The sequence below is a fragment of the Bufo bufo genome, chromosome 1 (assembly GCF_905171765.1).
Source record: "Bufo bufo chromosome 1, aBufBuf1.1, whole genome shotgun sequence".
Classification (NCBI taxonomy): Eukaryota; Metazoa; Chordata; class Amphibia; order Anura; family Bufonidae; genus Bufo; species Bufo bufo.
The window spans coordinates 602,916,547-603,026,355 of NC_053389.1; the positions used below are offsets into that span (position 1 = coordinate 602,916,547).

The 109,809-nt window shown below is 46.0% G+C and overlaps 3 protein-coding genes across 3 annotated transcripts; 2 read left to right on the forward strand and 1 right to left on the reverse strand.

Annotated features, from left to right (window-relative positions):
* Positions 1-4,129: 4,129 nt before the first annotated feature.
* On the forward strand, positions 4,130-24,105 carry ODF3B (outer dense fiber of sperm tails 3B). The gene is made up of 7 exons (XM_040413561.1): positions 4,130-4,244; positions 15,120-15,276; positions 17,475-17,678; positions 18,304-18,405; positions 20,385-20,506; positions 20,908-21,048; positions 22,777-24,105. Exons 2-7 carry the CDS (start codon positions 15,168-15,170, stop codon positions 22,867-22,869), a joined length of 771 nt encoding a protein of 256 aa, XP_040269495.1. The 5' UTR covers positions 4,130-4,244; positions 15,120-15,167; the 3' UTR covers positions 22,870-24,105.
* Positions 24,106-25,617: 1,512 nt separating this feature from the next.
* On the reverse strand, positions 25,618-72,078 carry NME6 (NME/NM23 nucleoside diphosphate kinase 6). Its single transcript, XM_040413562.1, has 6 exons — positions 71,984-72,078; positions 67,320-67,425; positions 51,359-51,461; positions 46,571-46,610; positions 38,234-38,394; positions 25,618-25,978 (listed from the first exon to the last, which is right to left on the reverse strand). Exons 2-6 carry the CDS (start codon positions 67,404-67,406, stop codon positions 25,830-25,832), a joined length of 540 nt encoding a protein of 179 aa, XP_040269496.1. The 5' UTR covers positions 67,407-67,425; positions 71,984-72,078; the 3' UTR covers positions 25,618-25,829.
* A 203-nt stretch (positions 72,079-72,281) lies between these two features.
* RABL2B (RAB, member of RAS oncogene family like 2B) lies at positions 72,282-84,129 on the forward strand. Its single transcript, XM_040413563.1, has 9 exons — positions 72,282-72,372; positions 73,038-73,229; positions 74,989-75,018; positions 76,418-76,497; positions 76,778-76,857; positions 79,300-79,411; positions 81,685-81,782; positions 82,164-82,247; positions 83,641-84,129. The coding sequence occupies exons 2-9, from the start codon at positions 73,123-73,125 to the stop codon at positions 83,719-83,721; spliced, it is 672 nt and encodes a 223-aa protein (XP_040269497.1). The 5' UTR covers positions 72,282-72,372; positions 73,038-73,122; the 3' UTR covers positions 83,722-84,129.
* The last annotated feature ends 25,680 nt before the right edge of the window (positions 84,130-109,809 follow it).

Consider the following 109,809-nt stretch of genomic DNA (forward strand, 5'->3'; position numbering starts at 1 on the left):
TGATCAGGGAGTCTATATGGGGTGATCACCCCCCTGTCATTGATCACCCACCTGTAAGGCTCCATTCAGATGTCCGTATGTGTTTTGCGGATCCGATCCATGTATCCGTGGATCTGTAAAAAAACATACGGACGTCTGAATGGAGCCTTACAGGGAGGTGATCAATGACAGGGGGGTGATCAATGACAGGGGGGTGATCAAGGAGTCTATATGCGGTGATCACCCCCCTGTCATTGATCACCCCCCTGTAAGGCTCCATTCAGACGTCCGTATGTGTTTTGCGGATCCGATCCATGTATCCGTGGATCTGTAAAAAACATATGGACGTCTGAATGGAGCCTTACAGGGGGGTGATCAATGACAGGGGGGTGATCAATGACAGGGGGGTGATCAGGGAGTCCATATGGGGTGATCACCCCCCTGTCATTGATCACCCCGCTGTAAGGCTCCATTCAGACGTCCGTATGTGTTTTGCGGATCCGATCCATGTATCCGTGGATCCGTAAAAAACATACGGACGTCTGAATGGAGCCTTACAGGGGGGTGATCAATGACAGGGGGGTGATCAATGACAGGGGCGTGATCAGGGAGTCTATGTGGGGTGATCACCCCCCTGTCATTGATCTCCCCCCTGTAAGGCTCCATTCAGACGTCCGTATGTGTTTTGCGGATCCGATCCATGTATCCATGGATCTGTAAAAAACATACGGACGTCTGAATGGAGCCTTACAGGGGGGTGATCAATGACAGGGGGGTGATCAGGGAGTCTATATGGGGTGATTACCCCCCTGTCATTGATCACCCCCCTGTAAGGCTCCATTCAGATGTCCGTATGTGTTTTGCGGATCCGATCCATGTATCCGTAAAAAACATACGAACGTCTGAATGGAGCCTTACAGGGGGTGATCAATGACAGGGGGGTGATCACCCCCCTGTAAGGCTCCAATCAGACGTCTGTATGTGTTTTGCGGATCCGATCCATGTATCCGTAAAAAACATACGGACGTCTGAATGGAGCCTTACAGGGGGGTGATCAGGGAGTCTATATGGGAATAAAAAGAGAAAAAATGTAGCAGCACAAAAAAAATGAATATTGTTCCTTACTGTGGTGGTGCCCGCTGTGTCAGAAGTCAGTCTTGTACTTCCCAGATCCAGATGCAATTGTAACAAAACTGCAGCACTCTCCAGCCTTGGTTCTTTCAATCTTTTATTCACCAGTACAAATAATGCGACGTTTCGATCTATGTGATCTTTCTCAAGCAATACCAGCAGTATTGCTTGAGAAAGATCACATAGATCGAAACGTCGCATTATTTGTACTGGTGAATAAAAGATTGAAAGAACCAAGGCTGGAGAGTGCTGCAGTTTTGTTACAATTGCATCTGGAGTCTATATGGGGTGATCACCCCCCTGTCATTGATCACCCCCCTGTAAGGCTCCATTCAGACGTCCGTATGTGTTTTGCGGATCCGATCCATGTATCCGTGGATCCGTAAAAAACATACGGACGTCTGAATGGAGCCTTACAAGGGGGTGATCAATGACAGGGGGGTGATCAATGACAGGGGGGTGATCAATGACAGGGGAGTGATCAGGGAGTCTATATGGGGTGATCAGGGGTTAATAAGGGGTTAATAAGTGACAGGGGGGGGTGTAGTGTAGTGGTGTTTGGTGCTACTTATTACTGAGCTGCCTGTGTCCTCTGGTGGTCGATCCAAGCAAAAGGGACCACCAGAGGACTAGGTAGCAGGTATATTAGACGCTGTTATCAAAACAGCGTCTAATATACCTGTTAGGGGTTAAAAAAAATCGCATCTACAGCCTGCCAGCGAACGATCGCCGCTGGCAGGCTAGAGATCCACTCGCTTACCTTCCGATCCTGTGAACGCGCGCGCCTGTGTGCGCGCGTTCACAGGAAATCTCGCGTCTCGCGAGATGACGCATAGATGCGTGATTCTGCCTGGAGTTGCCGCCTCCGGAACGCGATCCTTCGTTAGGCGGTCAAGAGGCAGTTAATCCACTTGCTCGCGCAGCGTAGCTTCTCTTCTGTCTTCTTCTTTGCTGTGCACAGGAAAAGGACCTTTGATGATGTCACTGCGCTCATCACATGGTCCGTCACATGATCTATCACAATGGTGATGGATCATGTGATGGACCATGTGATGAGCGCAGTGACGTCATCAAAGGTTCTATTCCTCAAAGAAGAAAACAGAAGAGAAGCCGGGCTGCGCGAACAAGTGGATTAAGGTGAGTTATTTATTTATTTTAACCCCTCCAGCCATATTGTACTATGCATTCTGTATTCAGAATGTATTATTTTCCCTTATAACCATGTTACAAGGGAAAATAATACAATCTACACAACACCTAACCCAAACCCGAAGTTCAGGTTTGGGTACCAAACATGCAGATTTTTCTCACGAGCGTGCAAAACGCATTACAATGTTTTGCACTTGCGCGGAGAAATCGCGCATGTTCCCGCAACGCACCCGCATCTTTTTCGCAACGCCCGTGTGAAACCAGCCTAAAATGGGGAAAATTGGCTTGTACCTCACAGGGTTTTTTTGCTTTCCTCTGGATCAACTTGCAGGATAACAGACAGAACTGGATGGACAGATGTCTTTTTTCGGCCTTATGTACTATGTTACTATGTAACAGGTCAATTTTACTGCATAGTGAATGCCGTAACCCCCCTCTCCCCTACACATAAAACTGTGGCAGAATTGCTTTTTTTTCTAATTCCATCCCATTTGAAAATTTTGTCTCGCTTCCCACTACATTATATGCAACCCTAAGGACCCTTTCACACAAGTGAAGTTTTCCGCGCGGTTGCGATGCGTTAAGTGAAGGCATAGCACCGCATTGAATCCTGGCCCATTTATTTCAATGGGTCTGTGCACATGAGCGTTGTTTTTCACGCATCAGTTCTGCGTTGCGTGAGAATTGCAGCATGTTCTATATTCAGCTTTTTTTTTTACACAGCCCTGGCCCCATAGAAGTGAATGAGGCTTCAGTAAGGCTACTTTCACACTAGCGTTGTTTTAATCCGGCGTTCAATTCCGACACCGGAACTGCCCGCCGGATCCGGAAAAACGTGTGAAAACGGATTACATTTGAATCCTGATCAGGATTTTGATCACAATGAAAAAATGCATTGGAAAAAACGGATCCGCCATTTGTGGACTTTAACTTTTTTTTCAAATTTTTCGGGTTTAACATGCAAAAGCCGGATCCGTTTTGACTGAACACACAGTGCCAGATCCGGCGTTAATGCAAGTCAATGGGAAAAAGGCCGGATCCGGCGTTCAGTCAAAGTGTTCAGGCTTTTTGGCCGGAGGTAAAAATACTGCATGCTACGTTTTTCTGAAAAGCCTGATCAGTCAAAAAGACTGAACTGAAGACATCCTGATGCATCCTGAAGGACTGACTCTCCATTCAGAATGCATGGGGATAAAACTGATCAGTTCTTTTCCGGATTTGAGCCCCTAGGACGGAACTCAGCGCCGGAAAAGAAAAACGCTAGTGTGAAAGTACCCTAAAAAACGCATTGTTAGGCCTCATGCACGCGGCCGTTGTGGGTCCATGATCCGTCCGCACCGCTAAAAAAATAGAACAATTTCTACCTTTTTGCGGTGGAGAGGCACGGCCAGAAACACCACGGAAGCAATGACTGCAATTCTCGCACGATTTTCCCTGATCGCAGACGCAATGCATCCGGACCTAATCCGGACACGCTCGTCTGCAAGGGGCCTAAATGGTGCTGTTTGAAAAAAATAAAAATAAGCCCTCATACGGCTATGTGAATGGAAAAATAAAAAAGTTATGACTCTGGGAAGGCGGGGAGTGAAAAATTAAAACACAAAAACTGAAAATCACAAGATCCTATAAGGGGTAAGGAATATTTCTTTGAGGGAGAAAAAAAACTGAGAATCCAGCATAATAATGAGCAGCAGGGGTGCAGTGACCCTAACCCTGGTGACCCTAGGCGCTCTGTGCAGCAGAGCTTCCCAGGGGGTGAGAGCACACATGGCTGATATGTATAGGCGCAGGCGCAGTGCATGCTGAGCGCTGGCGTACTCAGCCCTAGAGCTGGCCGCGGCGTCGTTACCATGGTGGCGGTTACCACGGGGCCTGTTACTAGGAGACCGCAAACAATGGCCGCGGTAAAGACTGGAGCCAGCAGGTAGACCAGTCAGTGCAGCAGCCGGGCTCGGCGGACGTAGGAGCGGAGGACGTCACGGAAGGTCAGACATTTTAGGGTGAAGCTAGCAGGGCTATAGCTGCGTGATGTACTGCAGGCAGAGGGGAGCACCAATGCATGCTGGGAAATGTAGTCTCCGGAGATAGGGTCCAGGGGCGCACTTATATGGACGGAAGGTCTGGGGCCGTTATATGCCGCAATATAATGGAAGGGGGGCAGTGCGTCATCCCACTGCCAGAACCACCCCTGCTTCTCCTGCAGCTCTGTGACTACTAAAGTATAGAGAAATATGACTGCTTTCCAAAACAGCGCCACACCTGTCCACAGGTTATGTGTGGTATTGCAGTTCACCTCCATTCACTTCAATACCAGACACAACCCATGGACAGGTGTGCTGCTGCTTCAGGGAGAAAGACGCCATGGATTTTTTTTTTATTATTATTCTAGAATATTCCTTTCATATATCATTTCATTTAGGGGGGGCCGAAGGAACTTTTATTCATTTCTCCAGAGCCATGGCCCCATGGTGACAGGTATCTTTAAGGCCGTGTTCAGAAGGAGGATTTTGTCCATGGCTGCGCTGCTGGTCCTGCTGTCGGTTTTCATTGAGTGGATCTAAGGCTCCTGATGCAGCTTTGCGAGGGGTCCGCGCGGTAACTGCGCCAAGAAAGGACCTGTACGTTCTTAGAGAGATCTTGAAAACCGGGCGGCAAAAAGCCTCCTCATCCTGGGAGGCAGTTTCAGCACAGATCTGGCCCAAAATCCTCTGTCTGAACATCCCCTTACTGTCAGCTTGGGTGGGTCACTATGATGTAGTGTAAAATAGCAGACGGATTAGTTCTTAGTAGAACTTTATAACCAGGTCAGAAGAGTCTAAGTATCAAGATTAGGGCTCATGCACACGACCGTATGTATTTTGGGGTCCGCCAAAAAATACAGATGACGTCTGTGTACATTTTGCGGAACGGAACAGCTGGCTGCTTATAGAACCGTCCTATCCTTGTCCGTAATGCAGACAATAATAGGACATGTTCTATTTTTGGCGAAACGGAAATACGGACATACGAAAACGGAATGTACACGGAGTAACTTCTGTTCTTTTTGCGGACCAATTGAAGTGAATGGTTTCGCAAAAATATGGAACAGACACGGGGAAAAAAAAATGTTCGTGTGCATGAGCCCTAAGTATGTAATGTGAAGTAAGTGGCCACTTGTAATACCGCCATCTCACATATAATACACTGTGGAACAGACCAGGACCGTCAAAGGAGACAAACAGGCAATTGCTGGCTTTTGGGATCTGCTGTCCATGGCGGTTGCTAGGCAGGAGGTCACATAGCAACTGCACAGTGAATACAAACCAGCATTCAGAGGGTGTCGTAGCGATCACCGCCCGCAGGAATGGTGAGCTTGTGTGGGAGGGAGGATGCTGGTGGCTCTGGCTTATTTCGGGTTGTCATTGGAGCTGTAGACTGAAGAGGCACCTATAACACCACAACAGTGACATCGCTGTCACCTGGCTGGTCCACAGAAAGGCCTCATGCACACCGCCGTGTCCGTATTTCGGTCTGCAAACTACGGATATCTTCCATGGGTATTCTGCATTATTCTCACTCCCATCCATACAAAAGGACTATTCCCGTCTGCTATGTTCTAGAATTTGAGGAACAGCGTCTAGGATCCGCAAAAAACACGGATGTGTGCATGACCCCATAGAAATGAATGGGTCAGTGGTAGGGGAGGGGGGGGGGGGGGGGATTTGGGCGCTTATCTACTCCATACTGTGCAGCGTCTGCAAACTGAGGACGTGTTAACGTGGCCTAAATCCACAGAGCTTTCTGTCCTGTAAACAGCCTCCTATTGATTTCGATGGGAAATGCAACCATGTACACATAGTTGTGTATTTTTATACAGCTTTCAAATCCCCCCAAGAAGCGGCATGTCATTTCTTTCAAGTGTTTTCGCTGCAAACCCCATTGAAGTCAAGGGCTAAAATAGCTGGTGGTATCTGGCATGGTTTCACTGGTGTTTCTGCCATCAAAAATGCGCCGTTAGAGGAGGGTCAGTCTACTGATCTGCCACTGGTTCACATGAGCGAGTTTTCCGCGCGGGTGCAATGCGCGACGTGAAGGCATAGCACCCGCACTGAATCCTGACCCATTCATTTCAATGAGGCTGTGTACATGAGCGGTTTTTTCATGCATCAGTTCTGCATTGCGTGAAAATCGCAGCATGTTCTATATTCTGTGTTTTTCTCGCAGCCCTGGCCCCATAGAAGTGAACGGGGCTGCGTGAAAAACGCATTGCATACAGAAGCAAGTGCGGATGCCATGCGATTTTCACGGATGGTTGCTAAGAGACGTTGTTTGTAAACATCCAGTTTTTTATCACTGCGTTAAAAACACATCAAAACGCATTGCACTTGCGCAAAAAAAACTGAACGCAATCGCAGACAAAAATGACTGAACTTGCTTGCAAAATGGTGCGAGTCTCACTGAACGCATCCAGACCTAATCCGTCACGCTCGTGTGAAAGGGGCCTAATACGGGTGAACATAGCTTAAGGGGGCTCCTGATATTGAAGAGCGATCCTCAGGATCTGTGAGGGTCTGACACCCGGCACCCCCATTTATCAGCTGTTCCCTGCAGCCTCCAGCCATGTTTCTGAATGGTTATAAAGAGTTAATTGGACAAACATAATAGGGGGAGATTCATCAAAACGGGTGAAAAGGGAAACTGTCTGACTTGTCCATAACAACCAATCAGATTCCACCTTTCATTTTTCAGAGCTCCTTTGGAAATGGAAAGATTTGATGTGATTGGTTGCTATGGGCAACTAAACCAGTTTTCGTTTGCGCCAGTTTTGATAAATCTTCCCCCATACATTCCACCATTTCTGCCCCATACATCAGGTAGATTAGTAAGAAGTAGTGAGCAGATGGAAGAGAATGGGAGTCAAAATCACATTACACTGAATTTGTTGTCGGTTACCATGAAGACACATAGGTTTTCGTAGGAACTGTACACACTATGGGGGAGATTTATCAAAACTGGTTTAGCTGCCCAGAGCAACCAATCAGATTCCACCTTTCATTTTTCAGAGCCTCTTTGGAACATGAAAGGTGGCATCTGATTAGCTGCTAGGGGAAACGAAGCCAGTTTTCCCTTCCACCAGTTTTGTGACAGAAAATGTTGTCATTTGTTTGCAAACTGAACATAGCCTTCCCTTCCTGACAGCGATTTTCTGTTTTTGTAACCCCCTGCCTTCTTGAAGCCATAAACATTTTCATTTTTCCATTCACATAGATATATGAAGGCTTTTTGGCAGGATTCATTGTACTTTCTTATAGCACCATTTAATATTGCATCTGATGTATTTGGAATCTGGAAGAAAACATGATGTGTTACGGATGTAGCACAGTAAGGCCTCGTGCACTCGACCGTAGCAGGTCTGTGTCCGTAGTGTGCTCTGCAAACACAAGACCATTGACTTGAATGGGTCCACAATCCGGAAGATATGGTGCGGTGTGGAACGGCGGCACAGATCAGAAGCACTACGGAGCGCTTCCGTGGATTTCTGTCCGTGCCTCCGCACTGCAAAGAAGTAGTGCATGCACTACTTTATTGCAGTGTGGACCGTCAGATGCGGATTGCGGCATTCCGTCATGGAATTGCGTTATGGTCCGCGGTAACAAAATCCATAACGCAATTCAGATTATACCACAACCCGAACTCGAATTGCAAAATATGAAATTCGCTCATCCCTAGTGATTTCCATCAGTTATTGTGATCCAAAAGCAGTAGTGAAGCCTACAGAGAGATGAGGTAGGATGGAAAGATCTGCTCCTTTTCTGTGTTTTTGACCCGCACCTTAATAACTGACCAAATAACTGAAGTGTGAACTCAGCCTTAGGGTCCATTCAAACGTCCGCATTTTGCAGACCGCACATCGCCGGCACTTAATAGAAAATGCCTATTCTTGTCCGCAATTGCGGACCAGGAAGTGGTGAAGGATCTGTACTCACCACATCCTGGTCCTCGGCTTCGCTATGGGCTGTGCACAGCGTGAGGGCGCTCTGTGACCTCACACTGTGCGCTGCGCCCGCGATACACAGCCAACAGCAGGATGAAGAGGTTCGCGATGGTGAGGAGCGGTGGTGTCCAGGAGCAGGAGAGGTATGTGTTTTTATTTTATTTGCGCTGACATGGGGGTCTGATGGCAGGCTGACATGGGGGTCTGATGGCAGGCTGACATGGGGGTCTGATGGCAGGCTGACATGGGGGTCTGATGGCAGGCTGACATGGGGGTCTGATGGCAGGCTGAAGGTTGGGGGGTTGGTCTGATCTGAGGTCTGATTAACATTGGGGGTCTGATTGCTGGTCTGACCTAAGGTGTAATGGAAAATATTTTTTTCTTATTCTCCTCTAAAACCTAGGTGCATCTTATAGGGAAAAAAATATGGTACAGTGCAGCAGAGTTTATATAGTGTTATATATTTTAATATGTACCTTGTGTTTTGTTATCCGCGTGAATCAGTCAGCGTTGGCCAGAACCCCCCACCCCACCCGGTCCCTGGGAAAATTGTCTTGCATGAAACTGGTCCTTGGTACAAAAAAAGGTTGGGGACCACTGATGTAGATAATACTTTCTAATGTACTGTATTGCAATTGTTCATATCTATCACATTATACACTGCTTGCTTTCATGGTTACGACCACCCTGTAATCCAGCAGTGTTGCTCGTGCTTGCCCGCTATAGGAAAAAGCTCCATCCTCTCTGGTGGCCGGTGTTGTGGGAGTGCGCATAGGACAGCGCTTTTTCATACAATATGAAAGCATGACTGCCACTGCTGGATTGCAGTGTGTTCGTAACTGTGGGAACGAGCAGTGTATAATGCAATGGAAAAATGAACGAAGCCAGAGAAGGAAGCAATATGGACAATCACAATACATTAGTAAGTGCCTTGTATTAACTTTCTCTACATGATAAATGCCACTTACTGAAGTGACACTCAAACTCAACTCATTGTGACAAGCCATTGGAAAGCAATTGAGGGAGTCGGCTTAACACACCTAGTTTTGTTAACATGTCTAGTTAAGCATGTGTTAACTCTACTACGTCTGTATCTCGATTCTGCGGGTCAGTTCAATTAAAAAATTAAATTTTTCCTTTACATAGCCATATTCTGTCTCCATAAGGCTACTTTCACACTTGCGGCAGTGTGATCCGGCCGGATCCGCCGCTGACTGAAAGCATTTGTGAGACGGATCCGGGTGCGGATCCGTCTCACAAATGCATTGCAAGGATGGATCCGTCTCTCCGCTTGTCATGCGGACCGACGGATCCGTCTTGTACATTTTTTCACATTTTTACCGATCTGCGCATGCGCAGGCCGGAAGGACGGATCCGGCACTCTGAATGCCGGATCCGGCGCCAATTCATTCCTATGGGAAAAAATGCCGGATCCGGCGTTCAGGCAAGTCTTCAGTTTTTTTCGCCGGAGAGAAGACCGTAGCATGCTGCGTTTTTTTCTTTTGCCTGATCAGTCAAAACGACTGAACTGAAGACATCCTGAACGGATTACTCTCCATTCAGAATGCATGGGGATATGCCTGATCAGTTCTTTTCCGGTATAGAGCCCTGTGACGGAACTCTATGCCAGAATAGAACAACGCAAGTGTGAAAGTAGCCTAACTTTTTTTAATATTTGCCTCTACAGAGCTATATGAGGGCTTATTTTTTTGTGCGATAACCTTTATTTTTCATTGATACCATTTTGGGGTGTGTATGAGTAGACTATCACTTTTTATTATATATATATATTTTTTTTTAAAGGTGAAGTAACAAAAAAACATTGATTCAGTCTATGATTTTCACCATACGGGATAAAAACTTATATTTTAATAGTTCAGACGTTTTGGGACACAGCAATACAATGTTTATTTTTTTATTTACTTTTATTTGTAAAATGGGAAAAGGGGGTGATTAGAATTTTTAGATTTTTATTTTATTTTCAAAATCTAGGGTTTATGATCATCTGATCGCTTTTCCCATAAACTGCAGTGATTTACCACTGCAGCCTATGGGATATTCACTATGGGGGTAATTTATTAAGACCTTTGTAGTTTTAGACACCGGTCTTAATAAGCCCCTGCGCTTATTAGCCCCTGCACAGGCCTCTACACAACTTTGGCATATCCAGCGCCGGTCTAAGCCTACGCTGGCTTACATTTAGACCATTTAGACCTGCCGGCTCGTCCCCTTCCCTGCACATTCCACACCCACTTTTTTTTGGAGTGAGCAGGGAAATGTCGCAGATTGCAGCGAAAAAGGGTGAACACTGACTTATAGGATAGCTGCCTTACATCTGGTGGCATTAGAGGCAGAGCTTGTTAAAAGCTCATTAGCATTCCCTCTTCCCAAACATAATGAGCATTCATTTTCTCAATATGAGAAAACCGGGCAGCTCCATAAGGAGCAGAAGTGATTTTTTGTTAAAGGCCTGTTTGATATTGTAACACAATGATGGGAAAGGAAGTCATTTACCTTTATATATATATATATATATATATATATATATACATACAGTACAGACCAAAAGTTTGGACACACCTTCTCATTCAAAGAGTTTTCTTTATTTTCATGACTATGAAAATTGTAGATTCACACTGAAGGCATCAAAACTATGAATTCACACATGTGGAATTATATACATAACAAACAAGTGTGAAACAACTGAAAATATGTCATATTCTAGGTTCTTCAAAGTAGCCACCTTTTGCTTTGATTACTGCTTTGCACACTCTTGGCATTCTCTTGATGAGCTTCAAGAGGTAGTCCCCTGAAATGGTTTTCACTTCACAGGTGTGCCCTGTCAGGTTTAATAAGTGGGATTTCTTGCCTTATAAATGGGGTTGGGACCATCAGTTGCGTTGAGGAGAAGTCAGGTGGATACACAGCTGATAGTCCTACTGAATAGACTGTTAGAATTTGTATTATGGCAAGAAAAAAGCAGCTAAGTAAAGAAAAATGAGTGGCCATCATTACTTTAAGAAATGAAGGTCAGTCAGCTGAAAAATTGGGTAAACTTTGAAAGTAAGGGCTATTTGACCATGAAGGAGAGTGATGGGGTGCTGCGCCAGATGACCTGGCCTGCACAGTCACCGGACCTGAACCCAATCGAGATGGTTTGGGGTGAGCTGGACCGCAGAGTGAAGGCAAAAGGGCCAACAAGTGCTAAGCATCTCTGGGAACTCCTTTAAGACTGTTGGAAGACCATTTCAGGTGACTACCTCTTGAAGCTCATCAAGAGAATGCCAAGAGTGTGCAAAGCAGTAATCAAAGCAAAAGGTGGCTACTTTGAAGAACCTAGAATCATACATATTTTCAGTTGTTTCAGATTTGTTTGTTATGTATATAATTCCACATGTGTTAATTCATAGTTTTGATGCCTTCATAGTCATGAAAATAAAGAAAACTCTTTGAATGAGCAGGTGTGTCCAAACTTTTGGTCTGTACTGTATATATATATAACATAGGAGGATATTGTGACACTCTGAAATCATGTTGGTTGGGTGGTATGAACAGCTATTCTAGTCATGTTGGTTGGATGGTATGAACGGCTATTCTAGTCATGTGGGTTGGATGGTATGAATGCAGCTATTCTGGAGTCATGTTGGTTGGGTGGTGTGAATGCGGCCATTCTGGAGTCATGTTGGTTGGGTGGTGTGAATGCGGCCATTCTGGAGTCATGTTGGTTGGGTGGTATGAATGGCTATTCTAGTCATGTGGGTTAGATGGTATGAATGCAGCTATTCTGGAGTCGTGTGGGTTGGATGGTGTGAATGTGGATATTCTGGAGTCATGTTGGTTGGATGATATGAACGGCTATTCTAGTCATGTGGGTTGGATGGTATGAATGCAGCTATTCTGGAGTCATGTTGGTTGGGTGGTGTGAATGCGGCCATTCTGGAGTCATGTTGGTTGGGTGGTGTGAATGCGGCCATTCTGGAGTCATGTTGGTTGGGTGGTGTGAATGCGGCCATTCTGGAGTCATGTTGGTTGGGTGGTATGAATGGCTATTCTAGTCATGTGGGTTAGATGGTATGAATGCAGCTATTCTGGAGTCATGTTGGTTGGGTGGTGTGAATGCGGCCATTCTGGAGTCATGTTGGTTGGATGATATGAACGGCTATTCTAGTCATGTGGGTTGGATGGTATGAATGCAGCTATTCTGGAGTCATGTTGGTTGGGTGGTGTGAATGGCTATTCTAGTCATGTTGGATGGTATGAATGCAGCCATTCTGCTCTTTGTGTTGAGTTGCTATGCTCTTTTTGGCCTCTTGTGTGAATGTGGTGAATACAGTTTGTTTTAGTAACAGCCTCACAGACTTGCTGGTAACCTAGGACTCATTGTTTCTGTGAAGATGCTGGGATAAAGACTCTGGAGGGTTATCATGCCTTGCATACTGATTCTTACTGACCACAGGGAGACTGAGACATGTACACATCTCCCGTTACAGGACAAATAATGCAATGCACTTTTTTTTCCACCATGTAAATAACTCCTCGTATTACAAGCATTTTTGGTGGTGTTTATTTTGTAACATTTTGTACATGCATTTTATTTTTTTCATTTTTGAAAAGACTAAGGCCCCTTGCAGATGAGCGTGTCCGGATTAGGTCCGGTTGCATTGCGGCAAACCTGCACGAGTAGGAACGCAATTGCAGTAGTTTTGACTGAGATTGCGTTCCGATGTTCAGTTTTTATTGCGCTGGTGCAATGTGTTTTGCACGCGCGTGATAAAAAAACTGACTGTGGTACCGAGACCCGAACTTCTTCACAGAAGTTCAGGTTTGGGTTAGTTGTAGTGTAGATTGTATTATTTCCCCTTATAACATGGTTTTAAGGGAAAATAATAGCATTCTGAATACAGAATGCATAGTACAATAGGGCTGGAGGGGTTAAATTTTTAAAAAATAATAATTTAACTCACCTTAATCCACTTGTTCGCACAGCCGGCTTCTCTTCTGTCTTGTTCTGTGAGGAATAGGACCTTTGATGACATCACTACGCTCATCACATGATCCATCACTATGGTGATGGATCATGTGACGGACCATGTGATGAACGTAGTGACATCATCAAAGGTCCTATTCTTTACAAAAGACGACAGAAGAGATGCCGGCTGCGCAAACAAGTGGATTAAGGTGAGTTAAATTATTTAGTTATTTTTTTAACCCCTCCAGCTCTATTGTACTATGCATTGTGTATTCAGAATGCTATTATTTTCTCTTATAACCATGTTATAAGGCAAGCACTTGCTTGCGGATGCTTGCGATTTTCATGCAACCCCATTCATTTCTATGGGGCTTGCGTTACGTGAAAAACGCACAAAGAGGAACAAGTGATGCGTGAAAATCACCGCTTGTGTGCACAGCCCTATAGAAATGAATGGGTCCGGATTCAGTCCGGGTGCGTTCACCTCACGCATTGCACCCGCGCGGAAATCTCGCCCGTGTGAAAAGGGCCTAAGTCATGATGGGGGAACTTAAAGACACAATCTGGATAAGTGTACGTCTACACAGCGATCTTGGGCATAACACGTGTCACGCCCAAGCATCGCAGTGCAGCAGGGCTGTCATAGGAATGAATGAGGCTGCAGCGGGACTCACACTTTTGCTGTGACTGCGACATGCAAATTGCAAAAAATTCTGGTTTGTGCGTTGGTTGCAGCAAACGTGTGAGTCTCTCTGCAATCCCTTTAATTCCTATGGCAGCTCGCTACATTGCGACCTTTGGTTGTGCGACAGCTGTCGCAGCCAAAATCGTCATGTAGACGTAAAACAGATACACTGTGCAAGGCTTGAGGAAGGAGGACTGCAAGACAAAGATTAAAAAAATGCCAAAAAGATGATACTTGTGTTATATACTACTTCCTCAAGGCTGTGCCACACTTAGGCCTCTTTCACACGACCGTATGGCTTTTTCAGTGTTTTGCAGTCTGTTTTTCACGGGCCCGTTGTTCCGTTTTTTGTTCCAGTTTATGTTCCGTTTCTGGCATATACAGTAATTACATAGAAAAAATTGGGCTGGGCATAACATTTTCAATAGATGTTTCCGCAAAAACGGAAAGGATACGGAAGACATACGGATGCATTTCCGTATGTGTTTTTTTTTTTTTTTGCGGACCCATTGACTTGAATGGAGCCACGGAACGTGATTTGCGGGCAATAATAGGACATGTTCTATCTTTCAACAGAAAGGAAATACGGAAACGGAACGCAAAAAACTGCCCGTAAATGAAAAAAAATAACTATAAAAACAAAAACGGTTGTGTGAAAGAGGCCTTACACTGGTATCAGTATTTCTAAGCCAAAACCAGAAGACAGGTCATCAGTATCACAAAAGTATCTGAAAAGCTTTTTAACTTTACACCGCTATCAGTTGGCTTCCTTCGTGTCAAAATGCTGTACCATGTTGGGCATTGTCACATCTTAAGCCATACCCTTGAGTATTATAAGTCATGTCCCTCATTGATTATTCCATGTGGGTGCATCTGCTATGACTTGATGGGACATTGAGCTCCAGAGATTTTAGCACATGGTACAGCGAGGTCTAGGTGCAATGGCATTAATACATTTGGCCCAATGTATTTTTGTACATACATGTTATGTGTTGTTTGAGGCATGTTGTAGTCTACATACAAATACCATACCTATATGGCACCTTTATTTCTTATATTGGTCTGGCAACAAAGACTGGTTTCATAAATCTCCCCTGTGTGGAGACATTCGGATATTCTTCTTTACATATAATATTAGAGAATTCTGATCGTTCAGCAAAACCTTTTGTGCGTCTAGAATTCAGAAACTGATATTTCTAATGGTAATGAAATCCATGAGTTCTGTTTTCCAGACATACTCCATCCAGTGTATGGTGCCGGCGGTCCTGCATTAATTCGCCATGACTACTGAGGTGCAGATTGGACCTTGGAAACCCCACAGGCCACGGGGGCCAATTGCGGCTTTATACAGCAGTCCAGGCCCCAAGTATGCCCTACCAGGAAACACAGGTAATGTGATCTACAAGCAGAAAGACCGTTTTGATTTCTAGGATGCAGAATAAACACATCTATCATTCTCTCATATATATATATAAAAATAAATCTCCTACTCGTTTGCTTTTTATTACTTTAATAGTAGTCTACCAATTCTTTCCATGCTGGATATATGAATTCTGCTTGTGTTGCACAGTATAAGGGCTCATGCACACGACCGTATTTTTGGCCTGCATCCGATCCACATTTTTTGGTTCGAATGCAGAACCATTCACTTCATTGGGGCTGCAAATAAAGCGTTCCGTAGCACCCATCAAAAATATAGAACATGTCCTATTATTGTCTGCAATATGGACAAGGATAGGACTGTTTTATTATGGCCCAGACAAGTTCCGTTCCACAAAATGCAGAACACACAGCCGGTATCCGTGTTTTGCGGACCGCAAAAGCCCTAAAGGGCATAATCTGTATGTTTTTTGTTTTTTTAATACCCATAGGGGACCTAATTTTACCACTATGGTGGCTGCTCCCTTGACTTCACAACTGTCAGTTAATGTACCATTTCCCACTTCCTTATTAGGCTACTTTCACACTCGCGTTGTGGGCGGATCCGTCATGAATCTGCAAAAACGGATCTGTTACAATAATACTACCGCATGCATCCGTGATGAACGGATCCGTTTGTATTATCTGTAACATAGCCAAGACGGATCAGTCATGTACTCCATTGAAAGTCAATGGGAGATGGATCAGTTTTCTATTGTGCCAGATCGTGTCAGAGAAAACGTATCCGTTCCCATTGACTTAGATTGTGTGCCAGGACAGATCCGTTTGGCTCAGTTTAGTCAAGCGGACATCAGAACGCTGCAGGCACGGTTTTGGTGTCCACCTCTAGAGCGGAATGGAGACTGGAGGCAAACTGATGCATTCTGAGCGGATCCTTTTCCATTCTCAATGCATTAGGGCAAAACTGATCCGTTTTGGACCACTTTTGAGAGCCCTGAACGGATCTCACAAACTGAAAGCCAAAACGCCAGTGTGAAAGTAGTTACCTAGCGAAATAGTTCTTTGGTACATACTAAATATCAAGTTAGAATAATACAGAATAATAAGCAAATAAAGAAAAGTTTATGCATTGTATAGCATACTGTAAAACAAACTGCAAATTGTATTTAAAATAATGTATATATATCATAACTTAAAAGGGTAATCCAGCCTAGCTACTGGATAGGTGATAAATGCTAGATCTGTGGGTGTCCAACCACTGGGAGCTGAGATTACAAGAATATGGGCAGGAGGAGTTTGAATGGAGTTGCGATTGAGCATGTGCCCTGATGCTCCATGCTAGTCTATAGTACTGACGGAAACAGCCAAGTGCCATGCTGTAGTAGTTTTGAGGAATATTTCGGCTCTCTGCACACTGTGTGGATTTGTATGCAGAAAATCAGCATGACAACAGGATAAAAAATGTGAAAAAAACCTCACATAAATCTTCACTATTGCCATTTTTGTGCGTTTTTTAAATGCAGATTTCGGTGCAGATTTTCTGTTTATATTAACAACCCCATTGAAGTCTGTAGAGAGAAACCACTATACATAAGGGGCGGAATCACAACAACAATTGACATGCTGCGCATTTTCAAATCCATGCGGCAGGTCAATTTCAACGACCCCTGTACATGATATTTGGCAAATCTCATTCACTTTGTTGGTACTTTGTAAAGCTGCTTTTTTGTGCACGAAAACCCACACGTCATCCACATTGTGTGCAGTTACCCTTTATGGCAAAGTAATAGATCCACATTTGCCTAATTTAATGCTTGTTTATGGCAAAAGAGAAGTGTAAAAAAATAAAAAGAAAAAATTTTTTAGGCCTCATGCACACGACCGTTGTGTGTTTTGTGGTCCGCAAATTACAGATGGCGTCCGTTTGTGTTCTGCAATTTGCAGAACGGCACGGACAGCCTTTAATATAACCGCCTATTCTTGTCCGCAAAGCGTGGACAAGAATAGGACAGGTTATATATTTTTTTTGCGTACCACGGAACGGAACAACGGATGCAGACAGCACACAGAGTTCTGTCCGCATCTTTTGCGACCCCATTGAAGTGAATGGGTCCGCAAAACAACGTCCGTGTGCATGAGGCCTTAGGTATTTCTTTTCTCACTTTGATCATTTTCTGTTACGTATGTTTCTTATCTTCCCACTACAGGATATGTACAGCACGATCCTTGTAAATATAGAGCACCTGCCTTCAGCTTTGGTAGTCGTCGATTCAAGTTTTTGGATGATTGCTCTCCAGGGCCCGGGTACTTGGTGCCAGCTAACATCACCATGAGGGGAAAAGATGGCACCCCTGCATATTCTGTTTATGGCAGACCAAGGGATCTAAATACCTTCAGGACTCCAGGACCAGGTGCAGATTTGACTAATTTAATGGAAGCTCAGTGCTTGTACAGTAGAGCTACAGTCACACGACACTCACAGTTTTTCATGGCCATTTTCCAAATTATTTGTGCATCCATTTTCTGGTTGTGTTTTTAACGGCCATTTTGCATTAATTTTTAACTGCAGTGAAAAACTAAAATTAAAGGTAAAACCCCAACCCCTTCAGTGCTCTCAGTGTGTGTATATAAGTAATGCACCCCTTTGTGCCCCGAGTAGTCATCATGGCCCATAGTTGTGTATATATAATCTATAATCTATCGCCCCCATCCCTGCTTGTGCCGACATAAAAACACACCGTGGGGACTCTTGCTCCTTGAACCCTCTCTATTCACTGGATGCAGCAGGACCTGATGTTTCCAGCATCTGACATCATGTCAGGTTCTGCTGCATCTAGTGAATAGCAAGAGTTGGAGGAGAGAGTGTCCCCATGTGTTCAAGTGAATGAGGTGAGCATTTTTATTTTTTCATTTTACTGCTGAAAGACCCTTATAGCCTTTTTACCAGGCATTAGACAGGTGAATAAAATTAGCAGAATGCACGGTACTGTTTTATAGTCTTGTCAAAGTTATCTTTATGTTTGTGTCTTAACATAGGTAGCTACTCTCCTGAGCGTGCTGGCAAGTCTGCCTATCTATCAGCTCCAATTTATTCATTAGGGGCAAGAACCAAGATATTCACCAATGACCAAACTCCAGGTAAACATTGAATGCATCAGCAGATGAGTCCCATAGCATGTATAATTGGAGACCTTCGACTGCTTTGTCCAATTGGTTAGAATGGACGATCATATGAAAGAAATGTTGGACTTCGCTTTGAACATATACAATCCTACTGTTTTTGAAGCACTGCACCCTCACAACTACAGTGTTGTCAGTCAATCCAAAATGTTAATAAACCTCAAACCTGAATATTTAAGATAGTTAGGCCTCTTGCACACAACCGTGTGCCCTCCGAGACATACGGTCCGTGAGCAGGCCATATGTCCCGGAGCGGCATTGATCGTGCGCACGGGAGTACACAGCATCATAGATTACAATGATGCTGTGGACGTCGGGCCGCCCGTGGGGCTATTGTTCTGCACTCATAAGATCATATGCGTGAGGGACAATAGTCCCGCGGGCGACCCGACGTCCACAGCATCATTGCGCACGATCAATGCCGCTCCGGGACATATGGCCCACACACTCTGTATGTGCATAATTGTTGGGCAGCTATTAGTGTGCAGAATTATTATGTAACATTATGAAAAAGGGAGATTTTCATCTGTTAAAGTGAGAATAATTAAACTCAAAATTTACAAATAAAGCTCAATCCCATTCACTTCAATGGGGCTGAGCTGCGCCTAAGTCATGTCCCAATGAACTTGTCATCACTACTGCCTTCTTGAACAGCTGATTCCTGGGTGTCGTACCCCCACCGATCAGATACTGATGACCTATCCAGAGGTCATCAAGGGGCGGACTGGGAACTTAAAGTGGCCCTGTTTTGTAGTTGGTTCCAAATTCATGGAGGGCAGGACCAGAAATACCATATTGTAGCACATTATACCACCCCAACAGAGCCAAATTACTGCCAGCAGCACAAAATACATCCCCAAAAACTTCCACTGGCCGGCTGTGAGGAGGGCTCAGGTGGCCCCCTGGGAAAGCCCCTATGGCTAATCTTGGAAAATCCCTTTAAGGCTACATGCACACAAACGTTGTTTGTTTCCGTGTCTGTTCCGTTTTTTTGCGGATAGGATGCGGACCCATTTATTTCAATGGGTCCGCAAAAAATGTGGACAGCACACTGTGTGCTGTCCGCATCACTATGTCCGTTCCGTAGCCCCGCAAAAAGAACATGTCCTATTCTTGTCCGTTTTAGGCATTGTTACAATGGATCCGCAAAAAAAACGGATGGCATATGGATAACTCATACGGTCGTGTGCATGTAGCCTTATGCCATAATAAGATTATCATTTAAAGCACCAGCAGTGCAACGGCAGATTTGCAATAGTATATCCAGTGAGGTCCTAGGCTAAAATGTATGCTTAGGTCTGTATTACACTGGCCAATAGTCGGCCAGATCGAGCGTTAGCGATGACCTGGCTGTGTAATACTGCTGTCAATTACCCGATGGGCAAGCAAACATCCAGGGGTGCTGACTACCATGGCATCCAGCAGCGGTGGTTGTGCTTGCCCACTAGAGAAAAAAGCGCCAGCTTCTCTAGTGGCTGGGACAGCGGGAGTGCACTATAGTAGCTTTTTCCTATAGTGTACAAGCACGACCACCACTGATGGATTGCAGGGTGGTCGTAACCATGGAAACGAGCAGTGTAAAATGTGATGGAAAAATAATTCAAGCCAGCAAAAGAGCCAATATGGACAATCACAATACATTAGTAAGTGCCTTGTATTAACTTTATCTAGATGATAAATGCCATTTGCTAATTAATGTCAACGGTTGGCTAGGCAAATGAAGCTATGAACATGTCCACCAGCATTAATGCAATATCAATTGGTAATAATCCAAATCCCTATAGACTATAGCACCTCTGATGTAACTTCCATCTTTTTATTACCCCATTTCTAGTAAGTATAAAACACTGCCACCCGTCTACTGTATAAACCCCCCATATGGTACACATACAGTAGTTATACCTCAGCACAGGTGATCACAGGTTCTTTCTCCTCAGGTCCAGCAGCATACTTGCTTCCATCAGTGCTGGGACCAAGAATTGTTAATAGATCAGCAGCACCAAACTACTCGATGACTGGAAGGAGCAAAATTGGAAGCTTCCACGAAGATCTGCAAAAAGTGAGTTTCTAATATATTAGATTGGAAACAATTTGGCCAAAGAGAGTAACAGAAGAACCATTACCCACCGTGTCATGGGACTTTTGGTCCCCGGTGGTCTTTACCAATTTTGCTGCAGCGGTAACATACTATACACTTACCAGATCTCTGCCGCCATCCACTGGCTTCAATGGTCTTGTGCCACAGATGTCAGCATCACCATTGAGGTCAGTGGCTGCAGTGGTCACATGGGTGTATGGAACATTAGACCAACGAGGACCACCTCAGCGGCAGCAGATTTATCAGGTGAATAATGGTTATTTTATGGCAGTTGAGCCTTTTGGCCAATTTTTTCCAGATCTCTTAGAACCATTGCAGATAGGTTACAATAGGTTTTGTGGAACTTTTTTTTTTGCTTTTAGACACCGGGTCCTGGAACATACCGTGTTGTTGATCCGATAACATACAAATACAAACCTCCTCAGTACAGCATGACGGCCAGAAACTCTGTACCTGGAGATACCACACAAAAGCCAGGACCAGGGGCCTACAGCCCTGAAAAGGTAAGAATCAAGGTCTCCTTGTACTGATGTCAGTACACATACCATTACATGTGACATGTTCCAGCTATCGCTAAAACTCTGGGAGGCAGACGTATCAATGGGTCTCTATGCCATAAAAGTGGAGTACAGATTACGGCATGTGCCAGATTGGCATTTTTTTTTTACATTTCTTAACACTTCGCAAAAGTGGAGATAGGAGTGTGAGAGGTAGTGGAGGGACACGGCCTCCGTGGTCTGAAAGATTTGCAGTAATTGACGCCAAAAGCTGGTGTAAATTATATTACTGAGATTCACACTAGCTCATAGATGCTGTAGATCTCAGCGTTTGGGGCATGGACTGCCAAATTTATTAAAAGGCCTATACCTCTTAATAAATTTGGCACAGGCTTTGTACCAAGACTGGAGTATGAAACACCATTCTTATTTCTTAATAAATCCGCCACAATGTGTATGCAGAAAAAGTCAATGTCAGCACATGCACAACTGCACCCCACTATTATCAGACCCATTTGTAAATCATACTTCAATACTGATGCCACTGTTAGGCCCCTTTCACACGGGTGAGTATTCCGCGCGGATGCGATGCGTGAGTTGAACGCATTGCACCCGCACTGAATACCGACCCATTCATTTCTATGGGGCTGTTCACATGAGCGGTGATTTTCACGCATCACTTGTGCGTTGCGTGAAAATCGCAGCATGCTCTATATTCAGCGTTTTTCACGCAACGCAGGCCCCATAGAAGTGAATGGGGTTGCGTGAAAATCGCAAGCATCCGCAAGCAAGTGCAGATGCGGTGCGATTTTCACGCACGGTTGCTAGGTGACGATCGGGATGGAGACCTGATCATTATTATTTTCCCTTATAACATGGTTATAAGGGAAAATAATCGCATTCTGAATACAGAATGCATAGTAAAATAGCGCTGGAGGGGTTAAATTTTTTTTACATTTTTTTTTTAACTCACCTTAGTCCACTTGATCACGCTGCCCGGCTTCTCGTCTGTCTCCTTTGTTGAACAGGACCTGTGGTAAGCATTCATTACAGGAACAGGACCTCTGGTGACGTCACTCCGGTCATCACATGATCTTTTACCATGGTGATGGATCATGTGATGACCGGAGTGAGGTCACCACAGGTCCTGTTCCTGTAATGAATGCTCACCACAGGTCCTGTTCAACGAAGGAGACAGACGAGAAGCCGGGCAGCGCGATCAAGTGGACTAAGGAGAGTTAAATTATTACTTTTTTTTAACCCCTCCAGCGCTATTTTACTATGCATTCTGTATTCAGAATGCTATTATTTTCCCTTATAACCATGTTATAAGGGAAAATAATACAATCTACAGAACACGGATCCCAAGCCCGAACTTCTGTGAAGTAGTTCGGGTTTGGGTACCAAACATGCGCGATTTTTCTCACGCGCGTGCAAAACGTATTACAATGTTTTGCACTCGCGCAGAAAAATCGCGGGTGTTCCCGTAATGCACCCGCACATTTTCCTGCAACGCCCGTGTGAAAGAGGCCTTATAATTTACTATGTAGAAGGCAGCTCCCACCAAAAAAACAAGGGCTCTGCTGCAACCCATTCATCCTTATGATTAGTGACCCCCAACGCGTTTTGTGGCAGCAGCTAAAAACTATAAATGTCGACATTTAGCCCTAGACCCCTTCTACCATGGCACTACTGATTTTAACGTAAGCCTCTGCATTTGTAATTTTCCTCTAGGTTGTGATGTCCCGGCCTCAAGCACCAAACTTTTCTTTTGGAATCCGACACTCTGAATATGTCGCCCCCTTGATTGTGGAAGTACTAGATTAACAAACAGATGAATTGCAGACCAGCAAGGACAGTGGAAGGCTATAAAAACAATACATTACCTGGTTCACTTCAGACTTTAAGAGACTATAGAAATACCTGTGTTTATATTGAAAAGGCATAAAAACTGGTGTTGGGCCCCCTGGAATGGAATAGGCTAAACATGAAAATAATGGCTACAGCAGAAACACTCAATTGCTGTTCAAACGCTTAAAATCGCTAATTAAAAAAGTGCCCTGTACATTAGAATGTCGTCAAAGGATCCCATCCACTTTAATAGGATCCACCGACAATCTAATATGCATGGGGCCGCCGTGGATTTTATCCTGGTCTGAACCTTTGTGTCTCCTGGAGGTAACTGGTGTCTGGCAGCCAGTTACTCCCCCCCGCCCCGCCAATCTGATAATGATTTTACAACAATTTTATGCCACTGCACAACCCCTTTAAAAGTACCATGCATACTTGGCCAAGCAGAATGTGGATGTGTACAGGGAAGCTAAAAGAGGGTACCGATTCTCCCTAAAGAGACCTGGCAGTGTATGGAGACTTATTACAGGCAGTGCTTCGTGGGAAAAGAAAGGCAAATTCCAGTAGCCATGTCAGCCAAGCCAGAGACTACTCCGGCCAGGGTTCTCCGTACAGGGCAGTACTACTCTCCTGGGCGAGATGTATGGCGGGATACCAGTTGTACAGTCTGAATAGGTCAGACTTCAAGTGCTTTATCACAAGATTGTGCACAATCTCTGTCCTGACTTGAACTTTCCTACAGAGGGCAAGAACAAAGCAATCCTTTTTAGGTTAAACCAAGAATCGACCTTATCATCTGACAGCGGAAAGAGAATGGGTATTACCACTTTCCTAACAGTATTATATTTTCTATTGTCCCTTTAAAACTCTATGGTATAAGATGAGGCAGCCCTATGTAACAGTTTTATTGGTTGATGCCAGAAAAATGCCTTTAAAGAGGTTTTCATATTGATGGCCTATCCTCATGACAGGTCATCAATATCCGATTTGTGATGGTCTGACTGCCGGGACCCCGTCTATCAGCTGTATGAAGAGAAGGTAGTGCTCATCAGAGCTCTGGTGAATGCGGTGGCCTCCTCACAGCACGGTACATTGTATTGCAGCTCAGGCCCATTCACTTGAATGGGACCAAGCTGCACCTAGGGTAGGCCATGTGACCGATGAACATGTAGGAGGAGGCCTAAGCGCTCACAGAGAGATGCAGTCTCTTCAAACAGCGTGGGTGCTAGGTGTCAGACTCCTGCCAATCTCATATTGATGACCTATCCTGAAGCAAGTTTGTCTAATCGTTTATAAGAGTATAAGAGCAGGCGACTAAGCTTTACTAACACTATAGGATTACAAAGTAGTGCTAGAAGGGTATTTTGTATGGCAGGTCGTCTACATTGATCAGTACATTTAATATGCTTTTCTATGACCATCTGATAATTCAGATGGTCAGGAAAGATTTACTATTAAATGATGTACCCAATATTACAAATATTGGGTACATCATTTAATAGTAAATCTTTCCTGTACAACTAAGGCTACTTTCACACTTGCGGCAGGACGGATCCGACAGGCTGTTCACCCTGTCGGATCCGTCCTTCCACTATTTCGCCGTGCCGCTGCTCCGTCCCCATTGACTATAAGGGGGACGGGGCGGAGCTCCAGCGCAGCACGGCAGTGCATGGCGAAAGGCCGCCGGACTAAAAGTCCTGCATGTCCGACTTTTTAGTCCGGCGGCCTCTCACCGCGAACTGTCGTACTGCGCCGGAGCTCCGCCCCGTCCCCATTATAGTCAATGGGGACGGAGCGGCGGTCCGGTGAAATAGCGGAAGGACGGATCCGACAGGGTGAACAGCCTGTCGGATCCGTCCTGCCGCAAGTGTGAAAGTAGCCTAAAATGGCGACCTGTACTGCCAGACTAGACCACCATCTACAAGGACTCTTGCCTGTATAACTAAAATGGCGACCTGAACTGCCAGACTAGACCACCAATCCACGTACGGCTGCATCTGGTTTCCTTCTGACATATGCTCTAACATCCTCAGTGCCTTACAGTGTGCCAAAAATCAATCTTTTCACTTTGGTTATTATTGAAAGTCTTCCACTACATCTCTATGTGACTGTGTATTCTGTTCATGTAATCACTGTGCCAACATTAAATTTCAACTTCTTAACTCCGCAGTGGACTGTTCGATAGCCCCTTGCAGTCTGTAACATTAAAATGACAATACAAGATCTATAAACGGCTATGCAAGCCAGTAAATGGCAACCAAAGCTTGGTGTTAGTTATGCTTAAAGAGAACCGTCACCATAAAAATTCAGTGCCACCTGCAGGCAGCATATTATAGGGCAGGAGGAGCGGAGTAGATTGAGAAAAGATTCTGTATAATGTGTAATTTATTGATCTCTACTCTTTCTATGCTTAGGACTCCAGTGGGCGGTCCCAATGAGTGATTGACAGCAACCACTGCGTGACTAAGCATAGAGAGATAGCTGTCAATCACTGATTAGGTCTGCCCACTCGACTCCTAAGCATAGAAGAAAGAACATAGATCAGTAAATTACAAGTTTTACTGAATCTTTCTCCACAAATCTATATACCAATCTGCTCAGCTCCTCCTGCGCTATAACACGCTGCCTGCAGATTGCACTGCATTTGATGGTGAACGGTTCGCGACAAATTATTCATACCCAAAAAAACATTTGTAAAGAAAAAAAAATGGAACAGTCAATGGATCATTTCTAAACAGGTTGTATTTTTATGGCTTTCTTCGATCATCGTTGCATTAAGAGGATATCCCTTTTTTGGGCAAACGCTCTCCTTTAAGTTCTTCCACTTCTGATAGTGGTGGCTTGTTGCTGCAGTGTTACAAACAAATCACAGATGCACTTTGGCTTTAGGCCACAGACTGCGCTCTGCCCGACCATGACAAGTCCCAGTGTCCTCCTCACTTTCCCACAAGTCTGTGCTCAAGAGTCTCTTCATCGTAGCATATTGGTCCAGCGCGATAGAGAGGCTCCTGATCCTCATACCAGCGACTAACATCAAAATCCGGGAAGAAGAAGGAGATTTCCCTGCAGGCAGATTCCACTGAGTCTACATCAAGAAGAAAGTCACATGGGTTAGAATAAAAATGAGGCCATCAGAAAATGGAGAAGTACCATGGAAAGATGCAGTATATACAACCATACATGGTACTATTAGGTCCAACTTTCTCTGCTGAATAACTGTCTTTACACATTAAGGGGTCTGGGCTCTGAGATTCAAATATCCTACATAGATGTAAAGTAATAGAATTTCGACTCACTGCAGCTGCCACTACAGGAAGCTTAAAGGGGTCATCCAATGACAAGTATTAATCACCTTTCTACAGTGATCCTGAGGTGGGTGCCTTCTATGAAGAAACAGTAGGGCACTTCCCGGCCCATCACTCCATTCACTTCTAAGGGACTGATGAAGCACAATCTACACAAGTCCTATAGAAGTGAATAGAGCTCCGGACTGACATGGGCACTAATGCTCCATTCAGAGAAGGGTCTTGGGGACGTTCTGTTCTCAAGATCGCTGAGGGCCCTAGTGGTTGGACCCACCTCCAGTGATCCTGTGGATAGGGGATATTATTTGTGGGATAACCCTTTTAAAGAGGTATTCCCATCTGAGCTATTCATGACCGAAATCCGAATACCCATTTTGTGCAATGACCAGAGGCGTCTGGGGTTATGGAAACAGCTGAGCAGGCTGTAGATCCCATTCACTTCTGTTACAGAAACCGCTTAGAAGGGCCCACTCGGCTGCTTCTGCTACCTCTGCCCGCGGCATAGGATGGGTGTTGAGATTTCAGCCATGATTGGCTAAGGCGGGAATACCCCTTTAACACCCAAAACAAATAATTTAAGTAATAAAAAAAATAACAATTCTTAGAATTTTTTGTTTGAAAGATGGAAGTATTACAAACAGCCACACAAGTGTACTTGACAGATTCATCTTACTTGGTGCCCCTGGCTCTCAGGGATGGTGATGTCAGAACCCCTACCTAATTTTAATTAAAGGCATTTTCCCATTAAGGACACCAAAGAATAGGTGATAAATGTTCGACCACTGGGGGCTACACCCTACTATCTATAGAGTCCCCTGTTCCTCTTCATTGCAAGACCACAGCAAGAAAAGCAAACAGGTTGTCAATGTGTATGGAACCTTAACCCCTTCAGGACCCTGCCATTTTTCACCTTAAAGGGATTCGGTCACCTCGTTTTAGCTTATAGAGCTGCGGACATGCACGGCTAGATCGCCGCTAGCATGTCCTCAATATACATGTCCCATAAAGCGGTGTCTTTTTATTGTGTTTAAAAAAAAGATTTTATAGATATGTAAATGAGCCTGGTAAGGTGCCCAAGGGGCTGTACTAACCTTCTTGGAGCCCAGCACCGCCTGCGTCCTCCGAATCGGAGGAGTACCGGAGGACCAGGAAGCGGTGAAGGCTCTGTACTCGCCGCTTCCTGGTCCTCGGCGGTGAAGGCTACGCACAGTGTGAGGGCGCTCTGTGACCTCACGCTTTGCGCGCCAGTTCACAGCACAGCCAACAGCAGGAGGGGTAAGTGGGTTTTTTATTTTGTGATCTGAGGCTGAAATATGGCTGGGGGCTGCTCATATATGGCTGGGGGCGGATTATATGACTGGGGCTGATATGAGGCATGGGGGTCTCATCTGAGGTCTGATTGGGGGTCTTTATATTTGGGCTCTGATCTGAGGTCATTCACATTGGGGTCTGATCTGAGATCTTATTAACATTGGGGGTCTGATTGCTGATCTGAGGTCTAATGAAAAATATTTTTTTTCTTATTGTCCTCCTCTAAAACCTAGGTGCGTCTTATAGGGCGAAAAATATATTTTGACTCAAATTTACTGTATAATTTTTATTTAGTACAAAAATACCAAAATTTACAAAAAAAAATTAAAATTTGTAAACAGAGGCAAACTGATGCATTCTGGGCGGATCCTTTTCCATTCAGAATGCATTAGGGCAAAACTGATCTGTTTTGGACCGCTTTTGAGAGTGCTGAACGGATCTCACAAACGGTAAGCCAAAACCCTAGTGTCAAAGTAGCCTTAGGCCTCATGCACACGACCGTTGTGTGCATCCGCGGCCGTTGTTCCGTTTTCCGTTTTTTTTCGCGGACCCATTGACTTTCAATGGGTCCGTGGAAAAATCGGAAAATGCACTGTTTGGCTTCCGCGTCCGTGATCTGTTTTTCCAGTCCGTGAAAAAAATAGGACCTGTCCTATTTTTTTCACGGACAACGGTTCACGGACCCATTCAAGTCAATGGGTCCGTGAAAAATCACGGATGCACACAAGATAGTCATCCGCGTCCGTGATCCGTGTCCGTGATCCGTGTCCGTTTTTCCTATCATTTTCAATGGAAACTTGACTTAGTTTTTTTTTTCACTTTTAATGTCCGTGGATCCTCCAAAAATCAAGGAAGACCCACGGAATAAAAAACGGTCACGGATCACGGAACAACGGAAATCCGTTTTGCGGACCGCAAAAAAAACCGGTCGTGTGCATGAGGCCTTAGAAGTTTAGAAGCAAATCTTACAATTTTTAAGAACATTTCCAAAACCCAATTTTTTCAGGACCAGTTCAGTTATGAAGTCACTTTCTGGGGCTTACATAATAGAAACCACCCATAAATTACCCAATTTTAGAAACTACACCCCTCAAGCTATTCAAAACTGATTTTACAAACTTTGTTAACCCTGTAGGTGTCCCACGAGAATTAAAGGAAAATGGGAATGAAATTTCACTTTTTTTAACAGATTTAAAACTTTAATCTATTTTTGTTCTGAAACACATCAAGGGTTAACAGCCAAACAAAACTCAATCTATTACCCTGATTCTGGAGTTTACAGAAACACCCCCTATGTGCTCAAAAACTGATATATGGGCGCACAGCATGCTTCAGAGTGGAAGGAGCACCATATGGCTTTTAGAGAGCGGATTTAGCTAGAGAGCTATGTCGCATATGAAGACACCCTGAGGTGGCCCTACAGTAGAAACCCCCAAAAAGTGACCCCATTTTGGAAATTAACCCCCTCAAGGAATCTTTCAAGGTGTGTAGTGAGCACTTTGACCTCAAAGGTGTTTCTTAGAATTAGGAAACACTTGGCAGTGAAAATTAAAAAAACAAATTTTCGAGAAAAAGTTGCTTAAGGCCTCATGCACACGGTCCGCAAAACGGATTTCCGTTGTTCCGTGACCGTTTTTTCTTCCGTGGGTCTTCCTTGATTTTTGGAGGATCTACGGACATGAAAAGTGAAAAAAAAAACTAAGTCAAGTTTGCATTGAAAATGATAGGAAAAACGGACACGGATCACGGACGCTGATGACTATCTTGTGTGCAGCCGTGATTTTTCACGGACCCATTGACTTGAATGGGTCTGTGAACCGTTGTCCGTCAAAAAAATAGGACAGGTCATATTTTTTTCACGGACTGGAAAAACGGATCACGGACGCGAAGCCAAACGGTGCATTTTCCGATTTTTCCACGGACCCATCGAAAGTCAATGGGTCCGCGAAAAAAAACGGAACGGCCGCGGATGCACACAACGGTCGTGTGCATGAGGCCTTACACCCACATTTTTCACTTTCACAAAGGGTAACAGGACAAAATGCACCCCACATTTTGTTCCCTATTTCCCCCCGAATACGGCAACACCCCGTATGTGCTCAAACAATGATGTATGGGCGCACAGCAGGGCTCTAGAGTCAAACAGCCAAATATGGATTTTGCTGGCAGGCCTGAATTGGCAGACATTTATTTTAGGTGCCATGTCTTATTTACAAAAATTCCTGAGGTCCCAAGAAATTAAAAAACACACGAAGGGACCCCATTTTGGAAAGTGCACTCCCATACGAACATTTTAAGGGGTGGAAAGGGCACTTTTGACCTAACAGGGGTTTCACAGAAATGAATATGTAATGGTTGGTGAAAAGTGGATCTGTAAGCGATGCGGACTAAATCGGAGCTATAAGGTGGTAAAACTACAGGGTACATGAAGGATGAAATTTAAAGGGGTTGTCCGGGTTCAGAGCTGAACCCGGACATACCTCCATTTGCCCCCCTGACATGAGCATCGGAGCAGTTCATGCTCCGATGCTCTCCTTTGCCCTGCGCTAAATTGCACAGGGCAAAGGCATTTTTAGGAGTTCCGGTGACGTACCGGGGCTCTCCATGGGGCTGACAGGAACCCCGGTGACGTCACCGGCACTGATGGGCGGGATTTAGCTCTGCCCTAGCCAGTAAAACGGCTAGGGTAGAGCTAAAGCCCGCCCCTCAGAGCCGGTGACGTCACCGAACACATTGCCGGGCGGAAGTTACCGCCGGCAGTGTGTTATTGAAAAAAAAAAGAAGAGATTTTTGTATAACTTACCAGTAAAATCTCTTTCTCGCTCTTTCCTTGGGGGACACAGAAGACCTTGGGTATAGCTCATCTCCATAGGAGGCGTGACACTAAGTGAAGACTGTTAAGCCCCTCCTCCACAGCTATACCCTCAGCCTGGAGAGAGAGACTGCCAGTTGCGTGTCCAAGCAGTGAGAAAAGGCAAAGTCCAACAAGGAACCAACAAGCCAACTACCCAACGGGTAACACAAACTCGGAAACCGTGTAGAGAAAAACAACGAATGGGTGGGTGCTGTGTCCCCCAAGGAAAGAGCGAGAAAGAGATTTTACTGGTAAGTTATACAAAAATCTCGTTTTCTCGCCCAGTTTCCTTGGGGGACACAGAAGACCTTGGGACGTTCAAAAGCAGTCCAAAAGGGGAGGGACCACAGCTCCAAGGCGAAGCACCCGAAGGCATCAAGGAACCGCCGCCTGCAGACCCAGGCGGACCAAGGCAGCATACGCCGAAGCCAGAGTATGCACCCTGTAGAACTCTGTAAAGCGTGCAAGGAAGACCTGTGGCCGCCTTGCTCAAATGCATGGCCGAAGCCCAATGCCTCCGGGCCATGAGGCACCGACCGCTCTGGTGAAATGAACGGTGACAGCAAAAGACAGAATCCTGCCCTCGGTGCGGTAACCTCAGCAATAGCCAATCTGATAAAGCGGAGAAAAACCACCCTGGAGTCCGTCAACTCTAAGCGCGGACCTCCAGGAAACCCAAGAGACCGAACGTCGACAAGAGTCGGAGATCTCCAAGTAAAAACTGCAAGGCCCAAACAACGTCCAAATCGGTGAAGTGCTGAAGCGAAAGGCAAACACCACCTTCAGAAGGAAGGAACGGGATGTAGAACAGCCCTGTCCTGGGAAAAGACAGAAGGCTCAGAACAAAAAGGGGCCATTCAGGCACCCGTCAGAGACACGACTGATACGGAAACACAACCGTACAGGACAGGCGGGGTAGAGAGAACTTCTGTAACGGCTCCAAGGACAAGATTGGAGCGCCGAGAACTCAGTATGTAGTTCCCAGGGCGGTACCGAAGGACAGTACAGAGGAACCAAAGAGCCATTTCGAGTAAGAAGGTCTTGACAGGCCCAGAGGGCCGGGGAACGCTGGAAGAGGAAGAACAGCGCTGACACTTGATACCTCAAGTAAAGGAATCCCAGTCCCAGGTCCAGGCCGGACTGGAAAAAAAGACAGAACCATGGGGAGAGAAAAAGTCAGAGTGGGGAATGCACCGCTTCCCACAGAACCCCAGATAAAAAAAATCATAAGTCTTACGACAGATCCTGGACGAAATACAGCCAGGAGCGGACAGTAGCGAACCCGCTGGAGCCGCCTGGCAAGCGGGCGAAAAACCAAATGTGATCAGGCGCAGACCAGTAACACGGGCAGAAGTCGACAAAACTGGTCCCGTCGGCCCCCGAGCAACGTTGTCCCGTATCCACCCGAGTGGGGGAGCAGAAGGACAGACGGAAAGGAACCAAAGGGTCCGCCCAGCATCCGCCAGATGCCAGGACAAGACAGGCTAAAGTTCATGTGGATGTAGCCATGTTCTACAGTCCCGGTGTAGGAGATCAAAGGACAATCTGGACCGAAAGGTAGTCCCCCCCCAAGTTACCGAGAAGTTAAGTCTACAGCAGGACCATTGTCTTAGAATGGACCACGCAATCTGCACTCAGCGGGAGGACAGAACGCGGTAGACTCGGTAAATAGGAACAGCTAATACAGCCAGTGTGAACAAGGGAGACAGTACGAGGCCAAAAGGAACACCGGAACTATCCACATGAACAACCATGCTCTCCCCAGAGGGGAGGACAGTGAAGGAACAACCTCTGAAGTCTGGCGGGACAGAAGCCACATCGGAGTGATCTGTACCGGGAGCCAAACAGAGCCGGCGAGATAAGGTAGTCGAGACAGAGGCCGGCATAACACCCTCCAACCGAACGGAGGAGTGGCAACAGGGAAGCCATAGGACAGCTCAAAAGCAGAACCCTGCTACACTGTGAGATGCCCGGTTCACCGCCTCGCAGAAGGCGAATACCCTGAAGAACCCAAGGCGGAGGTCCTCCGGACCTGGGTAATCGAGCACCCAAGAGAATTTGGGTGACCTTCCCGAGAAAGCGGCCCGCACCTGGTAGCAGATCAGACTGAAGTGTAGAGGCGCCAAGAGGAAGGACTCATACCACACTACATCTGAAGAGGAGGAAATTGCAGCAGGCAAGGGAACCGCAGTCCTGCCAGAGCCAACGAAGAATTCGAGGGGCGCTCCAGACAACCGCACTCTCGACCATGTGACCACTAGCGCAGGGAAGCAATACCGCGGAAGGACGAATGGGCACGCATCTAGGACCCATGAACACTCCCTGGGATGAAGGGCCAACTAAATGAATGAGTACCACCCAGCTCCGTGCAGCAGAGAGCAAGTAGAGCCCGTCCGGGTCAGGTGGACAGAATGAACTCCTTAGAGACGAGTGCAAGGTTTGCGGCAAGCATCGTATCCCAAGAAAACAAAAAGTATGCCACAGGAAGTGATGAGGCATACGTACGAGCAGCCCGTAAGCAGTGAGAAGGCCAACCCACCTACAGGAGGAGAAGGCATACACGGCCCAAACAACGCACAAGAACGTCCGCTCACTGCAAAAAGGTTAATTCAGCGAAAAAGGGGGCTCGCTACAGAGTGCCACAGCATGTACGGAATTGCAAAGTGCAACCTGAAAGGGAGTTATGCACAAGCCTAGTATAGCATGCGATGGAAAGCAAGCAGTCCGCCCCGAAAGGGGGGAAATTGTATCTGGCAAACTGCAGTCGGCAAGAGTGCAAAGGCCGGTCCCAAAAGGGAGTGATGCCTAAAGCCGTACCTACTTCGGAGAAGCAGGACATACCCTATAATCCAGCAGGAACGCAGGAGGTCCACCTAGTGAAAGGGGAACATGCACAGGGTTATCCTAGCATTAAGTGAGTGTGCAATAATACACCCAACACTGAACTCAGCGAGAGTGCAACTACTCTGCCAATGAAGGGGGACATGTACAAGTCCAGCACAGCCATACAAGGACAGTTGTGAATCTCATGAGCGTGCCAAATTCTGCCCATGGAATGAGGGGTGGCCACGCACAAGGCCAGCACCGTATCCAATGGGAGTGCAAGCGTTCCACCCATGTTAGAGGGCAATGCTCATGGCCGGCAAGGTATCCGGTGAGAGTGTAGCATGCCGCCCAGAAAAAAAGGGGGGTAATGCACATGGCCAGCATCTCATCCAGGGAGAGTGCGTGCACCCGCCATGTATGGGAGTCATACACATGGCCAGCATCGTACTGGTGAGAGACAAACACAGTCAGTGAGAATGTGTGTATGTCACCTGAGGAAGGAAGGCATGCCCATGGCAGGCAGCGAATCCAGCGAGAGTGCGTACACCGCCCACGGAAGAGGGGTCATGCATATGGCCGACAGCGGATCCAGCGAGAGTGCAAGCACCCCGCCATGTATGCACATGGCCAGCAACGTACCTGCGAGAAAACAACCACAGACGGAGGGATGTATGTATGCTGCCTGAGTCATGCCTATGGCCGGCAGCGAAAAGTGAGAGTGCAGCATAGCAACATAGTACATAAGTACATCATAGCACATCAGAGAGAGTGCAGCGTTCCGCCTAAGGAAGGGGGTCGTGCACATAGCCAGTACCGTATCCGGTGAGAGTGCAGTATTCCGCCTAAAAAGGGGGGTCATGCACATGATCGGCAACAGATCCAGTGAGAGTGTAGCGTTCCGCCTAAGAAGGGGGTCACGCACATGGCCGACAGTGAATCCAGTGAGAGCGCTGCGCTCCGCCCATGGAAGGGGGTCACGCACATGGCCGGCAGTGAAACCAGTGAGAGTGCAGCGTTCCGCCTAGAGAAGGGGGTCACGCACATGGCCGACAGCGAATCCAGTGAGAACGCTGCGTTCCGCGCATGGAAGGGGGTCACGCACATGGCCGGCAGTGAATCCAGTGAGAGTGCAGCGTTCCGCCTAGAGAAGGGGGTCACGCACATGGCCGGCAGCAAATCCATAGAGAGTGCAGCATTCCGCCTATGGAAGGGGGTCATGCACATGGCCAGCACTGTATCCGGTGAAGGTGCAGTATTCCGCCTAAAAGGTGGTCATGCACATGGCCAGCCGGCAGCCAGGGAGAGTGCAGTATCCCGCCTAGGAGGGGGGGGATGCACATGGCAGGCACCATAACTGGAGAGATGATGAATGCTGCCTACGGAAGGGCCGCATGCACTTGGCCAGCGCCGTATCCTAGAAGAGGGCAGGAAAACCGCCTAAAAGGGGAAATGCCCTAGCACCGACGCAGGTTGGGAGCGCAACACAATGCCACCTGTGGAAAGAGGGCATGCAGACATGCAGCACTACTGATGAGGCTGCAGCGTCCTGCGCAGTCCAATAGAAATCTATTATTATTATTTCTTTTTTTTTATTTATTTTATTAAAAACACAGCTTCTCTGAGGCTAAAGGGGGGCCACCTATAGGGGCACAGATAGTCAGGAAAAGGGGGGCCAGCCATACAGGCCCATTGGGAGCCGGCCTGTACCCAAAGGGTTAACATGGATCCGGCCTGGAGGGCGGCGCTGCGATCCCCTGGGGGCGGAGGAACCTCCCGGCGGGAAGAATTCGCGCCTGGAGAAGTTCCCGCCCCCTCCACCAGAGGCCGGAATTTTGCGGCCTAGTAGGCCGTGAAGCCGGGGTCTAAATTTGCGGCGCCCGGTATGTACCACCAGGACCTGAGGGGAGTGACGCATCAAAACCGGCCGCGGGTGCCCACCCCGCGGGCCGGTCGGAATTGCGGCCCAGCAGGCCGCGAAGCCTGGGCCAAAATTTGCGGAGCCCCACCGACCGGCACCAACGGTCGGCCGGGGCCTGCTGGGCATAGAAGTCAAGCCCAAAGCCGGCCGCGGGAGCCCACCCCGCCGGCCGGAAGAGTCAGGTGCTCGAATGGCGGCTTGCCGGCCGCGGGAGCCCACCCCGCCGGCCGGAAGAGTCAGGGGCTCGAATGGCGGCTTGCCGGCCGCGGGAGCCCACCCCGCCGGCCGGAAGAGTCAGGGACCCGGAATGGCGACCTAGCAGGCCGCGGAGCCTGAGCTAAAATTTTTGCGGCGCCCGGCCGCACCGGAATACCAATGTCGGCCGGAGGCGAGGCCTTACTCTACAGCCGTCAGGAGCCTCAGGCCTTGAGCAACACTCCGGTAGGAGATGGGGGGGGGGGACCCAGAGACCGGGTGCCTGTGCTGATAGAGAAATAAACTATGTTGCCGCTTCTGTAGCTGGCTGTGGAGACAGCCACTGGCTGCATGTCTATGGGAGCCAGGCAGGGGGAAGGGGAGGGAGAAGGAGATTGCCGCTCTGCGGCACCCCAGGGGCCAGCATAGATCCAGCAAAGGACTAGAGGCCCAGTATGGGGGTCAGGCACGCAGGAGACCAGGGTGGGGGAGTGGGGGACGTAGGGCTGGAGAAGCCTCTCTCTTACCACAGCCGTCTTCACCCTCGGTCCATTCCAGCAGGGTCGCCCCTTCAGCTACTGGCACCGTAGTGGCAGGACGCTGGAAGAGGGACTTGGCGTGCGGGCGACCCTTGCGCTGGCGGGATGTAGGGGAGCTGGGCTGCCCTGATCCACCTTGCCTTCTGTGGGGGAGGCAGCAGTGCGGGTCACCGGCACTGGCGCAGCTCAACCCCGGGAGAACAGAGAGGTCTAGTGCGACTCTGTTATCCCTGATGATCTGGAACAAAAAGAAAAAAGTAAAAAACTAAAATTGAAACAAGGAGAAACCAGCCCTGCAGAGCAGGGAGTGTCTTGCCTCCTTGGACACTAAGCAAAAACTGGCAGTCTCTCTCTCCAGGCTGAGGGTATAGCTGTGGAGGAGGGGCTTAACAGTCTTCACTTAGTGTCACGCCTCCTATGGAGATGAGCTATACCCAAGGTCTTCTGTGTCCCCCAAGGAAACTGGGCGAGAAAGCCCGTGCTCTGCTCGATCTAGCCTCAGGGGGGCTGTCTGGGTGAAAAAAAGGGTATGTCCGGGTTCAGCTCTGAACCCGGACCACCCCTTTAATTAATGCTCCATGCATGGTAGATTTTAAAGCACTCCTGCATGCACAGGCCAGGTTTTTCAGGGAAGGTTTCCAGTGGTAAATGGTGTCTTTCCTTATCCCCCTTTTAGAACACACCCTGCATCTTTTTTTGGGTCCTTCCCTTCCTTGCTGTCTGGGGGACTTGACCTGGAAAATGTTGCCCTGGTACAACACGGACACCATGACTTCCTGAAGTACTGGGACCCTCCCCGGCCTGGCTTTGAAAAATCATATGGGGGCAGGACAATAGTCCCACGGGTGGCCCGGATGCACAGAATCATTGTAATCTATGATGCTGTGTGCTCCCGTGTGCACGATCAATGCCGCTCTGGGATATATGACCCGCTCACGGACCGTATGTCTCAGAGGGCATACGGTCATGTGCAAGGGGGTAACTAAAATTGAATTTTATTTATATATATATATATATATAAAAAAATAAAACCGAGCACAAAAGCGACCAGTAAAAAAATAAAATAAAATAGTACTGTACTTAGTGGTGCTCTGGGCTGCAGAACGCACGCAAGCTGACGTTTGGTACACTGCAGTAAAAACTAAATTCAAATTAACGGCAGATACAAAAAGAGAACACTATCTAAAAATCAACTTATATGTAAGATTCTAACTATTACTTCTAAAAAAATAAAAATAAAATATTTGCACAAAAAAAAAAAAATGAGCCCAGGTGCTGAACAGTGGATTACGGACTGATCAGCGCTTGGCGTTCACAGCTCGCACACAGAAAAAGTGGTGCAGAGCAGGAAAAAAAAAAGCCAGATAGAAGTGACAAAAAGAGCCACAATTTGTTTGCCGTAGGCAAAATTGGACGGGAGGATAGGGACAGGGATTAGGGCTTGGGAAAAGGCGGTGGATTAAGGATCTAGAACTTCTGCTGCAAAAAATAAATTAAAAAAATCACTGCAGCAGATGTTCCAGATGTTGTTCTTTTCACAGGTACCAGTAAGCAGTGGTGGTGCACCACAAGTCCCAGCAAGCCAACAAGCAGCACAGAACCTCTCTGCACCAAGTCACCAGCTAGAATGGCTGCCTGCAGACAGGTTCAGACATTCCTTGTGCTGCTATAGCGCTGCCATTGGCTGGAGTGTTGTTCCAGCCAATCGCAGGGCTGGCAGAATGCCAAACACTGGAGTCCCCTGCCTGACCTCGGAGGAGAATGCTGCTGACTAGTTCAGCACCAGTCACCTCCCCATGACCGCCACCGCCCCGCAGCTTCCTTCTGCTTCCGGCGCTGCGATGTGCCAGTCTTCATTGACCGGCCAATCGCAGCGCTTGGAGCTGCAGGGGTGGGGGGTGTAAAGACACCATGCTGCCCTTACCCGGCATTGATGCCTGCCGGTAAGAGCAGCCATGGTGCCCCGATTCCCCCCCTGTACCCAGCGGACCTTGCGCCGTACATGTACGGCGCTGGTCCTTAAGTCCCGTCCAGCTGTGCCATACATGTACGGCGCAGGTCCTTAAGGGGTTAACAGTGCAGAGCGATTCATACCAACAAAGGTACAATCTTATAGCTATAAGCTGATTATTGTATCAGAGCTGTACAGGATTTGTGTATGGTCCTATTTTAAGCTGGATTCAATACAGCTAGTCTCATTTAGAACTCCTTTTTGCTGCCGGACTCCTCCATTCATTGTATATCTGTGGAACCCCGCATCGTCTGTGCCTATTTGGATTATCCAGGTCAAATGAAGTGGTGAGAGACATATGTTGTCTCTCAGCAAACCTCACACACATTTATATTGTTTTTTTGTGTTATTTGTAATGAAAGCTGGGTGGATGGGTCTTACCTGAACCATGTGTTGTGTTGCGTGTGTCGGTCAATCCCAAATGTCCACGGATAGTTTCTGGTGCTGTAATACGGGCCCTGAACACTTTTGTTGGACCCATAATGTCCCTCCACAGTTTGATTGCATCTTCATGAGCTAGTATGTAGGCACGCATGGGACCACTGCAACAAAAAGGAATTGAAATGAAGCTGGAAGTTCAAGAATTACTTTACAAATTCATAAATGATGTGCCTGAACCCTACTTTTTAAATTTATTTTTATTATTTCCGGGGTGGGGGGGGGGGGGCTTGGTACGGGGAAGCAATTACAACATATATAAATATACCAATCTAAAAAGTAAACCCACCCCTATAACCCTCTACCAACCCCCCCCCACCCCCCACAGGGAACGGAGTTTTACCATCAATCACCCCTATAGCCCTCTACTAACCCCCCCCCCCAGGGAACGGAGTTTTACCATCAATCACCCCTATAGCCCTCTACTAACCCCCCCCCCCCCCCCCAGGGAACGGAGTTTTACCATCAATCACCCCTATAGCCCTCTACTAACCCCCCCCCCCAGGGAACGGAATATCACCATCAATTCCAACTTAACTCTATATTAACAAAGAAAATTCCTCTATTATTTATCCACCATGACCATATATCAAACCAGACCGCATACTTATTTTCCGATGTATAGGTTCTGCCTTCCATCACCATATAATGAATTACTGTATTCTGCCACATAGTTACTGATGTATTGTGGTTGTCCATATTGCCTCCTTTGCTGGCCTCAATTCCATGGTTATGACCACCCTGTAATCCAGCAGCGAAGGCCGGGCTTGCGATCTATAGAAAAAAAAGCACCGGCTTCTCTGGTGGCCGGGACTGTGGAAGCGCACATAGACTGGTGCTTTTTCCTATAGTGTGCAAGCACGGCCACCACTGCTGGATTGCAGGATGGTCGTAACCATGGAAACAAGCAGTATAATAATGTAATGTGAAAAACGAATCCAGCCAGCGAAGGAGGCAATATGGACAATCCCAATACATTAGTAAATGTCTTGTATTAACTTTCTCTACATAATAAATAACAATTCCTGAAGTGAGACAACCCCTTTTAACCTGTATATAACCTAATATCGCTTGCCAGTATCTCACAAGCTTGGAGCAACGCCAGCAAAGGTGGATCCAGCCTGCTCCCTCCTGATTACACTTAGGACATTTATCTGTATCCCTCAATTTCATTACCTTCAATCTTTTCAGGGTTAAATCTAGCCTATGTGTAAACTTTAACCGAATCACTCTACGGTGGACATTTGATCGGTAACTTGCATAACTTCGACCATTCCTGCTCCGAGAGCAAAAATCTCTTTGGCCCATTTTTCTTTGAGGAAAGGGCAGACTAGATGACCCTCCCACCGTGCCAATGCTCTATATAACTTGGAAGTGGCCCCTTTAGCAGTGTTAAAGGGCTTCTGTCACTCCACTAAACTCATATATTTTTTTTTGTCTCCTTAAAATCCTTATGCTGCGATTTCTCAATATATAGGGCTATTACTCAGTTTGGTTCAGTAGTTATATAAAAAAACTGACTTTTATAATATGCAAATTACCTCTCTAGCAGCAGGTAGGCGGCTACTTGCTGGTAGCAGCCGCATCCTCCTTTCATAATGACGCCCCCTCCTCATGTTGATTGACAGGGCCAGTGAACGCGCTCGTCCTCTGACTGGCCCTGTCTGCGTTTTAAATCTCGCGCCGGTCTTCAGTTGGCGCAGGCGCACTGAGTGGAGGACGCTCGCTCGGCCGCTCCATCCTCAGTGCGCCTGCGCCGGGTGTACATGTGACGTCATCGGCGCAGGCGCACTGAGGATGGAGCGGCCGAGCGAGCGTCCTCCACTCAGTGCGCCTGCACCAACTGAAGACCGGCGCGAGATTTAAAACGCAGACAGGGCCAGTCAGAGGACGAGCGCATTGGCTGGTCCTGTCAATCAACATGAGGAGGGGGCGTCATTATGAATGGAGGATGCGGCTGCTACCAGCAAGTAGCCGCCTACCTGCTGCTAGAGAGGTAATTTGCATATTATAAAAGTCAGTTTTTTTATATAACTACTGAACCAAACTGAGTAATAGCCCTATATATTGAGAAATCGCAGCATAAAGATTTTAAGGAGACAAAAAATTAATAAATGAGTTTAGTGGAGTGACAGAAGCCCTTTAATCCCCACACAATCTCATCCAACAACCTTACATACTCCACACTGTAATCAAAAGCAATGAATAGTATGCATGAGAGGTTCAGTGACAACCTATCATATCCACCTAATGCGAAGTGTTAGGGTACATTCATACGACCGTGTGTAACCCTTTCCGTTTTGCGGTCCGTGTCTCTGCATTTTGCGGACGAATGACTTTCTTTGTGTTCCGTATGTCTTCCATTTTTTACGGTCCGAAAAAAATGGAAGAAAAAATAAAAGAATTAAGGCCTTCAATAATACGGTTAATTGATCCGCAAAAAACGGATGCCTTAGGCCTCATGCACACGACCGTTGTTTCGGCCCCCATTCGAGCTGCAGTATTTGCAGCTTGGATGCGGACACTGACTTTAATGGGGCCGCAAAAGATGCGGACAGCACTCCGTGTGCTTTCCGCATCTGTTGCTCCATTCCTTGGTCCATTAAAAAAAATAATAACCTGTCCTATTCTTGTCCGTTATTAACCACCTCAGCCCCCAGTGCTTAAACACCCTGAAAGACCAGGCCACTTTTTACACTTCTGACCTACACTACTTTCACCGTTTATTGCTCGGTCATGCAACTTACCACCCAAATGAATTTTACCTCCTTTTCTTCTCACTAATAGAGCTTTCATTTGGTGGTATTTCATTGCTGCTGACATTTTTACTTTTTTTGTTATTAATCGAAATTTAACGATTTTTTTGCAAAAAAATGACATTTTTCACTTTCAGTTGTAAAATTTTGCAAAAAAAACGAGATCCATATATAAATTTTGCTCTAAATTTATTGTTCTACATGTCTTTGATAAAAAAAAAATGTTTGGGTAAAAAAAAAAAATGGTTTGGGTAAAAGTTATAGCGTTTACAAACTATGGTACAAAAATGTGAATTTCCGCTTTTTGAAGCAGCTCTGACTTTCTGAGCACCTGTCATGTTTCCTGAGGTTCTACAATGCCCAGACAGTACAAACACCCCACAAATGACCCCATTTCGGAAAGTACACACCCTAAGGTATTCGCTGATGGGCATAGTGAGTTCATAGAACTTTTTATTTTTTGTCACAAGTTAGCGGAAAATGATGATTTTTTTTTTTTTTTTCTTACAAAGTCTCATATTCCACTAACTTGTGACAAAAAATATAAAGTTCTATGAACTCACTATGCCCATCACGAAATACCTTGGGGTCTCTTCTTTCCAAAATGGGGTCACTTGTGGGGTAGTTATACTGCCCTGGCATTCTAGGGGCCCAAATGTGTGGTAAGGAGTTTGAAATCAAATTCTGTAAAAAATGCCCTGTGAAATCCGAAAGGTGCTCTTTGGAATATGGGCCCCTTTGCCCACCTAGGCTGCAAAAAAGTGTCACACATCTGGTATCTCTGTATTCAGGAGAAGTTGAGGAATGTGTTTTGGGGTGTCTTTTTACATATACCCATGCTGGGTGAGATAAATATCTTGGTCAAATGCCAACTTTGTATAAAAAAATGGGAAAAGTTGTCTTTTGCCAAGATATTTCTCTCACCCAGCATGGGTATATGTAAAATGACACCCCAAAACACATTCCCCAACGTCTCCTGAGTACGGAGATACCAGATGTGTGACACTTTTTTGCAGCCTAGGTGGGCAAAGGGGCCCATATTCCAAAGAGCACCTTTCGGATTTCACAGGTCATTTACCTACTTACCACACATTAGGGCCCCTGGAAAATGCCAGGGCAGTAAAACTACCCCACAAGTGACCCCATTTTGGAAAGAAGACACCCCAAGGTATTCCGTGAGGGGCATGGCGAGTTCCTAGAATTTTTTATTTTTTGTCACAAGTTAGTGGAAAATGATGATTTTTTTTTTTTTTTTTCATACAAAGTCTCATATTCCACTAACTTGTGACAAAAAATAAAAACTTCTATGAACTCACTATGCCCATCAGCAAATACCTTGGGGTCTCTTCTTTCCAAAATGGGGTCACTTGTGGGGTAGTTATACTGCCCTGGCATTCTAGGGGCCCAAATGTGTGGTAAGGAGTTTGAAATCAAATTCTGTAAAAAATGCCCTGTGAAATCCGAAAGGTGCTCTTTGGAATATGGGCCCCTTTGCCCACCTAGGCTGCAAAAAAGTGTCACACATCTGGTATCTCCGTATTCAGTAGAAGTTGGGGAATGTGTTTTGGGGTGTCTTTTTACATATACCCATGCTGGGTGAGAGAAATATCTTGGCAAAAGACAACTTTTCCCATTTTTTTATACAAAGTTGGCATTTGACCAAGATATTTATCTCACCCAGCATGGGTATATGTAAAAAGACACCCCAAAACACATTGCTCAACTTCTACTGAATACAGAGATACCAGATGTGTGACACTTTTTTGCAGCCTAGGTGGGTAAAGGGGCCCATATTCCAAAGAGCACCTTTCGGATTTCACAGGGCATTTTTTACAGAATTTGATTTCAAACTCCTTACCACACATTTGGGCCCCTAGAATCCCAGGGCAGTATAACTACCCCACAAGTGACCCCATTTTGGAAAGAAGAGACCCCAAGGTATTCGCTGATTGGCATGGCGAGTTCATGGAAGTTTTTATTTTTTGTCACAAGTTAGTGGAATATGAGACTTTGTATGAAAAAAAAAAATCAAAAAAAAAATCATCATATTCCACTAACTTGTGACAAAAAATAAAAAATTCTAGGAACTCGCCATGTCCCTCACGGAATACCTTGGGGTGTCTTCTTTCCAAAATGGGGTCACTTGTGGGGTAGTTATACTGCCCTGGCATTTTCCAGGGGCCCTAATGTGTGGTAAGTAGGTAAATGACCTGTGAAATCCGAAAGGTGCTCTTTGGAATGTGGGCCCCTTTGCCCACCTAGGCTGCAAAAAAGTGCCACACATGTGGCATCTCCGTACTCGGGAGAAGTTGGGGAATGTGTTTTGGGGTGTCATTTTACATATACCCATGCTGGGTGAGATAAATATCTTGGTCAAATGCCAACTTTGTATAAAAAAATGGGAAAAGTTGTCTTTTGACAAGATATTTCTCTCACCCAGCATGGGTATATGTAAAATGACACCCCAAAACACATTCCCCAACTTCTCCTGAGTACGGCGATACCACATGTGTGACACTTTTTTGCAGCCTAAATGCGCAAAGGGGCCCACATTCCTTTTATGAGGGCATTTTTAGACATTTGGATCCCAGACTTCTTCTCACGCTTTAGGACCCCTAGAATGCCAGGGCAGTATAAATACCCCACATGTGGCCCCATTTTGGAAAGAAGACACCCCAAGGTATTCAATGAGGGGCATGGCGAGTTCATAGAAATTTTTTTTTTTTGGCACAAGTTAGCGGAAATTGATTTTATTTATTTTTTTCTCACAAAGTCTCCCTTTCCGCTAACTTAGGACAAAAATTTCAATCTTTCATGGACTCAATATGCCCCTCACGGAATACCTGGGGGTGTCTTCTTTCCGAAATGGGGTCACATGTGGGGTATTTATACTGCCCTGGCATTCTAGGGGCCCTAAAGCGTGAGAAAAAGTCTGGAATATAAATGTCTAAAAAATTTTACGCATTTGGATTCCGTGAGGGGTATGGTGAGTTCATGTGAGATTTTATTTTTTGACACAAGTTAGTGGAATATGAGACTTTGTAAGAAAAAAAAATAATAATTCCGCTAACTTGGGCCAAAAAAATGTCTGAATGGAGCCTTACAGAGGGGTGATCAATGACAGGGGGGGTGATCAATGGCAGGGGTGGTGATCAATGACAGGGGGGTGATCAGGGAGTCTATATGGGGTGATCACCCCCCTGTCATTGATCACCCCCCTGTAAGGCTCCATTCAGATGTCCGTATGTGTTTTGCGGATCCGATCCATGTATCCGTGGATCCGTAAAAATCATACGGACATCTGAATGCAGCATGACAGGGGGGGGGTGATCAATGACAGGGGGGGTGATCAGGGAGTCTATATGGGGTGATCACCACAGTCATTGATCACGCCCCTGTAAGGCTTCATTCAGACGTCCGTATGCGTTTTGCGGATCCGATCCATCTATCAGTGGATCCGTAAAAATCATGCGGACATCTGAATGGAGCTTTACAGAGGGTTGATCAATGACAGGGGTGTAATCAATGACAGGGGGGTGATCAGGGAGTCTATATGGGGTGATCACCACAGTCATTGATCACGCCCCTGTAAGGCTTCATTCAGACGTCCGTATGCGTTTTGCGGATCCGATCCATCTATCAGTGGATCCGTAAAAATCATGCGGACATCTGAATGGAGCTTTACAGGGGGTTGATCAATGACAGGGGTGTAATCAATGACAGGGGGGTGATCAGGGAGTCTATATGGGGTGATCACAACAGTCATTGATCACGCCCCTGTAAGGCTTCATTCAGACGTCCGTATGCGTTTTGCGGATCCGATCCATCTATCAGTGGATCCGTAAAAATCATGCGGACATCTGAATGGAGCTTTACAGGGGGTTGATCAATGACAGGGGTGTAATCAATGACAGGGGGGTGATCAGGGAGTCTATATGGGGTGATCACCACAGTCATTGATCACGCCCCTGTAAGGCTTCATTCAGACGTCCGTATGCGTTTTGCGGATCCGATCCATCTATCAGTGGATCCGTAAAAATCATGCGGACATCTGAATGGAGCTTTACAGGGGGTTGATCAATGACAGGGGTGTAATCAATGACAGGGGGGTGATCAGGGAGTCTATATGGGGTGATCACCACAGTCATTGATCACGCCCCTGTAAGGCTTCATTCAGATGTCCGTATGCGTTTTGCGGATCCGATCCATCTATCAGTGGATCCGTAAAAATCATGCGGACATCTGAATAGAGCTTTACAGGGGGTTGATCAATGACAGGGGTGTAATCAATGACAGGGGGGTGATCAGGGAGTCTATATGGGGTGATCAGGGGTGATCAAGGGTGAATAAGGGGTTAATAAGTGACGGAGGGGGGGTGTAGTGTAGTGGTGCTTGGTGGGACTTTACTGAGCTACCTGTGTCCTCTGGTGGTCGATCCAAACAAAGGGGACCACCAGAGGACCAGGTAGCAGGTATATTAGACGCTGTTATCAAAACAGCGTCTAATATACCTGTTAGGGGTTAAAAAAAACACATCTCCAGCCTGCCAGCGAACGATCGCCGCTGGCAGGCTGGAGATCAACTCTCTTACCTTCCGTTCCTGTGAGCGCGCGCGCCTGTGTGCGCGCGTTCACAGGAAATCCCGGCTCACGCGAGATGACGCGTATATGCGTCGCTGAGCGCAGGGCTGCCACCTCCGGAACGCGAATCTGCGTACAGCGGTCTGGAGGTGGTTAATGGCTGTACGCACCGTTCCGCAAATTGCGGAACGCACATGGACGCCATCTGTGTTTTGCGGATCCGCAATTAGCAGACCGCAAAACACACAACGGTTGTGTGCATGAGGCCATATGTCATCCGCAATTTGCGGATCCATTGACTTGAATGGGGTTGCCGACCGATCTGTGCGGACAATAGTAGTACAAGCTTCATATTTTTTGCGGACTAGAAATGCGGAAACACTGATGCGGACAACATACTGAACGTTGTCCGCACATTTTATTCACCCAAAGGAATGAATGGATCCGCATCTATTCCGCTAAATGCGGAACGGATGCAGATAAAATTATACGGTCGTGTGAATGTACCCTTAAAATGTTCCTTCTGGTACACCTGACCAATCTACAGAGGGCTGGAAACAAAGCTAGCCCTAACAGCCTTCCTGACATTCCCTATACTCTAGGACAGGTATCAGCAACCTCCAGCAGCTCTGAAACTACAACTCCCAGAATCCTCCTTTCACTCCTATGGGAGTTACAAGAACAGCTGAGTAAGTGTGCATGCTGGGAGTTGTAGTTTCGCAGCAGCTGGAGTGCTGAAGGTTGCGGATCCCTGATCTAGGACGTTGGTTTGTAGAAGAACAAAACAGAGAAGGTCTAGCAGTTCTTGGCTAATTACCAGGTAAACCACACGACAACATGGAGATAATCACATAGGACTGCACTGGGTTGTCAGACGCACTTCTAGGTATTACACATGAAACGTGCACATACATCACACAGGACTTGGAATATGTTGTTTTTACCTCGACATGAACTCAACCAACCGCTGATAAAAGAAGCGTCCTACAGAGAGAGAATTTAATTCAGTATGAAAAAAAAAAAAGATATTAAATGACACATGTGAGTAATGGCGAAGCAAGATACTGATCTGTCATAGGAGCCACTACAACTCAGGCATAAATTAAGAATATCACATTGTTAAGCAGCGTTAACTGTTTACCTTACTGTAACTTAGACATAATTGGGAAGATTTATCAAAACTGCTGCAAAGGAAAAATGGCTTAGTTGTCCATAGCAGCCCGTCAGATTGATCCTTTCATTTTACGAAGGAGCTGTAAAGAATGAAAGGAGGAATCTGATTGGTTGCTATGGGCAACTAAGCCAGTTCTACTTTACACCAGTTTTGATAAATTTACCTCTTTGTTCTTTAAAGCAACTATTCCATCAAACTTTTTTTTATCACATAATCTTCATGTGACAGCATTATTTTTTATTATTAAAGTGGGTGGATGGGTTTCTGGATATAATTCTTTGAAGTCACTTCATGTATACTACTTCCTGTTCAGAGTCTTAGGCTGCGTTCACACGGGCGAGATTTCCGCGCGGGTGCAATGCGGTAGGTGAACGCATTGCACCCGCACTGAATCTGGACCCATTCATTTCAATGGGGCTGTTCAGATGAGCGATGATTTTCACGCATCACTTATGCGTTGCGTGAAAATCGCAGCATGCTCTATATTCTGCGTTTTTCACGCAACGCAGGCCCCATAGAAGTGAATGGGGTTGCGTGAAAATCGCATGCATCCGCAAGCAAGTGCGGATGCGGTGCGATTTTCACGCACGGTTGCTAGGTGACTGTCTATACACTGTATTATTTTCCCTTATAACATGGTTATAAGGGAAAATAATAGCATTCTGATGACAGAAGAGAAGGTGAGTTAATTTTTTTATTTTTTTTAACCCTCAACTGATCACCTACTATGCATTCTGTCATCAGAATGCTATTATTTTCCCTTATAACCATGTTATAAGGGAAAATAATTACATCTACACAACACCGAACCCAAACCTGAACTTCTGTGAAGAAGTTCGGGTCTGGGTACCACAGTCTGTTTTTTATCACGCGCGTGCAAAACACATTGCACCCGCGCGATAAAAACTGAACATCGGAACGCAATCGCAGTCAAAACTGACTGCAATTGCATTCCTACTCGCGCGGGTTTGCCGCAACACACCGGGACGCATCCGGAACTAATCCGGACACGCTCGTGTGAACCCAGCCTTAAGAGTCTATCCTCGGGACAGGTCATCAATATGGCATGGATGGGGGTCCGATTCCCGAAACCCCGCCTATCAGCTATTTGAAGAGACCACAGTTCTCCCGTGAGGATCACGGCCTCCTCACAGCTAAGCACAGCTCTGTACATTGTATAGTGGCTGTGCTTGGTATTACAGCTCAGCCCCATTCACTTGAATAGGTCATGTGACCGATGGATGTAATGTCACATGGTCTAGGAAGAGGCCTAGGTGCTCACAGAATGCCGTGGTCTCTTTGTACAGCTCATCGGTGGGGTCCCAGGAGTCGGAATCCCACAGATCTCATATTGATGACCTAGGATAGGTTATTAATATGTAAATCCTGGAGAACCCCTTTAACTTTCCACACAGAGGGAACTACATTTTTTCTGGAAAATCAGAAATACTCCTTGTGGCATTTTTGGTCAACAAGGAGTACAGCATTTTTTTTTTTTTGCATAACTTTATTTTTCTGTCGATGTAGTCATATGAGAGTTTGGTTGTTTTTATGAGGTGAACTGTATTTTTTTTAGTGCCATCATTTTGAGGTAGAGAACACAGTTATTACCTTTTTTTGGGGTAGTAATGAAGAAAAAAAAAAAAAAAAAAAACACAGTTCCTCCATTGTTTTATACACTTTCAATTTACAACGTTCATTGTGTGGCATAACTAGTGTGCTAAAGGGGTTGTCCGGGTTCAGAGCTGAACCCGGACATACCCTTATTTTCACCCAGGCAGCCCCCCTGATGTTGGCATCGGAGCATCTTATGCTCCAATGCGCTCCCTTGCCCTGTGCTACATCACGCAGGGCAAGGGCCCTTTTGTTTACAACAACACACTGCCGGGGGGAAGCTTTGGTCCGGCAGCGTGTTTGGTGACGTCACCGGCTTTGATGGGTGGGCTTTAGCGCTGCCCTAGCCAGTAAAACGCCATCAGTGCCGGTGACGTCTCCGGGCTTCCTGGCAGCCGCATGGAGAGCCCCAGTACGTCACCGGAACTCTTGAAAATGCCTTTGCCCTGCGTGATTTAGCACAGGGCAAAGGAGAGCATCGGATTAGGGATCGTCCGATTATCGGTTTTACCGATATTATCGGCCGATATTATATTTTGAACGTTATCGGCATCTATTTTGCCGATATACCGATAACGTATGGGGAACAAGGATCGCGCTGCTGACAGCGCTCTCCGTGTTCCCTCAGCAGCACAGGGAAAAAGGAAGCAGTGTCTCCCTCCCCCTGTGCTGCTGCCGCCAATGAGAGGAGGGAGGACAAGAGAAGGGGAGGGGCTGTGGCCACTGAGCCACCAATGAAGATAATTCTCTCATTAATTCATATACAGGAGGCGGGAGCTGGCTGCAGAATCACATAGCCGGCTTCCGACCTCTATGAGCGGTAGCTGCGATCTGCGCTAGTTAACCCCTCAGGTGCCGCGAATCACAGCTACCGCTCAGAGTTCGGGAGCCAGCTATGTGATTCTGCAGCCAGCTCCCGCTTCCTGTATATAAATTAATGAGAGACTTATCTTCAATTTGTGGCACAGTCCGCTAGTGTGAAAGTAAGCTCCATGGTAAGCTCCATGCTGCTGTGTGCACTATAGGGTGATAACTGCTGCTGTGTGCACTATAGGGACTAACTATTAGTCCCTAATGGGGCTAATAGTTAGTAAAAAAAAAAATATAATAAAAAAAAAACACACCAAAATATGAATTGTAAATGGAAAAGAAAGATTTACAAAAAAAATAACTACACGTTAACAATAAACATTCATTTTCAGCAGATTTGAATAGGAATCTTTTTATTTTTTTTTTAAAATGAAAATTCACAGAATATCGGTATAAATTATCGGCTGGAAAGTTCACAGATTATCGGTATCGGCCCTAAAAAAAAAAATCAATAACGGTCGATCCCTACATCGGAGCATGAACTGCTCTGATGCTCTAGTCAGGGGGGCTGCCTGGGTGAAAATGGAGGTATGTCCGGGTTCAACTCTGAACCCGGACAACCCCTTTAATGTTATTCTCTGGGTCATAACGAATACAGTGATACCAATATGTGTCGTTTTATGTTTTTTTGCTACTTTTGCCCATTAATAGCACATCTCGTTATGACTGATGTTAAATCTCTTGTAATGACAGCAATAATCATATTTTGTGGCAGTGTTCCTGTACAGGTTCATGTCCCACTTTCGCACACAGCTTCTGGTACTCACCCAGCTTTCAAGTACACAGATCGCAATAGAAAAGATTACAGGCTGACATGATAAAGACTTATATTTACCGGTCAGACATTTCTATTATTGTAGGCAGTATTCACATTCTGCGAGCACCCAAATACACAACATGCTAAGCCATACATAACCAAAGCAGAATAGACTACAGTATCAAGCACAGACTGCAATGCCCGTTTCGTTCCACACCTTATACATGGCGGACAGCAGGGACTGAACAGCATGACAGGCTATGCTGATAACAGCACTCCGGTCCAAAGAAAGTTTCATGCGTAAAAGTACGAATGAGACTTTTTTTGCGGAGTAAAAAATTGCTTGTACAGGCGTTATTGGGATCTCTGGTCCCACACCTACTTTTATAATGAGGATTACCTCACAGATAAACCCTTCCCTGTGCAGCAGGGTTACAAACTGAAATTACTCTGCTCTCTCGTCCACAATATACATAGGTATGAATTATTTTATCTAGTCAGAAAAAACGATTTTATATATATGCAAATGAGGCTAGTAAAGAGCCCAAGGGGCTGTTACCAACATTTCAGGAGCCCAGCCACGCCCACTGTGACCGCCCTGCATCCTCCCCGACATCACACAGTTGAAGCGCCATAATCTCGCATATGACAACTAGCGCATGCGCAGTTCGTTCCCTGAGGCTGATGCCAGCACAGGGAAGGAACACTATGCCGGCAGTGAAATGTGGCATACTAACGCATGCGCGAGATTATGGCGCTACAACTGTGTGATGTCGGGGGAGCAAGGAGGGGATTCACAGGATGCGGGGCGGTGCAGGGCTCCTTCACAGTGGGCGTGGCTGGGCTCCTGAAACATTTTTCTGACTAAATAAAAACATTCATACCTATGGAAAATGTATATTGCGGATGTGCTAGTGGCGATCTAGCAGCACGTGCAAACAGCTCTATATGCCAAAACTAGTTGACAGAATCCCTTTAATGAATTATTTTTCTGGGATTCACACTGATAACGCAACACATCTGTCCAATGGAGAATGGGCAATAAGAGCAATCCATTAACACCCTTTACCTTTTCTATACATATGCCTGCATTCAGCTTTCATGACCCAAGATGTGCCTATGGTGGCCAGTCTATTGGTGTGTCCAGATGGAAAAGACAAGGGTCATATGACGGTAGGTCTTCTGCTGCTGAAGAACACAGAACACCTCTGTAAGTGCACTTACCTTAGAGGTCAGTTTGTCCTACAACTTATAGCGCACACATTCAGGATTTCCTCTGGTATACCCCCAACTGACAATGTTAGAAACAAGTCTCACCTGCATGTTCTTGGTAAAAACTCTGAGAATCTTTTGCTCGCCACTGAAGTTCCTTACTTCTTACTATAAGAAATTTGTTGTCTAGGATCCTTTGATGTACAGCCTATGAATTGTAAATGGAGGCTATTAGCCGGGGCACATGCCAGGGAAATAAAGCAATACATGCCAAGGCCTGAGAAAGGAGATAACACAAAAACATTTATAGAGAATCTGTCACCAGTGACCTCCCTATCTGTTTGCATAGGCAGATAGCTGTGGTACACCTGGATAAAACACTGGTTTTCTTTTCTTGATCTAAAGCTCTGTTCGGCTACTTTCACACTAGCGTTCGGGGCTCCGCTTGTGAGTTCCGTTTGAAGGGGCTCACAAGCGGCCCCGAACGGATCCGTCCAGCCCTAATGCATTCTGAATGGATGCGGATCCGCTCAGAATGCATCAGTCTGGCTCCGTTTGTCCTCCGCTCAGCAGGCGGACACCTGAACGCAGCTTGCAGCGTTCAGGTGTCCGCCTGGCCGTGCGGAGGCAAACGGATCCGTCCAGACTTACAATGTAAGTCAATGGGGACGGATCCGTTTGAAGTTGACACAGTATGGCTCAATTTTCAAACGGATCCGTTTCCCATTGACTTTCAATGTAAAGTCAAAACAGATCCGTTTGCATTATCATGAACAAAAAAAAAAAAAAAAAAAAAAAAAAAAATTTTTTTTTTTTTTTTGTTCATGGTAATGCAAACGGATCCGTTCTGAACGGATCTAAGCGTTTGCATTATAGGTGCGGATCCGTCTGGGCACATACCAGACGGATCCGACCTAAACGCAGGTGTGAAAGTAGCCTTCGCCCGAGTTAGGACACTTTTTTCTTAATGTGCTAATTAGATCTTTAGTGCAATGAGGGCATCACCTTTGATCATGTTGCACCCAAGCTCCGCTCCTTTTTGTGACCAGTCCCCCCCCCCTCGCTGTTTTGACTGACAGGGCCACGAAGTGGAAAAGCAACCAGGATCAGCTATGTAGTAATAAATTCCTTAAAGGGGTTCTGCAGTTTTTTTAAACTGATGGATCTATCCTTTGGATAGCTCATCAGCATCTGAACGGCGGGGGTCCGACACCCAGGACCCCTGCCGATCAGCTGCTTTAGAAGGCAGCGGCGCTGGCAGGAGTGCCGCGGCCTACTCGCCGTTTACCGCAGGCTTAGTGACGTCACGACTAGTATCAATGGCCTGGGCGGGGCTAAGCTCTATTCACTTGAATAGAGCTTAGCCCTGCCCAGGCCAGTGATACTAGTCGTGACGTCACTGGGCCTGCGGTAAACAGCGAGAAGGCTGCAGCACTCCTGCCAGGGCCACTGCCTTCTCAAACAGCTGAGCGGCAGGGGTCCCGGGTTTCGGACCCTCGCCGTTCAGATGCTGATGAGCTATCCAAAGGATAGATCCATCAGTTTAAAAAAACTGCAGAACCCCTTTAATAAACCTAGACTAACTTGCCGTTCAGGATCCTGGAAAAGCTGGGTGACAAGACTACGCTGCTGCATTGGTGACAACTGTTTATTTTGCCCTGGTACCATATGATAGGTCCACACAGTGTATCAGGGTAGTGTTGTGTATAGTTTATATTACCAATATTCCCCCATTACCGCCCCCACAGAAATTGCTATCCAGCTTTCCCAGACTGCAGAATTCCAGATCAGCCCATTTATGAATTAGTAAACCCCCAGTAGTGTAGTATACCTAGCTGAGTGTTCTAGCCAGGAGCCTGGGAAAGCTGAGTAAGAATACCAGTAACAAATCCTCTATCTTGGAGCATAGCTAGACTGATTTGTTATTATCGAGAACCCCAGAAAAGCTGGGTAACAAATTATGTGGAGCTGAAATAGGGACTGTTAAATGCTAAGTCTAGAACACCAATATAAACAGAGCAAAAACTGAAGTATGAACCTAGCGGGTACGTGAATCAAACAGCGCACTCCAATGAAGAAAAGCATACACCGCCAAAGATTATAAAGAAACCAATTCATCTTTATTAGAGGCAGCTAACAATAAATAGCTAAAATGACATACATTATTCCATGTAGAACTAGCATTGCCTCCAAAAATACAGAAATCACACAGCAAGTAAGGCGCTAGCAAATCCTGCATATATACAAGAGCAGTAGTAACAAAGTAATAAAGCAAGCCCAAAAGTAATGCAGTTAATTGCACACAAAATAAGTGCATACACAGACCAGGAGGTGGACACCAGCACCCTGACATACATTTCACTGTTGCTTTCTCAAGGGGTATGGTTGCGTCTTAGATTCTGCACCCTTAAAAGCTATGTACACCTTTGGGGGCAATTTTTTTTATGATTATAGAATTCTACTTATTTTGAGCTAAAAATCATTTTTTCAATTGGTCTATATTAAAAATATGGAATCCTCTTATGTGTACATAGCTGAGATGTAGTAGCAGCCTGTGGATTTTCCGTCATGGGCTCCTTATCGCTGCTCTCTGACATTATAAACACTCAATATAGCTCAGTCCTTATCTTAATGATAAGAATGTGGCTTAAATAAGTGTTTATGACCTCTCAGTAAATTAGAGATAAGGTTTATTAGATGCACACAGTGAAAGTACCAGTCACACAGTTTGAAAAACGGTTAACCCTTTGTGACAGAACAGCTCAATATTTTTTTTTTATAAACCAAATTTTATTCATTTTGATTTATCAATCAGTTACATTGTACATAATCCAATGTTTACAAAATCATATTGCATAGATCCATTGGTAATTTTACAAAAGGATGAGCTCAATATTTTTAATAAAGGCCAACTGAAAATAAATTTTTTAGCCAAAAATGAGTACAATTCAATCTTAAAGAAAAATTGCCTCCGAAGGTGTACACAGTATTTAAGTACCCAGGACAACCAATAGGACTATATAATCTAATAGGCGTCAATGTCACATTGTGAACACACGTCACAGGGAATATATATTTTGATAATGGGTTGGTTATCAGAGTTATATATAAACTCTGTAAACGTTCTAAAATAACAAATGTATACTCACCTGGTCTCAGCAGAGACATCCCATGCACAGCTGAGGCCAGCGATTGGCTGCAGCAGTGACTTATGTATGGAATGTGACCATTGCAACCTTGAAGCTGTCATCAGTAGCGGGAGGACTAGAGCGAACAAACAGCAGAGAAAATAGGTGCATATCCATTTATTTTATATTTTAGGCCATTTGCAGGGGACTCCTTGGACAACCCCTTTAAAGAGGACCTGTCACCACTCTCGACATGTCTGGTTTAACCACTTAAGGACCACAGGTTTATACCCCCCTAGTGACCAGGCCCTTTTTTACAAATCGGCACTCCACAACTTTAGCGGTTTATTGCTCGGTCATGCAACTTACCACCCAAATGAATTTTACCTCCTTTTCTTCTCACTAATAGAGCTTTCATTTGGTGGTATTTCATTGCTGCTGACATTTTTACATTTTTTGTTATTAATCGAAATTTACAGATTTTTTTAGCAAAAAAATGACATTTTTCACGTTCAGTTGTAAAATTTTGCAAAAAAAACAACATCCATATATACATTTTTCTCTAAATTTATTGTTCTACATGTCTTTGATAAAAAAAAAAAAATGGTTTGGGTAAAAGCTATAGCGTTTACAAACTATGGTACAAAAATGTGAATTTCCGCTTTTTGAAGCAGCTCTGACTTTCTGAGCACCTGTCATGTTTCCTGAGGTTCTACAATGCCCAGACAGTAGAAAACCCCCACAAATGACCCCATTTTGGAAAGTAGACACCCTAAAGTATTCGCTGATGGGCATAGTGAGTTCATAGAACTTTTTATTTTTTGTCACAAGTTAGCGGAAAATGATGATTTCTTTATTTATTTATTTTTTTCCTTACAGTCTCATATTCCACTAACTTGTGACAAAAATTAAAAACTTCCATGAACTCACTATGCCCATCACGAAATACCTTGGGGTGTCTTCTTTCCAAAATGGAGTCACTTGTGGGGTAGTTATACTGCCCTGGCATTCTAGGGGCCCTTATGTGTGGTAAGTAGTTTGAAATCAAAATCTATAAAAAATGGCCGGTGAAATCCTAAAGGTGCTCTTTGGAATGTGGGCCCCTTTGCCCACCTAGGCTGCAAAAAAGTGTCACACATGTGGTATCTCCGTACTCAGGAGAAGTTGGGCAATGTGTTTTGGGGTGTCATTTTACATATACCCAAGCTGGGTGAGAGAAATATCTCGGCAAAAGACAACTTTTCCCATTTTTTTATACAAAGTTGGCATTTGACCAAGATATTTATCTCACCTGTGATTTATATGATTGTATTTACATCCGCACAATGCTCCGTTTTGTGTAGGATGCCCTTGTGGTGCATGTGGACCGCGCCGACATCCTCCACCGTATGCATTTTTTGCTGGGGATAGTCGGTTGCTGCGGTCCACATGCGGTGGGGCTGCTCCCCCAATGTAAAACACGCTACAGTGTTAGGGGTTGAGCCGCTCCTCCAGTATTGCCACTATATTTGTGTTTTTGTCTTGTTTTATATGTAGTGTATGTGCCTTCACCTGGCATTCAAACACTCTTTTGCACCTGGTGACCTCCATCACAGGGTCTGATATGGGTGTGGCTTGCAGTCTTGGCTTTGTTCACATTGCACTAGTTGTCCTGCTAGGCGTTTGTGTGGAAGCCTGGCTGCGAGCTGAATTACATCACCTTCAGACCGTGTTCACACCATAGTTAGCGTAGTGGTAGGACCCTTTGCCATGCTGAGTGACCGTGACGTGGTGCATGAAGGGCTCCGATATTTTCCTGACAGGAATATATTGGCGAAAGTCTCAGCTTTTAATATCTGCATTTATGACTAGCCAGTATAGTCAGTGGCATATCCGTTTGGTGCATTTTTTTCTGTGATTTATATGATTGTATTTACATCCGCACAATGCTCCGTTTTGTGTAGGATGCCCTTGTGGTGATTGTGGACCGCGCCGACATCCTCCACCGTATGCATTTTTTGCTGGGGATAGTCGGTTGCTGCGGTTCACATGCGGTGGGGCTGCTCCCCCAATGTAAAACACGCTACAGTGTTAGGGGTTGAGCCGCTCCTCCAGTATTGCCACTATATTTCTGTGTTTTTGTCATTTTACATATACCCATGCTGGGTGAGATAAATATCTCGGCAAAAGACAACTTTTCCCATTTTTTTTATACAAAGTTGCCATTTGACCGAGATATTTCTCTCACCCAGCATGGGTATATGTAAAATGACACCCCAAAACACATTCCCGCGTACGACGATACCAGATGTGTGACACTTTTTTGCAGCCTAGATGCGCAAAGGGGCCCACATTCCTTTTAGGAGGGCATTTTTAGACATTTGGATCCCAGACTTCTTCTCATGCTTTAGGGCCCCTAAAATGCCAGGGCAGTATAAATACCCCACATGTGACCCCATTTTGGAAAGAACACACCCCAAGGTATTCAATGAGGGGCATGGCGAGTTCATAGAATTTTTTTTTTTGCCATAAGTTAGCGGAAATTGATTTTTTTTTGTTTTTCTCACAAAGTCTCCCTTTCCGCTAACTTGGGACAAAAATTTCAATCTTTCATGGACTCAATATGCCCCTCAGCGAATACCTTGGGGTGTCTACTTTCCGAACTGGGGTCACATGTGGGGTATTTATACTGCCCTGGCATTTTAGGGGCCCTAAAGCGTGAGAAGAAGTCTGGAATATAAATGTCTAAAAAAATTTACGCATTTGGATTCCGTGAGGGGTATGGCGAGTTCATGTGAGATTTTATTTTTTGACACAAGTTAGTGGAATATGAGACTTTGTAAGAAAAAAAATAAATAAAAAAATTTCCGCTAACTTGGGCCAAAAAAAATTCTGAATAGAGCCTTACAGGGGGGTGATCAATGACAGGGGGGTGATCAGGGAGTCTATATGGGGTGATCACCCCCCTGTCATTGATCACCCCCCTGTAAGGCTCCATTCAGACGTCCGTATGTTTTTTACGGATCCACGGATACATGGATCGGATCCGCAAAACACATACGGACATCTGAATGGAGCCTTACAGGGGGGTGATCAATGACAGGGGGGTGATCAATGACAGGGGGGTGATCAGGGAGTCTATATGGGGTGATCACCTTCCTGTAAGGCTCCATTCAGACGTCCGTATGTGTTTTACGGATCCAATCCATGTATCAGTGGATCCGTAAAAATCATACGGACGTCTGAATGGAGCCTTACAGGGGGGTGATCAATGACAGGGGGGTGATCAGGGAGTCTATATGGGGTGATCACCCCCGTCATTGATCACCCCCCTGTAAGGCTCCATTCAGACGTCCGTATGTGTTTTGCGGATCCGATCCATGTATCAGTGGATCCGTAAAAATCATACGGACGTCTGAATGGAGCCTTACAAGGGGGTGATCAATGACAGGGGGGTGATCAGGGAGTCTATATGGGGTGATCACCCCCCTGTAAGGCTCCATTCAGACGTCCGTATGTGTTTTGCGGATCCGATCCATATATCAGTGGATCCATAAAAATCATACGGACGTCTGAATGGAGCCTTACAAGGGGGTGATCAATGACAGGGGGGTGATCAATGACAGGGGGGTGATCAGGGAGTCTATATGGGGTGATCAGGGGTTTATAAGGGGTTAATAAGTGACGGGGGGGGGGAAGAAGTAGTGTAGTGTGGTGCTTGGTGCTACATATTACTGAGCTACCTGTGTCCTCTGGTGGTCGATCCAAACAAAAGGGACCACCAGAGGACCAGGTAGCAGGTATATTAGATGCTGTTATCAAAACAGCGTCTAATATACCTGTTAGGGGTTAAAAAAAAATCGCATCTCCAGCCTGCCAGCGAACGATCGCCGCTGGCAGGCTGAAGATCCACTCGCTTACCTTCCGATCCTGTGAACGCGCGCGCCTGTGTGCGCGCGTTCACAGGAAATCTCGGCTCACGCGAGATGACACCAATCGGCGTTAGTGTAGCCTGGGAGCGCCGCAGCAATGACGCCTTTCGGCGTTACGTGTGCGGCAAGAGGTTAAATAGCTTCATGCATTTCGTATGTAATAACAATTCTGGAACATTTATTCTTATGGCTCCATGTTGTGCCGTTCCTTTATTATTCCTTTTAGCACTTATGAATGAATTGCTATTAGCCTTCAGTAAGGGTACAGAGGGGAGGTAACCAGTTGGGGGTGTGCACCTGTACAGTTCGAAAATGGTAACACTGATTGGATAGAGTGATTCTGTACAGGTGCACACCCCTAACTGGTTACCTCCCCTCTGTACCCTTACTGCAGACTAATAGCAATTCATTCATAAGTGCTAATAGGAATAATAAAAGGAATGGCACAACATAGAGCCATAAGAATAGATGTTCCAGAATTATTAGTACGTGGGGAATGAATAAAGCTATTAAAACAGACATGTCCGGAGAGGTGACAGAAACATAGAAACATAGAAACATAGAATGTGTCGGCAGATAAGAACCATTTGGCCCATCTAGTCTGCCCAATATACTGAATACTATGGATAGCCCCCGGCCCTATCTTATATGAAGGATGGCCTTATGCCTATCCCATGCATGCTTAAACCCCTTCACTGTATTTGCAGCTACCACTTCTGCAGGAAGGCTATTCCATGCATCCACTACTCTCTCAGTAAAGTAATACTTCCTTATATTACTTTTAAACCTTTGCCCCTCTAATTTAAAACTGTGTCCTCTTGTGGTAGTTTTTCTTCTTTTAAATATGCTCTCCTCCTTTACCGAGTTGATTCCCTTTATGTATTTAAAAGTTTCTATCATATCCCCTCTGTCTCTTCTTTCTTCCAAGCTATACATATTAAGGTCCTTTAACCTTTCCTGGTAAGTTTTATCCTGCAATCCATGTACTAGTTTAGTAGCTCTTCTCTGAACTCTCTCTAGAGTATCTATATCCTTCTGGAGATATGGCCTCCAGTACTGCGCACAATACTCCAAGTGAGGTCTCACCAGTGTTCTGTACAGCGGCATAAGCAGGTCCTCTTTAACCCCTTAAGGACACGGCCATCTTTCACCTTAGGGACCAGGCCATTTTTTGCAAATCTGACCAGTGTCACTTTTTGTGTGAATAACTTTAAAACGCTTTTACTTATCCAGGCCATTCTGAGATTGTTTATTCGTCACATATTGTACTTCATGACACTGGTTAAATGGAGTCAAAAAAATTCATTTTTATTTATAAAAAAAAAAACAACCAAATATTTTGAAAAAAATTAGCAAATTTCCAAGTTTCAATTTCTCTACTTCTTGTCACGATAGGGAGTGGGGGAAACCCCCTACCGTGCAGTGTCAAAGGTTAAAAGGGGATCAGCCTGGCAAAAAGAAGTAATATAGGACCAGGTCACCTCCTACAGCATCCCTAATCCTCTCCTTGACTCCTCACCGTATGATCAGACCCCGATGGTGGGACGGCTCATACTCCTTGATTCCTAGAGACCCTGAGTCGCCCTGGTAATCCCTCACCAAGGAGCAGGGAAGAGACGACCTGTTCATCCCAGTCACGGAGGAACAGGAGTCTCTATCTGAGGCCAGGCTACAAGGAGAGGGGAACACATACAGCATATGGAGATGGCAGGTAAGCGAAACCCATAACACACTTACCTGCCACAGACACACTGACTGGAACCCGTGCACTAGTGCTGCTGTCCACACCAACATTAAAGGACACAGCACACACCACAAACCACACAGGAACCCAGGACACCGTAGCTGCAATAAACGTAAGACAGGGGAATGTCTAGCAAACATGCTGGAGACCAAACATCACCAGCCATGTAACACAACACAAGACAAGACATACAACACCCTGAACATAACCCACGCAAACCAAAAGATAAGAAGGGAAAGAGACACCATAATAACATCAGTGACCACAAGGGTGGCCCTCACTGGACAGATGGTAAAAGCCAGGAACAGTGAACCACCAGCATACACCAAGGCTGGAGGAACACTGAGCTTCAGGCATCCAGCAGAGGCTAAATAGCCCAAGCAGCCGCACCCACACACACATAAACCCAGTGTTCACAAAACACTAAGAAGGGAGTTAAAGCGAACCTGTCACCATGATTTTGCGCATAGAGCTGGGGACATGGGCTGCTAGATGGCCACTAGCACATCTGCAGTACCCAGGTCCCACAGCTCTCCGCGCTTTTATTGTGTTAAAAAACAGTTTTGAGTGATATGCAAATTACGTGATATGAGTCCTGTAGCCGGAGATGAGTCAAGCCGGAAAGGAGCCCAGCACCGCCCCGCGTCCTCCGATTCTCCTCCTTGCCTGCTGACGTCACAGAGCTGGAGCGCCGAAATCTCGCGATGCGCGAGCTAGCGCATGCGCAGTGTCGGCATCATGTTCATTCCCTGTGCTGGCATCAGCACAGGGAACGAACTGCGCATGCGCTAGCTCGCAAATCGCGAGATTTCGGCGCTCCAGCTCTGTGACGTCAGCAGGCAAGGAGGAGAATCGGAGGACGCAGGGCGGTGCTGGGCTCCTTTCCGGCTTGACTCATCTCCAGCTACAGGACTCATATCACGTAATTTGCATATCACTCAAAACTGTTTTTTAACACAATAAAAGCGCAGAGAGCTGTGGGACCTGGGTACTGCAGATGTGCTAGTGGCCATCTAGCAGCCCATGTCCCCAGCTCTATGCCAAAATCATGGTGACAGGTTCGCTTTAACCCTACCAACACCAAACAGAGGAAGGAAGCCACTTAAAGGGGAAGTGCACACACAAGCATACCAAACCACACGTTACCACCGGAAACAGCATGCGAGGCAACCATGTCACAGCAATCACCCAGAAGGCCAAGACACTGCCACCGCATGTTCTCACAGCAACAAGTTGCCGATGGGCAACCGCAAGTGTGGCAACAGTGTCACAGCGCAAACCAAAGGCCGCGACACTTCTATAATAGATAGGAATACCTCCAAAAATAGTTATTAATTTACATTCCCCATATGTCTACCTTACATTTGGATCATTTTGGGAATGCCATTTTATTTTTTGGGGACGTTACAAGGCTTAGAAAGAAGTTTAGGAGCAAATCTTGAAATTTTTTTAAAAAATTCTAAAACCCACTTTTTCAGGACGAGTTCAGGTCTAAAGTCACTTTGTGAGGCTTACATAATAGAAAACACCCAAAAATGACCCCATTTTACGAACTACACCCCTCAAGGTATTCAAAACTGATTTTACAAACTTGGTTAACCCTTTAGGTGTTCCACAAGAATTCATGGAAAATAGAGATAACATTTCAAAATTTCACTTTTTTGGCAGATTTTCCATTTGAATAAATTTTTTCCAGTTACAAAGAAAGGGTTAACAGCCAAACAAAACTCAATATTTATGGCCCTGATTCTGTAGTTTAGAGAAACACCCCATATGTGGTCGTAAACTGCTGTACGGGCACACGGCAGGGCACAGAAGGAAAGGAATGCTATACGGTTTTTGGAAGGCAAATTTTGCTGGACTGTTTTTTTTTTTACACCATCTCCCATTTGAAGCCCCTTTGATGCACCCCTAGAGTAGAAACTCCCAAAAGGTGACCCCATTTTGGAAACTACGGGATAGGGTGGCAGTTTTGTTGGTACTATTTTAGGGTACATATGATTTTTGGTTGCTCTATATTACACTTTTTGTGAGGAAAGGTAACAAGAAATACTTTATTTTCCTGCGTATAAGACTACTTTTTAATACATGAAAATCTTCTCAAAATTCGGGGGTCGTCTTATACGCCGGGTGTCGTCTTATATGCCGGTATACGGGGTCCTGAAACTTACTTCCTAGCCGGACTGGAGAAGCTGTCCTTCTCCAGCTTCAAGGATAGGCGCCCTCTAGCTGAGCCACCGTGCACTGCATCCCGGCCAGCCGCTCCTGAAGCAGCCCCTTCTCCCTGCTCTCAGTGGTTTTCTCATGCCGGCAGTATCCCATTCCGTACTACCTCTCAGATCGTCTTGAAGATAGGGAGGACTGGGCAGGCAGGGAGAGCTGACCCACACAATCCAAGCAGGCTTTGTATGCAGTGTGCACAGAAAATACCGGTACATCACTTGCCGTGATTGGCTGATTGTTGTATACTGGGTTGGATTGGCGATTCTGAGGGAAGGCAGGGGGAAGCAGGAGCATCTGCACTTCAGCCAATTCTAATGTTGGAATGGCGGATCTCTAATGAAGTTTGGTGTGCATCTTATCTGTGGTGAAAAAACTGTCTGTCTGGGGAGTAGATACATGTGGTGGTGAATACAGTACAGCACCAGTATCTGTACTGGTTCATACAGTACAGCACCAGTACATACAGTACAGTATACAAATGGCTAACAGTCAAGACCCCATCATGGCTCTACCAGCAAGAAGAAAGAAATATGAAGCCAGTTTCAAACTTAAAGTTGTAAACTTTGCCATGGAACATAACTGCGCTGCTGCAAGACAATATGGAGTAACAGAAAAGATGGTTTGGGACTGGAAAGCAAATGAAAAAGCATTCAAGAGTATGCCAAGGGGTAAGTGTGCATTAAGAAGAGGCACCCCACATTGGCCAGAACTTGAAAAACATGTAGCAGACATGGTGAATGAGCAGGTTATGTGTGACACAAAATAAAATACGTTTGTTTGCACTTCAGTGGGCCAAATCTAACCCAGATCACAGCAACAGATTTAAGGCCACTGTATCCTGGTGTACTAGATTCTTGGAAAGGCATAATATGGTACTGAGGCAAAAGACGAAAATTGCACAACAATTACCTGCAGATCTTGATGCCAAAGTAAATAGCGTTGGAGGGGTAGTCTTATACGGCGAGTAAAGCCTAAATCCTATATTTTAACTGGAAAAGATGGGGGTCGTCTTATACGCCGGAAAATACGGTAGTTGTTTTGGCACAGTTTTTATTTTTTGTTATTTACAACATTCATCTGACAGGTTAGATCATGTGGTATTTTTATAGTGCAGGTTATTACGGACGCGGCAATGCCTAATATGTAAAAAAATAATAATTTTATGTAAGTTTTACAAAATTATTTCATTTTTGAAACCAAAAAAATCATGTTTTAGTGTCTCCATAGTCCGAGAGACATAATTTTTTTTTTTTTTGGGCGATTATCTTGGGTAGGGTATGATTTTTGCGGGATGAGATGACGGTTTGATCGCTTGCTATTACACTTTTTGTGATGTAAGGTGACAAAAAAAAAAATGCTTTTTTTTACGGTATTCACCTGAAGGGTTAGGTCATGTGATATTTTTATAGAGCAGGTTATTACGGACGGACGCGGCGATACCTAATATGTGTAGTGCATTTTATTTTTATTAGTGATAAATGTGCTTTTTTATTTTTACTTTTTTTTCCACTTTTTTTTTTTTTGACCCAGACCCACTTGGTTCTTGAAGATCCAGTGGGTCTGATGTTTGTATAATACAGTACACTATAGTATACTGTATTTTCACTTTATAAAGTCTGACCAGACATCTGCCTTTAGCAGAAGTCTGATCAGCACCATAGACAGCCGGAAGCCTGTTAAGGCGTCCGGTTGCCATGGTAACCATCACTTGCTGCCACAACAGAGCAGCGGGTGATGGGGAGGGAGGGGGGCCCCCCTCCCTCTGTGATCCCGTCAAGAATCGGGGGCTGAAACGGCACAGCAGCCCCCGACGGGAGAGGGAGGGAGCTCCCTCCCTGTTAACCTCTTCCATAAAGCGGTCCCTACGGACCGCTGCATGAAAGGGGTTAAACGGCTGACATCACAGCACAGATGTCAGCCGTTTCAAGCAGAGTGTCAGCTATGTGCTGACACTCTGCTAAAACCGCTCGGCCATCCTGGAAATGAGAGGGGGCGGGCGGGATTATTGGGGTGCTGGTGTCTGCCTCTTGGTCTGTGTATGTACTTAGTTTGTGTGCAATTAAAGGGGTTGTTCGAGTTATTTTGATTGATGATCTATCAATAGGCAGCCTCAGATTATTTAGGGGGACTGAGGCTGCCACACAAACTATCTGGCTCTCTCGATCCCTACTAGGGGGAGCCAGTGCATTTTGCTCTCTCTGACCATGGCAACTGAGGAGGAAAATGTGTGCGATCGACATTATCGAATACATTAGCCCCGGGTGTCCCCTGGTTAAAGACCCGCGCTATGCCATACAGTGCCTTGCAAAAGTATTCATCCCCCTTGACTTTTTTTTGTATTTTGGCGCTTCACAACCTGGAATTAACATGGATTGTTTGAGGATTTGCATCATTTACAGAACATAACTTTGAAGATTATTTTAATTTTTTTTTTAATTGTGAAGCAAACAACAAATAGAACAAAATAACAGAAAAAGTCAATGTGCATAACTATTCACCCCCTAAAGTCAATACTTTGTAGAGCCACCTTTTGCGGCAATCACAGCTCCAAGTCGCTTTGGATAAGTCTCTATGAGCTTGTCACATCTTACCACTGGGATTTTTGCCCATTCCTCCTTGCAAAACTGCTCCAGCTCCTTCACGTTGGATGGTTTGCGCTTGTGAACAGCAATCTTTAGGTCTGACCACAGATTTTCTATTGGATTGAGATCTGGGCTTTGTCTAGGCCATTCCAACACATTTAGGGTCCATTCACATGTCGGTGTGTGTTTTGCGGATCCACGGATCCGTGGATCCGCATAACACGGACATCACCGATATGCGTTCTGCATTTTGCAGACCGCACATCGCCAGCATTCTCATAGAAAATGCCTTTTCTTGTCCGCAATTACGGACAAGAATAGGACATGTTCTATTTTTTTCGGGAATCGGAAATTGTGGACCCGGAAGTGCGGATCCGCAATTCCGGATCCGGGCAGCACATCGTGCTGCCCCATAGAAATGAATGGGTTGCAATTCCGTTCTGCAAAATGCAAAATTGCGGACGTGTGAATGGACCCTTTCATGTTTCCCCTTAAACCAGTCAAGTGTTGCTTTAGCAGTATGTTTGAGATCATTATCCTGCTGGAAGGTGAACCTCCGTCCTAGCCTCAAATCACTCAGAGTGGTACAGGTTTTCCTCAAAAATATTCCTGTATTTACCACCATCCATCTTTCTATCAACTTTGACCAGTTTTCTAGTCCCGGCTGCTGAAAACATCCCCACTGCATGATGCTGCCACCACCGTGTTTCACTGTGGGGATTGTGTTCTTTGGGTGATGTGATGTGTTGGGTTTGCGCCAGACATAGCGTTTTCTTTGATGGCCGAAAAGTTCAATTTTAGTCTCATCAGACCAGAGCACCTTCCTCCATACATTTTTGGAGTCTCCCACATGCCTTTTCGCAAACTCACAACGTGCCTTTTTGTTTTTAGCTGAAAGTAATGGCTTTCTTCTGGCCACTCCGCCATAAAGCCCAACTCTGTGGAGCGTACGGCTTATTGTCGTCCTGTGTACAGATACTGCAGTCTCTGCTGTGGAATTCTGCAGCTCCTTCAGGGTTACCTTAGGTCTCTGTGCTGCCTCTCTAATTAATACCCTCCTTGCCCGGTCCATGAGTTTTGGTGGACGGCCGTCTTCTGGCAGGTTTGCTGTTGAGCCATGTTATTCCCATTTGGTTATGATAGATTTGATAGTGCTACTGGGGATCATCAAAGATTGGGATATTATTTTATAACCTGACCCTGACTTTTACTTCTCAACAACATTGTCCCTTACTTGTTTGGAGAGTTCCTTGGTCTTCATGACAGTATTTGGTTAGTGATGCCTCTTTCTTAGGTGTTGCAGCCTCTAGGGCCTTTAAAAAAAGGTGTGTATATGTAATGACAGATCATGTGACACTTAGATTGCACACAGGTGGACATCATTTCACTAATTATGTGACTTCTGAAGGTGATTGGTTGCATTAGAGCATTTTATGGGCTTCCTAACAAAGGGGGTGAATACATACGCACATGACAATTTTCTGTTTTCTATTTCTGAACATTAGTTTTATTTATATATTTTTCTCTTTTCACTTCACCAACTCGTGTCCTGATCCATCACATAAAATTCTGATCAACAAAACATTAAACTTAAAGGAAACCTGTCACCTGGAATTTGGCAATAGAGCTGAGGACATGGGCTGCTAGATCGGCGCTAGCACGTCCGCAGTGTCCAGTCCCCATAGCTCTGTGTTTTTTTTGTGTCAAAAAAACGATTTGATAGATATGCAAATTAACCTGAGATGAGTCCTGTCCCTGAGAGGAGTCCAGTGTGAAGGAGCCCAGCACCGCCCCGCATCCTCCTAGCTCCCCGACGTCACAAAACTAGAGTGCCATAATCTCGCGATGCGCGAGCTAGCGCTTGCGCAGTTCGTTCCCTGAGGCCGATGCCAGCACAGGGAAGGAACACAATGCCGACACTGCGCATGGGCTAGCTCGCGCATCGCAAGATTACGGCGCTCTAGCTTTGTGACGTCGGGGAGCAAGGAGGAGATTTGGAGCGGTCCTTCACGCTGGACTCATCTCAGGTTAATTTGTATATCTATCAAATCATTTTTTTGATACAATAAAAACACAGAGCTATGGGGACTGGACATTGCGGACGTGCTAGCGGCGATCTAGCAGCCCATGTCCTCAGCTCTATTGCCAAATTCCAGGTGACAGGTTCCCTTTAAGGCTGTAATGTAACAAAATACGAAAAAAGTCAAGGGGGGTGAATACTTTTGCACTGTACATGTACGGCACTGGGCGGGAAGGGGTTAACTTTGTGTACATGCTAAATGCCATTTGCTGAAGTGAGATAATCCCTTTAAATCTCTGATCATTCTTGGCTCAGCTATGTCTCTATTACTGTACAGAAAGGAAACGTCTGTCAATCACTGGTTAGGATAACCGAATGGACTCCCGAGTATAGAAATACAAACACGATGTTCAATGTGCGCTGCAGTAAGTTAAGTACTTTTCCAATAAAATACTTACGTCAGATATGATGGGATGTGCCACTGCGTCCGGCTTAATTACAGCTAAAGTCAGCTGAAGAGAGCGAGTCCAGCGAAACGTGGACATGACCACACACAGGAACAAGCTGTGGAGAGGCAAAGTGACATACACTTATAAAACATCTGACAAGGAGCAAAGTGTTTTATATCACCCACTGTCTGGTTTCCTAAAAGGCTATGGACACCTTTATGGCCTTTAAGGGGCCATTCACACGTCCGTAGAATTTGCGGAACGGGTGCGGACCCATTCATTCTCTATGGGAACGGAATGGATACGGAGTGCACACTAGGTGCTCTCCGCATCCGTATTTCCGGAGCGAGGCCCCGATCTTCCGGTCCGCGGCTCCGGGAAAAAATAGAACATGTCCTATTCTTGTCCGCAATTGCGGACAAGAATAGGCAGTTCTATGGGGGTGCCGGACTGATGTATTGCGGATCCGCAATACACTACGGACGTGTGAATGGACCCCAAGTGTATTAGGCCATTTTCACGTCAGTGTTTGGTCAGTGATTGTGGCACTTAGACAGACATCAAGTATAATGGAAAGATCCGCACCTGTTCTGCATTTTTAACCTGTGGTTTTGGCTCATAATAACTGATGGAAATCACTGATCGAACACTGACCAAACACTCACTTTGTGAATCAGGCCTTATGGGATAGAAACATATTGGTTTGCAAATTGGTTCTATAAAAAAAAAAAAGTGTTGTCTGACGTGTATTTTTATACTGCACATTGCAGGCTGCTCAGTCCCATTCAGTGTGAAATCCATCAGACGAGCTCTCCGACGGCTTGGTCTGCAGACCCTCTCTCAGCTCTCCTGAAAGTTTATAAAGCAGATATCCCTTTTTGATCACTGTATTTGATTGTAAAGATGCTGGGTTTAGGCCTCATTCACATCTCAGTCTGTTCCGGCACAGAGCAACCTGCAGGATCCTGTGCTTCACCAGCAATGGGGTCCAGAGGTCATCCGGCTGATTTCCGGGAAAAACGCTGTGTCTCGGCTGGAAAAAAAACTTGGCATGCATCGGTTTATTTCCAGCCGAAGACCCAACATTAAAGCTTCATTTCACACGTCAGTGTTTGGTCAGTGGTTTCAATCAGTGATTGTGAGCCAAAACCAGTGGAGCCTCCACAGACATAAGGTATAGGGGAAAGATCTGCTCCTGTTCTGTGTTTAGAGACGCACTTTTTTGGGCTCACAATCACTGACCGACCACTGACGTGTGAATGAGGCTTTATGCCGGAAATCAGCCTGATCACCACCGGACCTCACAGTCAATGGGGATCTGGCGGTGAAGTAGAGGATCCGGCAGGCTGCTCTGTGCCGGAACCGCCTACCAGATTCACAAATGGAAATGTGAATGAAGCCTTAGATTTGTGTTCAGGAGAGCTGAGAGAAGGGTCTAGCAGTGGACCCTCTGCCACTCTCAGAGGGAACAGGAAGGACTTCCCAGATATCTTTGGGGCTACAATAGCTTCTAAATGTCAGCTGCTTTATTCTGAAAGCCTAGGGTGCAGTCACACCACACTGACCTGCAGCAGCTTCGATGTTATAAAGGAGCTGCAAGCCCCTGAAATTTGCGAGAGAAGTGGTAAGTTAGTGGCAGTTAGTTTTCACAGGGTATGTTCAGATGGAGTTTTTTGGACGCAAGTTTCACCTTGGATGCAGTAGCGAAAACCCAGCCGAATCCGCACTGAAGCCTCCTCCCATTGTTTTCAATGGGAGGCCATGCCACAATTAATGCAGCTGAGGATTTTTGCCGTGCAGTTTTCCAGACCATGCCAAGAACGTACAGGTCCACTCCCTGGACCGCGCAACGAAGTCCTCGCCCTTGTTGTTGAAGCTGGAGGCCATGAGATCCACATCCAGCCGACCCCACCGCTCGCAGATGGCTCAAAAGTCCTGTGGGTTAAGAGCCCACTTGCCGGGATCCAGACGCTCCCAGCTGAGGAAGTCTGCGATCCAGTTGTCATCGCCGGGGATGTGAACTGCCGGAACATGTTTCTCCGCCCAGCTGAGAATCAGCGCCGTCTCCGCCATGGCTGCAGGGCTCCGAGTGCCGCCCGGGTGATTGAGGTACGCCACCGCCGTGGAGTTGTCGGCCTGAACCCAAACCGGGTGACCCCTGAGATGCTCAGCCCAATGTCGCAGAGAGAACCGAATCGCCCTCAACTCCAGAACATTGATTGGAAGGGAGCGCTACTCGCGTGACCATAGCCCGTGAACAGAGAGATTTTCTTGATCACCGTAATAAGATTGTCCACCATGGAGGACAGTTTGGACGACTGACTCTCCGGCGAGACACCATCCTCATATAACATGCCTCTTCTACTGAAGACATGTCAGAGTGAGGCTCTCTAGCAGGAGGAGGAGAGGCCGAGGAAACGGAGACACAGACACCCTTTTGGGGGAGGATGTTCTGGCCCGTTTTGCGGGACGGCAGCGATGGGCATGCGCCCCATGATCCCCAGAGTAGGACGGGCCAAAGGACTGCCTTGCCAACATACGCCCTAATATTTCCACAATGGCCTTGTTGGTATTGGAGACATCCTGTACCACCCTAAACAAGGAATGCACCCATTCCGGTCCTACCATAGACTGGGCAGCAGGAACCATCGGGTCCAGGGCTGAGCCACTTGATGGTGGAGCAGCACACGCAAAGGAGAGGGAGTCTGACTGAGGGAAAGGAAATTTTGAGCGACACAACCCACAGGCAAAATGACGCACCGAAGGGACCGCCTGCTTCGAGACCTGGGGCCTGGGCTCAGACATAATGACAACCCAGGCGCCTAAATAATGAGGAGGGGAAGGTTAGGCCCTGTAAGAAAGGACAAACAGCATTTACACAGCCTGTGTCCCTCCAAGCAGCAAGACCAGCGTCAGCGTCCCACCAGGTGCTTTAAATCCCAGGAGTGGGCAGAGCCCACTCTCCCTCTGCTCAGCTGCCGGAGCGGGGACAACACAGGCCCCGCCACCAAAATGACGCCGGCTTTTAGTAGCAGGCCTCTTAACCATGGTCCCAGAACCTCGCACTGCGCCAATCAGGAAGCGGCGCCTCGCAAATGCCGTCGAGAGCGCAGCAGGAGGACAAGCGCTGCCGAGCAGGAGCAGACGATGTGCCCCTGAACCCTGCATGCCTCCCAGAACAGTGCAGGTACATGTTACAGGGCGACAGCACCCTGCATAGCCCCCCGAGACCTCCTGGAGGGGCCCATCCTCGTGGGGACCAGGAACTTGGGGAGGTGAGAGTAATGGAAGGGGGAGCACTTTGGGGCCATTATTTTTTTTTAAATATACTCACCTGTCCGGCATCTTCTGCCCCCCTGCCTTCAGCCGGATCACCACCTTCGGTGGTCCCTCCCTTGGGGAGGGAGCCTACACTGGAACAGAGAGGACTTGTGGTGGACGGCTGTGGTGATCCAAATGCTTGCAGGAAACAGAGGCTTTGTAGGAACCTCTGGTCCTCCTTTGCTTCTGGAGAACGTGAAGGAGCAGGGGGTTTGGGGGACCCCCTGGTCTCCCATCTCCTGGGTGGGAGTGCAGGCAGTTTTAAGGACTGCCTGAAACTCCCGCTACAAAAAAAGTTTAAAAATAAAAAATCAGCAGACGTGCAACGCAGGGAGGACTGCCTCCTACAGACACTAAGCTAAAACGGATTTAGCTTAGTCCCTGTAGGAAGGGTATAGCTGAAGGGAGGAGCTCACACTTTGGTGCTTAGTGTCCGCCTCATAGTGGCAGCAGCTATACCCAAGGTCAAGCCTGTGTCCCCCAATGATATGGATGAGAAATGAAAACCCTCGGCAGAAACCGCAGCAGTTTTTGCAGGGGGATAATCAATGGATTTTGTTGCAGACAAAACCCCTCGTGTGAACCTACCCAAACTGTGTGGCCCTTAACAAACTGCAATGAGTTACCACTTCATTCATTAGTAATTAATGCATCCCTGCTGCTTTGGGCTGTGGGCATTGGTTGGCAGTGTGACGGCTGTGCAGCAGTTGGCACATGTGACGTGGCGTTTAGGCTGCTCGGTTATTTCCGTCGGCCCCATAGACATGAATGGGAGCCGCTCCCATTCACATCTATGGGGAGCCGGCTTGGGTGGTGGCCGGACTGGAGTCCTCCAGCCACCACCTTGCGGGGCTCCGTTCTCGATATAAGTGCGGGTCTCAGCACCTAAAAGACAATGGGGCATATCGATTGTCTATGACGAGACAACCCCTTTAACTTCCGCATATCACCTTCCTGAGGACAGCAATACAGCTGAATTCAGGAGGACACCTGTGGCAGGTACGTGAGTACCTGATACTGAGACATTAATTAATGCTGAGAGCATCCGATGGTTATGGACCTGGCTGGCAGACGTGACGAGGGCTCAGGCGGCCTGCCAAGAAATTTCCCTGTAGGGTCTATGGCCAGTCCGCCCCATCAGGGGGACAACCTCTTTCTTAATGTCCACTTTACATGGTGAAGATGTACTCATGATAGCTGGTCACATGCACTTTAAGAGCTTCGTGCATCACGTGGTTATATAAGGCTTCAAGGCTCCACCTTTATTGTGGGGACACAAATTGTGTCTTGTCATTCCACGTGAGCCGCACAGGGATGGACATTGTGTATTGCCCTTGAAGTCAACTCCTCACCTGTGACAGCGCCGCCGGCCGGCTTCTCTATGGTAACACAAGACACCGCCTCACACTACGTCCAGCCCCCTTTGACTAGAGCGCCACAAATGCGCGGCTGAAGTACGAGCGCTCCGCTTCACCTAGAGGTCTGCGCTGCAGACAACAGACGCCATTTTGTTGGCGCCCACATTCAATGGCAGTAATCATTACTGACTTCGCTACTGGTCGTCTGCATGTAGATAACCACAGAGAATAGAAGACTCTCGTCCTATTGACAGTGCGAGCAGTCTTTTACCTCTAGAAAATACAAAAATAAGAAGGCGTGAAGCAGACAAGCGCGCATGCGTGGAGTGCTAATAGTCGTGCGACAGGAGCATCCGTTGCTAAGCAGAGGGAAGCGGATTGAGGTCAGTGGCGCCGGGATGGATGTAGGATCCACATATGAGAAATTCTAATGGTGGCTCTGTGTAGAATGTGGACTAGGCGCCCTTGCTGTTTCCTACTTCACATTCATGTGTAATCCTTAGTGCAGACCCCCTGGGGCATCATTATACCAGGGAGAGAATACAGCCAAATGTCCCGATGCAGGTTCCTGCCTGAATGGTGCTCATGATGCCAGCACTGCTTGATCTCATTCTGATGCCCACTCTGATAATGGGAGGTTCTGCATTGCGGGGGGCTATGAAGTTGCTCTCGCGGTGACCTGGCCTGGGAGTCAGGCAGTACTTTGGTTAGGGGTAGTGTTGAGCAAACTTCTGTTTTAAGTTTGGCGTCTAAAGTTCGGCTTCCGGTTAGCGGAGAATCCCGATATGGATTCCGAATTCCGTTGTGGTCCGTGGTAGCGGAATCAATAATCGGCCATTATTGATTCCGCTACCACGGACCACAACGGAATTCGGAATCCATATCGGGATTCTCCGCTAACCGGAAGCCGAACTTTAGACGCCGAACTTAAAACAGAAGTTTGCTCAACACTAATTAGGGGTTGTCAAGAACCACATGTGGGGTAATGTTGTCCTCTGATGATTTGTAAGATGTGATCTCTTACCTGAAATCCTGCTTTTCTCTACAGGAGAAGCCATCGGGACGGTGAACTCTGCTTCTGTATAGTCATGTGCGGATTTTAGTTGGCTGCGTGGAAAGTTTGAGGCGTCGCTATGGCAGGAGATGAACCGGGAGTCACCGAGGTTGACCAGAAGAAGTATGACGCAGAGGAAAATGTCAAGATCATCTGTCTTGGGGACAGTGCAGTTGGAAAATCCAAGTGAGTGGCAACTTAAAGGGGCTCTTCATACTGATGACCTATCTTGAGGTTGACTAGGAGCTGAGGGTCTGACACCTGCACCCCCATTATCAGCTGTTCCCTACAGCCTTCAGTGCTGGAACTAGCACCATGATTGGAGCAGGAAGCGCTGCGCCGTTCATAGTGCCGTGCCGGGTTACTGCAGCCAAGCGCTCACTGTAGAGCGGCAGTAACCTAGCGCTGCCACTACACTATGAACAGCGGTGCGCCTCCTGCTCCAATCATGGTGCTAGTTCCAGAGGCTACAGGGAACAGCTGATCATGGGGGTCCCGGGTGTCAGACCCTTAGTTCCTGGTCAACCTCAACATAGGTCATCCGTATGAAGAGCCTGGAAAACCCCTTTGAGATGAAATTCTATATCACAATAGATAAATATAGGAATGACTCGGTCCTGTGTCATGAGAATGTGTGTTTGGGAGAATGGTTCCAGCTATAGGAGAACTGGTTTAGACTGGCATATTGTACATCCACCTCCCAGATGTAATCCTGGACCACTCATAGAAACATAGAAACATAGAATGTGTCGGCAGATAAGAACCATTTGGCCCATCTAGTCTGCCCAATATAAATGCTGCTCATGGACCTATTCTGCTGTAAGATCTATCTTACAATATAGCATCGAAATATCACCTTTACAGACAGTCTTTTCTTTGCTTTTCTCCTCCGTATACACAGAACATTGTATAACCAAGTGTCTTGACTACAGTATTCCTTGCTTTGGAAGAAGTGCAGTTTACTTAGTACATACTCATCCCCCTTCCCCCCCTGATGCCTCCTTCCCTCCCATAGCTTGCAGGCTCTTCTTTCCTTTCCTGTTCAGCTGCATTACTGTAAGGGCTGTTTCACATGAGCAAGTCCATTGCGGCAATCACGCTCCGTGTGTGTGTGATCCTCCGCTCTGGACTTGCAGGAGCGCACGGCATTATCATGATTTATAATGCTGTGTGTCTCTGCTTGACCTTATTTCTACAGAATCATACTGACAGCTTTATGTCACTAGGATTCTGTGGAACAAAGGCCATGCAGAGACACATAGCATTATAAATCATGATAATGCCGTGCGCTCCTGCAAGTCCAGAGCGGAGGATCACCCTCGCACGCGGAGCGTGATTCCCGCAATGGACTCGCTCATGTGAACCAGCTGAACAGGAAGAGAAGAGAAGGGAAGACATCTTGTGGGGACCCTGAATTAAAGAGTCCGACACCTGTGTGAGGGCAGCGGCGGCGGAGCGAGGGACAGGTAAGTATCAACTAAACTGTCTTTTTTCCAAAGGTTACAAGAAAGCATGGAGAACCTCTTTAAAGGGGATGTCCAAGAATCACAACTCATCACCTATCCACAAGATAAGTGATAGAGGTCTGATGCCCCCCTGATCGCGAGAGCGAATGCAGCGACAGTTGTGCACTGCCTCTCCATTCTCTATGGGACTGATAAAGAGGGTCGATTAACTTGGTCAATCCCATAGAGGTTTAATGGAGCAGCAAAAGCACATATGCAAAGGGAGACTTGAGACCCCCATTCACGTGATCAGTGGGGCATCAGACACTTATGACTTATCTTGTGGATTAGTGATAAGTTGTGAAAAGCTGGAATTGAGAAACATTGGCATATGGAGTATTGCATGGTCTTCACGTTGAAAGATGTGAATGAAGATGATGCCTCCTATTAATGGGTGCTACACATTGTCCTGGGATCTGACCTCCATGTTTTGGTTGCAGGTTGATGGAGCGTTTCCTGATGGATGGATTGTATCCTTTCTGAACCATGTCTCTACATCTTTTATGATATAATGTGAGATAAAATAATACAGGGCTGGCCAACCTGCGGCTCTCCAGCTGTTTCAAAATTACAACTCCCAGCATGTCCTGCTGTAGGCTGATAGCTGTATGCAGACTGGGCATGCTGGGAGTTGTAGTTTTGAAACAGCTGGAGAGCCACAGGTTGGCCAGCCCTGCAATAATATGTTGACTGTAGACCATGCCAGACCTGTCTATTGTATGTAAAAACATGTGAACCTAGCCCTAGTGGGTGTCATAGATATGGAAATACTAGATGGTCAACACTAGGTTGAGGAACGAATTAGACAAATACATACATATATACGGCCCAATTAAAGTGCTATTCCCATTGCTAGGATATGTCCTCACTTTATCATCAGTGAGAGGAACCTCAATGATGCTGATAATAAAGAGGCTGCCATGCTGATTTGGGCTCCTTCTTTGTTTCTCCTGTGTAGGAGGACTCCGGGCCACCCAGCAATGCAGAGAACTGCAGCTTCCAATTCACTTGACATTAGGCAGACTGGTTCCAAAGGTCAGACCCCCAGAAGATCATAAAGTAATGGCATACCCCAGCTTGATGGCATCACTTTACAAGATGAGAATAACCCTTTAGGTTTGCACATGGTGTACAATACAATGCAGAGATTTAGTTTTTTCTGCACATATTTTAGGCTACTTTCACACTGGCGTTTTTGCTGGATCCGGCAGGGTTCAGCAAAAACGCTTCCGTTACTGATAATACAACCATCTGCATCCGTTATGAACGGATCCGGTTGTATTATCTGTAACATACCCAAGAAGGATCCGTCATGAACTCCATTGAAAGTCAATGGAGGACGGATCCGTTTTCTATTGTGGCAGAGAAAACGGATCCGTCCCCATTGACTTGCATTGGGGTCATGCCGGATCCGTCTTGATCAGTTTCCCAGGACGGAAAGCAAAATACAACATGTTGCGGTTTGCTCTCCGGTCTGGGAACGCAATTAAATGGGACGGAATGCATTTTGGAGCATTCCCTTCCGTTCAGTTCAGTTTTGTCCCCATTGACAATGAATTGAGCCCCTATGACTGATATCAATACCGGAAAACTTAAACGCTAGTGTGAAAGTAACCTTAGGCATTATGCAGATTTGAAACGTGCAGTAGAAGTGGTGACACAGCGCAAAGTCCTCTGCACAAACCGTCCGTCTTATAGGAACTTAGTCTAAGGTGCAGTGAATTGCTTAGATGGTTTAATTCAACAGTATATTTCTGATGGAAGAAAATAAATACATTCCAAAGAAATACGGTATGTAGATATTCACATAATATTTACCCCAATAGATATTCCTCAATGTTTCCGTCTTGTAGCCTTAACCTCTTCCAGTCGTCCTCAGCAGCTGTCAACCTTTGCATTAACGCTCTACAAATATACCACAACTGTGGATGGCAAGACGGTCCTGGTCGGTAAGTGACGCCTAATCATCGGAGAATGGGTTAAACCTCCACAAGTTATTGATCTAGGACTTGGATTCCCACCTGTCATTATACAGCATTTATCACATATCCACAGGATTGGTGAGACATTTATGATGGCTGGGAGCCTCACCAATCACTATAACGGAGGTCCCAAATCCCCTCCTCACCTCTGGAGTTTGAAGGTGTGGTGGTCGACCATGCACCTCATCCGATGACTATGGGGCTGTCAATAGATTGACTTTGCTGAAGTATTTTTTGTATGTTTCAGATTTCTGGGATACGGCTGGCCAAGAGAGATTCCAGAGCATGCATGCTTCATATTACCACAAAGCTCATGCTTGTATCATGGTAGGTGTTTTTTGTATTGTACACCTTGTTCTGTTAAAACCTTTCTCCTGTTTTTAATTTACACCCAGCTGTGGGTGTAAATTATAGGCCCTCAGCAAGCCTCTGTCCAGACAAGGGGCAAGAACCCCAAAACGGCTGTCTGCAAATAGGACGCCTTGTCCTTTTGGAGAAGACGCTGGGTTTGGCTGAATCCTAAGTTATGCTTCAAAGCCCTGCTTATGCAAGGGGTTGAGGCTGCACTGCTTGTGTTGGGTAGCACAGCAAGTCTCTCTTTGGCTGTAAATAAAAAAAATAATCTGAGAAAGGTTGCTGGCAAGTCAGTCAGACGCTTTTTGGTCTATGACGGCAAGTGACCAAATGTTCATCAGTGTTGGAGTTTGCGTGACTGTATCTCAGTCCCAGCAGATCTCATCCCAACATTGCATGTGATGCCACAAAGTGACATAGCCCTCTTCATGTCTTGCGGCGTGACTACCGTCAGTAAGTGGCACTACAGAGACGGCTTTCTTTACCTCAGAAGTGAACCGCCATTCATACCTTATTCTGGGAAAGCTGCGTGACGGTCATTATGGCCGACTCCAATAATTGTTGCTCATCCTTTCAAGACTTCTGAATGTCAAAACCTCTGAGTGGCGCAGCAGCCAGTCTCCCTTTTTGCTTATAGAATAAAAAAAATAAAAAATCACGACTGTAGGAAAGCATTGGTGACCTTGTAATTGTAATAGACCTATAATGGAAGCCATACAGATTGCAGTCTAGATTTTACATAATCATATACTGTATATTATTTAAAACAAATGCTGAAGAGGATTTTTAACAAAATGACATGGATAGTGGATAGCAAAGGATTGATTTTACAGTTGATTTATTCTACTATTATTATTGAGAGTGCACTTAAGGGGGTTATCTGTTTTCATGATATGGAAGATCTAGCCCCAGAATAGGTCATCAATATTAGATTGGTGGGGGTTCGACTCCCGACACCCCGGACGATCAGCTGTTTGAAGGGCCAGCAGTGCTCGTGCGGGTGCTGTGTCCTCTTCACTCTATTTGCACCCTGTCTAGATTGTAGCAGAGGTGTAACTACAGCTTTCTTTCCCATTCAAGTGAAAGGGATGAACCGCTGTAGTTACACTGTACAGCAGTCTAGACAGCATGCAGGAACCATTGGAGAGGGCACAGCTCTTGTGCAAGCCCACTGCCCCTTCAAACAGCTGATCAGTGGGGGTCCCGGAAGTCCGAACCCCACCTTTCTGTAATTGATGACCTATCCTCAAGATACATCATCAATATCATAAAACCAGACACTCTCTTTAAAGGGGTTTTCCAGGCTTTTAATATTGATGACCTATCCAAAGGACCCCCGCCGATCAGCTGTATGAAGAGAAGGCACACGCGTCTCTTGTCTCTTCCTGCTCGCTGCCTACATAGCAGCAGTGAGCAGGAAGAGAGACAGGAGATGGTACGCACGGCATGTGTCTTCTCTCCATACAGCTGATCGGCGGGGGTCCCGGGTGTCTGACCACCATCAATCTGATATCGATGACCTATCCTTTGGATAGGTCATCAATATTAAAAGTCTGGAAAACCCCTTTAAAGGGAATCTGTCACCTTTGGTTCACCTGATTAAAACCCCTCTTTTCTTTTGTTGATCCGAGGCTCCCTTCCCCTCGCTCACTGCTTTGGCACTGGCTGGTTTTTGTCAATCAAAGCAGCCTGGGAGGGGCTGGCCGCAGAAATGAGCGGAATGTGGGTGCAACAAGAGCAATAGTGACGCCCTCATTGCATCAAAGGCCTAATTTTCATATTTAAAAAAAAGTGTCATAACTCGGGAACGGATAGTCGGCTCAACTGAGGGTACTTTCCCACTAGCGTTTTTCTTTTCTGGTATTGAGTTCCATCCCAGGGGCTAATACTGATCCGCATCCGGATCTGTCTCACAAATGCATCTGTTTGCGTCCGGATTGCCGGATCCGGAAGGCAGTTCTGGCGACGGAACTGCCTGCCGGAATGCTCTGCCACAAGTGTGAAAGTAGCCTTAGAAAAACAGTGTAGGCCTCTGCTACACCTCGACTTTTGTAGCACGACAGATTTTTAACTATTGAGTGACAGCTGCAGGTGTGTGAGATTGCATTTAACTAAGTGCATGCATCTGGACTGCAGCTGCAGTTCAATAGCTCAAATCAATCAGTCGTGCTCCAAAAAGTTGCAGTGTAGCCACGGCCCAGCTATGTGTCTATGCAAACAGCTGCATGGGGAGGTCGCCGGTGACAGATTCCCTATAAGTGTTTGACATTCTGTATTTGTCTATTTGTACATTTTTGTCATTTCCTAATATCCCATTTTGAGATGAAGTTTAGTCTTTTGTCCCACTAAACACATGTAATTACTACTACATCCTATGCCGGGTAAATGTGTTACATATTTTTCCCCCTTGTTTAGGTGTTTGATGTGCAGCGAAAAGTTACGTATAAAAACCTGTCCACCTGGTACCAGGAGCTGCGGGAGTACCGGCCCGAAATCCCCTGTATTGTTGTGGCAAACAAGATTGATGGTGAGGAAATGGTTTATGGATTATACAAATGGAAGAACTCAAGTACTAGGACAAAAACCGTTACAACAGTAGAACCGTCCGTGTCATTATGTAGGAACCTAATATTATATTAGATCCGTATCATTATACCATCAGACTGTTCTAATTACCCTAGGGTTGTCAGAGAGAGAAAACCTAGCTCCCAATTTGCTCAAGAAGTAAGAGGGGTTTGCTGCCGGGGATATGGGATTAAGAGAACATGACAGATGGGTCCCGTGATAAAAGAAAAATATTTCCATCGTAGAAAGAGATGGCTGAAATGCTGTCCCGTTCAGTCTCAGGATCAGCGTAGGTTGCAGTGGTCGGTCCTAGCTATATGCCATCATTATCTTTCATGGGAAACCCCCTTTAAGCGTATCTTTTCAAAATGGTTGTTGTCTCTTGGAGACAGAAAAATGGTAGGCTTGAGGTTTTAGTACTGAAGTGGTTAGGGGCAATCCAACTTCAAGAAGAATAAATTGGAGTGGAAGGTGAAGGACACTCGGATGCTTGTGTGTGGCCCTAGGATTGGATTATACTAGGAGCTGAGGAGAACTCACTCAGAAGTCCATTATTTCAGAGCTTTAAGATGGCTGCATTTTGCACTGTACCTCAATGATCCTGCTGAGTGGAATGACCCCTCTGTTGTTCAGATCCATGGACTTGTTGGCCTATGACTAATGGATGCTTGGCCTTGTCACTCAAGGGGAGGGGGTGTGGCTAAGGGGAAAGCAGAGGAGCTACGGTGCTCCAAGGAGCTAGGCCAACCTCTTGGTGCACTAAAGCCCTTCTTAGCTTATGGACTCAAAAACTAATTTCTCCAAAACAGGGCCACGGATTTGAACACACGAGGTCGTTTTACTCAGAAGGGTCAACACTACTTGATTAATATGGTTGATTCTGCTCACAGAAGCTCTTTAAGGGCTCATGTGCTACAGTTCCCTAGCAACCAGCAAAGGATTTTTTCTTTTTTTTTCTTTCTGGAGCTGTCTTATACCTCCTGCAGCATGTCACGTGTACTGTGGGTTTAGAAGCACTGAACTACACTGAACAAAAATATAAACGCAACACTTTCGGTTTTGCTCCCATTTTGTATGAGCTGAACTGAAAGATCTGAAACACTTTCTACATACACAAAAGACCCATTACTCTCAAATATTGTTCACAAATCTGTCTAAATCTGTGTTAGTGAGCACTTCTCCTTTGCCGAGATAATCCATCCCACCTCACAGGTGTGGCATATCAAGGTGCTGATTAGACAGCATGAATATTGCACAGGTGTGCCTTAGACTGCCCACAATAAAAGGCCACTCTGAAATGTGCAGTTTGATCACACAGCACAATGCCACAGATGTCGCAACGTTTGAGGGATGGTGCAGTTGGCATGCTGACTGCAGGAATGTCTACCAAAGCTGTTGCCTGTGCAATGAATGTTCATTTCTCTACCATATACCGTCTCCAAAGGCGTTTCAGAGAATTTGGCGGTACATCCAACCGGCCTCACATCCTGAGGCCCATTGTTGTGCCATACATCCACGACCATCACGTCATGTTGCAGCATGATAATGCACGGCCCCATATTGCAAGGATCTGTACACAATTCCTGGAAGCTGAAAACATCCCAGTCTTGCATGGCCAGCATACTCACCGGACATGTCACCCATTGAGCATGTTTGGGATGCTCTGGATCGGCGTATACAACAGCGTGTTCCAGGTCCTGCCAATATTCTGCAACTTCGCACAGCTATTGAAGAGGAATGGACCAACATTTCACAGGCCACAATCAACAACGTGAACAACTCTATCTGATGGAGATGTGTTGCACTGTGTGAGGCAAATGGTGGCAACACCAGATACTGACTGGTTTTCTGACCCCCCCCCCCCCCCCCCCAGTAAGGCAAAATTGTGCACATTTCAGAGTGCTCTTTTATTGTGGGCAGTCTAAGGCACACCTGTGCAATATTCATGCTGTCTAATCAGCACCTTGATATGCCACACCTGTGAGGTGGGATGGATTATCTCGGCAAAGGAGAAGAAGTGCTCACTAACACAGATTTAGACAGATTTGTGAACAATATTTGAGAGTAATGGGTCTTTTGTGTATGTAGAAAATGTTTCAGATCTTTCAGTTCAGCTCATGCAAAATGGGAGCAAAACCGAAAGTGTTGCGTTAATATTTTTGTTCAGTATATATACTCTTCTAGTTCTGGTTCCTGCTCATTACCAATACTGTCTTTTTTCCCTCCTCATTCTAGCTGATCGCCGCATGACACAGAAAGGTTTTAATTTTGCCAAGAAGCATAGCCTGCCATTTTACTTTGTTTCTGCTGCCGATGGCACCAACGTAGTAAAGGTAAAGTATTACACACATGTTCTATTTTATGTTTTCTAGTATAGTTCTTAGAACTTATCATTAAACGGATTATCCAATCCCTAAAATCCCGGGCCCCTCACACAGGTTGTACTTACCTGGCTCCCCGGCACCCTGACGTCCGCCGCTGCATCTCCCCGTTGCGTGGATGAAAACATTAGCAGCCAATAGCAGGCCACGACAGGAACGAGCCTCCCTAGCGTCACCCGCCTGCTATTGGTTAGCCAATAGCAAGAGTGGATTCTAAAGGGAGGCGCAGTGTAAAGGAATCCATTATCTTACAATTTTTTTTTTTTTGGAATTCATAGCCAATAAAAATAAAACACTACTTTCTAACAAAACTATTTCCTTTTTACTACAAAGCTTTTTGCAGATGCCATTAAACTAGCTGTATCTTACAAGCAGAACTCAAGAGACTTTTTGGATGAAGTAATGCGGGAGTTGGAGGTATGAACGTACTGTGCGCTTTATGATTGATTGGACATACGTTTGTAACCTTTAGCTGTTATTACGATCTGTTGATTTTTAACATATTGCTCATCATCTTAGCTAGTTTCACCATTAAAACCCATCATCGTTTTATTTGTGAGCTGTAGTTTTTATTGTCACCATTTTGTAGAGTAAGACTTTTTGATTGCTTTTTCGTGTGAGGCATGACAGGATAACTTTATAGCTCAGGACATTACAGAAGTGACAATTCCGATATAGTGTAGTTTTGTTTGTATTTATTTCCATAATAAAGCCTGTTTTTATTGTTACAATGCATCTTTAACTTTTTTTACAATTAAAAACTGTTTTAAAAAAAAATTTAACTGTATTTTTAGTCCCAGAAGAGGACTTGTACATGTGATCATTTACCTAATACATTACACTTATGTATGGGTAGCGAATTATGCCTGCTTGTCAGTATTCAACCTCTACATGGGTTAGCAGACCCGTAACCCATCGTAAGACCACTTTCACACAGTCAGAATTTGGTCAGTATTTTGCATCAGCATTTGTAAGGCTAGTTTCACACTAGCGGCAAGGGACTCCGGCAGGCTGTACTACATGTCGTACTTTTATTCTGGCGGCCTCTCGGCGTACGCTGCCGTCGTAACTCCGTCCCCTTCCCCCCATTATAGTCAATGGGGCCGGAGCGGTAGTCCGGGGGCACGCGTGCACTAGTGGCAGGACGGATCCGACAGGCTGTTCACCTGCCGGAGGTCCGTGCCGCTAGTGTGAAAGTACTCTAAGCCAAAATCAGTAGAGGAGCCTACAGAGAAAGTATAATGGGAAGAGTTGTGCCTCTTCTGTGTTTTGGATCCACTCGTGGTTTTGGAATACAAATACTGATGTTAAATATTTCATGAAAGAAGTCTTAGGCCTCGAGCTGCAATGACAACCCATCAGCACCCTGCAGTAATGGGTGAGAGGGGTGATGGGATAGGGATAGAGCCCTCTTTCTAACTGCTTAGGTGCCACATTCTCTATTGACCCCAGACTATAAGGGGTTAAAAAGGCAAGGATTAAAGGTGCCCAGCTGTCAATCACTGCTTGGCACTCGTGGTGATCCTGTGCATACAAGCTTCTGAGTCTGTACTATCGCCATAAGATTCATGTATGACATGAAGTCGGAAGGGGTTAAAGATGTTAGAACTCCATGTAAACTATATATAAGGCAATGTGTTATTCTTTTGTTAAATATACAGCTAGTGACATTGTTTCCTAATTATTATTATTTTTTTTTTTTAAGAGGCATTTTCTCCTGCCTCATCCTGTTTCGGTTAAAGATGTTTACTGGAACAGGTTATCGTATCGTATGTTCATAATTGGAACCTCTCTCTTTGTTTCATTACAGAACTTTGAGCTGGAGAAGCCTGAGGACACATCTGATAAAGAGGAAGTATCTGAGGGCACAGAGTCGCCAAAGACTGTTTGATGCAACATCCACAGAGGATAGGTTTCTGGGACAGAAGACATGGTGTCCTGTGCTGGTCATCATGGTCCAATTCCTGATGGATTTTTGAAAATCCCAAACACGTCATCACCTCTGTTTCCTTAAGACTTATAAGGGAATCTGAATACCTGAGCCTCCTGCTGTTTTCTGTTCCATCATTATTTGTATTAATAATGGCCGACAGAACATACAACTGGAACCAAATACCAAGGTGCTTGAGCCCTTTACCCTTCAGTGGTAGCTGCTGGAGACATCGTCTGGTTAACCTTCAATGTGATCACAGCAGAATTTAACATTTCAAACTTTCAGACACGTGACGCTTATACTGCTTTCTGTATCTGCAGGGTTTACTGGTTTGATAGGTCTTTAGACATTTTATTAAATTATTATAATTGGTAATGATTCTTGATATGTGTCTTTCTTTAAATAGCTGTAGCTTTTGGAAAATCATAAACCACACCGGACCAGAAGTGATAACGTTCCGTGTCCACTCCCGTGACTGCTGCTAGCCAATCAGTGGTCTTAGCAGTGATATGTGCACAAATGGCATGTGGCCGATGTGCTTCACAGTTCACATGCCATTTGTGCAGACATCAAGGGCAATGCCATTCACTGGCTGGAATCGGTCATGGCAGTGTACGAAACATCATCACTTGCAGTCTGGTGGGGACAGCTACTGCAGCATTGAAAAGGGGACACTGTAAAAAGGTGAGTGTTTTTTTTTTTTATTGTTGCTTTGAATACTATCCAGCTGCCATTTAAATTTTACTAGGTGTCGTACAACCCCTTTACCTCTTAATCTTTGTACATCATGTATTTGTAAATCCAAACCAATGCTATGCTTCAAAACAAATGGACAGTCAGTAATACAGATATAAAAATCCTTATTAGGGTTCCCTGATGACCAGACAAGAACCCCTGTTGATTATGTAACCAAATGTACTGTGTCACAATCTTGAGATGTAAAACTTGTAGACCAGATTATTTCTCACAGTATGACTTCAAACCTTTTAAAGTGGTTATCCCATGAAAATTATTAATCACCTATCCACAGAATAGGTGATAAGTAACGGATTGTGAGGGATCCAAGTGCTAGGACCTTCTCAATCCCGAGAACTAGGGGACCATGCGGTCCGCCCCGGGTGCCAGAAGCAATTAGCGCTTCCATCAATACAGATGGATGCGCCCATTGCTTTTCCATTTATATGATGCAGTGCATCTTATAAAGGGAATACAGTGATCCCTCAGGATACAATATTTTCAACATACAATGGTCTTTTCTGACTTATCGTAAGTTGAAACCAGACTCAACATACAATGTCTCAAGCTCAGATCCAACCAATCAAGGTCACTTCTCTGGTAAAATATCGGTATTAGTTGCTAGTTAGCAGCTATTCCTGACTGTTAGGACTTGTTTTATCTTTCTTAATTATCATATATTTCTTAAATCTTCATTTTCTTTTATCTTGGATGACATTTTGGGGCTTTGAAACGAATTACTCCACTTACAATAGTTTCAACATACAATGATCGTCCTGAAACCAATTAATATTGTAACTTGAGGGACCACTGTACTACGGTAGTAGTGAGCTCTTCCATAATGGATGTGCTCACTAGTCTGCAGGAGGAGGGGGAGAGAAGCACTGTGAGCGCTGTACAGTACTTACCCCTCCTCCCTCTCACTCTTCTCAGGGCCGTCGCTGCTTTGTCCTGGCTGCCAGCAGCGTCAGGACTTACGGAGCGCACTCTGACCTGACTCTGCAGGAGGTCAGGTGACTGCAGCGCCGGCCCTGAGAAGAGGAGACAGCCAGGACAGGGAGAGTGGTAGGGAGCAGGAGAGGAAGTATTTTACAGTCTGATCAGAGGTCTGACTTGGGGGGGGGTCTGGAGGTCTGACTGGAGGCCTAATAGGGGTCTTATATGGGGTCTGGAGGTCTAATGGGGTCTTATCTGAGGTCTAATATTAGGTCGGGGTCTTACATGGAGGTGTGATCTGAGGTTTAAAACTGGGGTCTTATATGAGGTCTGACATAGAGGTCTAAAGGGGGTTTGGTCTGAGATGGGGGGGGGGGATCTCATTTAGGGTTTTATATGGGGGTCTGATCTGAAAGAAAGGGGGCACAAAATAAAGGGTTGTTTTTGTACTGACACACTCTCTGTGTGGTACCAGTATTTTCAGGGGGACTGTTTCTGCAGGAAATAATTGGGGAGCACAGTGGACACAGTATTGGGGGTGGCAGGATGGGGTGTTGAGAAGGTGGAAGGATGATGGAAAAGTAAGAAAATAAGATGTCTGTTTGTTAAACTCTGCAGAGACTAGGTGCGGCTGAAAGAAGTCACCATGGTGGTCTGGTCTAACAGGAGAAGAAGAGGAAAGAGAATATCTACATCAGAGAAAAGAAGTCACTGGATGTAAGAGGTATGTGGCGCTGTATTATCCTGTATGTTCTGTAGCGCTGTATGTAATGTTTTCCAAGTATGTCTTTAAAGGAGTTGTCCGCTTTTTTTTTTTTTTTTGTATGAGCGCTGCCTTCTCTGCTCTGTTTACCTGCTCATCATTGCAAATGCTACGGTGAGCAGGTGAACAGAGAAAGCAGCTCTCATATAAGCGCTGCCCTCTCTTCAAACAGCTGGGGGCACAGAGGGCATTTCTACTATGGAGGGGGCACAGTGGGCATTATTACTGTGGAGGGGCACAGTGGGCATTATTACTGTGAAGGGGGCACAGTGGGCATTATTACTGTGAAGGGGGCACAGTGGGCATTTATTACTGTGAAGGGGGCACAGTGGGCATTATTACTGTGAAGGGGGCACAGTGGGCATTATTACTGTGAGGGGGCGCAGTGGGCATTATTACTGTGAAGGGGGCACAGTGGGCATTATTACTGTGAAGGGGGCACAGTGGGCATTATTACTGTGAAGGGGGCACAGTGGGCATTATTACTGTGAAGGGGGCACAGTGGGCATTATTACTGTGAAGGGGGCACAGTGGGCATTATTACTGTGAAGGGGGCACAGTGGGCATTATTACTGTGAAGGCGCCGCAGTGGGCATTATTACTGTGAAGGGGCCGCAGTGGGCATTATTACTGTGAAGGGGCCGCAGTGGGCATTATTACTGTGAAGGGGCCGCAGTGGGCATTATTACTGTGAAGGGGGCGCAGTGGGCATTATTACTGTGAAGGGGGCGCAGTGGGCATTATTACTGTGAAGGGGGCGCAGTGGGCATTATTACTGTGAAGGGGGCGCAGTGGGCATTATTACTGTGAAGGGGGCGCAAAGAGGGCATTATTACTGTGAAGGGGGCGCAAAGAGGGCATTATTACTGTGAAGGGGGCGCAAAGAGGGCATTACTACTGTGAAGGGGGCGCAAAGAGGGCATTACTACTGTGAAGGGGGCGCAAAGAGGGCATTACTACTGTGAAGGGGGCGCAAAGAGGGCATTACTACTGTGAAGGGGGCGCAAAGAGGGCATTACTACTGTGAAGGGGGCGCAAAGAGGGCATTACAACTGTGAAGGGGGCGCAAAGAGGGCATTACAACTGTGAAGGGGGCGCAAAGAGGGCATTACAACTGTGAAGGGGGCGCAAAGAGGGCATTACAACTGTGAAGGGGGCGCAAAGAGGGCATTACAACTGTGAAGGGGGCGCAAAGAGGGCATTACAACTGTGAAGGGGGCGCAAAGAGGGCATTACAACTGTGAAGGGGGCGCAAAGAGGGCATTACAACTGTGAAGGGGGCGCAAAGAGGACATTACAACTGTGAAGGGGGAGCAAAGAGGGCATTACAACTGTGAAGGGGGCGCAAAGAGGGCAGGTGAGTATAAAAGAAAAAAAAAAGGGAGGAATTGGCCCCAAAGTGCTCCCCCCTTTCAGTACCCCCCCCTTCCCCCAAGTTTTCTGGTCCCCATGCGGCTGGGCCCCTCCAGGAGGTTGCTGCTGGGGGGCGTCAGGGTGATGGAGAGTCACACTGTAATATGTGGAGTGTACTGGGCGCCATGAACCTGCGCTGTCCTCGGTGCGTCCATTTTCCATTGTAGCGCTTCCCTAATCGCGATCCCACGTCGGCAAGCGCGTCGGCTCAATGCCAGGGCCATGGTTAATTGAGGCCCTGGCTTTTGTGCGATCTGCTCCTGCAGGGCCCTCTCGCGGCTGGGGATGCGGACAAGTGTTTTGGCGAGCTGGAGGGGGGCGGTCTAATAGGTCAAAAAAGCGGAAGCCTTTTTTTCCTCCCTTTCAGAGTTTTTCCAGCCCCAAGAGGGCGTCCGACAAATCGGCCACGGATCAGAAACGCATACCTTCCTTCAAACTGCACCCTTCCTTGCTATATAGGGTTCCAAGTCCTTTAACCCCAAGAACTCCGCTACATGATGGGCGGCTCCCAACGCCCTCCGTTCGGGTGGGAGGCCGGCTTCATTTGTTTCGGCATGTCTGGCTGTCTCGGATGCGTGGGTGAGGGAGGTCATTGCAGAGGGCTACAAGCTGGAATTCAAGTCCTCACCTCCGTCCCGTTTTTTTTTTCGGTCCTCTCATTCGACCTCTCCCTCAGCCGCAGATTCCTTTTTTCAGACGATTCGCACGCTGCTGCGGCAGGAGGTGATTGTTCCGATCCCGGCGCAAGACCATTTTCGGGGGTTTTACTCCAATCTTTGTGATTCCCAAAAAAGAGGGAACGGTCCGTCCCGTTCTGGACCTCAAGGCGCTTAACAGTTTTCTTTGCATCCGCAGCTTACGAATGGAGTCCCTGAGGTCGGTCATTGCGTCCATGGTACCGGGAGAATACCTGTCCTCGATAGACATCAAGGATGCTTATCTTCACGTGCCCATCTGCATCAGTCATCAGAGATTTCTCTGGTTCGCAGTGGGTCCATTTCACTTCCAGTTTGTGGCCCTCCTGCTCGGCCTTGCCACGGCTCCCAGGGTCTTTACGAAGGTTCTGGTGGCAGTCATGGCCCTGCTCCATGCCAGGGGGATCGTGGTGTTCCCTTAGTTAGACAACATCCTGGTGAAGGGTCTGTCATTCCGGGTGACGGCGGGCAGCCTGAGCATAGTTCTGGACACCCTGGAGCGCTTTGGATGGATCCTGAACAGTCAGAAGTCTTGTCTTTATCCATCGCAGCAGTTGCCTTATCTGGGCATTGTGCTCAACACATTTCAGGCCAAGGTGTTCTTGCCTCCGGAGAAGCTATCCGCTCTCTGTCTTCAGATTCTCCCCTTGTTGTGGCCAGCTCCGGTTCCCATTCGTTGCTGCATGTGGGCTCTGGGTCACATGGTCGCTGCCTTCGAACCAGTTCCCTATGCTCCATTTCATACCAGAGCACTTCAGCAAGCCATTCTGTCCAGCTGGGACTGCTCTCCAGCCTCCTTGGATCGGCCCAGGCGTTTCCCTGCCACGGTTCGCCGGGCCCCCAGATGGTGGTTGGTCTCTCTGATGTTGACGTCAGGCCGCTCGTTCCTTTCTCTCTGTTGGAAGGTGTTAACAACTGATGCAAGCCTCAGGGGTTGGGGGGGGGGGGGGCGAGTGTTGGAAAATCTCTCTGTTCAAGAAGTATGGTCATGCAAGGAATGCTTCCTTCCAATCAATGTTCTGGAGTTGAGGGCGATTCGGCTCTCTGCAGCATTGGGCCGACCATCTCAGGGGTCGTCCAGTTCGGGTTCAGTCCGACGGTGGCGTACCTCAATCACCAGGGCGGCACCCGGAGCCCGGCAGCCATGGCGGAGATGGCGCTGATTTTCAGCTGGGCGGAGAAACCTGTTCCGGCACTATCGGCAGTTCACATCCCCGGCGTCGACAACTGGATCGCACACTTCCTCAGCCGGGAGCGTCTCGATCCCGGCGAGTGAGCTCTTCACCTGCAGGTCTTTCAAGGCATCTGCGAGCGGTGGGGGCGTCCGGATTTGGATCTCATGGCCTCCCGCTTCAACAACAAGGTCAAGGACTTTGTCGCGCGGTCCAGGGACCCCATGGTCGGTTCATGTTTCCTTACGTGTTTGCGCCTCTTCCTCTAATTCTGCATCTCCTCCGGAAGATCAGGTCCGAGGGACTGCCTGTCATTCTCGTGGCCCCAGATTGGCCGCGTGTGGCACGCGTCTCTGGTCGCCATTCTCGCCAACGAACCCTGGCGTCTTCCTGTCACAGGGGCCGATCTTCCACCCGAATTTAGGGTCGCTACATTTAACTGCATGGCTGTTGAAGTCGCCGTATTAAAAGCTCTGGGTTTTTCGGATGCAGTGGTCCAGACTATGATTCGGGCCAGGAAGCCGTCGTCTTCCAGAATCTACCACCGGACCTGGAAGTCTTACTTTAGTTGGTCCGAGCGGCATCAGCTGCCTCCCGTTCGGTTCTCTTTGCCTCGACTCTTGCACTGTGCAGTACTTGCACTGGTGTCGGAATTCCATCGAAATGAGGAGATTATTCTTCCTTGATTTTGTCCGGGCCCGTCTCATCCTCGGGAGCAATCACTCCATACCCTGGATTTGGTACGAGCCGTTCGAGTCTATCTGTCCCAGAGGGCATCTTTCCGGAGGATGGATTCCCTGTTCGTGATTCCACAGGGGCCGAGACGAGGGCTGGCAGTGTCGAAGTCTTCCATTTCCCGATGGATTTGTTTGGCCATTGTGGAAGCATACCGCATTAATGGCTGGGCCCCACCCTTCCGGGTGATTGCTCATTCGGCTCGGGCAGTGGGGGCCTCTTGGGCGGTGCATCACAGGGCTTCGGCCCTTCAGGTGTGCAAGGTGGCTTCTTGGTCGTCGTTCTTCTTGGCCCCGCTTCTCTGGGGCGTAGAGTTTTGCAGACGGCGGTTCATTGATTGACATGGGGGTTGCTTGTTATGCCCACCCTTGGGGACTGCTCTGTATGGTCAAGCCTGTGTCCCCCAATGACACGGATGTGAAAAGTCGATTTTTGTACTTACCGTAAAATCTGTTTCTCTTCCGTTCATTGGGGGACACAGCTCCCACCCATTATTTTGTTTAGAGGCCTTTTTGGGCCTGTGTGGTTCTGGGTTTGTACATAGTGTGATTTTTATTTTTTTATTTTATTTTTTTATTTGCTTCTCATTGCTTTTGTACTAACAGATTTGGCTTAGTCGCTGGAGGGAGGAGCTCACACTTTTGTGCTTAGTGTCCGCCTCCTAACGGCAACAGCTATACCCATGGTCAAGCCTGTGTCCCACAATGATACGGATAAGAAACAGATTTTACGGTAAGTACAAAAATCTATTTTTTTGTGAGATAACTCCCTTTAAAGATCAATCACTGCAAGCTTGCTATGCTGTATTCAAAATGAAATACAGGCCATGATGCTGGTGGTGATCACAGTAGCTCTCTGACGCAAACCAGAGGACAGAATGCATTTAAATGTGCAGCATACTGGAATCTATATGCTTAGATGCTATATGTGTGATACTATCTGGCCTAAACTTCTGAAATGTAATCAATCAACACTGAATCACTCCTGCTTTAATGGGAGTCCAGCATGTTTCAGTTACAAGTATGTGGCTTACTGTTCCTCTAATCTGTAACTATGAGACTAGCTAAAGTCAGACGCCCACGGATCAAGTGCTTCTTATTCCAATTACCACTATAGTGTAAAACAAGTGACCTCTAGTGGTGAGGGTGTGCTGTGTTCCCTTTCTAAAAAAATAACAGGCACATTTAATATGGGGGGAGATTTATCAGGACCAGCGTTTTCTACTCTAGTCTTGATATTCCTTGCACTGCTGGAGGATGCACTTACTTTATGATGAGGCACACGCCTCTTTATAAATTAAGCGCATCCTCGGCAGCCCATGCGCCTAAAATGAAATCAACACCAGCTCGAAGCTAGCATAGATTTTAGAAAACTGGCCTAAATGATGACTGATCTGCTGGGATGATGGTTTCCCCACTCCCTTCCCGCACTACTCCCCCTTTTCAGAAAGTGGAGAGGGTGCCGTAGAAACAGTACTGCCACAAACATTGTTCCACAGGTGCCGTTTAAATATTTGCAAACCTGGGGACAACTGCCACATGAGGAAGACAAATCTACCTTTTTGTGTCTCAAAGGGTTTTTTCTGAGACTTTAATACTGATCACCTATCCTCTGGAGTGCCTCAGCCTTCTCCGTGCTCACCAAGCACAGCGCGGTACATTGTGTAGTGGCTGTGCTTGGTGTTGCAGCTCAGCCCCATTCACTTGAATGGGGCTGAGCTGTGCCTAGACCAGGGATGGGCAAACTCGGCCCTCCAGCTGTTGTAGAACTACAAATCCCATCATTTCCAGTCTGCCTACAGCAGGGCATGATGGGATTTGTAGTTTTAGAACAGCCGAAGGGCCGAGTTTGCCCATCCCTGGCCTAGACCATTTGACTGATGAACGTGTTGTCAAGCGACCTAGAAAAAGGTGGAGAAGGCCACGGCGCTACTGCAGATACTGCTGCCTTCTCAAACAGCTGAATGGTGGGAGTCCTGGGTGTTGGACCACTATTGATCAGATACTGATGACCAATCCAGAGAATAGGCCATTAGTATTAAAGTATCAGAAACACCCCAAGGTTGTAATTTTTATTGTGACCTCTTGGGGCTGTAGAATTGTCGAGGTTTCCGTCCGGACGTGATGTGTGTAATGAAGGCATAGCATCCGGACTGAATCCTGACCCATTAATTTCTATGAGTGTGCACATGACACATCACCTCTGCGTTCATAAAAAATTGCAGCATGTTCTATATTGGGCGTTTTGCACGCAGCTCTGGCCCCATAGACGTGAATAGGACTTGCGTGAATAACAGAAGGCATCTGAAGGTTACTAGGAAACGCTGAGTGTTAGGCCTCGTTCACACTTGTCATTATGACATACATGAATTAAAACGTCCATATATAATCTGTGAAGGATCTGTGGCTGGGCCATCTGTCAGCTTTTACTCTCCGTGTGTCATCTGTAATCCACGGACGTTGCGCAGATCAAAATTAATTTCATGAGCATTTTCTATCTGGCTTCCATAAAAAAACTGACGCACCACAGATGCCATCCGTGTTGTCTCCGTGATTTTCACAGACCCATAGACTTCAATGGACATGTGCAGTATGGGGCACAGATGAAAGTAGTGCATGCAGCCGTGGATTTTTTGCAGACACACGGACCGCAGAAAATCACAGAAATGTGGACAAACATATTAAAATAAATGGATCAGTATGCTGTCCTTTAAAAAAAGGTGACAGCATGCATCTGTGAAAAAAAGTGTGAACGAGGCCTTATTCTTCAGTTTTTGTTGACACGCATGAATAAAGATGCCTGCAATCAGGATATAATACAGATGGAAAACACACACACTGAACGCAGTCGCAGAAAAAACTGATTGAACTTGTGTTAAAAAAAAAAAAATCATCAGTTTTTCCCTAAATAGATTCTGACACAAACTGTATTGCTTGTGTTAATGATGACTTACATGATGGTTAGCTGATGTCTCAATAGTGTTTTATTGGTAGAAGCTACCTGTCCAAACACTCTTCATTTTCTAAACAAATTAGGTGATTTGGCCATTGGAATGAATGGTCTCAATATCTTAGCGTTACTTTCCAGGCAGCAATCAAATGGCTTTCTATCAGAAATGCTGCATAAATCTTAATTTGAAAGTAATAGGACCAGATGTTTTATTTATTTTTTTGCAAATTCTCTTTTTATATTGAGAAGAGTTATGTACAAATAATAATTAAAGAGTAGAAGCATGAAAACACACTTGGTCTGTAAAACAGCATGGATACAAAACAAATATGATAAACAACGCTTATAAGGGTCTGATCTTGTAACATGCATATAAGTACTAGTATCACAGGTAAATGTTCTCCATATGTATGAGAGTGAGAAGGAGCGTTACCGTGATACTAAATTATAGTAGTGACCAAGTAAGTGGTCATGAAAGGCAGGAGAGAAGAGGATAAGGGGGTAGTCATAGGAAGTGGGGTTGGTCGGGGAGCGTGGTAGGTAGAGTCTATTGCTACATATATGATGTAGCAGCTGATACAGCGGGTGGGCGGCGGCTGGTGTGGCTTGATCATATCCCAACCAGGGCACGAGGCCCATGGTGGGGCACGGCAAATGCCTATGTGGTTGCAGGTCTCTCATGATGTCGGCTGGCAGATAAGCATTTGTGGTACTTAAGACTGTGATTATATGTAAGTTAAGGACCGAAGCCTCTATATGGGTTCCAAATCTTCAGGAATTTTGATCAGGTATGGGTCTCCCAGTGTGCTAGTTCCTTGAAGCAGAATAATTGGTCTATCTTGTCTACCCAGGCCGACAAAGTGGGTGCGGAGCTGCTCTTCCATAGATACGGTATGAGTAACCGGGCAGCCATGATGAGCATAGTAGGTAAGTTATGGTTGGTAGTGGTGAAGTTCGCATTTGGACACCAAAGTAATACCAGTTTGGAGTCCAAGGTGAGGGTTGTAGTGCATATCCAGTTTATTACCTTCTCCACTTCTGACCAAAATGGTTTGATGTGTGGACAAGTCCACCAGATATGAGATAGGGACCCAATTCCGCCACAACACCTCCAACATGAATCGGTCTCCGGGTGCAGGCAGTTCCGAGAACAGCCCGATGAAGGCCCCCGGAGGCTGTTCTCGGAACTGCCTGCTCCCGGTGACCGCATTTCATTTCAGACCAGCCCGTGCACAGGCACAGGTAAGGACTTACCTGTGCATCGCCGGACTTGTGAGTTAAGATGGCAGCTCGCATGTGTTCGCGGGCGAACACGGCGAACTGGCCATCACTGCACGGGAGTACAGGCCCCAAACATTAGGCATTCACCGAACAGAAAACATCAAGTGGTTATGTGGCTGGAGGTATATTAGACGGTCATTGGATATCAATTTTACTGCAGGCCAGTGGAGTACAGGCCCCAAACATTAGGCATTCACCGGACAGAAAACATCAAGTGATTATGTGGCTGGAGGTATATTAGACGGTCATTTTGTTCAAAAGGCTACTAATTAGCCAGGTATTTTGCAGGAGGGGTTAAATTAACCTACCATGCTCTCAGTTGGAGTTCCTGAGAGCTTCAGGTAAGGTGAGCTTTGACAACTGTTCACATGGTGCGGTACTGCACGGGGGCCACTGTGCTGTATTTCTGGCGGGTTGGTGGGTCCCAGTTCTAGGTATGGCATAGTCAGGCTGCTGGGTCCCGCCACCTGCCGGATTGGCGCCACAGCGTTGGTGGTCATCGTGCAGCGCCGTGCCAATTTTAGAGTAGGACCCACTCATAGAGGCAACCTTGGCGTGGTGAGTGGACTTATGCCTTTTGATCAAAATGTACACTAATGCCTCATGTAGTATATAAGGGGGTACACATGCGCTATTTAGCGCTGTTTTCTGCAAAAGTAGCAGGGATGAGATCAAAGCATAGCAGCTGGATGTATGATCCATTTCTTTTCTTTTTTTATATACCGTATACATAGAGATTCTGTCCCTGGATCAGCACTCCTCCCATTCAGCCAGGTGATTTTAATTAGCAAGGTATTTTGCAGGAGGGGTTAAATTAACCTACTATGCTCTCAGTTGGAGTTCCTGAGAGCTTCAGGTAAGGTGAGCTTTGACAACTATTCACATGGTGCGGTACTGCACAGGGGCCACTGTGCTGTTTTTCTGGCGAGTTGGTGGGGCCTAGTGCTAGGTATGGCATAGTCGGGCAGCAGGTGCTGTTTGACTGCTGGGTCCCGCCGCCTGCCGGATTGGCGCCACAGTGTCGGTGGTCGCCGTGCAGCGCCATGCCAATTTTAGAGTAGGACCCACTCATAGAGGCAACCTTGGCGTGGTGAGTGGCCTTATGCCTTTTGATAAAAATGTACACTAATGCCTCATGTAGTATATGAGGGGGTAGCGCTGTTTTCTGCAAAAGTAGCAGGGATGAGATCAAAGCATAGCAGCTGGATGTATGATCCATTTATTTTATTTTCTTTTTTATATATACATAGAAAACATCAAGTGATTATGTGGCTGGAGGTACTGTATATGGTGGTTAGATGGTCATTGGATATCAATTTTACTGCAGGCCAGTACAAATACATGTCAAATAAATATGTTTAAAAGAACTAAAAATATATAATTGGATTAAAAACATGGCAAACGAAATCCCCCCCTCTTGAAAAAAAAAAACAATGGTAATAGGTGGAATTCAAATAAACGTGGTCGTCACAGGTGTTGAATTCCTGCCTCGTTTATTTTTAGAAATGTGAGGTAGTCCACACTGTCGTGAGCTTATCGGTCACGATCCCCCCTGCTGTGCTGAACGTCCTTGCGGACAGGACACTGGACGAGGGGCAAGACAAGAGTTCCATGGCAAATTGTGCCAGGACTGGCCACAGGTCAAGCCTGCACACCCAGTAATCAAGGGGTTCCTCGCTTCTCAGAGCGTCCACATCGGCCGTTAACCCAATGTAGTCGGACACCTGATGGTCTAGGCGTTCCCTGAGGCTGGATGCGGAGGGCGGCTGTCGATGGGTTGGCTGCAAGAATGATCTCATATCCGAATTGACCAACACATCTTCAAACCACCCTGTTCTTGCATGCGCGGTAGGATTGGTACCCACAACTGTTTCTCTGTGGGTGGAAATTCCTCTGCCAGCGCCCGCAATGGCAGAATGCAGCATCTCTTGAAGCAAGGCCCGGAAATGCTGCATTCTGACAGCCCTCTGTGATGCTGGTAACATGTCCGCCATTTTGTGTTTGTACCGGGGGTCTAAGTACGTTGCCATCCAGTACTGGTCCTAGTCCTTTATGCTTTTTATACGGAGCATGAAGGCCCCCATTTTCACTAAATTGGAAGCGGTGGAGCACCCTGGCTCCTGCTCATCGCCCAGGAGAATGTCGTCCTCTGTCTCCTCCCCCCATCCACTGACAACACCAGGGATCCCAGAAAAGTTTAAAGCCTGCTCTTCTTGCTCCTCCCCCCCCCCACCAGGCACCATCCTCCTCTGACTCCTCTTCAAACTCCTGCTGACTTGTCTCAGATGGAGTAGCCCGCCCTGGGAATTCATTCAGCATTGCGACTTCCTCATCTTCCTGCTCCTGCTCCTCGACGGCTTGATCAATGACCAGACACAATGAACACTCCAGAAAAAAGGCATAAGATACAATGTCACTGATGGCGCCCTGGCTGCGACTGACCAGTTTGGTGATCTCATCAAATGGCCGCAAAATTCTGCATGCGTTGCGCATGAGCAGCTACTGGCGCGGTGAAAAAAAAAACAAGCTCCCCAGAATCTGTCCTGCAGCAGAGTTCATACACGTGGTCGTTAATGGCACATTTCTGCTGGAGCAGCCTATCAAGCATATACAAGGTGCTGTTCCAGCGCGTCAGGCAGTCACAAATCAGATGTCTGACGGGCAAGTGGTGTCACGGCTGAACGTCAGCAAGGCGAGCCATGGCCGTGTAAGATCTTCTAAAATGGCCAGAGATTTTCCTGGCCTGACGCAAGATGTCCTGGACCCCGGGGTATTTGGCAACGAATCGGTGCACGACTAAGTTCAGGACGTGTGCCATGCACTGCACGTGTGTCATCTTGCTCTGTTTCAGCGCACTCAGCAGATTGGCACCGTTGTCGTACACCACTTTACCAACTGTCAAATTGAGTGAGGTTAGCCACTGATTGGCGTGTGACCGCAGAGCTGAAAGGAGTGTAGGACCGGTGTGGCTCTTGGTTTCCAGGCACAACAGCTGCAGCACAGCATGGCAACGTCTCACCTGGCACGTCGAATAGGTTCTGGGGAGGGTGCAGCGAAAGAGGCGGTAGCAGTGGAAAAGGAGGAGTCAGCCATGGAGGATGGAGTAGGAGGAGGAGAAGAAGAAGCAGGCCTGCATGCAATCCGTGGCGGTAACACCAAATCCACACGGGTGCCACAGGTTGCATGCTTGACAGCCGTCAGAAGGTTCACCCAGTGGGCAGTAAAAGTTATGTACCTTCCCTGCCCGTGTTTGCTAGACCACGTGTCTGTGGTCAGATGTATCTTGGCACCGACACTGTGAGCCAGAGATATATTAACTTGCTGCTGAACGTGGCCATATAGCTCAGGGATACCCTTCTGGGAGAAATATTTCCTTCCGGGGACCTTCCATTGCGGTGTGCCAATAGCCACAAATTTTTAAAGGCCTCAGAGTCTACCAGTTTATATGACAGTAGTTGGCGGGCTAGCATTTCCGACAAGCCGGCGGTCAGCCGTTGGGCAAGAGGATTATCCGGCGTCATCAACCCTTTTTATGTTCGAACATTTGGGCCACGGAAGCCTGCCTTTTGCCAAATGAACGCGACGACGGCACGGTGGAAGGTGGAGTGGAGGACAAATGGGAGGATAGAGGAGAAGGAGAAGAGGCATAATGTTCAGTGCCGGGAGTGTGGCTTTGTGGGTTCTGACGGTATTGCTCCCACTGGACACCGTGATGAGAGGCCAGGTGCCTTCTTAAGGCAGTCGTCCCTAGGTGAATGTTGGGCTTACCGCGACTTATGCGTTGACAGCACAGGCTGCATATGGCAACACTATTATCAGCAGCTGACACGTTAAAAAAATCCCATACATTGTGTATGGCTCGCTCCAGATACATTTGCAGTCTGCTTTTTGCCTCCTGTGCACTGCGAGTTCTGCCTGCTTCTCCTCCTTATCTGATGCTCCGTCTCTCCCTCTGAACTTCCCTCCTCTTCCTCTCTTGTGGGCACCCATGTGACGTCCATCGACACGTCATCATCGTCACCTTCACCACCACTGAAATTAGAGATCTGAGAGTAGGCAGCAACAGCGGGGACCACCCTCCTTAGGCTGATCTGGGTACTGTCGTCAGACCGCTGGGTGGTGGCCGTTGCTACCTCCTCTTCCTCATCCGATGCCAAGAATGTCTGCTCATCGGTAATGTCTGGGAATGGATGGGAAAATAATTCCTCTGACTCGAGTGGAGGGGCTATGGTGGTGGTGGTGTCTTTGGGGGTGCACACAGTAGATAGTGAGGAGGGTGCTCACACAGAGGATGAGGAGGGTGCAGAAGCGGAAGACTGAGTGAGCCACTCAACCAACTCTGGTGCATCCTTTGACGTAATCGCACGCACCTTCTCCAACTTCCCACTTAGGCTCCGGCCTGATGCACCTGCCTGACCCCTACCACCCCTGCAGAATGGCCTTCCTCTTCCTCTGCCTGTCATTTTCAAAATGACCCTGTGACAAAGTCCCTATGGAAGAGCAGTATTTGTGGAAGCAGGTATATCGCAGGCCTCAATCAATATTTTGTGGAAGCCGGTATATCAATCCCCTCTATCAGTATTTTGTGGAAACAGGTATATAGAACCCAATAATGAATATTTGCTGGAAGCTGGTATATCAAACCCCTTAATCAATATTTGGTGGAAGCCGATGTATCGCAGGCCTCAATCAATATTTGGTGGAAGCTGGTATATCAATCCCCTCTATCAGTATTTTGTGGAAACCGGTATATAGAACCCAGTAATTAATTTTTGCTGGAAGCTGGTATATCAAACCTCTTAATCAATATTTGGTGGAAGCTGGTGTATCACACCCCTCAATCAGTATTTTGTGGAAGCAGGTATATCAGACCCCTTAATCAGTTTTTTTGGGGGCAACTGGTATATCACACCAGTTGCAATTAGTTGTTCCAATAGCGTTTGTCCCTCTGTATAGATGCGGTATCGCAGCAGAGCCGCACACAACTGCTACACAATACAAATGCACTATATAGAAAGTATATCATATTTATATCACACCCCTGCCTCAATTAGTTTTTTTGGGGGGCAACTGGTATATCACACCAGTTGCAATTAGTTATTCCAATAGTGTTTGTCCCTCTGTATAGCTGCAGTATCGCAGCAGAACCGCACACAACTGCTGCACAATACAAATGCACTATAATATACTTTCTATATTAGAAAGTATATTATAAGTATATCATACCGCTCAGTATGTCACACCCATCGATAGCAAACCACTACCAGTCCTTAAAAGGACTTTTGTGGCCCTATTAGCTAGATTTTTGTCCCTGGAAAAAGACTTAATGTAAAATGGCGGCCAGATCAGGTTTATTTATAGGGTAGAGTGCTGTATTTATAGGGTCCATGTGCTGAAATGTCTCAATTGGCTGTCCTGTCCCACCTGATGGATGTGTCATGGGTCAAAGTTCGTCAAAATGCAAAAGAATATGGCTCCGGCAGACATCGCCATATGTTCACATGTTCGGCGAATTGCGAACGAGCAAAGTTTACCGTGAAACGACCTCCGGGCGAACCGCAAGGCCATCTCTACTAGGTGGTACAGCAGATATGAGCGATTTATAAGAAAGAAATAATAGGCGTTTGGGAAGTTGCTCTACAGAGATTAGCTTTTCTGGCCAGGTGGGTGTTGAACCTGAGGGTGGATATAAGCTTGTAATAAAGCTAGAGGAGTATTGTAGAGTGGAAATCTAAGCTCCTGCGATTTGAAGAGTGTAGACCATATTATCAGGGTCCCTTTCATCAGGGGGGATTGAGTTAAAGCGCTAGGTGAGACCTGTCATATCCCCCATAGGACTAGTTTATCCGCCGGGGTCAACATTCAAAATCCGAGCAAAGTTCGGGGGGAGGTTGTCCAGATTTTAGATACTGATAACCTATACTGATAATTAGGGGTGAGTGAATCGAGCTTCGGATTCAAGATCCGAAGTCGATTCGTTCCCAAACTTCACTTTAATGCTCTACGGAGACCTGTCTCTGCACAGCATTAAAATGTATGCGCTTCGCCCGGGCAAAATTTGTTAAGTCTGAAGTCACACTAAACTTTGGTGAATAACTTCGGCCTTCTATTCTACATCTTTAACCCCTTAAGGACTTGGGGCATACCGGTACGCCCTGTTTCCCGAGTCCTTAAGGACTCAGGACGTACCGATACGTCCTAAGTTTAAAAAAAGATTGCGGCGCGGCGGGGGTTAATTGTGACCGGATGCCCGCTGAAATCATTCGGCGGGCATCCTGTCACAACGCCGGGGGGGGGTCATGTTACCCCCCCGTATCGGCGATCGCCGCAAACCGCAGGTCAATTCAGACCTGCGGTATGCAGCTTTACCTGCGGTTTGCGGCGGCGATCGGGCGTGCCATCGGGTCCCCATGCGTCTGTAGGGGGGACCCACTGGCATGGAAGGCAGCGCGATGTCTAAGGAAGGTATCGCGCTGCCTTCCGGTGACGAGCCTGTGAGATCCAGCCCCCTGGATCTCACAGGCCGGAAGCTGTATGAGTAATACACACAGTATTACTCATACAGCCAATGCATTCCAATACAGAAGTATTGGAATGCATTGTAAAGGATTAGACCCCCAAAAGTTTAAGTCCCAAAGTGGGACGAAAAAAAAAGTTGAAAAAATAAAGTTTTCCCCCCAAAAAATTTAAAGTTTCAAGTAAAAATAAACAAAAACTTTATTTTCCCCAAATAAAGTAAAAAAAAATTGGTAAAAAATAGGGGATTATTATTTTTTTTACATATTAGGTATCGCCGCGTCCGTATCGACCGGCTCTATAAAAATATCACATGACCTAACCCCTCAGATGAACACCGTAAAAAATAAAAAATAAAAACTGTGCTAAATAAACCATTTTTTGTCACCTTACATCACAAAAAGTGTAATAGCAAGCGATCAAAAAGTCATATGCACCCCAAAATAGTGCCAATAAAACCGTCATCTCATCCCGCAAAAATCATACCCTACCCAAGGTAATCGCCCAAAAACTGAAAATTTTGGCTCTCAGACTATGGAAACACTAAAACATGATTTATTTTGCTTCAAAAATGAAATCATTGTGTAAAACTTACATAAATAAAAAGAAAGTATACTTAGGTATCGCCGCATCCGTGACAACCTGGTCTATAAAAATATCACATGTTCTAACCTGTCAGATGAATGTTGTAAATAACAAAAAATATAAACGGTGCCAAAACAGCTATTTCTTGTTATCTTGCCTCACAAAAAGTGTAATATAGAGCAACCAAAAATCATATGTACCCTAAACTAGTACCAACAATACTGCCACCCTATTCCGTAGTTTCTAAAATGGGGCCACCTCTTTGGAGTTTCTACTCTAGGGGTGCATCAGGGGGGCTTCAAATGGGACATGGTGTCAAAAAAAACAGTCCAGCAAAATCTGCCTTCCAAAAACCGTATGGCATTCCTTTCCTTCTGCGCCCTGCCGTGTGCTGGTACAGCTGTTTACGACCACATATGGGGTGTTTCTGTAAACTAAAGAATCAGGGCCATAAATATTGAGTTTTGTTTGGCTGTTAACCCTTGCTTTGTAACTGGAAAAAAATTATTAAAATGGAAAATCTGCCAGAAAAGTGAAATTTTGAAATTGTATCTCTCTTTTCCATAAATTCTTGTGGAACACCTAAAGGGTTAACGACGTTTGAAAAATCAGTTTTGAATACCTTGAGGGTATTTTTGGGTGATTTATATTATGTAAGCCTCGCAAAGTGACTTCAGACCTGAACTGGTCCCTAAAAATTGGGTTTTTGAAAATTTCAGAAAAATTTCAAGATTTGCTTCTAAACTTCTAAGCTTTGTAACATCCCCAAAAAATAAAATATCAAAATGATCCAAACATGAAGTACACAAATGTAGAATGTAAAGTAATAACTATTTTTGGAGGTATTACTATGTATTATAGAAGTAGAGAAATTGAAACTTGGAAATTTGCAATTTTTTACAAATTTTTGGTAAATTTGGTATTTTTTTATAAATAAAAATGATTTTTTTGACCCAATTTTAGCAGTGTCATGAAGTACAATATGTGACGAAAAAACTATGTCAGAACGGCCTGGGTAAGTCAAAGCGTTTTAAAGTTATCAGCACTTAAAGTGATACTGGTCAGATTTGCAAAAAATGGCCAAGTCCTTAAGGTGAAATAGGGCTGAGTCCTTAAGGGGTTAAAAACATTTTACAACAGGAATCCGAAGTCGACTTCCGATTCCTGTTTTAGAATCGAAGGCCGAAGTTATTCACCAAAGTCTCATGCCTCTGTGAAGCGCATACATTTTAATGCTGTACGGAGACAGGTCTCCATACAGCATTAAAATGAAGTTTGGGAACAAATCGACTTCTGATCTTAGATGCAAAGCTTGATTCGCTCACCCCTACTGATAAATATCAGATTAGTGGGGTCTGACACCTGGCACCCCCACGATCAGCTGGTTGCAAGCATTGCTGGTTCCAAAAGCAGAAGGCTACATCCACTGTGTAGAGGCCATGCCAGTGTACTCCAGATCCTATTCCAGGTGTCTGTCCAGAGGATAAGGCATGAACATCTAAAAGCTGGATAACCCCATTAAAGAGGACATAGGAGCTCTTCTCATGTGTCTGTTTTAGTAAATTTTTTCTATTAAATAACATTTCCGAAGTATATCTTCCTACAACTTTACATTGTAGTGTGTCATCATTCGGCTTTGGACATGTTCAGGATATGCAGTACAGTTTGGGCAATGCCTTTTCCATTGACAGACAAGTTGATCATAATAGGCCCTTTTGCGTAGAAGCTAAATTATCAGATTTCCTAGAAGTGTAACCTGACCTACAGAAGATACTCCAAGAATATTTTATTAATCATTGCATGGCTCCAGGTTACATAGACATATCTGCGCTATTAGTATTGTATAAGACAGGGGCATTGCTAGGGTCTCAAAAGATCTGGGGCGCAAGCTCCAATGAATATGGCCCAGTTCTCTAAGTCGCCACCCGCCTCCCCGCACACACCACATTTTGCTGTACTTGCTATACAGCAGCACATACCTGTCACATCCAGGGCCTCCCAGGTGACATCTCCTCCGATGTAGGTCTTCTCCATTTTGTCCGTAAAACTTCGTTCAGCCGTGCCTTCTAGAATGCCCCCATTAGTAATACTGCCCCCAACAGTGATAATGCTCCCCAAGAATGCCCTCATTAGTAATACTGCCCCCTATAGTGCCCCCATTAGTAGAAGAGACCTCCAGTATGAATAACACCCTCAGAGCCCCCAGTAGAAATAAGGTGCCCCTATTGTCCCCCCAGTGGTAATAAAGCGGTAAATAAAGTGGTAAATACAGACCCCTCAGTAGTAATAAGGCCCCCATAGTGCTCTTAGTAGAAATAAGGTGGATCTATAAGTCCCTCCTTTAGAGCCCCCAGTAGTAATAGGAATGCTTATAATGTCCAGTGGATTTGAAGTTCCCCTTGTAGTTATATTCCTCCCTCCACCATACAGTCCCATGTAAATAACATCACACCATCTCTCCTGCCCCCTCCAAAATACAGTCCTATGTAAATAACATCACTCCCCTCTCTTCAGCCGCTCCAACATACAGTCCCATGTAAATAACACTATTTCCCTTCCTCCGCCATAGAATCCCATGTAAATAACAATACTCCCTCCCACAGCCGCCTCCAACATACAGTCCCATGTAAACAACATAATTCCCTCCCACAGCCACCTTCAATATACAGTCCCATGTAAATAATATCACCCTGCCCCAGCCCCCTCCAACATTCAGTCCCATGTAAATAACATCCCTCCCTCCCACAGCCACCATCAACATACAGTCCCATGTAAATAACATGACCCCCTCCCCAGCCACCTCCAACACACAGTTCCATGTAAATAACATCCCTCCCTTCAGCCCTAACATAAAGTCCCAGTTAAATAACTACAACTCCCATCATTGCTCTGCATCTCCCTTCACTTACCTCTCCTCATGAAGCAGAAATCACCACAGCTTCTTCCCCCAGGACTTCTCCTCTTCACCACTGTCCTCTCCTGCACTGGTCACATGATGGTGACATCATCGCAGGTCCTTCTCAAGCACTGCCCTTTTTACTGGTCACATGACCTATGATGTCACTACAGGTCCTTCAGATCTTCCAGTGCATTAGATTCAATTGTATTGCGGTTCTGAGGATGGCAATACAGTTGTATTTAGCTGGCAGGAGGGACATTCGGGGCCTGGGACAAAACATCAGGGGCCCAGGCCCTGAATGTTTTAACCCTCCTCTTATGTTAGCTTTCTGTTACTATCCATGATGTTAACGGGTCGGATTTGACCCGTGTCTTAACCCCATAAGGACTCAGCCCTATTTCACCTTAAGGACTTGGCCATTTTTTGCAAATCTGACCAGTGTCACTTTAAGTGCTGATAACTTTAAAACGCATTGACTTATCCAGGCCATTCTGAGATTGTTTTTTCGTCACATATTGTACTTCATGACACTGCTAAAATTGGGTCAAAAAAGTTAATTTTTTTGCATAAAAAAATACCATATTTACCAAAGATTTTTTAAAATTAGCAAATTTCAAAGTTTCAGTTTCTCTACTTCTGTAATACATAGTAATTCCCCCAAAAATTGTGATGACTTTACATTCCCCATATGTCTACCTCATGTTTGTAGCATTTTGGGAATATTTTATTTTTTGGGGATGTTACAAGGCTTAGAAGTTTAGAAGCAAATCTTGAAATTTTTCAGAAATTTACAAAAACCCAATTTTTAGGGACCACTACAGGTCTGAAGTCACTTTGTGAGGCTTACATAATAGAAACCGCCCAAAAATGACCCCATTCTATAAACTACACCCCTAAAGGTATTTAAAACTGATTTTACAAACTTCGTTAACCCTTTAGGTGTTGCACAAGAGTTATTGGCAAATGGGGATGAAATTTGAGAATTTCATTTTTTTGCCTAATTTTCCATTTTATAACAATATAACAAAACAATAAACACAGGTGCACTCTGCAATCTCACTAAATCCTCAAACTGATTTTAAAATTGAGAGATTAGTCAACATGTCCTACGGTGTAGAACATGTCTAAGCCCGGACACCACGACAAGGTTTCTCAAGTAGCCCGGGACCCTACACTCTCCTACCTGAGCCGTATGGGCGATACCAGGAGCCAGTGGGCAAATTACAGGAGCATAAGGCCGACGCACAAACAACTCACCAGTTACCTCCAGCATGTGGCCATGCTTGCAATGGGAGGAGGGAGGAGTCTGTGAGTCCCACTCAAGACTTGCTGATATGTCCCAGGCTTCACAGGTGCACCTAAATGTGACCTGTAGATGGAAAACAGGCACATTTAAATAGGAGTTTATACACCTCCAGGAATCTATATATACAAACTAAGAAGACAGGTTGGCATTAGCAGGAGGTGCTTCAAACCCACATGCAGTTGTGCATATATATAGGGGAGCAAATCCTGCACTTGTGGCCCGTTGCTAATGGCAATCCCCAGCAAAATGCATACAATGGAGGATGCCCGCGGCGAACCACAAGTACCACAATAGACATCCTACACAAGGTAACAAGTGCGGATGTGATAATTAATATAACAATATAACAAAACAATAAACACAGGTGCACTCTGCAATCTCCCCTATATATATGCACAACTGCATGTGGGTTTGAGCACTTCCTGCTAATGCCAACCTGTCTTCTTAGTTTGTATATATAGATTCCTGGAGGTGTATAAACTCCTATTTAAATGTGCCTTTTTTCCATCTACAGGTCACATTTAGGTGCACCTGTGAGGCCTGGGACATATCAGCAAGTCTTGAGTGGGACTCACAGACTCCTCCCCCCTCCTCCCATTGCAAGCATGGCCACATGCTGGAGGTAACTGGTGAGTTGTTTGTGAGTCGGCCTTATGCTCCTGTAATTTGCCCACTGGCTCCTGGTATCGCCCATACGGCTCAGGTAGGAGAGTGTAGGGTCCCGGGCTACTTGAGAAACCTTGTCGTGGTGTCCGGGCTTAGACATGTTCTACACCGTAGGACATGTTGACTAATCTCTCAATTTTAAAATCAGTTTGAGGATTTAGTGAGATTGCAGAGTGCACCTGTGTTTATTGTTTTGTTATATTGTTATATTAATTATCACATCCGCACTTGTTACCTTGTGTAGGATGTCTATTGTGGTACTTGTGGTTCGCCGCGGGCATCCTCCATTGTATGCATTTTGCTGGGGATTGCCATTAGCAACGGGCCACAAGTGCAGGATATGCTCCCCTATATATATGCACAACTGCATGTGGGTTTGAGCACTTCCTGCTAATGCCAACCTGTCTTCTTAGTTTGTAATTTTCCATTTTAACCCATTTTTTCCACTAACAAAGCAAGGGTTAACAGCCAAACAAGACTGTATCTTTATTGCCCTGACTCTGCTGTTTACAGAAACACCCCATATGTGGCGGTAAACTTTTGTACGGGCACACAGTAGGGCGTAGAGGGAAAGGTGCGCCGTATGGTTTTTGGAAGCCAGATTTTGCTGGACTGGTTTTTTGACACCATGTCCCATTTGAAGCCCCCCTGATGCACCCCTAGAGTAGAAACTCCATAAAAGTGACCCCATCTAAGAAACTACACCCCTCAAGGTATTCAAAACTGATTTTACAAACTTTGTTAACCCTTTAGGTGTTGCACAAGATTTAATGGAAAATAGAGTACAATTTAAAAATTTCACTTTTTTGGCAGATTTTCCATTTTAATATTTTTTTTCCAGTTACAAAGCAAGGGTTAACAGCTAAACAAAACTCATTATTTATGGCCCTGATTCTGTAGTTTACAGAAACACCCCATATGTGGTCGTAAACCGCTGTACGGGCACACGGCAGGGCGCAGAAGGAAAGGAATGCCATACGGTTTTTGGAAGGCAGATTTTGCTGGACTGGTTTTTTTGACACCATGTCCCATTTGAAGCCCCCCTGATGCACCCCTAGAGTAGAAACTCCAAAAAAGTGACCCCATTTTAGAAACTACAGGATAGGGTGGCAGTTTTGTTGGTACTAGTTTAGGGTACATATGATTTTTGGTTGCTCTATATTACACTTTTTTGTGCGGCAAGGTAACAAGAAATAGATTTTTTGGCACGTTTTTTATTTTTTTTTATTTACAACATTTATCTGACAGGTTAGATCATGTGGTAATTTTATAGAGCAGGTTGTCACGGACGCGGCGATACCTAATATGTATACAATTTTTTTTATTTATGTAAGTTTTACACAATGATTTCATTTTTAAAACAAAAAAAATGTTTTAGTGTCTCCATAGTCTAAGAGCCATAGTTTTTTCAGTTTTTGGGCGATTATCTTAAGTAGGGTCTCATTTTTTGCGGGATGAGATGACGGTTTGATTGGCACTATTTTGGGGTGCATATGACTTTTTGATCGCTTGCTATTACACTTTTTGTGACGTAAGATGACAAAAAATTGCTTTTTTTACACCGTTTTTATTTTTATTTTTTTACGGTGGTCACTTGAGGGGTTAGATCATGTGATATTTTTATAGAGCCGGTCGATACGGACGCGGCAATACCTAATATGTATACTTTTTTTTAATTCATTTATTTACGTTTTACACAATGATTTCATTTTTTAAACAAAAAAAATCATGTTTTAGTGTTTCCATAGTCTAAGAGCCATAGTTTTTTCAGTTTTTGGGTGATTATCTTGGGTAGGGTATGATTTTTGCGGGATGAGATGACGGTTTGATTGGTACTATTTTGGCGTACATGCGACTTTTTTGATCACCTTTTATTACCTTTTTTGGGAAGTAAGGTGGGCAAAATTTCAATTTCCTAATAGTTTTTATTTTTTTCTTTTTATGGCGTTCACCGTGCGGAGAAAGTAACATGACCGTTTTATAGATCAGGTCGTTACGGACGCGGCGATACCAAACATGTGTAGGGAATTTAATTTTTTTCATTTTTAATCAGTGATAAATGTGTTTTTTGATTTTTACTTTTTTTTTCACTTTTTTTCACTTTTTTTTGACCCAGACCCACTTGGTTCTTGAAGATCCAGTGGGTCTGATGTCTGTATAATACAGTACAGTACAATATATATTGTACTGTACTTTACACTTTGTCTGAACAGATCTATGCCTTTTAGCACAGATCTGTTCAGCACCATGGACAGCAGGATGCCTGAGACGGCGTCCTGTTGCCATGGGAACCTTCCCCGTCTGCTCAGTACTGGTCAAAACTTCGCAGACGGGGAAGGGTAAGGACGGGGCTGTCGGGGGACTGTCTGGGAGCTCTCTCCATCGGGGGGCTGCAAAGGCACTGCAGCCCCCCGATGGGAGAGGGAGGCAGCTCCCTCTTACTGTTTACTTTTTCCATACAGCGGTCCGTACGGACCGCGGTATGGAAAGGGTTAAACGGCTGACATCGCATCACCGATGTCAGCCGTTTATACCAGGGTGTCAGCAATGTGCTGGCACCCTGGTATACCCACTAGAGGCCAACGAATTTTCAAGAGGAGGCGGGCGGGGAATCGCACTGCCCCCACCGCCCACAACTCCCCCCCTGCACCACCCGCCGGCAAAAAATCATGCAGGGGCGCAGGGGGGTGTAAAATCTGTATTTTAGGGACACTAAAGTTTCTGATCCCCGCGGTCAGGGACCGCGGGGATCAGAAACTGCAGAAAGCGCAGCAAACCGCAGGTCTGAATTGACCTGCGGTTTTCTGCGATAACCGATACGGGGGGTCAAATGACCCCCTTCCTGCGTTGTTACGGGATGCCGGCTGAATGATTTCAGCCGGCATCCCGTTGCGATTAACCCCCGGGACGCCGGAATCCCTATTTAAAGTTAGGACGTACCGGTACGCCCTGAGTCCTTAAGGACTCGGGAAATAGGGCGTACCGGTACGCCCTGCGTCCTTAAGGGGTTAAATCAGCCATAAAATACCCTCTGAACAATTATTTATCATCCAATTTGTTTCTTACCTTTTGGTTACCTTGTTAGGCTTCTTTATCCTTGAAAAGATTGGTTTTAATATTTTTGGTGTGACCCCTTAGACCTTTCTTTTGATAGCATACCTCTCATTTTCAAATTAAAAAAATGGTAAAATAAACCTCAATAGAATATTTACTTTATTTAAAGAAGCAGACAAGCAGGCAAAGAGATAGGCCACTCCCTAACTATAGCTCACAGGGTTGAGAGGTGATTGGCTGTCAGTGTTACTAAGCAGAGAGAGTGTTTATGATTTCAGTTTTGGCACTTATTAGTGTCCTATAATCCTATATTATAACTGGGTCAGAATTGACCCTAACAC

What these genes read in the sequence shown, in the direction of transcription:
- ODF3B (XM_040413561.1), top strand. Translation starts at nt 15,168, where the DNA reads ATGACTACTGAGGTGCAGATTGGACCTTGGAAACCCCACAGGCCACGG. An exon ending in CTTCAGGACTCCAGGACCAG is followed by an intron (nt 17,679 to 18,303) that starts GTGCAGATTTGA and finishes GTCTTAACATAG; the next exon opens with GTAGCTACTCTCCTGAGCGT. An exon ending in GGGCCTACAGCCCTGAAAAG is followed by an intron (nt 21,049 to 22,776) that starts GTAAGAATCAAG and finishes ATTTTCCTCTAG; the next exon opens with GTTGTGATGTCCCGGCCTCA.
- NME6 (XM_040413562.1), bottom strand. Translation starts at nt 67,406, where the DNA reads ATGTCCACGTTTCGCTGGACTCGCTCTCTTCAGCTGACTTTAGCTGTA. An exon ending in TTGGTTGAGTTCATGTCGAG is followed by an intron (nt 38,395 to 46,570) that starts GTAAAAACAACA and finishes TTTTTGTTGCAG; the next exon opens with TGGTCCCATGCGTGCCTACA. An exon ending in CAACACAACACATGGTTCAG is followed by an intron (nt 25,979 to 38,233) that starts GTAAGACCCATC and finishes TTCTTGATGTAG; the next exon opens with ACTCAGTGGAATCTGCCTGC.
- RABL2B (XM_040413563.1), top strand. Translation starts at nt 73,123, where the DNA reads ATGGCAGGAGATGAACCGGGAGTCACCGAGGTTGACCAGAAGAAGTAT. An exon ending in AGTGCAGTTGGAAAATCCAA is followed by an intron (nt 73,230 to 74,988) that starts GTGAGTGGCAAC and finishes TTTTGGTTGCAG; the next exon opens with GTTGATGGAGCGTTTCCTGA. An exon ending in CGTTTCCTGATGGATGGATT is followed by an intron (nt 75,019 to 76,417) that starts GTATCCTTTCTG and finishes AACCTCTTCCAG; the next exon opens with TCGTCCTCAGCAGCTGTCAA.